We start from the raw sequence: 110,072 nt of genomic DNA on the forward strand, positions 1-110,072 counted from the left end.
CGGAAATATGATTTTTTTATTTTATGATTTTTTTAGTATATAAAATGCATAACTTAATAACTTACTTTATAGATTAGTTTCATTTTTAAATATTTTGCTATAATATTTATAAAAAATATTTTAAGTATTAATTATTTTAACAAAATTTTAAACAATAAGTTAGCACATATTTTTAGTGCTAATTAAATTTAATAAATCAAAAGTATTTATATTAAATTTACATTTCATTAGATGAATCCACCTTAGATTAATATATTTAGATGAAATAAAGTAATGAAACATTGCAAAGTAAATCTTATGCTGACTTCAGATTCTTGAAAGTGCAGATTTAGTCGCTTTTCATTCTAAAAATACTGCTGATGAACTAAAAAAAAAATGCTAAAACGACCACGTCTAAAAGCGGTCATATCATGACGTTTCAGCGACGTCGACAAATTGCCAAGATGCAACGGCAAATATTTTGCGTTGTAAAGACGTCGTAAAAGTTACCACGACCACTTTGCAACGTCATGTGCTACTTGGGTACATGCAGAGTTCTGCAGAGACAGAATCAACCTTCTCTTTGCCATGAAAATCTTTGAAATAGGACAGTATTAACTAATCATCAATTATTTCGGTCATCGTGAGTATTGTAAGAGTTAAGAATGCTGTTTCGAAGTACAATCCTCCAAGATTTGCAATGAAATGAGAAATCCACTGAGATCAGACATTTCTAAACAACTTATTTATATAGTCATTTACTGATAAGAAAGGATCATTTGATTCATTATCTCGCTATGATTGCATTCTTTTAATCGGTAATCGCTTTATTCGTTCCGGTAACATCATGTTTTCCAGGACGATGCCAATCACACTGAATCATCTAAGAATAAACAGATTGGGTACTTCGTATCACTTTAAGTTGGTGAACCAACAATTAGGGAAGTGAGGGCTTGTTAAAATAAGATATATACATATCCTAGTAATGGTGGCTAGCCTACCACTGATGTGTTAGGCATTTTATCTAAGGTGATCATCTCTGCAAAAAATGACGGGGGGGGGATTTCTTGAAATTACAGGTGGCCGCTTTCCGTGAGTTTTAGTTTCTAATTTTCGAAAACATTAAAAAATAAGTACAAAGGAGAATGCGACACAATTAAAAGTGTTACTACCTTTTTTGGTTTGTTACTTTTTAATAAAATGAATATATGAATGTATTAGTTTATCGACGTAATTCTAAACTTTTATTGATTGTCATTTTTTAATTAAAAAAAAGCTTGTATTTCCAGACTGTTATGTGTTCACGGGACCTCTTCGAGCTTGGGGCCCCTCGCGACCGTCAGATTAGCCACCCGCTTAACCCACCTCTGTCCCTTCTCACTTCTAAAATATTATCATTTAACTGATAGGTAATTAAACTAAATTTTCAAGGTACTGAGAGAGGAAGACACATTTCTCGAACCTTTACGAAATTGAAGAAACCTGTAAGAATATTTTCTCTATATATCTTATGTTATGTTATCTATATACACTGCTGGCCATTAAAACTGCAACACCAGGAAGGAATAATTTGACGAACGTCAAATTCACATGAAAGGAAGAAGAGGTTGGGCTATGCAAATGATTAGTATTTCAATGCATTTAGACGACGCAGGAGGGAGAAACGACATCTGAAGCACTACATAAAAGAAAAGGTGTGCACTGTCTCATTCGAAAAGCGCTTTGTAAGGTCTGAGTTTGCTGAGAATATCGTCTTATGCCTCGAATAATAAGAAGAAAGCAAGTGTGGAATTCGATAAAGGCAGGATCGTTGCCCATCGAGAATGTGGATTATCGTTCCATGATATCGCCCATCGAACTGGTCATGCAAATACGGGAATCAATGGGCTGCCGAGGTTCATACCGAACGGCATGCAGGATTTCAGCGTCCTCTCATGAATAACGCCCGAGAGGACAGGCATATTTTGAGGTCAGCCCTGCAAAACCTTACAACCACATCACAGACCATTAGTCAGGAAATGGGCATGTTTGCAGCACGCCCAGTATCCGCTCGTACGGTGCATCAACGTTTGCAGCAGCGTGTACTATCAGCAGGGCGACCATTATTTAGGTTTCCCTTGACAATACAACATAGAGAGAGACACAAGGGTGGAAAAATATCTTTTCAGACGAGTTCCGGAGTTCTTGGTTCTGCATGCAGTATTCTGGTGGCTCCTAGGAGACCGTACGTTGCCTGCTTGCATTCGATGTCGACAGAGAGGCCCTGCACTTGGTATGATAATTTGGGGAACCACTGGGTACACAACACGCACATCTCTAATTCGGATCGACGGTAATTTGAACGCAGATCGGATCTGACATCTTACGTGCAGTGGTTGTGTCCTATTTTTGAGGCCTTCCAAACTGCTTACAAATTTAATCATTTTGTCTTCATGCCATACAAAGTACAATAAATATCTTTTTTTGCTTTCCTTCATGGTGTTGCAATTTTAATGGCCAGTAGTGTATATCTTCTTCTCCTGAACCGTGATCACCGTTCATCATTGTTATAATTCACAGTCTAAATCTCCCTAAGCGTTCATTTGACCATTAGCGTCATGTACTAAAAAAAATTAATCCTCCTAAGGTCGGATTTTCTGGCCGCATATGGCTTGTTTGCTCTAGTTCTTATTCCAAATTGTATCACTAGAATAAAGCCTTTGAGCTTTTTCCTTGCGAATGCGTCGAATTAGTATCGAAACTAAAATGCGTTTCTGATTAATGCAAAAAATTTAAAACTGGATCTGATAAATAATTAATAATAATTTCTATGCATCAAAAGTTTTTAAAGTTGTTATATTTTTTTAAATAATTCGGCGACGTTGGGGGTGCCCAAGTGCCGAGGTACACCCTCCCCCCCGGCGTACGCGTTTTCTGCACCTGTATTTTCTACAGAAAAACTCTATGTTTAAATTAAAGGAATTCGAAAGATTAATGCTTGAAAGCAAGAACAAGTTACATAAATTACTGAGAGGAAAAAATTACTGAACTGTGTCTTTACAAAATAGTTTATTGCAGCAACGTTATCATACAATAAAAAAAAAAAATGAAAATAATGAAGAGCGCAAAGTTGAAAAATTAAAAGGAATTTCTAAAGTCTTTTATCTAATGACTTCAGACATGAATGAAGTAACAGGCTCATGGCCAGAAGAAGATAAAAGGATGCAGGCAATTTAGATTCATAGTGAAACATGAAATAAAAATAAATGATTTTCTGGATAGATCTACAATGCGAAATTTTGCTCCTTATTAAAATTCTCAAACATAATCTAATACCTAATCAGTTGTCTTAAAAGAAGCAGGCGTAATTTAGTAGAATTTAGCAGGCGTAATTTAGTAGAATTTAGAGTAAATACTTACTCTAAATCATTTAACTGATAGGGATAATATGATAATTTGTTTCTAAACCTGAGCGGGAGGTATAAGTTGGATGACTATCAGTTGGAGGATTTGCACATAGTATAATTACAAAGTTGTATATAATGTAAAAAGCTAGTTGTTATCAGACTTTTCTTATGCTGTTACTAAAAAAATGAGCCTATTTCATAATCTTTAGTCTATCAAATAGCTGGCACCCAGTGAAAATTACTTTTTTCCTTTTTCTTATTTTCTTCCTCGTTCCGACACGACAATTAGCCAGAAATCAATTAATTTCCATTCACTAGTTAGTATATTCAGAATTTTAACAGACGTTTTCCCTCACATAAGTACTCCGCTACAAACGTCCCTCAAGCATTCCTAGTTCCTCCCATGTCCCATAAATTACTTCTCACAAGTTTCGCCGCCTGACCTAATTCAAAGCCCCCGCTGCCGATAACGGAATTTCGGACACCTTCTGAGTAAGACACCGAAGACACATCCCACTAGGAAGAACGTTAAGTTATTATTTATCGACATCCCACTAGAAAGAACGTAAGTTAATTAATGCATTTTCTGGCCTTTTATATCTTCATGTAGATTTCACTTTTTCTCTTATTATATATATATTCATTTTTCCATTCTTATTATTTGATTTGTTTTTGCAAAGATAGCATTATGTTTCTTAATTTTCTAATGTTTATTTCAATTACTTTTAATTCTATTTCATAATTCCAATTAAGATTACCACTGTTTAATTTTTATACAAATAGTTTTGAATTAACATGTGTTAATTCAACATTAGTTTTGAATTAACATGTGAAGGTGTCGGGGAACATTTACTCAAGTACTTCATCAATTTTACTACATAAATTGCTTTTCACTCAAAATTTGTATTAGCGAAACTGCTTAATTCAAAATGAGTTCTTTGGTACTCTAACTTTGGTTCTAAATCCCATCACTTCACGGGACTACTTGGCCTAACTGAATTTGCCAGTTTGGCATAACCATTCTTACTTGAGTAAAAGACGAAACACCTTCGTATTTATTAATTATTGTTCATTGAACGGGAGTTGGTTTGCTTTCCTTGAAAAGTCAACTAATTTCCGATCAATAGCGATAATTACTTGCTTTTAGTTTAATTTCTTTTTCAAAGTTTGAAATTTTGTTATTCATGATTTAATTCAAGTCCTCGTAAAACATTTTTAATAATTTACATTCAAGTTACTTTAAAACACAATTTTCGGAAATAAATTTCCTACATACGGGTTCACTCTTTTTAGATACTTCTACTAAATTTATATTAGGAGATAATATAATCAATATTTCTTTAGCAATGGGATGGGATTATTCGATTATGGCAAAGCACACGAGGGCTATCTGCCTAAAGGGAGGGATGCCTTCGTAGAGGACTTTCTAAGGAAAACTGGCTCGTATACACGTTACACATGGGGAAAACCACGAAAACGCCCATGTAGCCAGCCCGTTCGCGAGATTCGAACCTCGGACAGAACTTCCAATGCTCAGCGTCTTTACCGCTCGGCCGCTGGTGGGCCTATTTCTTTAGTAAATAAATTCAAGTCCCCGTAAAACATTTTTAACAATTTACATTCAAGTTACTTTAAAACAATTTTCGGAATTAAACTTCCTCCATACTCACTCTTTTTAGATACTTCTACTAAAATTAATATTAGGCGATAATATAATCAATATTTCTTTAGTAAATAAATTATATATATGTGTGTGCGTGCATTTTTTATGCGTGTTTAGTTTTAATTTTAACTTAATTAATATTCACTAAAATTAAATCGCAGCAGCAATTTGACAATTTGCGCAGGATAGGTTTTTTAAGTCTTACGTATGTATATGTATGTATAATCAAAAAAGAAAGAAATTATACAGAATTAATATCATTAGATAATGGTATTAATAATAATTATTAATTAATTTCTCCACTTACTGATCTATCTATCCATGTGTCATACATAAGGTATTCGTTAAATTTCAACCAACTTACGCTGAAGAGTTTTATATTTGTTCTTATCTCTTTGCTCTGCGGCATTTATGATGTTTACTAATTGCGGTATTTATCTCTCTTCTTGTTTTGGTTCTAACGCATTTCGTTTGGTTTAATGAAGTATAGCAAAGCTCTCTAAGGCTATGTGCGACCAGAGGCAGAGATTGACTTCACGGAGGTATTTCTAAAATTTTAGGCTTGATTTAAGCAAAGGGTTGCCCTGTACGCTGTTTGTAGAGAACGTCGAAATGCTCTCTTAGATACCGTTATTATTGCATTCAAATTCATCTAATAATCATTTTAGATGCTTTAACATTCATCATGTTTATACAGATGATTTTTCATGTTTATACATGTTTATGAGGTTCATTCATCATGTTTATCATAATTGCTTTTTTTTTTTTTTTTTTTTTTTTAATAATTTTTAAAGAGATGACAAGTTTTTCTTCAGCCGTGCAAAATACCGAAATAGTTATTTCCACGAAAGAAAGAAACTGCATTTTCTAATTTCTTATCTATTGACATAATTAATTGTTAAATATTCAAGTAATTTGGTCTTTTCTCTGATTTAATTAATTAAAGTTAGTAATAAAATCAATAAGAATGCCTTGGGTTCTTTTTTTTTTTGTCCCTCTAGTTTTCTCTTCATAGCTCCTTTTTATAAACGTATTAGTAACAACCTTATATTTGGCGTAGATTTAGTTGCTCCTGATGAGGAGGGAACTGTACCTTTTTGCCCTCGAAATCGATTGAGGTCTTGACTAAATCTACTGCGAACATAATTTTATGTTTCACTTTGGCGTATTTCTCTTTTGTTTTATATTAGCTTATAGTTTGTATGTCATAAAACCAACTGAAATCATAAAAAAGGGGGAAAAAAAGCGTAGAAAAATATGTTTTCTTTTTCATTTGTTTGTTTAAATAGTTTTAAATGAAAAAAAATGCTGAATTATTATGTTACTTCATCAAATAACTTATGTAATTTGCTTCAATGATACCTACTACGTTGAAAAAATACATGAGAGGAAGTAAGTTGTAAGCAGTTTCGTCTCGGGTCTCCGATATCTAAAATCAGTCCCTGTAGAAAATAGCTCGTATTTACGTTACACATAGGAAAAAAATATTTGCTGTTATAACTCAGCCTATTTTTTCTCGGATACGAACCCGGAACGAAACTACCTGCATTTCTTGGCTTTAATCACTCAGTCACTAGTCAGCCTTTATTAATCCTGACATTAGTGAATTTGTAATATACTAGTAGCTCAGTCTGTTCTATTACAGGAAAGTAAAAGAAAAAAAAAAAAAAAAAAAAAAAATATTAAAGACATTGATTAGATAATTATGATAGCATACTAATGAGTCCTTGCCCGTGGAGATATGTTTTCGTAGAGGACATACTAAATAAAATTGGCGCGTAATTACTTCGCACGCAGCGAAACATCCCTAACACAGAGAGAGAAAACCTATTTGTCATTTCTTTGTGGAGGGAAGTACAGTCTTAGAGTCTGCTCTCTTAAATGTCATTCATGTAGCTCCAACACCGCGCTAAATTAAAAAAAAAGTACGCTTATTCTAGATAAAATCTTAAATACAATAATTATCCTATTTATTTGTGAATATTGCTTTCTACGTCAACTCCTCATTCATCGATACATTACGAAGATGAAACGGGCGATTCTTCTTTACAAAATTAGTCAGTGAAATGAACACGAAACCGCTGCTCTCTGCTGTCTACATCCCAAATATCTGGAACGCCTCCGACCTCTATGACTGAAAACGTCTTGAGTTAGTTCCCGTATCAGATAGCAAAGCGCAAAGCTTCTTGGGAGGTTGGAAAACCTCAGTCTCAGGAGAACATCATGGCACGATTGGAACTGATTGTTGTGTTATTATTATTAACGCCATTTTTAAGTTATTGTAAAAAAAAAAAAAAAAAAAAAAAAACAGCCTGGATCAAGTGATGTGATAGAAGAAGTGGACCGAAAGAAACTCGAAAAACTGATCAATAACGAGGAATATTTAGCAGTGTTTTTTTGTAAGTGTACTTTTGAAACGGAAACTTTGGGATCGCTGATTTTTCTATTGCCTTAGGGTTCGGATTTGAGTAACCCGGGAGCTATTCCGGTGCGCTACCTAAGAATTGTGAGATTAAATTTGTTCCACTGGTTTTCCATTTTAGGCCCGGAGGTGGTGTGTAGTTACGTAATTTTGATTAGCCGTAATCGTTTCTTAGGTGGAATATACAGTAAATTAACTGTTAGTGCGCAAATCTAAAAATTTTAATATTCCAGTGAATTTCATTTATATTTGAGCAGTGTTTATTGAAATTATTTAAGTGGAAAATTGTTAAGTGGTATGTTTAAAGTATCCTTGCATCCTCTGCTTTCTAAAAAGTTACACTACATTGTTGTAATATATCTAAAATTTTTTTATGTATTTGTAATCATTTCCTAAGTTTGTAAACTAATTGTGCCTAAATGGAACAGCTTTAGTATTGGTCTTTTGGCGATTTTTTTATTATTTGGCGACAAACTTCGGTCGCCAAGGTAGACCCGGTTTAGAAGATCGGAAAAAAATGGCGGATTGTCAACAAAACCCGATCTAGACTAAATAACAATCCTAAAAAATAAGCTCTTAATCAGAATAAACAGTCTTTCTCTAGTACTGCTATGATATTCTAGTCTTCAGTCAATATTTCTAGTACTGCTATGATAAATTCTTGAAACACTACTGTAAATGAATTTATGACAATTATTATGTCATGAGTAATGAAATTTACAGAATGTTAATATTTTTAATTACAAAATATAATGTATTAAACATTAATATTTTAAGTAGTTAGTTCATATTTATATTTTATTGTATTAGTACTTAGCTAATATTTTATTATATTAGTACTTAGCTAATATTTTATTATATTAGTACTTAGCTAATATTTTAAATTTACAAAAGGTTAATTTTTATGTTTATGAATAATTAAATTTACAAAAGGTTAATAAATGCATTTCAAACTAGTACTTTAGTTTCTTAACTTAAATTAAAACTTTAGTTTCTTAGATTCTGTTATTAAAAGAAAATAAAAAAATATTTCAAATTGAAGGAAATCAAATTCAATTATAATGGGCAAGTTTTGTACCAGTGTTAGAAATATTTTTTATGATTAAATATTGTAAATGGTAAAAATATTAAGAAGTGTGTATTTTTTAATCCCTCAATTTATTACAAGTAATTTATGATTATAATTTAAAAGCTAAAATTAAATTATCATAATGAGTAAATTTTGTACCAATGGTAATAATACAACAATCATCGTAAATGATGATTTCTGTGAAAAATTCAAACAGTCATTGGAATCCACTAGTGGTGGAGTGATAGCCACTGAACAGTGGTAGTTCAGGCTGGCTATATGGGAGTTTTAGTAGTTTTCCGTAGATGTAATGTAAATCTGAGCCAGTTTCTCTTAAAAAGTACTTTATGAAGGCATCCTTCTTCTGCTAGCCAGCATATGTATTTATTTTCTATTCATAATTCTCTCTTATTTTCTTATTTCTTAATTCTAAATCTTACTTCTGAAGAGAAGAAGTGTTGCATCTATAGGTTGAAAAATATGGTCAATATGTTTGCAAAATCCTGTCAGTTTTGGAAAGCATTTAAATAAACTAAATACAAAAATGCATTACACTATTTCATGTACTGAATAATTAATCAGGGAACAAAGTATATTGTAACGTTCCTTTATTTTGTAACCAGAGTTATTTTATGCTTGGGATCTTTACTGTCAATTTCCTCCATCCGTTTTCTCACCAGAATCCAAATGAAGTTTTTATTTTGTAAAACAAACCGTGTTTTGCCTTTTGAGGCCACATTAATAGGTTGCTAGATAAGAAAAGATTTGTAGTCTTCAGCCTTGCATTATAATTGCTGATAGTTGAATTCCATGCCAGTTAAGTTTTTAACCAACTTTGCATTAAATTGATTTGTGCAGCCTTTGGGCTACAAATTTATTTGAATTTAAATTTTACATTTGAACTTAATTGTTATCATAAGTTATCTTGCCACAAGTGGTTGACTGAGTCGTAAGCACAAAGTGTGCCTTCTGTTCTGTACATCTAAACTTTATAATAGAATAAAAGTATATCTTAACTTAATAAGAATATATCTAAACTTTACGATAATAACATTTAAAGATATTGAAATCAGTATCTAAGTGCGTGTAGTCAAATTTTTATATATAAATTGTACTCTTACTTTTATTATAGAGTTTTTATTACAAAAAATTCAGATTTCTGTTAGATAAAATGTTTAAGTAATGTAGAAAATTTGCATAAAATTTAAAATAAAAAGTCGACTGTTATGTCAACATACTATTAATAAAAGTAATAATACTCAGTGAAGGTTATTCATATACAGCTGTTAGGTTGTAAGATTTACAAAATTTGAGAACTCTAAATTATAAGCAATATATTCCATAATCTAAGCAACATTATATTTTTTATAGTCAGACAAATTATGAAAATGTTATAAAAGCAATAATGAAACCTAATTTTGGTCTTGATTTGAACCTATGAATTCATGCAATTACACATCCCTTTAGTTCTAATATGAGGTAAATAAGTATTTTTAGACCATGGTAATTTTGATCTCCTTAGCAAAGGAAACACCAAGAATTTACCTCATGCTACTGAAAATGTGTTTTTTTTTCCTTGGGGGGTGGTGGAGTTTATAATAATATGCAGAGTTGACATATGAAAAAATGTCAAGACTCATGTGATGTAATATTAAAAACACCAGTTTTAACTATCAAAAAGTTGGCTTTTAAAAAATATTTTAAATGTTGTGCTTTCCTAACACAAAAGTAACTTTAAGAAAAACACACAATTTATCTCTTCTGCCATCAAAGCTCTGATACCTATCAAATTCGTTAAAGTTACGTGGACAGAAATGGCGGCATGTTTGAAGCTCAGTATTTAGGGTACCAAGGTTATCATAATTTTTCATTTATCGCTCCAAAATGTCGCCAAACAAATTTATCGCCAAAAAGGACTAATACTAAAGCTGTGCCATATGGGACATATAAATATTAGTAGCTGTAATAATTGAAAAACTGAGTTAAAATCGCATTTATATGTTGGGTTTTTGTTTTATCACAGGCACTTGATTTTCCTTCAACCCATGAATAATTTAGTAATCAGCCGAGGAATTTTATGCAAAAGTTAATTTAGTTAATTTTTCGTTCTACATTTTATCCTCCTGAAACTTAAGGGGGGGGGGAATGTTGGTTTCTTTTAGAATCTTTCAAAAAGAGTGACATTTCTGAGAAAAGAATGCTGTATTCTCTCTCTAAGTTCATTTGCATTATTTACATTATTTCTTTTTAATGCCGTATGAAATCATTAAAGCTTTTTATTATGTGTATTATCAAAATTTACATTGTCCTTAAAAAACTGAAGGATATATTTGCAATCATAATGAAACTGTTAAGTTATGAATAAATTATCAAATTCTGTATATTTTTTTAAAGTTTTGATGTAAATATTTATTATCTATGAGCAAGGAATAAGTATGCAATTACATGAAGCAGTTACACTAGTAAATAAATACTTGTAATGAAATTTCTACATAACTATATGTATTACTGACAAAAGCTCTAATTTGGAAATTTTCGTATGCGAATATATACCGTTGTATGAAGGAAGGAATTTTCTGTCAAGAAATCAGTTATAACCAGTTTTGTACCAGTGTTAGAAATATTTTTAAATGCATCAGATGTGTATTTAGCATCCCTCCCCCAATACATTGATTTTCTTTGTTGAGAAGAGTGTTACTGCTTATTAATATGCATATGTCAGATAATGAACACTGTTCATGTACATTTCTTTTATGCATTAAGTCTCTTACAAAAATTATATTTAGAATTTATTATAATTTCACTGAGTATTAAATCAGTAAATTATTAGTTTTTACAGAGAAAGGTTTTCTATTAGTTATTCAGTCTGGAAGAATTTAACATGTTTATTTCAAGCATGAGATATCATGCATTCTTGAAATATTTTGTATAGAATTCATTATAATAATTAAAAAAAATTTTTTTACAGACTCATAACAGAATATTCATGGACAAAAAGTATAGAGTTAAATGCAGACTTTTCTCCTGATTTCTGTAAAAAATAAAAAAAAGCAATAAATATATTTGTTTCTATACCAAGACTAATTAAATAAAACATTTCAAGAGTAAAAAGTTTGATGAAGAATGTAATAAAGTTATATATGTTAATATATATAATATGTTGTATGATCTTAAATCCATTTAGTGCGAATACAAGTTATTACTACTTGCGCAATTGCTGCAAAGTTAGTTAATAATAATTTATTTCCTAAACAGTATTGATTAATTGATTATATTATCTCCTAATTTAATTAAAGTAGAATTATTTTAAAAGTGTGAATCCATACTGGTAAGTTATATTTTGAAAGATGTTTTGAAGTAATTTTAAAGCAAAATGTTAATAATGTTTTAACGGGGACTGGAGTTAAATCACCATGAAGAATAAAATTTCAATTGTAAAAGGAAAAATTAAAACATGTAATCATTGCCATTGATCGGAAATTAGTTGACTTTTCAAGGGGAACAAACCAACTCCCATTCAATGAACAATAATTGATAAAAATACGTAAATATGAAAGTGTTTCGTCTTTACTCGAGTTATAAGTTAAAGCCAAACCGGCAATTCTAGTCAGGCCAAATATTTCCACGAATAGAAGGAATTATGAACCAATGCTGATACTCAAAGAACTTATTCTTATGAAGCATTTTAGTCAATTCAATTTGGAGTAAAAATCAATTACTGTAGATAAATCCTATTTAACTCTAACCATCCCCGACACTTTCATGTTTATGCATTTGAGTACTATACTATTTGTAGAAATTAAACATTGGAAATTGTCATTATGAAATCGAATTCAAAGTAAAGTTGAAATAAACATAGAAGATTACAAAATAAGATAAATAATGCAAACTTTGTAAAAACAAATCAAAGACAATATAAAAATAATATAGAAAATAATATAAATAAGATCAGTGAATGTACATGAAGATATAAAGGCCAGAAAAGGTATTAAGTAACTTACATTCTTTCTAGTGGGGAAGTTGGCAAAGTGTTCTCTTCGTGTCTGACTCATAAGTGTAGGGTGTCCGAAAATTCTTTGTATAATAAAATAACTGATGTATTTTTACATAAACTTTTTATACATTTTACTTTAGAAAATTATGAATAAATTGTCAAAAATTAGGGAATAAAATATCATTTCTTAAAATCATAAAATTGCTCTTCATTTTTATGGTATAGTAAAATAATTAAGAATGCTTTTTCCTTTCACTGAGGCATAAAAAGTAATATTATGATTGCTCTAGTATATGTGATATAGTAAATAGTGTGAAAAGTATAATTTTTTAATTAATTATAAAAAGAAGTGGAACATTAAAGATTCATCTGCTATACATTATATTGATTTTTACATTACATGAATTGTTAAGTTAGTACTGAATATTTTATGAGCTTAATGTGTTATGTGCCCCTTTATCATGCATGAACCATTATTATCAGCTTTTATTGATGATGCATAATAATGTAGCTTTTCTGCAATACATATACTGTTAAGCTAGAACTGACTGCTTCATGTGAGGAACGTGTGTCCACGTTATCTATTTCATACTGTTTCATGCCATACTGTTTCATATGATGAATGTGTGTGCTGCATAATATAAACTAAATACATCGTCTTTTATATTTTTTAATTTATAATGCATTTAATGACCTTCCTCATCATTTCTTTCTTTTACTTTCTCTCCTTTTTTACTTTAATAAGTATATCCTGTTTATGAGAATTGCCCATTGATCTACAAAATGCCCAATTTACTGCATATGTAGCAATCATCATTGAAAAACATTTAATGAATTTTCTAATATTTTCAGTGGTGATCTATGAAAATTTTATGTTTATGAGTCTTGACTTTATCTCATAAAAACAAAATCCGAATTTCTGATTAAATATACTTTTTACAAAAGTAAAAAATAAAAATTATTGTGCAAAATTAAAAAAAAAAAAAAAAAAAAAAATTTGGAAACAATCTTTCAAATTAAAAATTTTTAAGAATGACGAAATATTGAATATTACATAAAATAGCAAGTAAATTTAATTACGTGCACAATTTATACCTGTAGCTGCTACATGTTATTTTCTTCTTCTTTTACCCCCATCTTGCCTTTAAAGTTTTAAGGCCAAGATTAAAGGCCAAGTTTTAAGGTTTTAAGATTTTTTGAAAACATTTTTGCATAAAGCTTATTAGTATTAAGTTCTGGTATAGATTTTCCATTTAAGAAGATTATCAATAAATCTGAAATATGTTGAAGAAGAATGTTGTGGAAATATTGTTTGATAAGCTAAATGCTCATTCAGCTTTAGCACTTAATAGTGATAATCTCCATATTGACTTTAACTTGACACTATGAGATATTTCCTCTTAAAGCTATCTCAGCAAAATCCCCATAATAATTAATTTTTATTTCATGTTCTAACATAAAATTTAGGATTTGTCAAAGTGTAATTATGACATGCAAGACATATTTTCCTTGGAATAAATAAACAAGTAAGCAAAACAACTGCAAATTCAACATAAATTTAACAAATCGCTCTCTTCCCCGAGAGTCTTCACAGCAAACTACTGAATAATTTATATAAATAATTTTAGTTTACACCTTGTAGATTTTAACTGAGTCAGCGAATATCTGTATATTATACATATTCATCTATGTTTTTTGAGACGTTGCTTCATTTATTGTATGAAAATAATCCTTGCTAGAAGCTATAAAACAAGTTTCATATGTGATCTGCAGCTTAATATCACAAACATCAAAACATAATGTGATTCTTAAGTAGAGGAAATTTAATCAAGCTAGTGGTTAACATTAGATATGGGTTATGAAAGATATTAAAAGATAATTACTCTATTGGAAAAAACCTGTTCTGCTAAGTTTTATAAAGACAAGAACTGAAAGCTCGTTACAGTTTCTTACTTTCACTGTTACAATTGTATATTCATTTTTAATGATACTGAGATTAATAAAATTCAGTTAATTTCTGACTAATATTGCTTCATATATATATCTAAAGATATCACAAAGTTTTAAAGAAATCAAAAATCATAACAGCAAATTTAAATATGTGATATTTTAATCTTAATTGAAAATGTATGACCTATATTTTTGGCTCAGGCAAAATTTTCTCAAAAATATTTAAAAAAAAATAAATTCAAAATTAAGGGTCATAGCATTTTTAGTTAATTAATATGTATGTATGAAGGAAGAATAAGGAAATATAACCATTGCAGTTTTGTAAGTGTAATAATATTTTACTTCTAACTTTTATATATTAACTTCAGCCCTTAATTTTTATAACCACTTTGAGTTGGTCTGATACTGGCCATAGTAATTTCATTCTTATTACTGATAACAGTTCTATCTATCTTAATAATTTATAACTGATTTATAGAAATGATTTTACATGTTCTTTTTCATATTACTTAATATGATTGTGTGCTCATTTGGACACAAATTGGCCATTTGTGAAGCCTTTTTTAATTTTTTGAAGCACAAATATAGAGAATCTATAATCATACTATTTCTGGTGTGTTTTTCTAATTACAACCGTGTTGAAATTTTTAACTATTTGATCTCAGCTTATTTGCACTGATTGTTGAATCGCTTTTTAAGACCACTTAGTGCACACTGTCATACAACATCGCACAAAAGTAGACTGTGTACAGTATTTAACTACTAAAACTAAATTATTAAATTCTTTCTGTCTGATTCTGTATTAACCTTTATCCAAGCCATTTGTCTTCTGTCAGGAGTCAAATAAGATGAATTTACTTTCATCACTTTAAATCACTTTTTCTCAGAAACCAGGACTTTCTTTTACTGATCTTGAAGCAAATTTTAAATCTGTCTTGCCACTTATTCCCACTTTATATCTGGTTTCTTTCAGTTGCTTCAGCAATTTTATCTCTGTAGCTAATGTGCTGTCTGGTTTTTGCCATCGAATAAATTTTTTTCATTCTAGAACTTTCTGCCTCCGAAAGAAATTTTTTTTACAAGTTTACTTTCATTACAAGTGTATGCTTTTGTTGATCATGTCTATACAAGTGTATGCCGTTTCTACAATCTTCTTTTACCTGATTTAAATATATCTTAGCATATATCCTTCTGAATTCCATTTTGAGCTGCCTGATTTCTCTACAGTTTTACGGATACTATGTAATGTTTTATTATTATTTGCTATTGTAATAAAGGTTATCGAACCAAGCTACTTAAATCAAATCTGTGACTAATGAGTAAGCTATCTAAACTTTCACATTTTAAAATCTAATACATAAAGTTACAGTATCAGTGACAAAAATAATTTTAAGGTAATTTATATAGGTTATTTTTTGCAGTTAAAAGTTATTCAGTGTTTCTTTATGAAACTATTTCTTTTCTGTATGAAAGATATTGTGCTACTCATTTTGCATGTTTCCTGTTTTATAACACCTGTTTTGAAAATAAATAAATAAAAATATTATTTTTGAAAATTAATTTTGAATAAAGTGGTTGAGTAAGTAAAAATTTAGTTGTTCCTAGTGTTATGTTAGTTAGTCGTTCCTAATTACCTTTATTGAAGAATTTAGGGAGACATCATACACATGTATAATAATTAAAGATATTGTAGGACCTGTGCTGAAATGTATTGCAGAAATGTTTTAATTACTAACTGTAGTAGAAATGTAGTTCTTATTGAATTATAATTAACACTAGTAAATTTATGAACTAATTAGAAATTAATCAGTTTAATATTTTTTATAAATTCATACCTTACTTTAAATCATATACCTTAAAATTTATAATAACTTAATTTATCTTGGTTTAAAATTGTAAAAAACTGATCATCAATTCTTAATAGTGTTTACACCTCCAGAATTTTCATTTGCATTCACTGTGCATGAAAATAAGTTCAATAGCTATTTATTTGCATTTAGTTTTTCCTTGCTTTTTTTAGCAGGCTGCTAAATATATATTTCACAATTTTTTTACTTTTCAAATTTAGTTTTTCTCTAATATTTAACATCCTCTTATTTATTATTATCTTACTATTTTATCCTTAATATTTAGCATTGTGTTGGTTTATCTGTTTATTATTTGCATTAGTTTATCTGTTTATTATTTGCATTAGTTTATCTGTTTATTATTTGCATTAGTTTATCTGTTTATTATTTTCCTTAATATTTAACTTCTTTTAGCAGGATGCTAAATATTCAGTTTTATTAATTTTTATTGACTTATACTTGTCAGTTATTCACAGTGTTTTTATTTATTCTACAAAGCGTGTGTGTATACTATTATAAATGAGATAAATGATTTAGTAAGGTAGATGGTAATAAAAATTTCTATTTTTTATTTATGAATGGTGTGTGGTTCGTTATAATTTTTTTTTTTCCTTTTGAATCTAAAGGGCTCATAAGGGCTTTTTATTTATTTTATGTTTATTTAGAAAGTAACTGCTGTGTGTTTAATTTTGGCATTTTCCATTTTTAGGACACAGAAATTGATTTTAAAAGCTATTATAAAACAGTGGAGCAATTATAAACGTGATTCATAAATTTATAAATAAAATGTAGATGCCATGACCGAATCAGAACATAATTAACACTAAATTGGATTTTTGGATTGGAGAAAAATTAGATCTTTTCTAGTGTAACATAACATGATGATAAATTTTTCTGAAAATAAAAATTAATAAATAAAAAGTCTCTTAAGCTTAATATTTTAATAAACAAAGACCTAATGTAGAATGAGTCACTTTAAAAATATTTTATTGACAGTACTTATTTTGAAAGAAGAATCTGTTATAAGAGATTAGCGTGGCAATTTTAATGAAGGTATCCATTAGACAGCAAAGGCGGCAAAGATCTATTCAAATTGTTTTTTATCTTTATTCTGGCCTCTTCACATAAATTCAGATAAGTGAGAATCAAATTTATTTTCAAGCTGGAAGTATTGATTTGGCACGTTTTTCTTTCTTTATAAAGCTATGTGCCACATGTAATGTAGCAGAAAGCTTCAAAATAACTTAATTAATTTATTGCTGAATGATTTATTTTATTTGAATATTTCTTCATTTTTTGGTTGTTAAAAATCTGTCAGTTTATATATATACAGATAGACATATTAATAAATAAAAAATTCTAACTTTTATTACAAAATAGTTCCTTAAATCTCTATTTTAATTCAGTTATTTCATCTTTCTGTTTCCAAAATAAATTGCTTATAAATCACTTTAAAATGTGCCATTTCAAAATAAATCAATCTCATACAACACTATTATATAATGCTAATGATGCAGCCGCTTACGTAAGGTTGCAACCAGTAATAATTTTGAATTTAGTAAATGAAACTTTAACCAATAGAGATAAAGTTTAACTAAAACTGAATCATTCTGAAGTGGATTTTTATCTTTCACATGTTACACTCTTTCTTTCCCTTCTCTGTTGTCAACTCGCTTGCTGTCTACTGCTCGTTCTTCCATTGAAATTCATTGTTATAAAGATGTATGAAAGATGCATATGTGGTGAAGAACAAGCACGCAGATTCCACCCAGTATGCTGTGTGATTCATATTAATATGCTTCTTAGGAATAAAAAAAAAGTTAAATATACCACTGCAACTGTAATATCTTTTATGCACCAAGCTCCATCACTCTATAAATTGTGCTTTCCACTGCATGAACACCTTCTAAATAATTATTCAAGTTCTATATACACTAGTACCTCCCAATAAGGGACACCCACTGGACCAGATGTTTTGTCTCTTCAATAGAGATGTTCCTTATTAAGAGGTAATACATGCATGATTCAAATGGACCAGGCCCAACAAGAACTGTCTCTTGTTCGGAGGTATCCCTTACAGGAGGTACTAATGTATTTTAATTTTCTTTCCTATTAGTCTGCTGTCAAGGATTTTAATATAGTTTAAAATGTATTATAACCAGTTTGGTTGTTCTCTAACTGTTTTCTCAACATTTTCTCATATATTAGATACCAAAAGTTCTAAAGATTGTGGTGTCATTTTAGAAGAGCTTGAGCGAATTGATGATGATGCAGGAAATTTTGGTGTGGCATTTGTTAAGAATAGTGAAAAATCTACAGCCAAAAAGTATGGCATTACTTCGTTTCCTGCTCTTATGCATTTCCTCAATCAACAACCTGCTATTTTTGATGGTAAGAAAGAAAAATTATATAATTCATGTATTTATTTAGCCTGCATAGTTTTTGCGATATTTATAGGGATGTGAAGAAAGAAAAAAAATAGTAAAACTCCTTAATACCTTCAAGAACATTGAAAATAGTGAACCAAGAAGGTAGCATTGAATTGAAATAAAAATTTAATATGCATAATGACACAGATGAAAGATTAACTTGATTCCAAAATCGAGGTAATTGAATAAATACAGTATGTACAATTAGACAAATACAGTCGAACTTCAGAAGCGCATCAGACCCCCTCCTTCCGCAACATGGCGTACCATTGAGTTAAATTACACCAAAGGGCCATTACATTATGACCACCCTGTTAATAACATGTAGAACCATTTTTAGCCCTCAAAACTGCCAGCACCCGGCATGGCATTGACTTCATAAGGTGCTGATAGGTAGTCTGAGGTATCTGGTACCAAGCACTCACCAACTGATCCTGCAATTTCCACTCATTAAGGGGGTAGCATGGCAGCACAAATTTGGTTTTCCAGTTGGGACCACAAATGCTCTGTTGGGTTAATGTCAGGTGAATTTGGAGGCTAAGACATGACTGGAAAGTCACTGGAATGTTCCTCGAACAACTCCCTGACGATTCGACCCTTATGACATGGTTCATTATCCTGTTGGTAAACACCAGGGCCGGGACAAGGGTGAGGTGCACTTTTCTCAGATGAACAAAAAAAAGGGGCGCCAAATTAGCTATTCGATCAAAAATTCAGAAATTTATTTTTAAAACTTAAGATTTTTAATTTTCAGTCTACTTAAAGAATTTTGTGTTATAAACAATCCCCCCCCAAAAGAAAAAGAAAATGTAAAACTTTAGAGATGAATATATCATCAGGATTTGAAGAGAAACAAAAAGTTAATAAATCAAATTGTGAGGAATCAATTGATACAAATTGTAGTTTTCTAGAAAAATATATTTTTGCAGAAATTAAAGAAGTGTTCGACGTTTTAATTTCACAGTTGAAATGGCAATACAAAAAGTTAAATGAAATCTCTTTCGATTTTTCAGTTTCTAACAATCGAACAATTAATGTCATTAGATTTAAGTGATTTAAAGGCAGCAACTTATAACTTAGCACTTAAATATCCGAATGATATGAACGCTGAAGGAATTTATCCAGAAATATCTAGTTTTAAAAACCATGCTATTTTAATAATTCCGGACATAAAAGCAGCTACAAATTTAGAACTTTTAAAAATAATTCATGAATATAATTTATTTCAGTCCTATCTGAATTTGGAAGCAGCATTAAGAATTTTTTTAACGTTGCCAGTTACTGTAGCTAGTGGCAAAAGAAACTTTAGCAAACTTAAAATAATAAAGAACTGTATGATATCTTCACTAGGCCAAGAAAAACTTTCAAAAATGGCCATTCTCTGTATAGAACATGAGTTAAGTAATCAAATAGATTTTGAAAAAATTATTGATGATTTTGCTTCAAAAGCAAGAAAAATTAAATTATAAATATGCTTGAAAAGTTTATGCCATAAATTTTTGAGCAGATGTTTTATTTATACTAAATATTATTTGCCATTTTTCAAAAAGTATGTTTTAATGTCTTCCATTTCAAAATTATTAATCATTATAAATGTTTCACTGTATGGAATATTCAAAGTTATAATTAAATAGAACTGCAAGAGGTATTGTATTTTCACATGAAATAGTTACTTTTAATGAGCATAAATTATATATATAAATATAGTTAATTTGTTCTATATGTATATATATGCAATAATGCATATATATATATATATATATATATATTGCACATGTTTGTATAATGTTATGTTTTAAAACATCATTTAGTATTATTTATTTATTCTCCCCCCCCCCCCACAAATAGGTAAATAAATAATCTTGCATTGTATACAGGGGTGCTCATTTATCGCTTTGCCTCAGGTGAAAAAATATGTTGGCACGGCTCTGGTAAACACCATCCCTCATTGGAAATACTGTTGTCATAAATGGGTGAACCTGATCTGACACGATGTTCCCATAGTGCACAGATGTCAGGGATTGTTCTATGGGGATTATGGGCCCTAATGTGTTTCATGAAAACATTGCCCACACCATAATACCCTCATGACCGGCTTGTCACTGTCCAACTGTGCATTTGGAAGCTAGGGTTTCATTTGAAAATTGGCGTATTGACATACGACCGTCTATGTAATGGACCAGAAAACATGATTTGGCAGATCATGCAAATTTCTTCCGTTTTTTTAATGTCCAAATGCGATATTTCTTGGCCCATTGCAGATGTAGCTGGTGATGATGTGCGGCCAGTGCAGGAACATGCTCTGGCCTTCCCCTGCCCATATGCAGCAATGTATGTTGCCCATATGCAGCAATGTATGTTGCACAGTGTGTTGAGAAACACTCTCTGTATCACCACTGTTGTAGCTGGTGGTGATTTCGTCTGCTGTAGCTGGTGGTGATTTCATCTGTTGTAGCTCTCTGGTGATGGCGAACAGTGTATAGAAATTTCCGTTCTCCTCCGAAATCAGTGCACCATTGACGAAACATTGCTGGCCAGCGACTTGTCATTTCACCATTCATACACCACTTTTGATATGTGCTCACAACAACTGCACGTGAACAGCACACTAAATGCACTGTTTCAGATATTGATTTTCCCAGTCGCCAAGCCATAGCGTTTTGACCTTTATCAAAGTCTGATAAATCAGCTGCTTTTCCCATTATGTTGCTTATAATCTCCAACATCAGCCACGCATGCACAGTGGTTTTATTCCTGGGCGAGCCCATTGTTATAGATAGAGGGTGGTCATAATGTAATGGTTCTTCGGTGTAGATGTCTGATGTTGTCCTGAGGCAGATGAGTCACAACCACCTTTAAATCATGTGCAGAGTAATACGGCGGCATCTGACATTTCAGCTGGTTCCACACATGCTCTATAAGACAAGTCCAGAGAGTGTACCAGCCGTGAAAGAGTATGAACATGATGTAAGAAGTTTTGAGCAGCTCAAGGTGTATCATGTTCCACATCGATTGAAGAATGTCATAAACATAACATTGGCCTATTAAGGTTTCGTGTAACACAATTAGAGTGGACCGGCTACCATTGGCTAATGGCGCAGGCAGTGTGTCGCACAACGGCGTGGGTAGAATTGTACTGTTGACCGGGGTGCCTCCACACCCATATGTGGTTATCATCTGTTCCCAAAATGAACTGAGATTCATCATAAAACCCCATGTTTTGCCAATCTGTAGCATTACTTATTGCTCTGGCTTGGCACCACAGCAGACAGAGTCGTCGGTATTTTTTTGTTAAAAGTAGTACAGAAAAGGGTGCTTGGATTGCACATTCGCATACAAGGCATCTGGAAGTGGTTTATGGAACACTTCTACATCTAATTGTATTGTGAAACAAGTCACTGTGCCATCCATGAGCTCTTGCTTCATGATACTTCAATCCTCTTGCCTCATTGTCTTCTTCATCACTCCTGATCCAGTTTTCCGCTTGTGGGTACCATCTCATGTCCATTGCTTCTAGCATGTTTTGATGGCACTTTGTGAACAATCAACCTGTCGAGCAACATGGGTGGGTGCATTGTCTGGCATGCAGTTTTCATGCTGATGACTAATCTCATCTTAAACTTGCTTATTTGTGAGAAATGTCTTCTTATACATTACCTGGCATACTTCTTACTTCACAAAGTCCTCCTAGAGTTAGACTGTGGTTGATACCTTTATAAATCACCTACATGTTGGTTTATATAGGGCCCACTTCCTGATTGCAGTGGCATTGCAGCGTATGTGGTCATGTGCATTGGCATCAAACTTGGATCATTTGCATATCGAATCTCATTATACTTAATTGTAAAGTTTGGTGATTGTACCTTTCTTTCTTTTTGGTTTGTTATTTTTGATGATTCTGATAGTATGTCCTAAATCTTTTCATAATTATTTGTTATGCTAATGTTCCTAGAACTGCTTATCTTCTTAACTTGGCTTTTGTCTTATATTTATAATAGAATTGCTGAAATTGTATTCCTTTTAACTTATGAATAAAGGTACATTGATAATGTTTAAATGCATTTCCCCCTTCATTTTCCAGGTGACTTGAAAGATGAAGAGAAAGTACTTGCTTGGTTAACTGATTTGGATTCAATGGAACTGCCTGATAAAATAGAAGAAGTGAATGCAAAAATTCTTGAAAATCTGATAGAAGATAGTGATTTCCTGGCAGTTTTGATCTGTGAGATGATAAGCATTTTTTCCCATGTGTAATAAGCATTTCTAATAATGTTATAACAGTCTATACAATTTCTTCATCGGTTTCTTGCAAAGACCTTTTCCATTTTGAATAATATTATTTAGTAAAAAGTAATATTAAAGTTGAACTTAAAAATTTCTTTTATAAACAACTATGTACTATATATAAGATTTAAATATGAATACAATTATTTTTACTTTCATGTAAACATTCTTTATCCTTTAATCAGGTAAAATATTTGTGTAATGCACTAATTCAAAAAATCTCTGCTTCCAACAGTTCTTCATATTTTGAAGGTATGCATTTTTTCAGCTATATAGTATTCACTTTCCAGAACTTTGCTTTAAAATAGTTAATAAGCATACAAATGTTGGTAAATATCCCAATATTTTGTTTAAATTCCATTTAGTTTCATAATGCGTTTTTTTAGAGCAATTGTGTAAAAAAATATTTCCCATATTTTTTTCCACAAGTTTCTTTTAAAGTGCTCGTAATGTAATTTAAACCTGTTACTACTATCAGGCGTTTTAAATATATTTATATTCTTCAATGAATCTAATGAAACATTTTAATATTTTAACTAAATATGTAAATGACGTATTAACAATATAATTATATTATAAAAGAATTTTTAAATAATAACTATATGATTTTAAATAATAACTGTACAAGTTTCTACTTGCATTTTTTATGCAAAGATTTGCAAGTATTATCTAATTCTGTGACTGCTGTCAATCATTTAAGCATGAAGCATGGCTGTGTGTTTGTGATGCATGATTCAAAAATGTTAACCATGACCTCCAGTTGGAATTCTGCATGCTGTGTCATCAGTATATTGAACTTCTAGCTTTACTGACAGCAAAAGAAAATATTTTTTAAGGTTTGTATAACTCAATAATAATGATCTTGAATTGTGCACTTTTTATATTGACATTTCTGTGACATAGTATTTGAAAATAGAAATGGTATATTTGTAATTATATTGAACAATAAACTCTGAGTCATTTTTAGGCATTAATTGGGTTATAGATATTTTATATTTATATAGTATTTGAAAGTATAAATGGTATATTTGTAATTATATTGAACAATAAACTGCGAGTCATTTTTAGGCATCAATAGGGTTATAGATATTTTATATTTATATTTTTAATGAAAATTTTCTGTATATATTAATCTAAATCTGTATTCCAGAAAGTTTTATGCAGATGGTGTGGCATGGTTTTATTTATATTTCTAATTAGATCATCAATGTATATTAAATCATCATTTTAATTTCAAATATATCATGAGCATTTATAAGCTTTTTAAATACCACTAAGCTCTTCATTTTTAAATATCAAGAGCAATCAGTTTCCAAGTGCCTGAAAGTGGAATATTCAATTTTTATCCTACATTCAGTTCTGAGCCACTGATTGAGCTCTGACTTGAATTTATAAATCTTGATATCTCATATAAATGCAAGCCTGTTTTCCCTTCAGAGTCCTTCACAAAGGCACCTGCTCCTAAGCAACTAGCCCTTAAGTTTAAAATTGGGCAAAAAAGCAACCTTAGTTTGTCATAGAACTCTGTCGATTTCAAAGGTAATTAGGTACAGGTTTTTGCAGATTGCCCCCTTCTATTTTTAACCTGTATCTAGTCATCCTTGAAGTCAGTAGAATTTTGTTTAAAATGTATAGCAAACTAAGGTGTTTTTTTTTTAACTGAACTTGTATAAATAATTGAGCTTTAAGGAAAACTTTAAAGTACTCGGAAGTGTTTTAGCATTTTGTTCTTAATCTGTGTGTTATGTATTTTAAATATTTTCATATTAAAAAAACTTTAATACATATTTTGCCTCAAAACTTAGGACTAGATATGATTAGCTATGGTAGTGTATATTAGGGCTATCTGTCTAACAGCAGGCTTGCCTTTCTAGAGAATTTTCTAAGAGAAACTATCCCATATTTATGTTACACATAGAGGAAACCATGACAATACTATGCAGCCAGCCCTTTGAACTACCAGGAACAGAACCAAAAGCAGACTGCAAGCATTTTCTATCTTTAATCATTTGACCACTGATTAAGTACTGCATCAAAGCTTAAGTAGCAAATGCATCACAAAATAATTTGTTAATATATATTTGTATAGGTATGACACATTTACAGGGCCGGTTCTAGAACTGGAGCAAACAGTATGGCTGCCCCGGGCAGGAGAATTTAGGGTTGGTACATATGTTTTTAATTTAGAGAAGCACAAAATAGCAAAATTCAGGAATAGCAAAATTTTTAGAATTCAGAGGAAGCGCTAAGCAGCAGAATTTAGAACATGCAGATATTGCACTGGAGGCTAAAATGCCTAGCATAACCTTTTATACACACATTTAGATATATACTGGTGTCAGAAAAAACTGCGATGGACAATTCTTTTAAGAATATATAGCAGCATACATAGCAGCATACTGATTCTGACATGTGATTTAATTTGAAAGCTGTTTAAAACATACGTTTGTAAAAGAGAAAAAGCCTGATTATGAAATGCAGATACTGTATTTATCATAATTTAAGAAAGTTTCTACAAGATACGGTGCTTGTGTAATAGGTAAAACATTTTTGGAGTTACCAGAAGCATTTATAAATTAGATTGTTTCATTTGTATACCTCCAATACAGGAATTCAGTTAAATCCCTGAATGTACGGTAGCATTTGGGAGATGTTGATGGGGCCTGATTCCACAATGTGAAGTAGAGAATATTCTCTGAGCCTGCACTTAAGAGACAATCCCTAAGCTTCATATAATATTTAAATTATGGGTACTGTTCTGTTATCAGGACCAGATTCTGAAATGTATGTGTGTATCCATATATGTATTGATGTATGTATTCCATGTATACATATATATATATATATATATGTAGGCACAAATGTATGTGTGTGTGTACATATACACATATATGCACATACATACACATGTGCATACATGCATACATTTCTGCATCCGGTCCCAATAATGGAGCAGTACCAAATTATGTAAACTTTTACATATATTTTCAGTCCTAGAACATCTAATATATTGATAAAATTAGGGGTGGGTCATTGATGCTACGTACAGTCTATACATGGGATAATTTAATAAATTAAGTGATAGTTCCTGAATGGGTTTGTCATATTTGAATTCACAATAATAAAGAAAAATATTTAGAATTACAAACATCAAGCAGCAAACATTTTATTATTATCTATGCTTGCTGCCCTTCTAGAGAAACTAAACTTCGCAACAACAAAGATAATAATATATGTAGAGAGTTGCTATATCTCTCCTTCCCCATTAACAACATAGTTAGAGTGTAATTTCTGTGATAAATTTTAGTGTATATGCAATGAGTATGGATGTAAAAGGGAAATATATATAGTATACATATGATATTATTATGAAATAACAATAATAAATAGCATGTAATTAATCTTTGTAACACACTGCAAACCTGAAATGTCTACCAGAGCACGTAGTTTTCTTTCTGAATATGTTTATCCGATAAATCTAATTGTTTGTTTTCACTTTCATGATGTGCAGTCAGATTTGTGCTAGGCAGTGCTTGTGCACTATCTGGAGCATTCACTTCTTAACAGCAAATATGCTGTTTTTAATCTGTCTACAGATATATTGACATTCTTTCCTTTCATTGTCACAGTAAAATATTTGTCATGTCTTTACACAACTGAAAAAGGTCCATCATAAGGAAGTTCTAATAGTTTTCGAACTCTATCAATTATGCGAGTATTATTATTATTGTCTACAATTATGCAAGTCCTTATGGGCAAAAACTTTTTCAGACAGATATCAGCAAGTTTTTAATGGTTTTAAGAGTTCCATTTGTGTCTATAGTTTTTTGGCAAACATCTTAATATCCAAGATGCATTTTGGTTTCTCAAAAAATTTTCCTGGTAACCTTATAAGGTATTTTCCCTGCCTTCTTAGTATGCCTTCGTGCTGTAGTGGTCAGCACATGCAGTGCATATTTGAGAGGTCTGTGGTTCGACTCTTGGCAAGGGCATTGCTCATTTTTCATCTCTCCTGCTTTCAAAAAATACCTAATGTCTCTACAACCTGATAATTTTTCCATATACCATTTGTGCAGTGGTGTAATTTGTATCACCACACAAAGCCAATCGTAGCCCTAACAAAACTGTTGATAATGTTTGAGCCCATTTAATAAAATTGTGTGTTCTGATTGAAGCTTTTAAAGTCCACTGGATCCTTTTAATTTTCCTGTTACATTGTGGGTGATACGCTGTTTGTGCATACTTTAAATTCACAAATAACACCAATGTTTTTAAAATGTTCGGATCTAAACTATCTACCTTGATCGATAATTACATATTACATCATTCTAAAGCACAAAATCTAGTGATGAAAACATTCTTGAGCTACTGTTTCAGCCATCGCATTTGCTAAAGGAATAACTTCTGTTCAATATGTGAGTCAATCAATGCAGGTAAGGGAGTATGATGTCCCTTCAGAAATAGTAAATGAGCCTATGATAGCAACATGAGTAATATTGAATCTGTCATCTACCTCTTTATAGGTGGCACACATATGTCTGTAAATAATGTTTTTCTTTTGACGATAGATGCAAGATTTTTCCCATTGGGTGTTACCCTTTGGAACGTTTAGCCGAATAAATCTGGAAGCTGTTTGTTTAACTAGATAAAGTTGAGCTAAGGTGTGAATTTTGTGAAATGTATGCTTCTGAAAATCTTGAGGTATGAATGGACGAATTTTGTTATTTAACTGTCATATGAAAGTAGTTAAACAGAGTCCAAAGGATATTGCTTTAAATGTAAGGGTGGTTTCGAGCATAGTTCATTAAGATGTTTATTAGCAATCTGTGAGTCTGCAATTTTATCATAATCTGCTTTAGCAAGAGATTCTATCCTGGATAAGGAATCTGCAACAATATTTTTTCTACCAGTGTGAAAAATATCTGTGGAAAACTGTGATGTATATTGTAAATGACAAAGCTGTTTAGGTGAGGCTTTCTGCTTTTTTTGGTTAAAAGCAAGCATCAAAGTTTTGTAAGTCAATGTAAATTGTTTTCCTTATAGGATATGCTTGAATATTTGCTCGAGAGGTATATCACTAACAGTTCCTTGTCTTAAGACCTGTATCCTTTTTGAACCTAGTTAACTTTTAGAAACGAAGGCTAAGGGTTTCTGACTGCTTTTGTCCAATTGTTGCCCTATGGATCCAACTGCATATTTCGAAGCGTCTCTTAAGAGAGCTAATGGTGAGTCAGGATTAGGAAAGCTCAACAATGCAGCATTTGACAGATTTTTTAGATTTTAAACTTTCAAGGCTAAATAATCTTACTGATATTAATTTTGTTCCAGTAAACTTAAATGCTAGGTATTCAATTTAAATCATTTCTGCTTATGAATTCTTTTGTGTTTTCAATAAGTAATGTATTCTCTATTTAAACATTATAATTTCTTTATCCTGTAACATTATTAGTCATTGCTCAAGATGCGAAAAGCTCCATTTTAACAGTAACAAACTTCTCTGTGTCTTTGAATTTTGTCTATGAGTGCTAAATGTCAGTGCCTTTTTATGTAAGGTATTCAGCCATAAAATAGAAAATTTGAAGAGTTTTTAAAATATTATTTACTACAATTATTATAACTTGATATTTATGTATGTTGGTTGATTGATTATTGCAAAGTGTGAAAGTTATCTGCTTGAAAAGATATGCCTTTGCTGGACTTTCTAAGAGAATTTTTTTTTCTTTTTAAATTTTCAATGCCAGCAGTCACATATGGCCGGCATAGTAAAATTTGATGATCAGTTTATCAAGTTTTTTCAAAATACACACACAGGAAAAAAAGCGCTTAGCATCTTAAATAATGTTTCTAGTACAGATGAGGGTATTAATTCTATGACTAACTTTTTCTTAACAAGACCTATAATATCTGTATTGATCTCATCATCAAGAAAACCTTGAAAAAATCGATTAAATTCAATCCAGTGCAATCCTAATGATTTTTGGCACCTGCAAGTTTGGCAAAAAAATATCTCCAAATATGAACCATGTATGACCAAATATGACCCACTCCGGCAAAGAAAAAAATAAAACTTTTCAAAAGAGTCTGTGCTCATATCGGGCATAGAACTGATTGTATGGTAAAAACATATATTGTGATGGATATTAAAGGAAGTAATAATATATACTGTGTTAAATTCATTAATTTACAAGAAAGTTAATTTATTTATTTTCCATGGTTACTTCTCTTAATTGCAAATACACCATGACACTCTGTTAATGCCAAAATACCAAGAGGATAGTGCTGAGGATCTGAGCTTGCTGCTGTATGTGCATTAAGGCCACATCTAGGGTGGCATTCAGAAATGGGACTCGAGGCCACTGTAGATGCCATGCAATAAATTTTGAGTGCAATACAGAAAACAGTATTAATAATATTTATATTAACTTTTATGAAGTTTCTTGTCATAGTATGTCAGTTAACTGAAAGTCAGGCAACTGGCATTCTGCTGTATATATTGCATCCATATAAAATATTAGTTCATCTTACCATTGGTACATGGACAAATTGTAAAGTAAACGTTCAGTTTTAAACCCACGAATAAGCATTTAACTATGCCAACAAGAATTTGCATTGGACATTTTGAGATCTGTATCCACTAAGAAACATTTTTTCTATATTGACAAGATTATGTACCGGACATTGGAAGTAAATGACTTTCATAGATGGTGTGAATTCCGTCTGAACAGTGTACTGAATGAGAAACCACGCTTTCTTCACCTCACATCTTGTAGTGGTGTTAATAACCAAAATATCTTTTTGAATTCTGTCCTAACTATAAAAAAATCTGCAGCTTCCATTTCTTTCTCTCTCTCTCTCTTTTTTTAATGACAGTTATTTATGAGTAAAACAATTATGTATCCTGCTCATTCTCTTTGTGTAACTCATTTTGTCTTATGTTTAGGTTTAAAATGGTTAAATAATTGAAAATTATCTGCGGGGATATAAATTTGTTCATCTCGTATATATGCATTATAGTGCAATAAATAGCATTTGTGCAAGTCTTTTACTATTAAAGCATACAGCTTGGAGTTTCTTTTGTTACCCAATTCTCAGTGACTAGTAGTACCTTTGTGTTAATGCATTATCCCTCTTTCACACAAATTTTGTTTCTTATTGATATAAGAATGTGATGATAGTGATCAGCAATCCACCACATTCTTCTTCACCCTAATAGATGAGCTTATCATATGTAATTTTAAGTCTAATATTCACGTTGCAGCTGCTCTTCCCTCTCAGATGCTTCATCCATAAAGGAAATATGATTTTGATAATTGTGTTTAGGCTGACACATACACAGGAAAATCTGAGCATTTTATCATTTGTAGGGAAAAACAATGCTGTGTATGCAATTTTTGATGCATTTTAGTTGAAGTCAGTTTCAGTTTCTCTGATCAGGCATCATATATTTTTAATATACTAAAAGTTTTTTCTATATAGTATAATCACTTCATTATTGTCTCAAGACATATCAGTCCCATTCTTTCATCAGTTCTAGATTTCAAAATACTTGTGAATTGAAACTGGATATGAAGACTTTTATCTTCTTGTTGAAAGCAGATTTTGGTTTAGGGAACTAGGTAGAAGAAACAACTGTCTGTTCGTAGAGCAACAGTGCTTGCTTTTCAATTTCATTAGAAACATAGAAGCTCTTTGAAGCTATTGAATGTTGTAATTTTAAGTTCTATGTACATATGTATCATGCTTAAAGCTATAAGCTTCACTAAAAGGTGACTTTTTTAAAATTTAAATAAGTCAAGAACATAAAATATGTCTAAATATGCCTTATCTTTTTTTTCGATGAGTAACCAGTGTGCATCTGAAAATATTGTTAGAAGGAAATTTGCAAAAAATTAAATTGCTCTTACCTGGTTTTTGATTTGAATTTTTAATACTTTTTGTGTAGCTCAAGCAGTTGTAAACACAGATTTTGTAACACTTTCTTTTAATAATTATTAATCTTAAGTAATTTTTGATAGGTGTGCTAAGAAAGCCTAGTGTAACTTTCAGTTCATGCAATAAAATTTTTTACTCATACCATTGAGTATTATTTCAGTGCTTATTGTATGATCAACACAAGCAAAAAAAATATGAGTATTAATAATCAATTTCTTAATTTCATTTTTATTATGATTTTAAAAAATTCCAGAAAAATTAAGTTAAAATCATTATAAAGTATTGAATTTAAACTTCTTTATCTTTCACTCTTTTTAATGTTTAAAACTGCATGATGTTTTTAAGAAATTCTTTATGGAACAAGTTTTTTTTTTTCATGTGAAGGCTTTAACAACCTGATAGTAAATAAATAATTTGCAGTAGGTTTTTGTAATGAAATTTTAACTTCCTTTTTTTTCTGTTTTTTTTCTGTTTTGTTTTCATCTTATTATTAGTAATTCCACTTAACTCAGCGAGCTTGTATTATTAAATGAATGCATAGGTATAAAATCATCGTGCATGAGGTACTTTTACTTTTCTTAACTAATTTTTCAGTACTGATGTTTTTTTGACTCATGTTTTGTTATTTAATTTTTTTTCTTTTTGTGGAAGTGTTTGAATATTTTAAATTTTAATCCAGACAAGGAAGACTGTGAAGAATGTGAGCAAGTACTTCAAGAACTTGAAAACATTGATGATGAAGCTGATGCAAAAGACATTGGCTTTGTAAAAATTGCAGATGAGAGTTTAGCAGTTGAATATGGTTTGGATTCTGTTCCAGCACTGATTTATTACAGAAAGAAGATACCTCTTTTATATGATGGTAAGTAATGTCGCTGCATTAATATACATTTTTTTAAACAAAAGCATTCATTTGGTTGTATGCCATCAAAATTTTTAATACAATTTTGCAGCTATGTTTTTATGGTTTAATTCAAAATTTTTATGTTTTGCTGTTTTTGTTTGCATTAAGTATGCATTGTTAAATGTAAATTTTTAGTTACTTCTACTTTTTTATATTTTATATGCAAGTGCCTTATATTTGTATTATTTCATTAACTGTTACATAATTTTAATGCATTTTTGTGTGTTTGATATAGGTGATCTTTTTAATGAAGATGAAATTCTCAACTGGCTGTTTGAATTTCAAGATTTGGGAGAGGAAAATGAAGCTATTGAAGATATATCAGCAAATGGCTTAGCTCAAATGATTGAGGATTCTCCATTTCTAGCTGTGCTTTTTTGTAAGGACCGGTTTCACTTGTCATCACACTTTTTTTAAATCATAGAATGCATGAAATTTTATCGAGTGAAAAAATTTCTGTGTAGTAGTGTATTTAATGAAAGTAGCATAAATATTTGTTCATTTTATTAAGATTATCTTTTTCAGATGACATTGAAAGCAGAAGGTCTCAAAGGATTTTAGAAGAATTAGAAAGTATTGATGTTGATTGTGATTGTCATGGAATACCTTTTGTTAAAATAGATGATGATAAAGTTGCTGCTGAATATGGTCTTGAAACTTTACCTGCATTAGTTTACTTTGAAAATAAAATGCCTAATTTTTATCAAGGTAAGTAAAAATAATAAGTTTTCTGTTTTAAATCATGCAGTTGATTTTTAGATAATTTTTTATTATGCATTTTTAGTTTCTCATTTGTAAATATATTTTAAGGTGATTTGACTAAAGAAGATGATGTACTTGAGTGGCTTATAAAGCAGACAAGTTCTGATGAGATTGAAGATGTTACCGATAAAGTTTTGCAGCACATGATTAAAAAGACACATGAGTTGGCTGTTTTGTTCTGTGAGTTTCTAAGTATCTGATAAGTTGAAATTTTACAGAATAAAGGAATATTTGTTAGGCTATATATCAGTAAATTTTTTCACATTCAAATTTATGAATACCATGCATTATCATACTGTATTCTTATATAAAACATTAAAAAAAATGCCTGTATCACATATGCAGCTATAAAGGAACTGTCATAATGAGCATCTTGTTTCGGGCAATGTATATGTCTTTAATATCAAAGAAGGTTTTGAAAGCAGATAACATGCTTTACTATTATTTAAAAGAAAAAATAATACAGTACAAAGTCCGAGATCCGGACTTGTTGGGACTTTTGCAGTCCTAGATTTGGGATTTTTTCGGATATTAGATCATCGATTTAAATCTAATAAGATGGCATGTAGAAAGTATAAAATCAAAAATATGAAATTGGGATTTATGAAATAATGAAGCATTTATGATCTAAAGGGTATCAAAATTTACAAAAAAATTCTTAATACTTATTTGTTAACTTTATTAAACATTACTTTAATGTAAATAAACATGAATGTAAATTGTTTAAGTTGCTTCTTTTTTTGTGCTAATACTTTTTCTTTAATTCTGTAGGCAGACATAATTTCTTGTTTATTTACAAAGTTCCACTGTTCAAGTCCTGGAATTGCTGTGTCGACAATTCTAACTTATCAATCAAAATTTTTTTGTTTCCAGTAACCTCTGTTTCCTTCTTCCCTGCCGGTAGTGGTATTTTCTGGATCTAGAACCATACTACAGATTTCACCATCCATTAATTGATTGTGATTGGAGCATTATCATCGCAGTGAAAAAACTTCTTTTATATTATCTTCATTTATTACCACCTCTCCACATTTCTTTGCAAAATCCATTACTTGAAAACTTTCACCAGTGGTTTGTAATATCCTAAAACCTTCAAATTCGTGAGTATCATGTTCATCATCTTCACCATGAAATATGGTAGCTCGCCATAAATTATGCCAAGCATTTTTTAAAGTATCTGAAGCCACATTCTCCCACGATCTTGCGATACTCCATGAAAAGATTTATGCTAAAATAATTCAAGAATTCTTGATTGGTCTTGCCAATATTCAAGAAATTTAACATGGACTTTAAAAATACCACTTTATATTTGCATTTTGAGGACGCTCACTATTCTGATTACAGTTTTTGAAGGGAAGAATAATACAGATACATTACCTTTTACTAAAACTTTAAAGGAAGTATGAGCCGAACAGGTATCTACAATCAGGACAATTTTTATGTCATCAGGTAAACCAAGTTCTAAATCAAGTTATAAATAAGTTCTAAATTTTTGCCACTCCTTAATTTTGGGTCCCAGTGCTTTCCCTAAATTCTAAAAATTTTATCATCCCTTAATTTTGTCTTCCATAAATTATATCGCTCGGTGCAGCCATACGAGCTCTCACGCCGGATCTGGGTTTATGTGAATAAAAAATCAGTTATTCGTAAATCAAATTGTACTAACTGTAATCTTTTGGCCTATGAGTATCATTAACAAAATTTTTTTAGTATCTGGAAAGAAATTTTTGTTAAATTTTTCCTAGTACACATTTATTGCAACTTAAATGTGTAATCACCGCCAAGCTTAATATCAACATAAAAGGTTTCCATACTCTTTGTTTTGTGTTGATAAACATGCAAAATATAATAAATAATGATTTGCCAGGTTGGCGTCAAGGATATAAAATATTAGTAGTTGTAAAATCTACGTTGTTTCTATGTAGAATGTTTTGGTTTGAAATGTATGCCAAACAGATACACAGCTACGGAGCAAAATGATTGATCATTTATGCTAAAATGATCGTTTCTTCAATAACAAGGTATTTTACTTAGTGCTGAAGTGAAATTAAGAATCTGAATTCTGCACATGTTTTGTTATGGGGAAAAATCAAATGCAAAAGAAAAAAACATTCCTACAATTTTTTGTTGGTGGCTTTAAGATCCGGATTTTAGATCATTCCGGATATTGGACGACCGGATCTCAGACTTTGTACTGCATTAAAGAAGTAATGTTAGAAAGTTTGCAAGTAACATATACTATATCGGTTGAAAACAAACTTTAGTTAATGTAGTACTTGTTTCAGAATGTATTAAATACAGGTTAAATGATTCACATTATTCAGCTAATAAGCAATGCAGTTTTATAATATGAAAGCATAAATGAAAGATCTTAGACCTTACTGTTTCTTAGCAACTTAAGATCTTGTGACCTGAACCTAGAACCACTATTTGAAAAATATTGACACCCTTCCAGGGTGTTAAAAAGTATTTATTTTAAGATTTTATGCACGTTCTTATAAGTTATAATCCAAAAAAAATTATGAAAATTATTCAGAATCTAAATTTTTAAAAGTAAAGTGACTAAGCTTTTCTAGATGTGAACCAAGTCTGTAGTTTATACTTTCTTTTCATATTTAATTAAAAAATAGATTTTTAATTAAATAAGAGATAATTTAATTTAAATAAGAGAAATTGTGTCAAATTTGAATCAAGTCGAATTACATTATGAAAATAAAATTTTGAATTCTGAAAAAAATTGCTCATTCACATTCTACAAAATTTGGCATTTTGGTGTAGAGTTGAAACTACAGAAAGAAAATCAGTATGCAATATCAGAGAAAGTTTGATTTATGTAGAAACACGTGAGCATTATGCTATATGTAAATCTAATAATTCATCCCTCTGAGAAATGCAATTTAAATTTTCTTGATCAGTTGATTTGGGGGTGGGGATACATAATCCTTTTTTACCTTCTCTTTTAACAGTGCATATTTTCACGGAATCTTTTTTTCACAGAACTAGTTGATTTGCCTCCAACTGACTGTATGAGAAATTTTTCATTTTTATTTGTTATTTTCCTTTATAAGAATAACTTTTAATTTGCTTTTCAATTTAGATGACAATGATGATGAAGCAAGTTCTGCTATTCTTCAAGAGCTAGAAAATATTGATGATGATGCTGACAAAAATTGGGGATCCCATTTGTAAAAATAGATGATCATGAACTGGCTGAAGCATATGGAATTAGGAATTTACAAACTCTTGTATTTTTTGAAAACCAAGTTCCAAACTTTTATAAAGGTAAGCAATAAGTTTTTTTTTTTTTTTTTTTTAAGTTAAATAACATCAATAGCATAAGCTTTATGTCTAATATGAATGCATGTTTATACTATATATATGGGTAAAAATTTTAATAATGGCAACTATTTAACATAGATATAGAATACATATGTTTCACATCTTCAGTGACCTTCAGTGTAGTCACTAGCATTGTCTTCTAATTGCCAATAACATGGAAGTTGTAAGATGCCACTTGCAGTTTCTGTTCTGTTATTAATTTAATACTGTGGCTGAAGAATCCGAGGAACATTTCTGAAGTAATTGCCATGAAGTAGTTTCTTTACTACAGGTACTGAATCAAAGTGATAGTAGGTTACATCTCAGAATGGTGAAACATTTTCCAGCCTCATCAATTTACCAAACACACCTTCTGCTGCGTGTTTCCGAGCATTATGTTGTGAAATGATGTGTAGTCTTCCAGAAAGATTTCCCACATTTTTTTTTCGAAAATGGTTACAGTTTGTGCTCAGAATTATACTACTGCACCTTTTGAGGAGTTGCACAGTTACACTCGAAAATCAACTTAACTTGCATTATGCTTTAGTCCCACTTAAATTCGTGGTCTTTGCAGTGATCCGTAATGATCACGCAATGATAAGCATTTCATTCAAGGCTATTGAACATTTTGCCACTGTTTTGTAAGGCAATGCAGATATGCATCAAGTTTCTTTGACCTTGATGACATTCTTATGTTGTGTGACCTGTAGTGTATTTTTTTGCATTTGCTGCTGTTTTGGTAACATAGTGACAGTACTGCATTAGGCAACCAGCTAATGTGAGGCATTGTCCCTATTACTGGTCAAGTACATGAAGTAGAAGAAATAAAACTGCTTGTTGTGAGGTTAAGTCAGATATATAATTAATGTGTGGTATAAGCAGTTTTATCTGATTTTGTTGCATGTCGTGAGGTAAAGTTAGATATGTAACTAATGCATGGTACAAGCAGTGTTATCTGGTTTCATTGCATTTCATCTCTACAAAAGCATCACCTGTACTAAGTTTCATCCCTTGTACATGCATAAACTTATGCATTTTTATGAATTATTTGTATTTATAACTTGTTTCTATTAAGTTTGGCATGTTTTAGTTTATTGAGTCCTAAAATTAGTTCATACTTTCTTTTCGTTTAATTAATTTTCTTATAAAAGGCTTCAGATGAATTCTGTTAAAGTGGCCTTTAGTTAAATTGGGTAAATGTTTTCTGCTCATAGTCTCTGATTTTTGCACAATTCTGTGTTTATTGTTATTTGAATATTAGTGTCCTCTCTTTCTGCTCAGTTAAGCATTAAGGTTTCAGTGCTTCTGTTATCTAATGTAACCTTCAGAAGCCACTAATTACTGTCATGACTGTTATATGCCATGCAAAATTAATCTACTATGGAAACAATTCAAAGAAATTACAAAACTGTAACATTTTTGGAAAGAAACTTATCATGGATTAAAAAAAGAACTTTGATTTAGAACTGTATTTTTTGAACTGTAGTATTGCAATATTAATTTAGAAAGACTTTCTTTGAAGATTTCTGTTTTCCATTCACAGTTAAAGAGACTAATAACTATGAAACAAAAAATAACGAATTTGCTATTTTGAAGGACTGTTTATTTCCTTATATATGGCATATCAGCAACTTTTTTGTACATTAAAGTTTAATTTCTTTTTGTTTTCATCTTTGGTATAAGCATATGTAATGATTTCTGTATATAGGCTTGTTTTTTTTATTTTATTGAAATAAAATAATAATCATTTTGAGAAAACATTTGGTATCCAAATAAGCATATCCATGCTTATTTATCAATTTAATCCTTCACGCCCTTTGAAAGCTCATTCGACTGTGTCCTTTCTTCTTTTCACATGCTGCTTTGATAGAAAGTTTGTGATGATTTTGTTATTACAGTCTCTGTTATTATTATGGCATGTGGTATTGGTATTTGTATATTCAAGCTTGTATTTCTTACCTCTGCAATTTTGAATCTGTGATGTTATTTCTTCTCTTCATGCATAAAATTCTAAAATCACAGAAAAATAATTCAGAATTACATGGCTGCTTATTTTCACAACTCTTAAGTCTTGCTTTAAAAACTGAACTTATTTGCTTCAGTGTGATAAATAAATTTCAATGTATTTTTTGGATATAATTGTAAAATTTGCTTGTCACTGTTTTTCTACTCCATTACATCTTGAAATGTTTAGGTATTCTTACTTCCATGTTTTGACCAAGGATAAAAATTTCAACACGCAACTACAAATTTCAACTGGATATTTTTGTAAAAATATAAGTGTTCAAGATCAAGAATTTTCTTGAACTTACCAGTAACTCAACATCTCTTCTCATTATTTAGACCTAAGAAAATCATTTGTATATTCAGATTAGTATGATTTGCAAGTCTTGCATACATTCTTATTAACATGCTGCTTAACCCCTTGAGGACCAGTGCTGGAGAATGAAGCGCAGTCACAGGACCGAACCCCCTGAAATGGAATACGGCCACTATACTATACACATAAAAACAAAATTACAAATGAAGCAGTAATTATCTGTAGGTAATTAAATTCCAATTTAATAATTCTGCTGTGTGTGGAATAATTCAAAACAAGAAACGATGCACAGAACAATGGTGGCTTTTTTCGCCGAGCAAGTAAGATGCATCACGTATCGAGAAAGCTGATATCTTTTCCCTTCTGTAATAATGCTGTAAAGTTACTTTTAATTAACCAAGAAAGTCTGCATTAAGTTTTAAAATAAATATAAAATAGGACAACATAAAAGGTATGAGTTTTTCCATCATGGAAGTTCGGCGACGTTACACCAGCTATAGTCAGCTAGATTCATTTACCCATATTCTCCCAACAACAACAACAACAAAAAAAAAAAAAAAAAAAAAAGAAAGAAAGAAAGAAAGAAAAAAAAGAAGGAAAAAGAAAACATGGAGCTGGATGCATTTCCCCACATTCTAATAAATAAAATCGCAAAGAATAAAAACGAAGACAAAAAAAAAAAAAGAAAAAAAAAAAGGAAATTCCTAACGAAATAAACAAACACGCCAGTATTCCTTTAACTTAAAGAGCTATGATTCCCAGTTTGTTTACACCAATAAATCTATCAAAACCAGAAGCACAGAACAAAAACTTATGCTTATACATGAAGGTCAAAAGCCACATGATTTAACCGATGTGAAAACTATTTACCATTTACCAACATCTATTGGCATTTAAAAGTTGAAATAAATGGTTCTGTTTCCAAGTTATGTATATGCAACACTGGGTTGTAGAGATTGATTAGAACTCTTAACGTATATGCATCGCTGGGCTGGTAAGGGTGGAATCATTGCGTCACGTATACAGAATGCTGGTCCTGAACAGATTAATGAACAAAGCTTTTCCTTAGCTGTTTAGGGTATCAGGGCAGATTTTGCTTTGTTTCAGTTCCTTCTGTTTCTCACTTCTCTGAACAAAGTGTTTTGGAATTAATTTCTTTACTTGAAACTAGCAAATTTACATCATTGTAACTCAATGGTTCATTTGATGTTCATGGTAAATGAAACATGTTTGCATTTTTGCACAGAAAATTTCTCACGTTATTTACAGCACTTTGTTTGATGTTGTCTTTCACTTAGAATATCAACTGCATGCTTTTATCCTTAACATGATTTAAATGTAATTTACCATTATTTCTAATGATATATGACTATTGGCTGCTTTAAAATTGCCAGCTTCAAATTTTAGCCTTTTGCTGTGCAATTTCTTTGAGTGGTGACCAATGAATGCAGTTTCTAAAAACTTTTTAAAGTGTTTTCATTCTGTTTCTGTTATGAGAATGATTAAGTGTTATTTCTGTTAGGAGTGACATTTTAATTTAATTGAGTGGTAAAAATGCATTCCGTGAGAAATCGGTTTTTATATCAGCTTTTTTTTTTGACTAATCTGGAACAATTTGTATCTACTTTGAAAGTTATTCTGTATTGTCTTATTGCGATAATGTTGTTTTACTGAATGTACAGCAATAATATAGTTAGAGCTGGTTTCGGTAATAATTAATAAACTCTTTCCTTCTATTATCATGTCAAAGTTTCTAATTACTTAAAAATTTTAAGATCTAAAGTTAACCCCCCTTGCTTGGTAAATAAGCTGATTTCTGTTTGAAGCCTTAAAATGAAATACTGTTGGCAATTGAGCTACCACCAAATCCATGTATAATTTTTACCCCCACAAAAATATTTGTACTTTGATGCACAATGATTAAGGACAGAACACATTTTCGTGTATTACAATGCAGAACAGTGTTTCAGATCATTATAAGGCATTCCATTACATCATCATAATACATGATTATGAGGAAAGGGAACAGCTCTGATCGGAAAAAAATCTGAAGAATGCAAAAACCTTTTTCCAAACATAGAATCTAAGAATAGTATGACAGAAGACAGAATTATCCATGTGACTGGTGGCAGGCAAGAAAAGTGCAGTCCTCAGTTAGGAATACGGTCACTTCTGACTCCAGTGCATGATGTGCACCTTCTATTCATTGCCTGGTATGAGATCACTGACAAACTCTAAAGCATCAGGGCCCACCTTTCTTGCAGTACTAATTGTATTTGTGAAATCGTTCAGGTATTGCCTGAGAACATTCTGAGTGTAAGATTGGGTTTAGTTATGTGGGATTGTATGGAAGTATTTGGAAGAAAATATCATTGTAGCCCAACAGTTTAGCAGTAACTGCTGTAGTATAAGTTGCAGCATTATTGTCCATGAAGAGGAACTCAAGACCCCCAACATGTCAGAAAAGGTACACAATAGTAAGGAAAATCTCAGTGTAGTTGCTGTGACTGATACGTTTTAGATGTGAAGCTCCTCCATATGGCTACAAAGCAATGTACTTGCTCAAACAAGAGCTCTGACACCTCTAAACTGTTTCTTTCAATGATGTTGGAGAGGTGATGTTCTGTTTCTAAGTCTGTCTAGGTGTTTAGATGTCCAGATTCAGAAGTAAGACTTAATCAGTTGTTGTACTTCTTTTCTGAGCTTCCCAGTCTTTGTGTTTCCAGTGCACAAAAAATACTGTTTCCATTGATTAAGCATCAGTGACACTTATTGTGCTGCTTGATAAGTTAATAAACCAGTTATGTGCTTTTGGCCACTATGAAAATGTGGTACCAGGTATCCATATGCATGTGTCTTGCAATTTCACCTACTGTCTCTTTTTGATCTGTCCTTGCCTAGAGGAGAAGCAGCATGTCCTCTATCACCATGATTGTTCATGGAAACCACTATTAAAACTTTTTGCTTCAACTAATCGAAATGCCATCCAAACTAGTAACACAGTATTAAGTGTGATTCTGAGCTCACTCACAATACTTATACTTCAATTTCTATCTTCACCATGATTTGGGAGGGGGGGAGTAAAATTATCCAGATGTTGCCTGCAGGTCTGTCTATTCACCATATCATATTGTGAGAACAATTTGATGTCACTGAAACCAAGATGCAATGTGCAAGGGCTTCCACTGTAATCAGTTTCTCCAGTTTGCTCCTAATTTTTGCACAGCTGTATACTAATAATTTGCTGTTGATCAGAAGTCATATTGTTAACATAAATAATATATAAACATGCATTTTATATGCTGCATGCAATATGTATATTCCATCCTTCCAATAAAGTAAGCTGGAAGAAAAATTTAAACAGATGCTTAAATCATCTGACATTGCCATTATCAACAAAGATGAAAATTAGTCCAGGAAGTCATTACAGAATATAGTGAATTGCATGCAGATATAATTAATTTCTTCTGCTTTATTTACGGTTTTTCCTGACAACAGCATGTCAAGCCTGCAGTTAGTGATTGCCTCTTAACACTTCTAACAAATTTTCTAACAAATTTCTCTTAACTGATTGCCTCTAACAAATTTTCAAATTTTTATTAGTATTTTTATAAATAGCTCTAATTTTTATTTGTGTAGTTTCACTCAAATTTTAGTAGTTAACTCAAATTTTACTTTTTAACAACTTTTTTCAGTTCAACTTTTAATTATAGATTTGTGTAAAGTTGAAATAGACTAATATCTTCATACATTTTATGAATTCATGACATGCTGAATGTTTAAGCTTTTTTATGCTTGGAAATGTGCTAGTTTTTTGACATTGTTGTAAATCTTGAAAAGCTCTATAAGTATATTTATTGAAAAATTAGCATATAAGTGGACAGACATACTTCAAGAGCCACTCTTAATTTTAATTGTTTATTCATACTGAAAGTTCATGTCAAAATGAAAGCATAATGGAAAATTACTAAAATGTAATTTTTATGCTGCATTTTATTTGTACATATATTACAGTCTGTGACTTAGTTGTACATATGAAACTCATGTGGTGCATCCTACTAATGGGCAGTTTTTGACTAGATTATAATTGTATGTATGTAATAATTGTATTAATATACTATGTATATAATTGAGCACATGCTGCCCAGACTTCAAAAGAATGAGCCACATCTTTGCTTTGAGTATGAAAAGTCGAAGTTCTGTTTACAAAATTTTTAATAACTATATATGTGTGTTAACTTGAACTTTCATATTAGGTAATTTAACAGAGGAAGCTGTACTCGAATGGTTAAAAGAATTGCAGGCTTCAGATGAGATAGAAACTGTATCAGATCAAGTTGTTGAATTGGTGATTGACAAATGTGATTATCTCGCAGTTTTGTTTTGTAAGTATTCTTTTAAAACTTTGACATTTATCTTTAGTTTCTGTCTGTGTAACTGAACTTTATTTATTTTCTATATGGATTATAAAATACTAATAAAGTATTCTTATTTAAAAAACAAAAGAAAAATTGTTAATACTAAAATATGACTTTTTAAAATACACTCCTTCACAGCTAATAATAATCTATTGTGTAAAAGTTATGCATAGTGCAACAAATATATAATCCATCTAGATTGGTGGTTCTCAACCTTTTTTTGACCAGCAATGGTGAAAGGCATCCCTTTCACCATTGCTGGAAGATCAAACCCCTCCTTTCCAAAATTTGAAAAATACACACACATTTATTTAAACTTAGATTATTTTTAATGTGTTTTATAAACAAGAAAAAAGAAAATGTTGATCTACACCAAAACTTGAGAGTAAGAGCAATTTTTTATATTCATAAACTAAAACTAAATTCTTAACAGGTAAATAAAATGCTGACCACATTTCTCCCTGAAGCTATGAAATTCTTCCTAAGGGGAATTCCCCCTGGTTTAGAGCCCCTAGTTTAGATGCTCTTGTGTCTAAATACTAAACAGTAATGTTGCAAGCAAATTGACGCATCACATATCTGATGTTTCATAGTTTAGAAACATGTTGTACCAGTTATTTCTAATATATATATATATATTTAATACTTAGAAAATACATTTTGTTTTATTATAATGATGAAAAGCATAATAAATCAGCAGTTTAAATAGTTTATGCAGTTATGTTCCGAAAGGCCTCGTGTCTAGTTTTAGGGAAGAATTGAGAATGTATTTCATTGTTCAACTTATTTGTGTCAACTTATTTTCTCATGAAATTTAATTTTCTTTGAAACCGTGTATTTTTCTTATGCTATCACCTGGACTCAATGAAAACATCTTAGAAACATTTCAGTATTCAGTCTATTAGATTGTTTTCGTGTCATGAGAAAAATCTTGAACTTCTCTCAAAATTCTTTCAATCCCTATGCCTAGGTCTTTGTAGGCCTTGATGGCAGTTGAGATTTGGTCAGTACCACGTGAGTTAGAAATTTTGTATGCTGGGTGATGGGTTTTTATGGATTTATGTGATAATAATAATGGTATTATTATAAATAACCCAATATCGCATTGGTTTTAAAAATACACTAATAGAACTTGACCGATCTCTTTGACTGAAACAGTTTTTTATGGATGATCATTCTTAGACATAAATTGTTTTATTCCGATAATCAATACACCTCTGAAACAAAGGCTGTGCTGTTTAGTGAAATATGCAGATTACAGATTATGTCTTTCTGAGTTAGTCGTATATTCCTTTCTAATTTTTGCATTAAATCTTTATTGTTTGCACATAAGTAATTAACTAAAACACATTGGCACATTAAGAATTGTTCAAAAATTCATTAAATACAAAATTATTATATTTTAAAAATATAACTGAATACAAAGGCAATAATGTCAGTAGAAGGAGAAAACATGGAAGAAATATGGAAAAGAATTTTTCTTTTGAAAAAGTATGTTGAAGAACTTTATGTAAAAATACTGCATACTCCCCTACGAAATTACTCTCAAACTTATTTTCATGTTGTTAAATGGGATAAAATAAATTAACAAATGAATGCACTTTTTGCAAAATAACTGCAGCTGTAAGGTTTTTTTTCCAAATTGAAACCCTGTGCTCATTTTACACACATGCAGTTGACATGACTTTGAGAGCTCCAAATTAGAGTTTTTGATTTAATAAAAGAAAATTCCTTGTTCATTAGACTCTTTTTCTATACGTTCAATTTTTAACGCCAAAAAAATCTTTGTTTTCAAGAATCTAATCTTATTCATAGCCAGTATAATGATTGCTCATTCTGCGAAATATAAACAAACCTACAAAGAGATAATTTTAAGTTAAAATGCAACATCTGGAAAGTTGTGAACAGATAAATTTTTTATATATGTTGACAGTATAAATTCCAATTTGTTTTCAAAATATCAGAAAATATATGCCTAAAAGTAGGGATTTATACAAAGCAAAAAATAAGCAGTTAGAAACATGCAATCCATGCTAATTATAATAGAGTCCTGACACAGGTACAGATGATGCTAAATAATTTGCTATATGCAAATTAAATAAAATGCTAAATGCTAGATAAGTAATAAAAAATAGCTTTTCAAAATATGCTATTATTTTTTAAAAATAATTTCCCCCTTATATATATTACACATATACGTGATGTACCAGCTTTTGTTTGGAATAAATAGATTGGTGAAGAATCGTAAATGTAGTCGAAGCTCACAGTATCAGATGATAAGTTTAAAAAACAGGATCCATTTATTATTATTCAGGAGAAATAGCAGTTACAAAAAATCATATCTCCGAAGTAAATAAAAAAGAATTACTAATAACTATTTGTATGAAGTTTACTGCATCGTTACATTAAAGAAATGACCCCGATATGCCTTTGCGAGTCCTTTTATAGCCTCTGGAAAGGCGGAGCTTCAAAGAAATGACGTCAGCCATTCCAGTTCGCTTTAAATATCTCCAGAACATTCTATAACTGTATGTGTAGAAAAAGCGGGAAAAACAACTTGACTACGGGGCTGTGGATTTAATTCCATGTACTTTCAAATAAGAGACCGTCACCATTAAAAAATGTAAAGAACATACAGTTAGAATTTTAAGTGTATTCTTGACTATAGAATTTTATTATTACATATATATATATATATATAAGGTAAAAAATTGCCATTAAATATGCCATGGTGAAGTTTATGAAAATTTAATTTTCGTTCATTTGCATTCGAAACTCAGTGGTTATTATAGATATTCATAGATTAAGTGGTCACAGAATATCGGTATTCTTTTAATAGCAAGTAATTAATTTACTTATTTTTTCTATGATGCAAATAATTATGTTATTACTTAAGGTTTACTTACTGTTTCTCATTTTTATGCACAAAGGAAAATTAGCTTGAATCCATTTAGACTTCTGTCTGAAGTTTATTTCATTACACTTAATTTTTCTTTAAATTGCTATTATTCTTTTGGGAAACATTTGCACCGAAATCAGTTAAACAGATATTGGAGTTATTTGAAAGATTTTAGTTTTAAGACTTTTTAAATGTGACAAAAATGGTTAAAGAAAGAAAGCAGGCACAATGAGATTTTGTCAGTAGTGTATCTTTAAGGTTACTATCATATATAATTTTAATGTGGTGCCACTTATTGCCAAACATAAATGTTGGCGTGAAATCTTATCTAGATGTTGGCAACCCTAACAATACTTAAACCTCCATGACAAAAACATGAACTTGTAATAACAGTAATGTATCATTATAATATATGTAATGTTTAATGGGTGCAGTGATAAATTTGTGCAATTTTGTGAATTTTCTTAAGTAAAAACAGATTGCTGTTTAAGTGGGGAGAACTGTTGTTTCCCCCCATTAACATTGCATAGCTGTTCATGGCCTAATATGAAGAGACTACCACATTTAGTGCTTAGGTGCATATTTAATCGCTTGCACCCCATTGACAGAAAAATACCCACTATTCTTATATTTTTAGATGTATGGTATATTTTTATACACAATTTTTATTTTTAAAAATCACTTTCCTTAGGCCTCTGCTTCATTTCGTCTTCTATTTTGAATAATTATTGAGAGTAAGTGCTATTATTCATTGTTTTGTTGCTGTCAGTGTATGTTACTATTTTGTGTTTTGGCAGAAAATGCAAAATGTTAATATGTTGAACACATCTTTGTATTTTTCTTTTAACTTAAGGCGACTTAAAAAATGAAGAATCAGTCCTTGAATGGCTTATAGATGATGATAATCATGAATTGCCTGATGAAATTGAGACAGTTAACCTGAGAATGTTGAATAAACTGGTAGAAGAGTCACCATTTTTAGCTGTTTATTTCTGTGAGTATTCTACTTTTTGTAATTAATTCGTTTTCGAGTCACTTAAAGCTTTATTCACTATATGTATTTCTTGAAGTTATTATTTTTTTGTAACAAATAGCAGCTGTTGCTAAATTGGATAATGTGCTGTAGTGGCAGAAATGTTGCATTGTCCTATAAGTTTATTAGAATTTAGAAATACATGTAAATTTTTACATCATAATCAGTTAATATATTATACATCATAAAAATTTTACCATCTACTTATTATGAATATTTAACAGTGCAGTTGATTCAGAAGATTGAAGATGATGGTATTTGTTTTTATGAATTTTTAAATATTCAATACAAGAACTGTGAAAGCAATACCTTAGAATAAAATATATATATATTAAGGAAGAAATAAGAATAATATTCCATCAGAAATAATGCATAGAGAGTAGAACTGAATCATTTCTCAATGTAATTGGTATTAAAAGGAAAGAAGGTACTGAAAGAATTCTGTTATTATTTTTTTTTTATGGATCTTACTTGGAGAAATCAAATTGTCACATCTTCTGAGCTGAGAAATGCATATCTGCTTGGCAAGGAAAAAAAAAAGTGAGGAGCGGGTTTAGCAGTTTATGCCTTTATATCTTGTGTTGAGACTAATTTCGCTTCGTTGACATCAGAACAAGCCCTTGAAATTTATGGTGGCAAGGAGGCAAGATTACACCTGTCATTGCCAAGAGTCCTGGCCACCAAGGCCAACATTGCCAAGAGCCAGTAAGACTTTGCTCAGTTCCCCCTCACAGTTTTGAAGGAGAGCACCCCAGGAGGGATGGGTGTGAGGGTCTTTCCCTACCAAAACCTCTTGAGAGGACTTCAGCTTGCTGCATACTTTGAGTGGACCCGTGCCTCACAGACACTATACACGTACAAACATCCATGTCTTCTCTGAGATTCAAACATGGGCCTTTCGTTGTGGCAGTCAGGGTGACTAACCACTATCCTGTTTGGATGGCATACCTTTAAAATTAATATTACAGGAACATTAAATTAAACATGAAAAATTAGCAGTGCTCTCACCAAGAATTGAACCACAGATCCATTTGCTAGTTATATGTGTCAACCAATTACATCATGACAGAATGTTCGAGAATCTGATAATTCCTTACATTATCCTTTGTTTAAAAGATGATTTGGGACAGGCACAAGACCCTGTTGATCAGATCCAGGTTAGTGATGAGTTATCTTCCTTCGCACTTTAGTATAAGCGTACAGGCTCAAGGCTTTTCAAGGTGGAAAACATTTAAAATCATCTGTATTTTCATTGGGGTTCAAACCAGGAATCTTCCAGAAGTACATTGGATGTGTTGATCAGTTATAACCGAAGAGCATGCTGCTATATTTTCTTACAACCTTAAGCCCACCAGCGGCCGAGCAGCTAAACATTGGTGGTTTGTTCTGGGATTTGAATCTTGATGAACAGGCTGGTGGCATGGGGGAGGACTTTCATAATTTTCCCCATGTGTAGCATGTATGAGCCAGTTTCCCTTAGAAAATCATCTGAAAAGGCATCCCTTCCCTTAGGCAGATAACCCTTGAGTGCTTTTCTATAATCAAATAAATCAAACCAAGTCTTAACAACCTCAGTGTAGTGACATAGATAATTCCTTAGTGAACTTTTTTATTATTTCTTCTACAGTTTTCTTTTCCATCTTGCACAAATTCATTAATAAATGTCCTGCCCATTTCTCTGGAGACTGCTGTATTAGTATTTTCGGTGGATCTGATTATTTGAATGGACATCTTCACCTCCACTATTTGTATGTATAAATGCCATTATGCTTATAACATGCATCAAATAAGCATTGGAAACAAATACTGTAGATACCCTAGCTCAGAGTTTCCAACTGTATGCCCACGGGCACCATGGTGCCCGCTGATCATTTAACGTGTGCCGGCCGCTGTGCAATCACAATAAAAATGTTTGTTTTCAATAAAATTCTATGTGAAAGTTTTCTCATTTTTAATGAAATAGAAATTGCTTCCAACACAGGTACCAGCACAAAGCACAATGCAACTGATCTCTTTTTTTTATGGGCATGTATCATTAACTCTATCCAACTATAAATTAACCTTGTAAAAGTAAATGGTGCCTGCTGTCCAACAAATATTCTAGAATGTGCTCTTAGGCACAGAAAGGTTGCAAACCCCTGCCCTAGGTGGTTTGGTTTTGATTTATTTAAGTATGGCTAAGCTTATGAGGTCTATCTGCTTAACAGGAGAATGCCTTCAGGGGGAGCGTTTTAAGCAGACACACTATGAATTTTGCAATGTGGTTTTTAAATATCAGAAACTTATTCCAGATATGAAATCCTGACATTTGCTAATGTGGCTTAATATTCATTTGTCAAACATTTAGAGCCTTGACATTCCGTGCTAAGGGGCATCAGACTTATGTTAGGAAAAAGAAACCCAGAAATTTTCCATTGCTTAGCATTATTGGTCAGAAGATGACATTTTCTATATCTCTGCATCCAAAATCATTCAGAAAATATCTTGTGTTAGCAAATTAGATTTTCTAAATGCATTTCATATTCATAAAAATCTTCCACTTTTAGTTAATCATCTCAATTCTAATTCATCTTTACATTCAGCTTGTAAAAAAATTATTTTTATCGTCTCTTTCCATTCACATTTCTGTGAATAGAGGGCATCAGTGACTGTCTCCTTTTCTATGGCAAGAACTTTTTCAATTTTTTTTCCCTGTTGTTACTTGAGAACAAATACTTTGTCTTCATTTTTACTTCTGCAGCTGAAGAAAAATGCTCTATGTAACATTCGAAACAATACTACTGCAAATTTCCATATATTATACTAATTCTTATTATTAATTATATTTATCTTTCACATTCGTCCTTTGGCTTGGTCTTTTTGTTACAACTTTTTAGTTCGCTTTCTTAAAAATATATTGGATATTAATTGGTTAGTTTTCGAAATATTTGTGATTCTACAATAGTAGATTTATAAAATCGATATTTTCCCACTTCTGTGTTCTTAATAACAAATTATTAAAAGTTATTTTAAAAACTTTAAGTCTTTTATACTGGTAACACTTTTTAAAATTTATATTCCTCATTATATAAAAATTTGGAGATCAATAAATTAGCATATTTTATAAAATTGAATTTGTTTTATGTGGTAAAATTGGTATGGAATTTATATAGTGAATCAAGGTTTTACCAAACTATAAATTAGCAAAACTGCTAACTAGCATAGGTTTTTATCAATATGAGTCAATGAAATTAGTATAGGTTTTCACCACTATGACTCAGAGTTTTCCAGGGGTATCAACAGATGCAAGGGAAAATTATACACGCACAGGCCTGGTGCTAGAACAGGTACAACAACAGCAGTGAACAGATTTCAGGGAATTTTTAGAATTATTTTTAGAAAAATTTTTAGAATTAAAGGGAGGCATTGGGTTGCAGAATTTAGGAGCAGCTGAGCTTGCAGCGGGTGGTTGAATTTTAACATCGACCCTGTTCACATGTACGCACACACAAGCACAAGTTTGCTTTTTTTTTATATATATACACCATGTCTACAAGAGGCAAGTTGTTATGTGGCCTTTATTTTTTAATTGTTTGTCATAGACATATGCAATAAAAGCCAGACTATCCAGCATTCAACTAACCAGAAAGCTCAAGTATAACGGGAGTATTTTCAAATTTTAGGATTTTTATTTTCTGTTTATGAAAAATTAAGCAAATAAGAGATTTGTAACTCTGTCATAAAGCATGAATAAGATAGGATGTGAATCAAACAAAAACTGTTGCAAAACAGTGTTATTCAGCACCCGTAATGAATGTACATAACAGTCCAGTCATAAAATCTTCATTGTGGCTTTATATAAACCTGATTAATTTATGATAAGTTTGTTTAACTTTTCTAAAAAAATTATACAGTTTAATGGCCTTTTATGTAGTTTTCAATTGCATTCCAAAACATGATTAAAATTTGGGATTTGCCTTCAACAGAACAGCATGCAACAATTTCAAAATTACGGGATCCTGACATCAAGAAAAGCGCAACTTATGTGAAAATTAATGAACACTGGCAGTGCAGTGTAAAAAATTATGACAAGTAATTTAAGTTTTTTTTGTATGTTATATCCGTAATTTATATATTACAGTTATTTAACTAAATGAAAATTTATCTGTTCTTTCAAACCTTTGCCAGATTGACTGGCAACATCTCCACCAGTTTATATGGTCAATGGAATTACATAACTGAATATGATGTTTTACTACACTAAAATGATCTTTTTTCTTTCAAAGTTTGCATAATTTAAATGTAGGCATTTGATAGTTTAGTTGATAATAAAGAAAACGACTCTTTCTATTGCTTGAGACTGCAAATTTTTCTTCCGTTCATTTGGTGTTTCTAGCAGGAACTGTATTTTTTATATGCTGAATTATCTGGAATATTCGCATATCCAGAATTCGGCATTTTCCTAGCAGACAAACAGGCTTTTACTGCACTTCTGGTTACAGAAATGTTTTAGATGAGTGTATTCATGTTTTAGCATATTGAAATTTAAAAACATCAGTTTTACGGAAATTATGAAAAGTTACTTTTCATACGGTCATCCTGCTCATATATTACATTTAATAAAAGTTTGCACTTAGTATAAAAAATAAAACACAAAATTTTTTACTCCCATGCAACAAAAATTAACTGGTCTATTTAATTTCAAAGTTTGTGATTTTTACAATCCTTTTTTCAGCTTTCCTCAAGGGATCAGTTAAAAAATAAATTAGAACAATTTGATTTTTCTGTAATGTCATTCTGTGATACTCCTTTATGATTTCCTACTGTGTAAGATTCTTTAAGTAATACTTTTGTTACATTTGGTATCTGGAAAGTATTTTCATATTAGTATGGAAACATACTCTGAAAACATTTTCATACATATGCTTTTAAATGCGAGGAGTGCATTAATAATATTCGCATCAAGTTTGAAATCTTTAAGCTCATAATCTAATGACCATATGAAAAAAAAAAAAAAAAAAAAAAAAAAAAGGACTAGAAACTTTTTTTTTTTTTTTTTTTTATTTATGCAAATAATTATGTGTGTCCTATGTGTCAGTACTGAAGTCAGCTACTTTGTCTTGAACATGAAATCTATAAGACTGCATGAACAAGATCTTCATTTTTGAAAAATTTGTCATGAATCAAAATGTTTTTTTGAGAGTGTGTATAGCAGTGAGCCTTGCATATTCAATTAACAACAGAAACCATTTTCTAAACTGATGTTTCATTTTTACCTACATATAAATTTATATATTATATTTTTCATTCCAAAAAGATCCATTAATTTTCAGAAAGCATGATCTGAAATTTTATGGAATTAATTATCTTGGTTAATTTTTATTATAATGGGAGTCAAATTTTGTTTCATTTTTTAGAATGAATGTAAACTTTAATTAAGTATTACTGTATAGACTGAAGAGCATATAAAAAGTTGGATTTCATAATTTTGCAATTCTTTTTGAATTTAAAAATGATATAAATGAATATTTTATTTAAAGCAGTTTTGTACTTGAAAATTTATATCTGCAATTATCACTTGCAAAAATAAAGGCTGCATAAGGCATTTAATACATATATATATATACAGACTCAATGAACACAGTTTGTAGATATATATATATATATTAAATGCAGTAGTAACACCATATTCATAGGTAATATCTTCCAAGATCTACTGTTGTTGCATACAAACTGTGGATAGTAGCAAATGTAATTTGCAGTGTTATGGGGATGCCAAGCCAATCATTCTTGAGGAAAGTTTTGTCATTTTCAGTTGCCAATTTATATTGTTAATAAATGCATTCTCAGTAAACTCTATCCTCCCTCTTTGCATATTGTCTTGTAGATTCATTAGGGTTTTTCGTGAAGCAGAAATACAAGAAAAATGAGCAATACCCTCATTGGGACTTGAACCTGGACCTCTCGGAAATGTACCAAGTGTGCTACTGTTACACCACGAAGGCATGCAGAAAGGAGGGAGAAAATACCTTATAGTCTGATAGAGAAAATTCCCTCCATGTTTGTCTATATGTATGAATATTCATATTTAAAGTATTAATCAAAGTTTTTGCTTTCTAATTTGCATTCTTTAATCAAAAGATGGCATATTTGCCATTTGTCAAAATACAGAAATTCTTAAATGTTATTCCTGCTATAAACTGATCAGGGCAGTTTGTGTCTTCGGGTGCCTATACTTGTCAGGGTCTTTTATGTTTTTATGCTTATACATGTTACAGATACCTCTCTCTTGTGATGATATGTGTATTACAAAAGCATAAGTGTAGTTTCATTATTAATACCATTTAATGTAGCTTTATACTCGACTTTGTTCATGACTGACTATTTATGTATGAACATTAGTTTCAGCTTCAAAGATATTGGCCATCAGGGTAATATTAATTAATAAACAATGTATAATTATTTAATATTATATTAACATAGTATGCAGAAGTAAAGTTTAAGTAATGAGCTATGAATATAGCATTTCCAACATTTAATACTGATGTCAAGTAAAATTTAAGTATTGAACTATGAATATGACATTTCTAACATTAATTACTGATTTCATGAGAGTAGAATGTATTAACTTCTTCAATACAGTGGTTCAACTGCTATACTGCAGAAAATTTGTGTGTTTGCTGCAGCAGTGTTACAACTGTTGAACTCTTAAATTTTATACTACCATTTTAAATCAATTTCCCTTTCTAGAATTATCTAAATTATTCCTCTGTGGCAAAGGCATTCTCATTAGTCAATGGAATCAATTCTGTTTTGAACTTCCCCTCATTTAATTAAAGATTAAATATTTGTTTCATCTTTTCATGAACTATGGTCAGTAATTTCAATTTCTGACTCTCATTCGATTAAATGTTGAGTCATTTCTGAAGTTTCTGTTATGACGTTAAGAACAGTAACATCTTCCTTCATGGTTTCTATGGCTGTTAATTTTATCACCTTATTTGGTGAGTTTATTTGCTATTTGGAAATACTTCCTTTGAAAATTATATTGCAAACATTTTGCCAATTCCAAATCATATTGATTTGCAGCTGGAATTTCAAAATGCAGAAATATGACTTTTTTTTTTGCTTCAGTGAACCTTAAATATTTTGATAAAAGAGACAAGACTTCATACTGAATAAGTCCTGCAAGCATGTTCTGATATTTTAGATAAACAAAAACACATTCTTAAATGGTTGCCCACATACCGATTATATAAAATTCAAAGGTTTTTTAATAAAATGCTGACATTTTAAAGACAATAATAAAGTTAAAGACTGCAGATTATGGCAGGTGATAGAAAATTGTAAAAATATTTGAATGCCTTAAATTGATAAATTAAAGACTCTTTTTTATCCAGCTGGGCAGAAAGCAAAATTTCAACATTTTAGGCTAGCTATTTCAGAATTGTGCAAACAATGGGAATTTAATGTATATAAAACTGCAGGTAAATCTGATTTCACATCATAAGGAAGATTATTTAGGGGAAGAAAGAATAGAAAATAAAAATTTCACTGCTGTTTACAATGTTGTAAGTTCAGTGGCTTATCCCTTTACCATTATAGGGGTAACTTCTTGTATCCACAACTTTTCTTTCATCTCTTTAAGAAATTTATGTGGAAGTATCCATTTAACTAAAGGAACTTTTACAAAGAGACCAGTTAAAAAAATGATGTGTAAGGATGCATTTAAAGGAAAATGGCAGTTTTTTTGCTGACAAGTAAGTACATTTAAAATGTATATACTACGTAGTGTACATAATCAAATGAAAATAATAATTCCCAATCAGGTAGTATATGCAGATTTTAGCAACAGAATGGCCAGTAGCTATTTTTTTTTTTGGAACTGACAGTTTAAAATGGACCAGAAATTTTTCCCTCCCATCTTGATCTTTCAGTATTATCCTGTTAAAAGAGGACAAATTGAAACAGTCAGGATTTGGGATGAATTTTATTAATTTTCATTTAAACAACTAATGCTTGTAAGATTTCAAGCTTATATCAACCATAAAGATTAAAAAACTGTTTAAATGCATTTATATGTTGTCTATTTGACAAAGAAGTAAAACAAAGCCAGCGATATGTAATCTAACGACAAAAATGCGTGCAAAAGTTTTCATCTGTTATATTTTTTGGTTCTTGGTTTTTCATAGCAAGAAAATCAGAAAGAAAGAATGTTTTTGTATCAAACTCTGTGTGAAAACAGAACTGTACACACATACAAAGTTACTTGTACAGCTGTTCTGTGCAGATTATTTATGCCCGCACTTTCTTTTATATGTGTAGATATCCTGTATTGCTGAACATAGGTAGTTTTAGCTTTGGTTCAGCCACCTGCAGTTGAGTCAGTTTGCCCTTAGCAGTTCTTTTCCTAGAACACATATCTTCTTTTATATAGATAACCCTTGCATGCTTTGACTTACTTGAAACAATCTGCCACCTAAAACACCTATGTCACTTTTCATTGTTTGCTTCATGTATAAGATATGCTTTGAGTAATGCATGCTAAAAGTCTTCAGTGAAGGTAACCCCACCTAAACAGTTAACTTTCAAATTCATTGTAATAATTACTTAATCTAGCTTAATCCTCCAAACGGATCATTCTTCCATATTCTGACATTGCATTTTGCCTGATTATGCATGTACGTGCATTAATGCATCAGGATATGTCTGTGCAAATGCATCAAGATATCTGCACACGCACAGACATGCTTTTAATGCTTGTGCATTAACGATTTTCATAAAAACTTTTCGTCATTTTCAAGCTTACTGCACTTTCCATGTGAATATATGTAAGAGAACCTCAGAGATGGGAAAAGAGCTACTCAGTCCATTTTCTTAATTCTGTGACCTTCACTTTATTTTATTGGTTGATTACATTTGCATTTTTTGCTGAGCATTTTCGCTCATTAACTCGTTGAAGACCATAACGGCTGAGACGACCTTTCATTCAGATGCCCACAGCTGCCTCAAACGGCCAAAATTCTGATGTAGTTTTCTTCCCTTCCCTAAAGTATGCAGTAGAAGGTCCAGTTTCCCCAAATTCATTGTATCAGTTTATTGTTAGACGTAGAAAGGATGTCATTTGAAATATTCACTCTTCTTTGTGCACTAATGGATGGGGGTGGGGAGGAAATTGCTGGGACTCTCGAAAACCATTTTGAGTCTGTATTTTAACATGCAGGCTAGCAAAGGCTTTGGTTTTCAAAGAGTTAGGCTGTGTTCAGACGGCGACGTAAAGGGCATAGAGGCGTAGTCATAAGGACATAAAATACGGGAATTTTGTTCACACTTGCGAGAATGGGGTGTAAGCCGTGGCCAATGAGAGAAACTAAATTTGCGCATGCGTGGATGTGTCTACAACTTTCCCACGCTGTTCTCCTGCTTGATTGATTTCCCGCATTCGCTCTGCTTGTTTTGTGCCAGCGAAATCTTCTGTAGAACGCCGCTTCATTTTAGCTTCACTCTGATTGGCCGACGCTTATCCCAAACTTGGCGTAAAGTTGAAAACTATGAACCCTATGCCACGAGCCTTAAACCAGATTTTGTGACGTTGCACAGACTGGTTGGCTTGGCAAAGGAGCTCGGCTTTAACCACTTATGCCCTTTACACCCCTGTCTGAACGAAGCTTTAAATACAAATGAATAACCTGCAGTTATTCATTTGTATTTGAATGAAATGGGAAAGGCATGCAGTGAGGTAAGACAAAATTTCATGTGTTCTCCCTCACTTAAAGGGTGAATGGGTATGGTAAACACTCAGTCACCAAGTGGTGACAAATTATCATCCATCACATTTCTACTTAGGTGCTGCTTGTAAAGCATGTTATATATATTTTTCGAATTTAGAGCAGAAAACATGAAAAAATCAGCCAAGCCTTCACCAGCAATCGAACTCTGGATCATTCAGCTGTTAGCCAGATGTGCTACCACTTACACCAGGAAGGCAAAAGAAATAATTGCTTATAAACTCCAGAACTCCCAAATTTTGATATATCTGAATGTAGATAATCTCTTTCAAATGTAATTCTAGGAAAACGTTTGATCACTAACTTTTAAAAGAGAAAGAAATGCTGTGGAAAAAAAACTTTTTGATTATAAATTCTTAAAATAAGTTAAGAAAATGATATTGTCATGTGTAAGTAAAGCTCAGAATGAGCAGTTTCACTTTTACCGATGTGATTTTCATCATAATTCTTCTGATTAATTTTTATTCAATCTAGATTCATAGAGCATTGTATGAAGACTTATCTAATAAGTAAATATTTGTATTTAATTTTGTTTTAAATCTACATATTGTAAGATCAGTTGATCTAAAAAAAGAGACATCTAAACATTTTACTAAAATTTAGCCTTGTAATAATAAGCAGAAAAAAAACCACTAAAATGTACTTATTTAATTTAGATATGGAATATCACCAAAAATTACTATTATTTTTCATATGTGAAAATTAAGTGGCTTGTTTTTAACACTGAAGTGTTGGTCTTTTTACCTTTTAAAAACTTATTTAAAAGTTTTTATTTTCATTGCCTATCATTTATCTTGAAGTTAAAATTTTAGGGTGTTAGTTATCGAGCCATACTTGCTCTTCCAAGGCTGTTTCGTTAAAATGACTGTTGCATTAAAAGTCAGTTGACATTTTATAATTCCTTAAAAACGAGACAGTGTGATTTTAGAAATGAGACAATTAATTAATGTATTAATTGTGTTTAGAATAAAGCATGATTATTAAAGTTTGTTGATTTCAAAATTATGAGTAGTAATTTGCCAGCTGATGAGGAAAGAAATGACAAATAGGCAATGCTTGCAACATGTGTGCACTTATCATGTTCTAGAAGCTATGCGTTTTAGTTTTATTTTAATGGTGGACATTGGATCGATTGTTTTTACCTTTTCCAAGAAGGAGAAAATGGTTGTGCAATTGAGCCTGATTGAGAAGTGTAGTGAGGGATACCTAACAGAATAGTATATCACCTACAAGCCAGCTTAAAATCTCTGGAAAATTTGAAATAATAACAATAATAATACTTATAATAATAAAGATAATAATAATACTTTTTGCAGTAGCACCTGTAGAAGGAAAGGAAACTTCGAAAATTCACCAAGTTGCTTCGAAATTAGGTTGTCTGAGCAATAGTTTTTTTTTTTTTTTTTTTCTCTCTTTGACATGAAGTCAGTGGTAAAAGTAGCTCAGTCCAGGATTGTAAAAGGGACCTTAGTCCAGCTGAGGAAAGTAATTTATCATCAAGTTGAAGATTATAGCTAAATAAAAAAAGAAAGTCTTAAATTTTGATGATTTGGATGCCAAAATGACTTGCCCCTCTTTGGCACCATTAACCTCTTCATCGTCCGTAACGCATCTAGCATGTTCAAGTGAAACTTCTGCTTCTTCTTCAAGCATTCATCTACGTTTTAAAACCTTTAAACGTTTAAAATGCTTTCTAAATGTTTACTTGTTTGAGTTTTGTTTGTTCTAATACCTCCTAGACAGCAGCACTAATCAGATATTCTATTTCTAATTGAATTTGCCCTGGGTTTTATGAATATTTATGCCATTTTGCATAAGATGCAAGACAGTGGAAGATGGCTTCAATGTCTACTCAGCAGAAAAATAGAAAAACTGAGGTTGTGAAGTGGAAAGACAAGAAAGCTATATGTTTGATGAGTACAGTCCATAATAACTCAATGATTGATATTGAAACACAGAAAAGAACTGTAAAAAAATAATAATTGTAAAAGATTACAACAAAGTGGGAGGAGTGGACCGCCTAGATCAGCTGCTATCAAATTATCCTGCTGTGAGAAATGAGCAGAGATATTATTCCAAAATATCTCGACATTTATTAGATGTGGCCATATTTAATGCATATGTTTTGTGCAAGAAAAGTTGTGGCAAATTAGTTGCTGTGATGTATCACATCTTACCAAAAGGCACTACATTCCACCTACTGCAAATCAGAAAGAAAAAAAGATGTTACATTTGTTATAGAAAAGCATTGTTAAGGAAAAAGATGTGCAAAGAAACATGATACTGTTGTAAAGAATGTGATGTAGTTTGTTTAGAGTTTAACATACTGAGAAAAATTTATCAAGAGGTAGAGTTATCTATTCAAGAAAAATGTTAGTACAATTTTAATATATTTTTCAAAATAATAATCATGTTTATTTACTTATAATTTTACATAATATTCATTTGCATTCATCCACTGTGAATGGATGGAAAGTGATATCTGTACAGAGAAAACAACACTACATGTGGCGAAAAACAAGAGCGCCGCTGGGGAGAAATTTTCGAGGACAGGAGAGGACGGTGAAAGGATTAATATATGTGATCACTGTTGCTTCAAGAACTTCTGTATATGTTATTGAATTAAGTTTAAGATGCCTGAACTTCTAGAGTCGAAACAGAGAAGTTCAGCTAAAAACAGTTAAACCAGTTGTGTGTCTTTGAATATCCATGACAAAACAGCTGGAATCAAGATGAGGTAAATTTTTCAGGTGTTATATCTATTTGGGCAGAAATGTTAAGTTTGCTGTATTTGAGATAATGCTTTGAAACTTGAAAATGAATTTTGTGTGTTCATTATACTGCACATTACACGAATCGATACCTAGCAGACATACAGGACTTTAGAAGTTAAATAATATTAAAAATAATTAAAAAAGTCATCAGATGGAAGGGAAGAGTATGGACTCAACAGCAGTAAGGTTATTCAACAGCTGGTAGTATTTTGCCATTTGCAGTCGTAATTCCAAGTGGTGTTTCAAATTTTTCAAATTCTGTGAAGTAATCACTATTATTGGTAATGTGCTTCGAAGCACCATTATCCACAAACCAGTCATAGCAATTCTTTTCAGATGAGAAAAGAATTGCTTCGTCTAGAGCTAATAAGGACATATTTGCTATAAGACCATCTTTTCTTGAGACTTTATCATTTTGACTGGGCTTCGGTGGTCTTCCATCTTCTATCCATTTTCTACAAAATTTAATCCAATCTCCTCCCTGGTGGCAGTAGTTGCATTTTCTTATCTGCTTTTTACCTTTGAAATTTCTTTTTATTTTGCTTGCTTTAGCTTCTAATGCATCTTGATTTTGGACATCACCTTTAGATTTTTCTTCTTTATATTCTCTTTCTTGAGAGCATAATTGAGTAGTTAACTCATCAATTGTTCTTTTCTCTTTATTGAGAAGCATCCAACTTGACTTAAAAGAATGGTATTCTTGAGGTAGTGTGTCTAAAATTTTGCAAATTCCTAAATTTGGTGGTTGGGTTTCTTGCTTTCTTTGAAGACCTAAATGTAATTCATTCCAAAGATTCTTCAGCTTTGATAGATGGGCAGCCATACTATCATTCATTGTCCACTTACACTGGAAAAATTGTAGACAAATATTATATAACTGATTGTCAGATGTGGCTTCAAAAAGTTTATGAATTTCTAGCCATACCTCTCTAGCAGTATCAAACTTCATAATTTTCTGCATGGTTTCTTCTGTCATAGAATTTATTAAGTACCATCATGGCACAAGTGTTGGCCTTTTTATATCGTGAAAGATCATCTGGGTATTTCTTCAAAGTTGCTTCAACAGCTCCTTCAGGTGGCTGATGTGGTTTAACTATTTTTCCTTCAACAACTTCCAAGGACTCGTTATAGTAGTTTAAAGCGAACGTGATTCTGTACTTTGACATCGACCAATCCGATTCTCCACTTAATGGCTTCAACTGCAACTTTCCTACCTCCATTATTCCCTCTTAGCGTTTCTATAACGTTCTTCACTTTTAACGGGGGGAAAAAAAAAAGATGAACTTGAATATTTAGTCCACTTTAATCGAATACTTCCCTTTAGGGCTTTCTTTAAACAAAATATGATTTCAGGATTTGAATAATGAGAAGAAAAAACTTTGCCGTTCTTGCCGATCACGTGGTTACTGTTAACGCTATTCTCTTAACATTATAAAAACTTCTGCATTAAAAATAAAACTCTGCTATCATTTTTTCCGCATGTATCATGTGTAAAAACCATAACCTATTGCATTTTAAGATTAAATATACTAAAACTGAAAAAGAATCTTACTAAACGTTTTTCTAACCCATGCTTTTAATGCAAGTTAAGTTATATGACAAAGTCGTCAACAAATCGCTCAACTGAGCTTCTCAAAGTAGAAGTTGAAATACATTCTGAGATGCTGCCAAACAAATATATAAAATAAAAATTACAGTACCTTGTTTTTTCTTTTGTAACATAAATAACATCAGCTTTTTCCCCTACTAGATTTTCATCAGTACAAAATTTCAAGAGAAAACAAAAAAATTGAAGGCAGTTAGCCCCCAAAAATTTTTAATCAAATTTTTATTTAAATTAGTGAATTAAATGTTAATATATTTTATGTCAAAATTTAATGACCTACATTTTACTGTATTAAGTGACTTTGCATCAAATTTGTCAATGGAGTCCATTTGAAGTTGCTTCGCCACGCATTGCAAAAATTGCGTGGTTTCTTATATTTCAAGGTTGGCAGCTAAGCTTTATCCATCTAAACATATTGCTGTTCAGGAGAAATGCATCATAAGAAAGCCATGAGTTAGAACTGTTATATATTGGAAAGAATGTAAAGACATTTTATAGAAATGGTAAAACGTAGATCTAGCACCTCAAGAATATGACACTGACATCTTATTGTATGCAAATGAGAGGACAAAGGGAATGTGATAGAACTTCTTTCCATGATGATGATGATAGGGCCAGTGTGATGTTTGGTAGTATGACTTTTAGATGGCATCGCCATGGTATTGATAAGCGAAAATTCAGCCCCATTGTTCACTGATCATATAGAGAGAAGGATATATCATATATATACTCTTTAGAGAAGATAATTTGCTATCATTTCTTCCTGTTCTGTCATACCTGTAAGTATTCCAGCCCCCTCATGTCAATTCTTCGAACTTTCTTCCGTTCATTGTCTCTAAATATAGATTATTGTAGTAAAAATCTGCTGAACACGTGTGATTTCATGGTATGAGAAACACAGTCTTTCAATCATATGATTCTTCCTGTTTTAGAGTTCAGCAGTTAGTCACAGTGTTATTCGCTTTGCATTCAGTTGTCTTTTCATACTGTCATTATGCTAACAACTGATTTGCTGATGCAGTGACTGAGATTTTTTATTTATGGTCCTCTTTTGATAACAACTGGGTCAGGCAGCTGTAATTTTAATCATTTGAATCTGACAATAAATTAAGGCTACCAATGGCCTAGTACTGAACACTAATAGTTAGGTCCAGGTTTCAAATTCCAGTGAACGGGCTGGTTGCATGGGCATTTTCATGGTTTTTCCCATGTGAAACATGTATATGAGCCAGTTTTCCATAGAAAATCCTTCACAAAGTATCCCTTCCCTTAGGCTGGCAGACTTCGAGTGCTTTCCTATAAACCAAACCTAATGATAAATTAACCATATTTCAGGTCTGTCCAATAATTCTTTCTTAATATTGCTATTTCTCAGAAAAATAAAGTATTAGGGCTGCGGTGTTCTAACATTATATAACCATTTTTTATAAAATATTATTAGATAGCCTTAGGCAGATAGCCCTTGAGTCCTTTACCATATTAAAATAAACCAAACCAAACCAAACCTGATGATAAATTAACCATATTTCAGGTCTAATAGTTCTTTCATAGTATTGCAATTTCCCCGGAAAACAAAGTATTATCAGGGCTTCATTGTTCTAACATATACCTATTTTTTATACTCAATTCTTGTTTTTTCACATCATCTTCTGAATGCTGTAGATGGAAATTATTCATTCCTTGACTTTTAGACGGCAGTGTGTAGGCGTTTTGGCCGTTTTTCTCTCATCAGCTGTGAAAATGAAATGTGTTGTATATCCTAGCTGATTCAATAGTTTTCCCCAGTACCTTTTTAAAAGTACGTTTAATTATCAATTGACATGTTTTCATTTTGAGTTTTTAATTCTTATAATGTATAAGATTTTGTAAAGCAATCAGACCCTAGCTGATTCAATAGTTTTCCCCAGTACCTTTTTAAAAGTAGGTTTAATTATCAATTGACATGTTTTAATTTTGAGTTTTTAATTCTTATAATGTATAAGATTTTGTAAAGCAGTCAGACCAACTCTAGATGAGAAGTTTGAATAAACTAAAACTTCTTTATTTTTCCGAAATGGTGTAAAACTTTTTACTTCATTTCATTTAATAGCATGTAAGCTCTTAAGATAATTTGTTTTATATTTTTAAATTGTTGCTATCCATATGAATAATGAGTGCTTCTTCTTTTCTGTATTATTTGCACTTGGAGATGAGTATTGCAGAAAGAGTATAAATTGCAGCAACATATTTCCTAAATATCTTTTCATTTCTCCTGTAATATGAAGTACTAAACATTTTTTAGGTATTAGACTGACAAAGAAATCTATTTTGTGGGTAAATTTTAGAAGGAAGTGCACATATTCTGTGTAGTAAAGTATAAAATTTACGGATTTATGATTTTATTGTTTAGAATAAGCTGGACTGATATTAAGCTTAGAATTATACTTTTTAGATAAAACTGACTGCCATGAATGTGAAAGGGTTCTGATGGAACTTGAAAATATTGATGATGAATGTGATATCCTTGGTATTGATCTCGTTAAGATTTTTGATCCTGAAGCAGCAAAGCAGTACAATGTTGAAAATCTTCCTGCTGTAGCCTTTTTCAGCAAACAAGTAGCTGTGTTCTATGATGGTATGCTTAACTAATTTCTGATTCATTACTCTTGATAATTAATTTTGACTTCTGAAAAGTATACTTTGTGTATCTTAATAAATATCGGTAAAAAATATAAAAAGTTATGATACTATGGTTATTAATGAATTTTTAATTATTAATTAATTTTTTCCATTTAACTTTTGTAAACAAAAGGATATTGAAAACTATTTTATATTGTTAAATAACAATGTTAATTGAGTTCTTACATACTCTGAAAAGTTTTCTGAATGCTAAATACTTTTATAGCTTCTTATATATGTATTATTTGAATATATTAGGAGATTTGTATGATGAAGAAGTTCTCCTTAAGTGGCTAACAAGCAATGATGTGTTTGAAATTCAAGATGAAATTGAAGAAGTTAATAGAAAGATGCTGGAGAAGCTTTTAGAGGACAATGAGTTTGTTGCAGTGTTCTTTTGTAAGTAAATTATGGTTAAGTATAAAAATATTTAGAATTGTATATGTATATAGATAAGATAAAACTTTTAAAGATAATTTTGAGATCATGAGATGAGAATGGCTTATTTTTGTATACATCATGTCCTGATGATGTACATACTGCAGAATTATTTTTAAATGCATTTTGAATAAAGTATCTATTTTAATATAGCCCCAATGTTGTACAGATGAAGTTGAGGAAGTGCATTAGGAAAATCAATAATACTCTAGTTGCAGGAATACTAGCCTATAAATAATTGTATGAATCTACTTTCAAAAATCCATTTATGAAATAGTATCAACATTAATAGTAGTCCATTGCATATTTTTTCAGAATGTCAAAAATTCACTTAAAATGTAATATTTGCATGATATTTTATGCAATTTATTGAAATGTCAGGTGCTTCCATTTTTGTTAGTCTTATTCACAGCAAACTTTAATTGTGCAGTAAAATTTTAATTTCATTAGTGGTACTAAAATAGCATCTCCTTGAGAAATTTTACTAATTATTTTTACATAGATTAGGCTATCTCTTTTTCATATTAAAAAGTATGTATTAATTCTGATAAATGTGAAAATTTTAAAAGCATGATTAAAAAACATGGAGTTGATTTGTTTGGGGACTTTGTGTTAGTTTTTTTCATTATTCCAATTAATGTGAATTTTTGGTGTGTTTTCACTCTACATGAGATAGAGAATAACTCATCACTTGTAGAGACGTTAGGTATCTTCGAAGCAGGAGTGTTGAAAAATGAGCGATGCCTTCGCCGGGAAGACCACTACACCATGAAGGCAGGAGAAATACTTTATATATGTCCCCTTTTAAAGGGCGACTGGGGATTAAGGGACCTAGTCGCCAAATCCTGGGTGTGGAGAATCATTATCCACCACCCTTTTTAGTTCGGGTGGCAGTGTAGTCATTGGGTTAATTGGCAACACAAGACTTTAGTGTTTTTAGGGGACTCAAACACCAAATCCTGGGTGTGGAAATCATCATCCACCACCCTTTTTAGTTCGAGTGCCAGTGTAGAGTCTTTAGGTTAATTGGAAGGAGGGGACTTGAAAAATGAGCAATGCCCTCTTTGGGAATCAAACCACAGACCTCTGGAGTATGCGCCCAGCATGCTGACCACTACATTATGAAGGCATGCTAAGAAGGCAGGAGAAATACCTTATAACTGAATGCAAAAATGAGATTTTTTTTATGTCTTCTGCTACAAGTAAAATAACCAAAAGCAAACCATATATAAATGAAGCAACAATGTAAACCTTCTGCAGTCTTATAAACCATTATCAATGGCATCTGTCTGTTTACATTGTTTAAGGAGAGAATTGATCATTAATCGCTGTAGAAAATGATATGTTTATGTATAAACTTATTTTCATGCCATCATTTAGAATATAAATAGGAAATTGAAATCACCATATGAGTAAATCCATTTGTTGTAATCCAGTATAATCCCAATAACCCATGGTAATAAAGACTGACGATTCTTCAGGTATCTGAAAACTGAAGTAAAAGAAGTCAATTGGCTGTTCTAAGTTAAGAATTTAAGTGAAACATTTATTTTTTCCCTAAGTTAAAACTGAAACATTTATTTTTGTACCTAAGTCATTCATAAAAAATGAAGTTAACATAATCTAATATCAGAGTAACAAAAATGCATAATGTATGCCTAGTATAGTTATGCAATAAATTTGTTCCCAAGATCATTTATTTTTAACCAGAAAAATATCTTTTGTATTCCACTCATAAACAGGAAAGTGTAAAATGCATGTTAACAAGAAGTTTCAAATTTTCTGCATTTTACACAAATAAGTACTTATTATTAAATATCTGTAATTGAATGCTTTTATTCTGCAGCTGCTTTACTTAACACAGTTTACACATATGTAATTTTTTAATGACAAAATGATTATGTTTGTAGATGAAAACAATTGTCCAAAATGTGATGAAGTTCTACAATAACTTAAACGCATTGATGATGAAGCAGATGATCTCGAAATAATGTTTGTGAAAATTAAAGATCCTCGTTATGCTAAAAAGTATGGAATTGCACAACTTCCAGCTCTTGTCTATTTTAGAAAGAAATTCCCTTCAATATATAGAAGTAATGTTTTAGTACAGATATATTTGTCCTGTTAAAAATATTTTAAATAAGTTGTACCCTTAATAACTAAAATTTTGAGACTAAACATAAAAATGAAAATTACACATTAAATTTAACAATCATTTATTTGTTTAACAGCATAAACATCTCATGCCATTGAATTTATTTATCTTATGTCTAGGGAATCTGCTTGAAGAAGAGGAAGTTCTAGAATGGTTAAGGAAAAATCGTTATCGCCATCCAGAGCTTAATCTGTTTATGTACGGTCTTAGCAGCTATTAGTTTAAGTTTTGTTATATACACAATATTTTTAATTTATTGTTTTAATAAAAGTAAGGACAAGAAAGAATAATTTATTTTCAAATATGGAAGTATTACAGAATATTTTGCTGTGTCTCAAGAAAATAAGTGAAATGGACTCAAAGAGAGGGGAAAAAAAAAAAAAAAAAAAAAAAAAAAAAAAAAAAAAAAAACCCTTCCAACTTCTTGTTTTGTTTTTGTTTTAGCAAAAGAGGATAACTTTTGTTTTATGCTTAGAACATTACCCAGCTTAACTCACTATGTTTATTACTGTTGCTTGTCTGTCCACAATATGAAGTATATAATTATTTAAGTTACTGAAAATTCTGTATAAAATTTGTAAACTTTATTTATGCATATCCAGTATCACTTGATGTTTTTTATTTAGGCAAGTTATTAAAAGCATAAACATGGAGTGTATTTTGCTTTGAAAGTATTTTATTTAAGTCAAAATATACAAAATTTTTGTACAGTTTGTTTCACTATTCCATATCTTTTTTTCTGTATGCAGTTATTTTTTTCTATTTTTATCTGAATTTAAGAAAAGAGCTAAAAAATTTTTGCATCAGTTTGAAAGCACTTTGTAGCCCTGAAATTATGCCAGTACTTTAAAATGTAAAAAAAAAAAAAAAAAAAAAAAAAAAAAAGAAAAAGAAAAAGAAAAGTATTCTATAACTTTATAAACCTATTTTTATCATTATTTTTGCTTATAACTTGCATGCTTTTATCCCACAAAATTTTCAATTTTATATTAAGGACAATTATTTCTCTCAGATTGACAACAGAACTACAGCATCATAACAGTGTTGCTGAAAATATTTGCTCAAAATTAAAGTGTAGCATTTATGTGTTTTCTGTGTTTGCATATATATGTGTTGTGATTTGCATTCTTTTCAGCTTGTAATCGAAACAGTTATATTCTTCACAACATTGTATGAGCAATGTTCTTGTCCATAAAGAGGTATATGTGCTGTTTTATTACCAATCATTTTTGTTAGACTTGATTTAAAATATTAGTTATTTAATTTATTATTTAATTCTAATTCTGTGTAATAATAAGTAAGTATGCTAAAAGAACGTATTGTAAACATATTTCTGTTATTAAAAGTTATATTTGTCTAAGTCTATATGTTGCGTATAATTATATTGTGAAGTAATCTGTTAAAATAGTTTCAGATCTGTGTTAATGATTCATTATAGCTTCTATGTACACTGTTCAGTATTTATGTGCTGAATTAGTCAGTGCTACTGTTTTGTGATTTCTAACTGCCCATCACTCTTGCATTTGATCATCACTCTTGCATTTGATCATACTAATAAAGTAACATGTTAGTGCTTTCAAAGCGCTTTTGCTCATCAGTATCAGAGAAATTAATATGAAGAAAACTTGATCAATCATATTAACCATAATACATTAAAAAATTAAAAGCCCTGGCTTGAGTTATGAAGTTATAAAAGACTCATTTTATCTTTCACAGCCCAAAAGCTGCCAATACATATGGTCTAACTTTCATCAACTAGCTTGTGATTTATCAAGGTGCATCATCGTTTTGTGCTTGTCAGCTGTATGTTGCTGTAGGATTGTTGTCAATAAATTGTTAAATTTAACAGTAAATGAAATGAAATGAAATGTATGCATCTCATCTGCTAATGTCATTTCATTGTTTTGTGTTCATGTTCCACAGTATTTGTACATTGCTGTTTCCATAACTTTTATGTTAATAAAATATGCACTTGATATCAACTTTGTTAAGTTCTTTATATATAATTTCATATTCAGTTATATCAGTGAAATACAAATAATAATGTTCATGTATCATAATAATAGTATGGAAAGGAAATCCTAAATTGCACTTTCTGTATCATCTAGAATCAGAATATTGGACATGCGATTTCATGTCATTTCACTGCATTCATTGTATTTTCTTTCTAGCATTTTAGTAATATAAAATGTGGCAGTTCATCAATAAGGGATTTCAGACACAGTCACAGTATGCAGCAAGCCAGTAGGGTGAGCAAGGAACCATCTAACTTTTAAGTTAAAATACCTGAGGACAGCATGAGAGATAAGGAAGGCTTGGCATATAAATTTGATTCAAAATTATAGATCTTTTATTTATTTTTCAGCGGTAAGTTCAGTTATTTAACATAAATTTTAGGATTTTTAGTGTTTATATTTTTCATCGTCTTCTGATCATTTTACCCTTTTATTTGTTAATTCCTCCTCATATCTATTCTCAGTAATTTCTTTTTTGAGTTCTTCTTTCTTTTGCATTCATGTCTTTAATATTGATTCCCATGACTTTTACTTAATTTTAGATATAAAGTTTTTTATTTCTTTCACACATTTTAACCTTTATAGTTTTCAACATGCCTAAATTTAACTTATTTCTATTTTACTAGCATAACTGTTCTTATACGTGCTTTACATTAATTATGTTATTTAAATTTTAGTTCTAAATTTTCAGTTTCTTCTGTACACTTTAACCCTTACAGTTTTCAGCATGTTCTGAATTTTCAATTATTTCTTATAATTTCTCATTGTATTATTTATTGCTCTATTTTACTTTAAGCATTATTTTCAAAGCTTTAATATTTTTGTCCTTTCTATTTTTATGTGCACTTAATTCAGTTTATTCTTTATATTTTCCATTCATAATATCCCATTTATTTTCTGTGATATTAATGCATAACATTATTGATATTGCTGTTTCATTTCATTTTGCACAGAATTTTGTATTTTTCTTAAAATTTTGATATTTTTCAGCATTTATTTCAGTATGTAATATTTCACTTTATTATTATTCATTGAGTCATTCTTTATTTTAAAATTCTATTTTAATTTACTTGGTTTGTAATTTTTCATTCTGTAATAGTTTTAAAATTACTAATTCTAGTATTTTACTTTATTTTAGTCACTATTATTAATTCCCTCTCATTTTCAATCTTTATAATTTCCTATCTATATGAATATTTCCTCATAATTTTTAATATACGTGTCATATTCTCCAAACATAAATTTGCCCACCAGCGGCCGAGTGGTAAAGTTACTGAACACTGGTAGTTCAGTCCGAGGTTCTAATCCCGCGAGCGTGTTGGTTTTCGCGGTTTTCCCCATGTGTAACGTGTATACGAGCCAGTTTCCCTTAGAAAGTCCTCCATGAAGGCATCCCTCCCCTTAGGCAGATAGCCCTAGTGTGCTTTGCCGTAATTAAATACACCACCACACCAAACATAAATTTCATCTACATGTGTTTATTTGATAGTTAGAGTAGACTGAATGGTACTTTTTGTATGATTGCGAAGTTGTTGTTTCATTTATGGTAACCTGAGTAGTTGAATGTTCTGTAAAGATACTTTTACCTAGAATTGGGTGCTCCTTTGACTTTTGACTTTTTAACTGAATATACATTGTTGTGTACATGGATAAAGTCAAGGGAGGGCACAATACCAACTTTGTGCAATTCTCTGATGTTTTTTTAAGTGAAAATAGGTCGACGTGTACCATGGATAAAGTCAAGGGAGTGTGCAATGCCTAGTTTGTGCAATTCTGTGATTTTTTTTTAAAGTGAAAATAGGCCAATTTGTACATGGATACCAAGTTTGTCCAATTCTTTGACTTGTTATTTTGGCTTTAGCCGCCGCTACACAAAGCCAAAATAACAAGTCAAAGAATTGTGCAAACTCGGTGTCCATGTACCGCCAAAAATCGCCAATTTTCGCCGAGGGGTATCCGTAAATATACTTTTACCTCTTTGATTTAATTTCCTTACATAACTTTAACAATACAGTTTGATATCATTCATATTTGAAAGTGAGTATTCAACATTTTGTAATACTTTAAGTGTATTCTATTATCACTTTCATTACATTTAACACTGATTCAAGTAACAACTTTCAAGCAAGATTTTTTAAAAGTACATATATACTACACATTATTCGAACAGTCCCAGGCAGTTTTGGAAAGAATGTAACAAAATATCCAAATTCACATTCTCTCTTAGTCCCATTATTGGGAAAAGTAAAACTTTTTTTTAAAAATTAAATACAAAATCTTGTAATGTATTACTGTAGAGCTTGAGTAAGGAAGTCATTTTGTATAACCAATGTATGGGAAAAAGAGTATTCTTATGATAATTTATGAAGCCTTACGAAATAAGATTAAGGTAATGAACCATTTGTTCTTCTTATTATTGTCCTTTTTCTAATCTACTCTTTCATACTATACAGAAAATTCAGTGAAACCCTTATTTTTCCTCTGGAGGCATACACATTTTTCCTAACAGATGGAAATCAGAATGTTTCACCTTTTTGAAGATTTAGCTTTAGATGTACTTGAAAACATTTTTACAAACAATGTATGTCTTACTAAAGAGCCTTGAAACAGTTATGATCAGACACGTATTCAGCAGTCAATAGTTTGGATTTCACAACAAATTTTGATATTGCTTGATGGTATGCTCATCGATTTTTATCTTTTAAACTGACTTTTATGCATCTCTCACATCAGACATTTTCTGTCGAATATATATCCATGTTTGAGCCGAAGTATTCTACTCATGATCCAAGTAATTGAATCTGGTCTAAAATCTTAAAAATATGCGGAATTATATGATTTTGCTTAAATATCTGGAGTTCTTTTCTATTTGGAAGCAATGTCTAAAGTTATAATATGCATTCAACATTCTATCTGTAGCAGATGTTATTTCTTTCGCCATAAGGAGGAATGGCAGAATATTTTTATGTTTTCATAAAAAGCATAATATTTGGTTGCCAGAATGGTAGAAAGTGTTTTGACTTAAATATTTCAAAAAAATAAATTTTTCTGAAAATAATATTTTTCAATTACAAAATAGTAAAATTAAAATAGTAAAAGAAGTCTTACATTATGTGACTATGGAAGCTATTGAAAAATTTGTCAGAAACGCATAAAAAATTTGTTCCATTATACAATCTACTAAAGCCCATCATAAGAATACTTTTTTACCTTAACTGCTTATAGAAAGTAATTTCTTACTTAAGTTTTTTTTAATAACACATTATAAGATTTTATATTTCATTGAAAAATAGGCAAAGACTATTAAATAGGCTATTTCCAGTAATGGGACATTTTTAGAGAAAATGCGGGTTTGGCTATTTTGTTACATTCTTCTGTAATACTGTTTGGGAGTATTGCAATAATACATAGTATATATGTACTTAATTATTAAAATTCCTTCTTAAAAGCTAAAGTTACTTGAAGCAGTGTTAAATGCAACAGGAGTGCTGATAGAATATGTTTAAAGTATGACAAAATGTTGAATGACTTTTGTGTGTGCAGTGTTAAAGGTTAGATAAAGCAAACTTCCAAGTTTTTCTCCTTATAGTAATTTTGAAGTTGTCAAGAATCTGTTAAGACCAGTATAAAAGCAAATAAAATAATTACTTTCTGTAGTATTTTATATAAATATAATTGCTTTCTGTATGTATCGGGGTTTAACGAAAGTTTCCCGCCGCCGCAAATATCGTTTGCGCAAACAGTTCGTGTTGGCGTGTTTAATCATATATTGTCAAAAGATTTTTGAAAAGAAAAAGATTTGCTTTAGAACACTGTGATGTGAAATTTATAAAAAAATATCCTTATGATTAAGTACAAGGTGTCTGAAATAGAACTATCACGCTACCAGATTTAGAATCATCATTTACTTCCAGTCAGCTAAAGACGTCAGCTAAAGAACGTCAGCTAAAGAATCAAAAAACGTCAAAACATCAAACATCAGCTAAAGAATGTCACCAAATCATGTGTACCACATGACTTTAGGTACTTCAGTACTTTAGGTACTAATGTTATACCACATGACACTGTGAAGATTTGGTACCGAAAGTTCAAAAACAAGGACTATGGCATTCAAGAAGCAGAGCACTCTGGCCGGCTACTGATGTTGATGAGGTCCACCTTCTAGAACTTGTGGAAAAAGATCAGTATGCAACCACTCGAGAGCTTGCTAAGGAGTTAGTGACGTTACTGCTATGTTCATTAGTCGCGTTATGCATCGTTGAAACTTAACGTAAAAGTTCAGTTGCTGGGTACCGCATGAGCTGACTCAAGCAGATAAGTACAGACATTTTCGGGCCAGCAATAATCTGATAGAATATCAATGTAAGGACAAAATTCTGGACCGGATCATCACTTGTGATCAAAAATGGATTTACTTCAACAACATAGGCCGAAAAGTGGGTTGATCAGGGCCCGGTGAGCCCATCGGCAGCGTCGCAAAGCGCAATTTAACTAACAAAAAGATCTTGCTTTTTATCTAGTTTGCCATGGTATTATCCACAAAGAGTACTAGGAAAAAGGTAAAACCTTCGACAGTAAGGTGTACAGCTAGTCCGTGTTGACGCTGCCAATAAGGAAAAACGTCAAACTGAGTTACAGCACAAAAAGGTAATGTTCCATCAAGATAATGCAAGAACACTTGTGTCTGCATTCAACGGCTGGACTCTGTACGGACTGGAATGGGATCTTTTGCGGGACCCACTATATAGCTTCGACATCGCTCCTTCGGACTTGTACCTTTTTTTTACACCTGCAGCTGCATCCTCCTGGTGCTATCTTCCATTCTGCACAGGACATGCTATCTTCCATTCTGCACAGGACACAAAATGAGGTTGATCCGTTTTTTGGACTCGAAAAATTGCCAAAACGGTGGCAGAAAATCTTAGATTTGGGTGGTGATTACTATCCGCACTAAAGGTACTGCTTTCATGTTATTTTTTCCCTAACTTTATTAAGAACGATTTTTGGCGGAAAACTTTCGTTACAGCCAGATATTTATGATCAACCAGATTTTTAATTAATTTAAGAAATTATGTCTAATATAGGTATACTGGACTAGGCAGCATGTAATATAGGAAAATTTGAATGAGTCAAATATTTTTTGTGGTTTTTGTCTTGAAAAAGATTAATTATATTTGACATCATTAATTAAATTATAATCACTGAAAGATGTATAGGTTCCTGAAACATAAACGTACATCTGCAATTATAAAAACGCGGAATGCTTTACTGAGGCAGAATTATGCTTTGTTAAATGGGAAGAGATATATAACTGACACGCGGAAGGTTATAAGAAGAAATTTCTGTAATAGCGATCCACGAAAGTTAAAATATTTGAAAATGTAATGTAAATGGAGGTAAAATATATCTTATTGGTTTCTTTTTTGGTCCAGTGGGTAATGTATGTATGTTGGTAAAGATATGTGTTTGTTGTAGTGGTTATGTTGTGTAAAGGTATAGTCACTTTTGATAAGATTTAAGTTCACCAGAAAATGGATTAGCTAATGAAATGAATGAGAGAAATTAATAAACTAATATTATGAAAGAAAGACAGGTAGAAAACTTTCTGCGGAATTGCATCAAAGTTCGTTTCTTCAAAAGAGATGCACTATGGTTTTTAGTAAAGTATTTCATTGAAAGCAGAAGTTGTAAAATATAAGTTTTCTGTAGTGTGGCACGTAAGTGAATTGGAAATTTATATTACGAATGAAAACCATGCCTGACATCATATTAAAATAATATTCTGAATCTGTGTTATGCATAATTAGCACAGTGTTGTTATTTGCATAATAATGCAACTTTTAAAAACATTCTTTATAGCAGTATAAGTACCCTAAATTGAGTAAAATTGTCAAGTATGTTTCCTAGTGACTTCGAAATAGTTGTGAAAGAAGCACCAATAGGCAAAAATCTCGAAAGATTTTGTAAGTTTGCTGTTTATCTGTAAGCTGAAGTTAAGTCCTGCAGACCTTACAAGACAATATTAGCGAGCTGTCGTTGTGTCTAAAAAGTTATGACAAAGCCATGAGAAGGTTTAGTAACTTTTAATTTAATCTGAACTTTCAGAATAAAAGGCACTGTGTTTCAACAACAACCTACTAACCAAATTCCTACATTGCTAATAGACTAAATGCACTAGACCTCAAAATCACTATATTAGAATCAATACCTAATGTCCTAAGTTTAATTTTCATTTACCTTTATAAGTGTTAGCTGGAGAGCCTAACTTTTAAATAACCTCATTTACACTATGCTAGCTTTTACTGTACATTTACAGTCGGAACATATATAATTTTTATGATGCATTTAACATAACCTATATGTGTTTCATGGATAAAACATTTATGTTCATTTATATACTACAATTCTAAAGTTAATGTAGTTTAAACTTTCCATAATATGTAGAATGTAGAGTAAATGCTAATATTTTATATGCAATCGCGCCTAAATTCTCTGTTCGTTTCAGTCAGTAACAAAATCATGCTTAATACACAAAATAAAATCCTTAGAGACAGTTGCGTACATTTAAACCGAAAAGCTTCTTTGCTGAATAAAACTAAGATATCCTTGTTTGTGGCAAATTGCAAAATATAGTAGCAACTTTTTTGCATCGAAACAAAATAAAATGAATACTTAAACAGGTACAGGTAGAAGCTTGACCAGCACCTCCGTAGTCTACAGATAATTGAGGATTTGCTAACTGTTAAGCTTCCGACCCAATTTTGAGAGTGGTTCCCCGGTGGAAGGTCAGATTTTCACTTAATCTTTTCCTTCAATGGAATTCTGCCATTCTTCTTTCTAGGAATTCTGTCCAGGTGGAAAATGTGGTCGTCTTGATGAATTCGGATCCTGTAGTGATTCTGTGGTAATTTCGAAGTTATTGTCGGCTTCAGGAAATTTCAAGGCGTGAGGTTGGATTAATGCTGGTTTGAGTTTTTCAAAAGCCTTGTTCGCTTCTGCCGATCAAGAGAAATCTAGCCTTTTCTCTTTTCAAATATAATAGGGGCTCTTCTGTGTGAGAAAAGTCTTTAATGAAAGTTCTATAATAAGAGCACAGGCCCCAAAATGATGCCAATTTCTTTGCAGTGTTCAGTGGCCGATAATATTTTATCGCTGCAGTTTTAGAATCTTTCGTTTCGATTTCCCTTTCAAATATCTTATCCTGCGAATTGACATTTTGCAGCATTCACTTTTAAATCTGCTTCCTTTAGAAGGGAAAAAACTTACTGCAAATCACGATTGTGTTCATCAATTGTATCGTTTGTGACTATTATGTCATCTAAATAGATAAAATTTGATTTTCTGAGCCCAAGTCTTAAAATTATATCCATGGTTCTTTGAAATGTTGGAGGGCTTCGCACAGACATTATAAGGAAGGCGTAAACCCAGATTTCATAATAAACGCGGTTTTAGGCACGTCCTCTGGTTTTACATATACCTGAAAATATCCAGATGTGAGCTCTAGTGTCCTCTTGTATTTTGTGAATTTAATTCTGATTATTTCCTCAATTTCTGGTAAGGGGTATACGGTTTGGTTTGGTTTGGTTTATTGAGATTTTGGCAAAGCACACTAGGGCTATCTGCCTAAGGGGAGGGATGCCTTCGTGGAGGACTAGTAGCGAAATACCATGATTTAAAATCTGTTTTTGGAAGATTATTTTTCTTTTCGAGTAGTATTACAGGGCTAGTGTTGGAATCACTTATGGGTAATATAATTATATCTTTTTTTTAGCATTTCTGCAATATAGTCTTGTGTAATTGCCTCTTTTACCTTGTGGCAATAGTTTTTGTTCTATATTGGGGAAGAGGTGATTTCCCTGTTTCTATTAAGTGAGTGATTACATGGATCAACCCTGTGGTTCATCAAATAAGTCTGAAAAATTTCATAACACTTACTCGAACTTTTTTTTTATTCCGGCTTCAACTTCTTCAGGTCCAAGACTGTCGGCTGTACTAATTTTCCCACCAGCTTGTTCATTACCCAGGTGCATAGTGTCTTCTTGAAAATTAATTTCGGCGCCAGGGTATTTAAAAAATCCATCCCCAGTATTAGATTAACCCTTAAATTTCTTACCAGAAAAAAGAACCACCTTCTGGTGCTTATTTTTAACTTACACATTCAAAGTCAGTATCCATACGCATTCACCTGTTTCCCTTGGCCGATATCATCTTCGTTCCTGGCGCAATCTGTACACAAACATTCTGTACCTCCCAAAGTGTTTCTGCCAAAAAAAACTACTTTTCGCTCTCATGCCCAATAACCCATCTGAAGGTATGCGATTTAACACAGTTTAAGTCACTGGGGGGGGTGGGGAGTAATTTTTAATACAATATTCAATTTGATATAAGAGAGTTTTTCTTCTCTCTGGGATGACAACCCTCTCTGATTTTTAGCGTCCCTAGCTATTTAGAGGTTTCTTGTTTTCTTGTCTTTCCCCATTTTCCTCTTTTCAAATTTATTTTAGTGATCGCCATCAGCGAACGAAAATTCTGTTACTGAACGAAAAAAAACCTCCTTGTACTGTCAAACCGAGGGCTTCCTTCCGCTACTGGTTTCCGAAAATACAATACGCTAAATTTTTGCTCCCATCCTCCTGTACGCATGTTCTTTGACACCCGCGTATTTCCACATTTCACTGCTAATTCAAATAATTGTTGTAGCGTAGCATGGTTTTTTGGCTAAAAGTCCTGAATCTGAGACAACAACCTGGGTAATATAATTTGAATCACTTCGGCATCGGATTTCTTTTTATACAACAAATTTTCTACCTGCACCTTCCAGAAAAATAAAATTTTCCTTAAATTACCTTCCACTTTAAATTTCTTTCACCTTCCTCAAATCTCCGCACTAGTCTGATATGTGCCAAAATGTTTCGACGCTAAGTTCTGCCTGTCTTTCATCCCGGGTAACGCTTTCAAAAGACCTACTTTAAACACTTCAAACTTGTAATTCTCTGCGCCTGGCTCACCTAATAAAAATTTAACAATGCTTTTATATCCACTCGGGGCCTATGTTTGAAGAGAAGTGGTTTCTTTGATGACCTTCTGCACCAGGGTATAAGCTATAACCTCTCTTAATTAATTTAACCAGCGTGTAAGTTTAAAATATCGGCTACGAGAGAATGCAAAAGCAGGAATAAGCACTTTTAGATAGAGCTGACAAAATTCTAATGCCGCGGGCTCGAGTGCCAAAAACTCTTTAAGATTCAAAAACCATCAGTTTATATACTCTTAAAAGCTACTCTGCTTTCTAGTGAAGGACTATGGAAAGAATGAATTATAATGAAGATCAAAATCATAATAACTAGTTAATTAATAACAATTTAACCTAGTTAACTAACAATGTTTACAAATGAGCAACACATTTAAGGGGCTTCTTCTGATCACAAATCAATTGCGCCTTAAAGTGTATTTGTGATCAGAATGCTTATTCTTTTCTGAACCAACTTGCGACTAAATATTCGCTATTTTCTTCCAGTTTTTAAAAATCGTAGTGTTAGAGATTATAAAATAAAATATGAGTGAAGTCGGTTAGTGAATTTGGGTGGTACTGAACTAAGTTAGAAGAAAAGTGTTAAGATATCAGCATATGCTAAAAGTTAAAGTGCTATATCAATAAAGTGAAATTTAAAGAGATGAATTGGTGATTAACTGGACAAAACCCTTGAAAATTGGTAATTCATTTTTGGTACACTGTTGAAAAGTTGCTCGTAGAAATTCCTTTGTGCATGTGATGTAAATAAGTGTATTCTTTTCTTTGAAAGTTCTGCAGCAAAGTAGACATAATGGTAATTAGCGCAAGAAAAAATAATGAGTGATTAATAACACAGCAGTGCATTTAAAATGTAAAAATAATGGTGTGAATGCAATAAATTAACAAAAATACTGAACTAAAAATATTGAATGCCAGAAGTAGTAAGAAAAATTTCTGTATGAAACGGTGATTATGGGCCGAAAATTACGAATAAAAGTTGCGAATTAGTTCTAAAATATCAAATGAGGAAGTACATCAAACTCGCTTAAAGGCTCGAAATCTGAATATTGCTAATATCAAAGTACTTGAAATATTTGAGAAATAAATACTCATATTCAGATATTAATGACATCAAACTGTTAATGTTGTGGAAGAAAATTTTTATGTAAAGTTAAGTCAAATAAAATCACGAATAAGGTCTGAAGAATATAACAAATACACTAAAAATAATAAGGAAATATCTTTGTCTAGAAAATTTGGAGGAGGAAATTATAAAGGTTGAATGTATGAAGTTCGTAGTGCCTGAAAGGAAGAAAAATACTAAAATTAATAATAGTAAGACTTTACAGAATGAAAAATTGTAGAACAAGTAAAGGAAACTCAATTTATAAAACACAGAATAAGTAAGAATTACTCAATAGCAATTAACAGTTAATGACGTAAAATTAAGTGTGAAACTTAAAAATATCGGAATTTTAAGAAATTGAAACATGCAAAAAAGATTAGAAATTCAATGCATAATGAAATAAAAAAGCAATATCATTAATATTATGCCTTATTATTACAGAAATAAAATGGGGTATTATGAAAAGAAAATTTAGAATATAAGTTAAAATTAAACATACAAGAAAAGAGAAATCTCAAAAATTTTAAGTAATGTAATAAATAAAGTTTATGCGTCTGACGGGAAAATATAAAAAAATAAGTTAAATTCGAAACTGTAAAAGTTAAAATGTACGGACGACATAAAAAATTTAGAGCTAAAGTTTAAATAATGCAATAAATAAACAAGCAACGTGTATATAAACAATTACGCTCGTAAAATATGCGAAATAAATTAAAATTCACAGTATGCTGAAAATTATAAAGGTTAAAATGTATGGAAGAAATTAAAACTTTATATCTAAAACTTAGTAAAGATCATGTGAATCAAATGTTAAAGTCGAAAATAAGAAAGTTAGAAAAGTTGTTGAATATAGATATGAATAAGACTTAAGAAATTAAGGGTAAAATGATCAGAATACGGGGAAAAAAAAAAGGCTAGAAATGTTAAAATTTTGTGTTGTCCTTCCCCTTATCCGTTAATTGGCTCCTCTGCTCACTGTGCCTGTGAGTTTAAGATCCTACTGCTGTAGTATCACTTTTATGCTACTTGTTTTATACTTCAGTGTAATAGAATAGTTTCCCAAATAATGACTCACAGTATTCTCATAGCTGTGTAACTGTAGAAAGTGGAAAACTGAATCTTTTAAGTAGCATGCAGTCTTATTGATTTACTCTTTTGATATAAATCAACCCTTTTGATATAATCATAATTCCTAAAATTGTAGAAAGATTAGTGTTGAAAGTATTAAAAATCCCTGTTGAATTTTGTTCATTGGTTAATAAAAGTTATTTATTTACAGAAACAGTATTTCAGTGTGATAGTGATTCTCTTGATAGGAAATCGCTGCGTCCGCGATTAATCGTCGAATTTCCGAATCGTCAAAATTGATCGTTGAATGAAAAACTAGCCCTATTTAACACTTCGTACAGGCAACATAAGTATTCCAGAAGATAACGCTGCCGGAGTAGGTCTTTTCCTAGAGTGAACAGTCGTCCATGGAAGAAATCTATATCTTGTACCAGTTTTCAGAATATGAATATTAAAAATGCAGACGGTATATGTACATACATACACACATATATATACATAATTAGATTATTTAGACATGGATAACTAATGAGATACTTAACTAAGTATGTGCATAGAAATTACATTTTTAATAATGAACAGTATTAACAGTACGCGAGGCATATTGTAACAGAGCAAAATTTACGGGATGTTGTGTAATTATGTACACCGAAGAGCCATTACATTATGACCACCCTCTATAACAATGGGCTCGCCTAGGAACAAAACCACTGCGCGTGTGCGGCGGATGTTGCAGTATATAAAGCGGCTATACATTACCTTTCCAAACATTGGCATCCAGCACTCATTTACAAGTTAATACGCCTAAATTTCCCCCGGAAAATGATTCTAATGATCAGCTACTTCTTGGAGAATTGGACATTCACTGTTAAGTATGGACGTGCAGTCTCCATTGTCAAGAACATTTCGACGGTATTCCGCAGGATTCACTTTCAGGCCCGCTTATCTACATCATGAATACCAACGACTTCCCGAGCTTCAGGAACGATGTCAATACTCTTCTCGCCTGCTACACCGACGACACAGCGTTAGTTGTCCAGAAATCTGAGCCATGTCCTCGTCAAATTACAGGGAAAAATCCCAGAAATTGAGGATTGCTGTAGCAGGTGGAAGACCTGCATTCAGTCTGAAAAATCCAAGGTTTTGCTCATTAGGAAATTTGACAAAAGAACAACATCAACATGGAGGTCAAACTCTTCGGTGCACGAGTACATAGGGTTGATAAAGCCATCTATTAGGGGGTCATCCTAAATAAGAACTTTAACTGGACCGACCATATGTGTACAGTTAGCGGCAAAGCTTATGAAGTTGTCTTCCGTGTCTTCCCTGTGCTCAAAAATTAAATGTTATCTCCTAACATCAAGAGACTTTATGTATCAGAAATTCAGCCAATTGTGACTTATGCATCTCCTGCTTAGGCCAACGCGAGTGAAAAAGAAATCAGAAGGTTGCAAATCTTACAAAATAGGCGCTAATGATTATCACTAACGGTCCTTACTACTTAAGGAAAAAAAACCTGCATTCTGACCTGCACATTGATGTAATTCCAGAGCTCCTCTCCAGATTAAATAGTAATTTCAACCGATCAATCAGTATCAACCCAGCCAATTTCGCAGACATCCTTGTGTACGAAATTCTAGCTGAGGATAAGAAATACCGCTCGTTTGCCGCCCATCTTCTGAACTTAGACCTCGCGGACCAACCCGGAGACTCCAACTCATAAGGGTCGAATCGTCAGAGAGTGGTTCGAGAAACATTCCATTGACTTTCATGTCTTGGCTTCCAGCTTCACCTGACATTAATCCAATAGAGCATTTGTGGTCCCACTTGAAAAACCAAAAGCGTGGTACCACGCTACCTCCTTTCAATGTGCGGGAATCGCAGGACCAGTTGGTGAGCTCTTGGTACCAGATACTTCAGATTACCTATCAGCACCTTATGGAGGCAGTGCCACGTCTGGTGCAGGCAGTCTTGAGGGCTAAAGTTGGTCTTATATTTATTAACAGGGTGGTCACGATGTAACTGCTCTTCGGTGTATATTCTCGGCACATTAGTTTATCGCCTGAGATGAAAGTAAAGTTACTGTTCGAAGGGCGAAATCGCTTATCATGGAACAATAATTTAAAATATGGTACAATTTCGTGAAAACATAAAACAATAACTCGTGATTTTTTCCTGTGCTGTCTAGTTTGAAGAAATTTTTTTTTTTTTTTTTGGTTTGCTCACTTGTATTTAAAGTATGAAATGTATAGTGATCGAGAAGCTCTTCTGTCCCCTATTGCCATTGATCTGATGTTTTATTCCTTCACTTCAGGCAGCTGAGAAAAGGACCATGGACCCGTTAGAAACTGACAGCAATGTGCCGTACATATAAAGCTCTGTTTTGACTTTTCGACAGAAGAACTGGAAAACATGACTATTCCATTCATCAGTCGGGTTCCACACGCTTTTTTTTTTTTTTCTTTTTGGTTAACTCTAATTCCAACTTGTTTTGTTCCACAAAATATAACAAGAGGCTTTCTCAAGTAAGTTATAGCACTAATAAAATAAATAAACAAATATATAATAGCACTGCAAAGAGGAATAGCATTAAAAAAATTAAGTAAAAGAATAAAAAAAAGGGAACCCAGTAATCTAAATTGGGAACCAAATACCGAAAAGCAGGAACAGTCTCTTTAATCCGCAAAAGTTCAGAAAAAAATTGGCTACCAAGATACAGATAAATGCTTTTAAAGAGGCCTTAAGTACCTTCTTTACATGATGAATACACTTAAGAAAAATATGATTACAATCTTCATCGCCGCTATCTCAGCTGCACAAAGTACTCGAATCAAGTTCAAATCCCTTTAAATAGCTCTTAAAACTCCCGAGTTCAATCAAAAATTGGGTTAATTTAAAATCTGTTGAAAATTGATCAACTTTATTCTGTGAAAAACTGTAGGAGAAAAACCTTTTGGTCCATTGTGCTCTTGATGACGCAAGATATTCTTTGTTCCGAATATAGATGGCATCATTTCCGTAGAAGTGCTTTCAATGAGAAACTGGAACTCGAAGATTTAACTCAATGTGAAATTTCGTGACTAGCTCTGCGAGAGCTTCAGCAATCTCATTTAAAAAATTTACAGTGTTCACGAACGTAAGCAAAATTGACATCTATGTCAAGATCTTGCGAGGTATCTTAATAATAACCTAAATTTTAACAGCAAGTTTCTCTGAAGCACTAATTTTCGTAATAATTGTAGCAAAGAGAGGGAATCACTACATATTAAAACTGGCATTCATCTCAAACCACTGCAAGGATTTTGAATCCATTTCACAGCAATGTTTAAGCGTAGGAACTCGGCTTAAAAAACAGAGCATTCATCATTACTTCTATACTGTTTGAAGTCTTTTTCTTGCTTATTTTCATAAACAAGAAAAGCAAGGCCAAACTTATCATTCACCTTACTCCCGTTTTAAAAACAAATTAATTGGTACTCTTCAAGAATATCATCGGTTTGGTTGGTTCATTATGACAAAGCACTCGAGGGTTGAATGCCTAAGGGCAGGGATGCCTTAATGGAGGACGTTATGAGGGAAACTGGCTGGTATACACCTTACACATGGGGAAAACTACGAAAACACCTATGCAGACGGAACTACCAGTATTCTGCGGCTTTACCGCTCGGCCCTGGTAGACACTCAGGAATATCATCGGAATAGACAACAACTGGTACAGGTTTCCTGTTAAAAGGATGTGCCAAAGAAGAAATTGAAAGATTGCCGTCGAGATAATTGACGAGGAATGCCTGCTAATCCTTCTCTTCATCGTAATATTACGCAAAATTTCAGTATCAATGAGTGAAATAGCAATGATAATAGAAAGAATCTCGTAATTTATAGTTCTGTAGACACGAATAATGCTTGAAAGAAATGTTTGAATTTTCCTTGGAATCTTGCAGTTTACTTTCTTCAGTAAAGAACCGCCCGAAACACTTGATGCGTAGAAAATAACCGGCACTGTTACTCACCTAGAGATTTTTTTTTTACAAATTGGGGGCTTTTGCCGATAACGGCATTGGCCACTACTAAGGCCAGAAGCAGTGACCATTTTATTGTGGAGGCACCTAATAGGCGGCCACCGTTACCTCCTATGAAGGGACAGACAATTTTACATTCATGCCTTCTCCAGGATTCGAACCCGGGCTCATTGGTATTGCAGTCAGGCTCCCCTAACCACTATACCGTCTGGGCGGCCCTAGAGATAAATTTAAGAGCACTCTTTCAATTCCATAAGTGTTTTTAGAAATTTTAAATAAACTTCGTAATACTTTTTCGCATTTGCTTGAGATATGGGAAATACGTTGCTTCCACCGAAATTTATTATCTAAGATAACTCCTAGGTACTTTATTTGAGTAATTTTTAGGAACGTCCCTAAGTGATAAACTTATTCTGTAATAAGTATTCATCTTTTTATATGCACTACCATAAATTTGCTTTGGAGCGGGTTAAATTTCAATTCATAAAGTTTAGACTACTGAAAAGCAGTATCAAGTAAATCTTGAGACAAAAAACAAATATCAACGAAACTTTTGCATTGAACAATTAAAAGTAGATCATCCTCAAAAGCAGAGTTTCGAAAAGCAGATAATTCACACAAACGATCATTAATTTTAAGATTTCACAAAAAAAGTTCCAGAGACTGATCCTTTAGGACAGCCCTTTCTCAAACTATATTCTTTCGTAATATCACTTAGAGAAAGTCCTGTAATGCTAGTATGCAAAAAATCCTTGATGAGATAGAAGATGCTCTTAGTATTAGCACATTTCAATAAATTTATGATTCCTAGCCATCAGCTTTATCAGAAGCAACTTTTACGTCTAGAAACATCAGAACTGTGGCAGAATTTTTTCCGTTTACCTTGCTTTGCTGTGTCACTTAAGCAAAGAAGCACATCTTCAGTTGAACGCTGATGATCTTCATCCAAAATATTTCTGCTTAAGGACCAAGTCTGTCTGTTTATATAAAGTGTTTCGAGAAATTTACTCAAGCATGGCAGAAGGCTAATGCATCTGACATTTTCAATACTAGACCGCTTAATTTCAGTTCTTTTAGGAGTAGTTACAATTCTAGCTTTCTTTTACTCCGCTGGAAAATATTTCTGATATGGACAGGCGTTAAGTAATTTATATAAGATGATAGACAAACATCGTGAGATTCCGAATCATATCATTTGTGATTATGTCTAGACCAGGAGTTTTACACAATTTTAAACCCTGTATAACATCATCAACTTCACCTATAGAAAAAAGTCATAACCTGCATCATAAGAAGAAATCATTTCTGGGCAGAAAATTTTACGAAATTCCTCGTCGTGAACTAAGCTGTGAAAAGGAAATGACTGTGGTAAAATGGCATCTATTGTAGCCTCAAAAGATGACGTAACTCTCCCTGAGGACAGCACAGTTCCTGCAATTTCAGTAGTTTTAGAAAAAATCGTTTTAACACCGAAATAATAAATCAACTTCCAAACATTTTGTAACGTGATTTCATTGAGAAACTCTTTCCAGATCTACAGTGTTCGATTCCAAAACATACTAGAGGGCTCTACAACCCATTTGATGAAGCATGTGTTTAAATAAAAAGCAAATAAATATAAAGCCAGTGTTATTACTTGCTATTATTTCTACAGTGTTGATTAACTCTAATAGGTAGCATTTTATCAGAATAACAGACTGCCAGATTGCTTTTACTACACAGAAAATGAGTGGGCAAAAACTAAACAGTATAATCAATATTAGCTACTCAAAAATACAACATTTATAACAAACTATGTTCTGAATGTAAATTACAAGGTCATTGCAAACAGAAAGTATTAAGATAAAAGGTAAAAAGTTGAATTGAATATTGTAAATAGTGAAACAGGAATTAAATACTAAACATAAAAACTAATATATCTCCTCACAGATGGCCACAAAACTGACTGACTTAATATATAGATATTCACTAAGCCTATTTATAATTTTAATAGTATAGGGCTAAATTTACAGGGCTAAATTTCTAAAATTTGAAGTGCCGAAGTCCTATGGAAAGCCGTCAGGAAAAGGGGAAAAATAAAGAAATAAAGTAACGAAGAAAATAATAAAATAACTAATAATTTAAATAATCAAATAGCTAAACTGAGGTTAAAATTCGATAAAATACAAAGACATGAATAAAGATTTAATAAATTATTAAATTCATAATAAAAAGTTTTGAAGAAATTAGCTTTAGCAGTATGGAAAGCAGCACCATATCTAGTCACTGCTCTAGAACAAAAATTGTGCCATGCTACTTTTTCAGTTGAAATAATATAAAATGTATGTTTAGCTCATTCTTTCTTAAATACACCGCAGTAATATTTACGTGACTGTGAGGAAATGTTTACTCTTTCCTTTTATAGGCTTGATGAAAACCCACTGTTACAAAATCCAAAGTGTTTTCGAAATTTTAAAATGTCTGAACCTCATTCACCTATGTTAATTTTCATGATAAACTGCGGTTCTTGTTTTCGCATATGTCAATGGAGTGAGAATATACTCCATATTCTGTCTTATATCCTATTCTAGAATAAACATAGGAGTCTTCTGACAAACTAAACGTAATACATTTATGTGCTAACTGTTTCACTGTCTACCACTGTGAAGTCTGTGATTTGAGATGCTAATATGGTCGAGGTTAGAGTGATATCCGTTTTGAAATCGTTGAGTTTGTTAATAAAAAATTTGTTAACGTTTCATGAAATATGAAACAGAGAATAAAACAAATTCAAAATTCAGGCTTCCAGGTGCCCATGTTCGGGTGGAGGTCTACGTTATTCAAAATATGATAGATCCAGGCTCTGTTGTGTTTTCACAGTGGAACAAGCATACATTCATGCAGATATGCAATATTTAATTTCTTTAAATAATACAGGACGATAATATTTGGTGGCAAAAATTTGAATGTACACTGCTCAAAAAAAAAAAAAAAAAAAAAAAAAAAAAAAAAAAAAAAAAAGGGACAGTGCTATATCTCCCGTTCTACTGGGCCGATTGACAAAATTCAAACTGCGTTTTTCATGTCTCGAAAGCGCGACTTAGGATATATATTAGATTTATATATAGCACTATTCTAACATAGGTATTTAGACACAAAATCGGACATTTTCTGAAATAACATACCAATTTTTTTACATATTTCGATTCTACGACTCAAATTATGCCAGAATACCAAGTTTTGTAAAAATCGTACGAATAGTTTTTAAAATATTAGCTCTCAAAATTTTAGCTCCTCAATGTTAATTGAATTTGGCAAATATTTATTAATATCTCTTTTTTTATTAAATTTTTTTGATTTTTTCTCTCACATTTCGAAATTCTGGTTCATTCCAAATAAAATTTACCCATTTTTTGCGTTTTATTTTTTAAATTTCTATTTTTAAATAATTTCTATAGATTTTTCGAAAAAAATTTTGAATTATAACCTATAAAATTTTTACCTTCATCTTAAAGTAGGTGTATTTTAAAGCATATCTGCAAAAAATTAGACTTTTTTATTCAAAATTTTCTAAGATATACACGAATTTACATAATTTCGCGTTTTGAAATTTGGCACCTTTTTTTTTGAGCGATAATAACGCCAAATGTGGTCTATGGATTTTTGTTACACTGAATTGCCACAGCTATTTTTAACCTTAAACTTGAAGTAAAATTTTACGAAGAATTAATTATGACATTTTTTCCCTCAATGATGCGTAATAAATATTTATTAATACTATATGAAAGGCTATTTTTTAAATTATAGATGATATTATTCAAATTTTTAACTATTTTTTTTTTAAATTTCTCTCGTATCTTTTCTTTTTTTAAAAAATTTAAGAGTAAGTTTTTGTAAGAGTAAATTTTTACCTTCGGCGTTTTATCGTCTGCTACTTTACTTCGTTTAAATCGAATTGTCTAAAACTGAGAATTTTCGTTTGATATTTATTTGAATTTTATGACATTAACTGCATAATTTATTTCTAAACAAACTGTTGCTTTTAAAGTGGCTGAAAGAGCGGGTGATACTATTATCCATATTTTTAAAGCACAATATATTTTTATAGAAACATAATATTTAGAATAATCATTTTTTATAAAAGTCAAATTATGATATAAACATGCAACCCTCTAGAGACTGAATTAATGGAAGTTCAATGGTTATGTAGAAATGATCTGCAGCTACTTAATGGCTGGATAAGTCAGCAGATTCTCTGGACAAGTAAGAAAAATTATATAAACGACACCAACATTCTGGATTCAATAAACAACGAGGATACCATGTTTACTAAATGAATTTAAAAAGTTTTAAAACATAAAAAATCAACGCATTTTTTTTCCTAAAATGTATTTTTGTGCGTAGCGTATTTTCATTATATACTTAAAATTCTAATTTAGAATGTAATTGTCAAGAACTGAATCCTAATCATCAGTAATATAATAAGTAATTATTACAGTTATTAATAAATCCTTCTTATAAAGCAATTGCAAATATTTCAAAAAAACTTTGTGTCTGAATGCAAACATTTTTCTATGCAAATATTTTTAATTTTATATTAATCAAGATTGCACACCATATTACTTATTTCCACTTCAATTCTTACCGTCAGTTCTAGTAGAATTTACAAATCAATTATATTTAATTAAGGATTGAATTGGATTATTTAATTATGGCAAAGCACACGAGGGCTATCTGCCTAAAGGGAGGGATGCCTTCGTGGAGGACTTTCTAAGGGAAACTGGCTCGTATACACGTTACACATGGGGAAAACCACGAAACCACACATGCGGCCAGCCCGTTCGCGGGATTCGAGCCTCGGACTGAACAACCAGTGTTCAGCGTCTTTACCGCTCGGCCGTTGGTGGGCTATTTAATTAAGAAATGACCATCTAAGTTAAGAAACAGCGTACCGTAACAACATTTCAATTATTGGCGCCGTATCTTTCATGTTACTTCCGATTGGTTAGCTACATGATTTTTAATGAGTATTCGGATTTTACTAGGAACTTCACTTGGAAATCGCGCTTAAACTAGGTTAGTTGGTTATTTGAACATAGAAAGAACATGGGAGCTATTTGATTAAGATGCTTTCATAGAGAATCTTTGTAAAGAGAACCTAAAAAACTACGAAAACCAACCATGCAGCCTGGGTTAGACTGAGCAGCAAACAATTAGTATTTAACAATCTTTTTTTTTTTTTTCAAATGCTGGGCAACTGATGAGGCTCCAGTTAAATCTCCAATTTAATATTTTATTTGTAAATATTTAAAATATTGTTGTATTCTTAGACACAAAAAGCATAATTTAAGTTTTGTTAACTCGTTAGTAAACTACCAAGTCGTAGTGCAAATGAATATTCAATTTCTTTGGCAATAATTGTATTCACTTAATATTCTTGGAATATGAGCTAAAGAAGGAACGTTCTCGGAAGATTAAAGAAGTGTTTTAATCCAGTGATATTAGGTTTGTCTTACAAGCTCAGGATCAAAACGATTCTGCAATTGCCCGAGTAGTTGACTTGTAAATGGATGTGAATTAAGCAGATGACTTTTAATCTTACGTTATTCAGCCAGAAAACGTATTCCAAATGTTTTGTATTGCATGACAATGCATCTTTTCATTATTCAATAACCAGTCGGAGAACCGCTTGTGTTCCGAAAATAAGTATGTGTACTCAATCGTCCTGCATGTTCTTCAAATTTGTCTTGTGATTTTTTTCTTTCTCAAAAACTAAAGTTGCCTCTCAAAGGAAAGTTTTTTGACATTGAAGAGAGAAAATTAATATGACATCTACTTTTAGAGGCATGTCAAAAACAGATCTCTACAAACCTTCTCTTCCATTACATGTTGTGCAGTCAGACAAAAAGTTACATCAGCGTAAATTCTATAATCTATTTTTATTACACTCAGATTACTTTATTAACATACAGTGAATATATACTAAATCTTTTACTTTAGCTTAAGTAATTCGGAATTTTTGCCGGAATTGTTGTCGGAACTAGGACTTAGAAGATAAGTCAAATTAAATATTTCGATAACCCAATAAATTCAAGTTCGAAATTTCAATATTTTATTTTCGGAGGGAGGGGAAATGTTTTCAGTTTTGGTCCATTATACTAAGTATATTTGCTTCGATTTTTTATTTTTCCATAAAAGCGAAAATTTTACGCATGGTATACATATAATGCATAGCTTCAAATTAAAATTTAATAATATACAGAGTGGTTATAATTAAAGTTCCACATTGAAACGGTCATAAAAGGAAAACTATTGGATCAAATGTTAACAAACTTGGTAATCGTGTAAAGGAGGTCATCGGAATTTATTTTATGCAAAAAAAGTTCGAAACCTCACCACCAGGGGGGAAATGGCGCTGTATGCAATATTGTTAAACGAAATATGGGTCAGAATCTAACTTAACCTTTTGTTAAACGGGTTTAATATGTTGTATACCCTTAAGAAACTTTGAAGTAGGCAAATTACCGTTTAAAGACGTTAAATTCGATAAATGTCGAGTGCGCCATCCCTGTAAGTGAGAATTTCGTCCGTGAAAACCACGAATTAGCGATTAGAAAATGTGAGATCGCAAATCACTCTCACAAGTGCGTACAATCTGGAAATCGTTTTCTTACAGATCGCTAATTTGTAATTTTTTAAGCCTGAATTCGGCACTAAAACATGAAGATACTGATTCAAAACGCTTTTAATCGATTTGGGCCAAAGAAATCTCTCATGTTATCTATCTAGTTCTGTTGCATTCTCCTACTGCATTTGATTGCATAACAGTCATTTCACACCGTTTACTGTTGAATGACAGCTAGTCTTATAACTGAACCATTTTTTTCTGAAGAGCAGTCGACTGCTGGACTACTGCGATTGCAGCTCACTTAGAGCCAATATTAAAATGTTTCGTGATACATGAACTGCAGTAACGTGGCATTTTAGATACTACGATTTTTATGCAGGGCTGGGCACCACCTCAAGAGTGTCGCATAGTTACTTAGGCAACATTTCACGAATGAACGTCTTATAGGCCAACACTTCCCCTCTTCCTAACAGACCTCAACCTCTGTGACTTTTGTCTATGAGGTTATCTCAAAAGCACTGTTTATGGTGATAATCTAAACAATTTGGCAGAAATGAAAAATGTTATACACTGATAACATTCCTCCTGATATACTATGTGTAACGTGTATAAGAGCCAGTTTCCCTTAAAACGTCCTCCACGAAGGCATCCCTCTCTTAAGGCAGATAGCCCTCGTGTACTTTGCCGTAATCTAATAAACCAAACCAAAACCAAACCTGATATGCTAAGAGCTGCTGTTGAGAATGCAGTAACAGGATTTAACTTGCTTTCGGAAAATGCTGGACGCTACATTGAACATGCTTTGTAACACGTTTCGGAAAATATTAAACACATTTTAAACAGATGTTTTCGTGTCTTATTTCATTTAACAATATTGTATACAGCGCCATTTTTCCCCTGGTGAGTTTTTGAACTCTTTTTTTTTTTCCGCCGAAAATAAATTCCCATAACCTCCTTTACACGATTCCCAAGTTCAATAACATTTGGTCCGGTAGTTTTCCTTTCATGACCATTTCAAATTGAAACTTTATTTATAACCACCATGTAAATTAAACTTTAAAAGTTTGACAGTTTGGTTCAAGTCCCAGCTTTAAAAAATATATATAAATATAAACTTTTATATTAATCCTCTTAGAAAGAATGTTTTAAGAAGCTAATTTTTCTCTCGCGTTATAGACTGTATAAAAAAAACATGATCTTTAGTATGATTTAGATTGCTTCAGCCGATATAAGAATCGGGTTACTCTGTGGTACAGAATAAACCCTGCTGGACTGTTTTATTTCTTTGTCATTTAGCAAAAATCTTTTAATTAAAATATTTGTCCTTTGGACTTCGCTTTAAACTTTATTTATAGCTAAAATGACTAGAAAATGAAAAGCTGTCTTTAGCTGAAACGCAATTCATATAACTGATATTTTAAAAAATTGACAAGAATGCAAAATGTATGGAAGTCTAGCAGTCGAAAAATCTTAATTTTCTTGTGTGAGCACTGAAAATAACTGTAGAAGGAAAGAAGAAAATTAGGGAGAAAAGTAAGCAAAAATTTGCAGGGAAATTTGGCTGTCAGACATACCAAGATGTTCAAAAAGTTGGACGCTTTGGAATATACTTTCAGGATACTTCAAAGAATTTAGGTGTTCAAAGAGAAAACACTTGGACGTGTACACCAGCAAATACCATCAATTGAGTTTGTGTTAACAGAAAAGACAAAACGATATCATTGCAGATTAAAGTGAAGAGCGACTGGTTTTAGACTATATGGTTGTATAAATTACGTTATAGAACATCATATCGTATCATAAATGGTGAATCCCATGATTTTCTCAGTCGAATTATTTGAAGATTCAGGAGTTTATCCAGTGATGTATGTGGATGTCACCTAAAGATGTTTTTTTCCCTTCCTGATGAAACAGCGGCCGAGCGGTAAAGTCGCTGAACACTGGTAGATCGGTCCGAGGTTCGAATCCCGCGAACGGGCTGGCTGCATGGGCGTTTTCGTGGTTTTCCCCATGTGTAACGTGTATGCGAGCCAGTTTCCCTTAGAAAGTCCTCCAGGAAGGCATCCCTCCCCTTAGGCAGATAGCCGTAGTGTGCTTTGTCATAATAAAATAAACCAAAACCTTTTGATGAAACCAGTCTTTCCTTTCATCTCATACCTTCAAAATGTTTAGCCTCTAAAGACTGATAAAGGCTCTGACGAAATACTTCGTGAAGAACTTTCTAAGGGAAACCAGCTGTCATACGCGGTACACATGAGAAAATCCACGAAAACGCCCATGCAACCAGCCCGTTTACCGGGGTTCGAACCCCGGAGTGAACTACCAGTGTTCAGCAACTTTACCGCTCTGCCGTTTGTGGGCCTTTATGAAATGGAAGGCGATATCTTTATTTAAAATGATTGTCAGAAATACCAAAATGTTTCGAAAAGTTGGATACTTTTCAATATACTTTCAGAATGCTTAAAGAAAAAGAGAAGAAAAATAAGTTTTTTCGTAAAATTTAGTATTCGTATTTTTTTTAATTTAAAACTTTTCAATCTTATGATATTTGATTCTTGCGATTTCAAAAATAAAATATTTGACTAAAATATGAATAACATTTTAAGAAACCAAATGTAGGATAAAATTGTGTAAAGCAATGGGCACAATGATAAAACTGTTTAAAGCAATGTATGCAAGTCATCCTAAGTTAAAATATCAGTTATACATCTCTCTTATTTATATATATATTTTTTCTGAACGGAACATTGAAAGGCGTGTAAAACTGTACTTTACTGTATTTTCTCTTTTAATATAGTATGCAGTTTTCAAACGCATCGTAGTCTGAGTTACAAAGTATTCTTCCGAAAGAAACGCAGTTCAAATAAATAAAATCAAATTCTGGAAAATTGATATTAATAAATATATTTAAAATGCTCAGTTCGAAGGAATAAATAGAAAATTTTAAAACAATTATCTGAAGAGACAATGCAACACAAACAATTAAAATAAAAGTATAAAAATTTTAAAATGACCTAAAATAATAACTATGACGAAAAATATATATAAAGAAAACTATTTCAAAAAAAAATAAATAAATAAAAAATAAACACTGCACCTTTACGCAGTTCGAATAGGTAAATAGAAATTTTTAAAACAGTTATTCGAAAAAAAAAAAAAAAAAAAGTGCAACTTAAACAATTAAAATGAAATTCGAAAAAGAAAAAAATACTTAAAATAATAAGTTATAATTAAAAATATAGTATAAAGAATATTATTTGGAAAAAAGGAACGATGGTGACTTTTCTTCCTCTCACGGAAAAGGAAACTAGGTTGCCATATATTAAGAAGTTCGCCAAGTAAAGTATCCTTGGCGCAAACTGACAAAAAAGTGCCAACATAAATTTGTGAATTTCTCCGTAAATTTCGCTCCAAATTTTACAAAATTTCATATTTAGGCGTAATTTGAGTCGTAGAATCGAAATATGTAAAAAAATTGGTATGTTATTTCAGAAAAAGTCCGATTTTGTGTCAAAATACCTATGTTAGAATAGTGCTATGTATAAATCTAATAAATATCCTAAGTCGCGCTTTCGAGACATGAAGAACGCAATTTGAATTTTGTCAATCTCCCCAGTAGATCGGGAGATATAGGACTGTCCCATTTTTTTTTTTTTTTTTTTTGAGCAGTGTACATACACCTTTATAGTGATTCAACATAAAATGCCGTTTCGAGACTAGTATCCCATTCGAGAGTAACATCCTTTTTGAGCTCATAAAACAAAATTATAAACTTAAGTTTTACTGTTGATAAATATTTTAAAGGTTCAGTCAGTTAGGTTATTTATAAAATAAAAATCAATAACTCGGAAGATTTACTTCTTAATAATTACTAAACAGACAGTACTTAATTAACGCGTCTTTTGAATTTGTAGATTTTCCCCAGGGAACCTATATTAGGTTCATTTCTTGAAGATGCTAACAAAATTCGGTGTTTAGGTGCATATCAGTTAATCTTGAACAATATTTTGATGCATTATGTGCGTAATATAAAACATTTCATCACAAACATATGTTGATCCAAATTTACTACAATATTTGACAGCCAAACCGTGTCAATTTGGAAAAATCTGTTCTTGGTACAAATTTCCAAAATTCAATATAATTTGGAACACTTGCAATTGAATAAGTTCCATACATTTGTTTTTCAATGTAGTATGGTGTTTTAGATCAATAATTACGATTTCAGGTGGGTAACACTTAATATCTAGCAGAGAAAATAAAAAAGGAATTGTGGAATAATCCGTACTTTTTTAGCATTTTGAAAATCATCAAATCTAGCACTGAATGAATTCTGCAAAATGAAGTCTCAAATTTCGAAGCATTATTGACTTTGATAGCTAGTTCCTGCATTAATATGAAATGTGTTAATCGTTTTGCTCCAAAATCGAGACAAAAAAGCAAAAGTTCGTTCACAAAAGATACATGAAAAACTAAGGTAAGAAAAATACAATCTTTTCTGTGTAATCTTAAATTTAAACTACACTCATGTCCATAAATTAAGGATAATGCAAAATCAGGCAAAGGAAGAGTTAGAAGCAAAATTTGACTTATTTGTAAAGGTAAAGAGCAAAAAAAGATGCTATATGTTTGATATTATTAAAAAAATTAGCGATTTTTTCTCCCTGGAGCAAATTACGAAAAAAAAACTATTTACAGAAAACCAATATTACATGGTTGGTATGATTGTTAATACATTGTATGTCTCCCAGACGATGCAATACAGTCCGTACAACGCCTAGGCATGCTGAGTATCAAATTATCGATCTGATCTTGGGGGATATTACACCACTCAAAAAGCAATGCTCTCCGAAGTTCCGATAGACATGTAGGAGGAGGTTGACGGGCTGCAACTCGTCGGCCAAGCATATCCCACACGTGCTCTACTGGATTCAAGTCCGGTGAGAATGCTGACCAGTCCATACGGGTGATATCCTCCGATTGAAGGCATTCGCTTACGATGTTTGCACGGTGAGGACGGGCGTTGTCATCCATAAACACAAATTGTGCGCCCATGGTGCCCCGAAACAAACGTACATGTTGTTCCATAATGACGTCCCGATAGATTTGGCTTGTCATGGTTCCAATTTGAACATGCAGGTCAGTTCTGGAACCCAGAATAATTCCACCTTAAACGAGTACTCCTGCACCACCGTAACGGTGTTGTTCAATGATGTTTTCTTGGTGGTAACGGGTACCTGGAGCTCTCCATATGAAAGTCCGGCGAGAATCAAACTGCAAGCTAAACCTGGACTCGTCGGAAAACATCACACAAGCCCACTGTTGCGGTGTCCACAATGCATGCTCTCTACTTCAGGCTAACCGCAGGCGACAGTGAGTTGCAGTAAGTGGAAAGCGTCTGACAGGTCTACAAGCATATAGACCAAGCATCTGTACACGGTCTGCCTTGAAATTGTCGTACCAGTGGCTGAAGAGAGCTGACGAGACAGGTCTGAGGCTGTGCTCCGCCTGTTTCTTTTGGCAGTAACTGCCAAATACCGGTCCTCATTGGGCGTTGTAACTCTGGGGCGACCTGTGCTGTAACGTCTACTCATATTACCATCATCTTGGAATCGTTGCCAAAGCCTGGAGATGACACTCGGGGCAATTCCAAGTATGTCTGATACTTCCAGTTGGGTACGCCCACATTTCAGACGGCCGATAATTCTACTACGTAAAAAATCATCCAAATGCGTCCTTTGTGTCATAACTATTCGGTTATTGCAATGAAATGCTTATAAAGCGCCTGCGAACAATTTTACCTCTTTGCCTGTATTCCTTATACTATATCACTCTCTTACACTCTCGTCATTGTGACGTACCATCGGTGTCATCTGGTTACTTCCTGAAATTTGCATATGATTCTTGAAGATGTGTGTAGTGATTTTACAGGTGATATATTTATTTTAGAGTTCGATTTCCGCGTGACTCCGAATTATCCTTAATTTATGGACATGAGTGTAGTTAAATGCCCCAAAATATTGGCGAGAAAAGCTAAATCTCATAGCCAATCTTCATTCTTGGATAGCAAGCGCTCACTGGGCAATTCATGGTTTTCTTCCAGCTATTTTAAAATGCATTCCCTCAAATTCACAAATCTCGCGAGTTTGCTGCCTTTGGAAAGCCAGCGCATAATAGAATGAAGGAATAACTCGCCATCCTCTTCCGTCTCTTCTGTGAGAGAGAAAACTCACGAAATCGTCGTTGATTCAGAACTGGAACTCATATTTTGTGGTTACAGCGCGCTACAGGTTCAACATCAGAAGACAGGCTTAAGTCCTTGGCACAAAGAGCTCCTTGAAGGCTAATACAATGATACTTAAAAAAACCTTTCTTCCCAAATAATTTTGTAATTAAGTAATGTAACAAAATATTTTCTTCTTCAAATCATGCAAGGCGCTCCATCCGTGCAAACCCCTATCTAATTTTGTGCACCCTGCTTTGTTAACTTAAAGTTTTTTAAAACTGCACATTGTCTGTGACGTCGCAGCTTTCATTCAAAGTTAATGAAAAGTATTTGAAATACTGTAGTCCAGAGATAATTTGTATGCCAACATCCAGTCCCATGTCATTGATACGACGCATGATGGTACTAGACAAAGCTATTTTATCAACCATATTTCTGACATTCATATCGTCGACATTTTGGGCAAATATTTAAAAGGAAATTTTGTATTATCTCCTCTCCGTCAGAATAGGGATTTTTCTTGATGGCTTAACAACAGAAAATGCTCATAAGAAGCTTTAACCATAGTTTTCATTTTGTCATTTATATTTTGGAACAAGGATTATTGGTCGGCTAAAGATTTCTTTCTTTTTCGTTTTTATTAATAAATTCTGTTCGCAAGTGTGATTCGACAGAATATTTGCTATTGAAGTCACTATGCAGTTGTTTCAAATGTCGGTCCGGGTTAAGCGTTTTCGGCATTGGTATACAAATTCCATATATCAAACAAACAGGCTGGAAAGTATTTTGATGCGTAAACAAAAATTGTTCTTCCTAGACAGGTTAAAATCAGGAATTGCAGTATCCTTTTCATATTTTCTTTTGGATGTCGAAGGTTTACTCGTGGACATAGTGAGTATAAAATTTTTAAAACAACGACGCTCGACACCAAAATATAAAAACAGTTTTAAAAAATCTTAACATCTTGTTCGGCAGTTTAACATCAACTGAGGTATACAGCCAGAGTTTTGCAATCACTGTCTCTAGAGAACGGACAACCACAGCAAGACGCAGCGGCTCCAAAGCAAGGAAATTCAAACTATTTGGTTCGTTTCATGACCATGCTGTCTTACCACATCGTTGTACTTGTGTCAAACAGTGCTGCTTTCCCGCGCTGTTGCATTCTGTAGACATTATTATTTTTTCAAGTATTTAAATTTTTCAATAAATCTTTGAATGCTGCTGTTAAACCTCTGCCGTACCACACTGTTGCACGCGTGCCGCCGGTTGGACATCCATGGGCAAAGAAATCCATGGATTGCTTAAGAGCAGTTGTTTCAAGAAACTTTTGAATTTATTGTTGCTGAGCATGCTCCCTCACTTCGAATTAAAAACACTGTAGTACTTGATTGTTGAGGAGACAGTTGCTCAATCCGTTTCGAGACTGACCCTCCAAGTTTTGCTTGAATAAGTTTTTGGTATGCTCCTGTTTGAGGAAGAATTGTTAGATCGCCAATAATATCGTTATGCTCTTGCACATAAAATGTTTTATTAACGCAGATATTAAATTTATCCTTAATTTGATCAGAAATTCATGGAATGTTATCTAATCCGGAGGCAACAGCATTCATTTCAGTACAACTAATAACAAAATCTGAGGTGCTTTACAATGATGTTGAAAAAGACATATCTCTAGAAGCCACTGTAAGAATGTAAGGTATTTATAAGGATTTACAAAAATTTCATAATAAGCACAAATTACAGAACAGAACGCCTCCGGAGTAAGTTCTTGGCTTGGCACGAGGATGGCTGGCGGATATATTCTATATCTTGTACAAGCTACATTAGAACATTAAAAGGCCATTACGTGGAGATTAAAAGTGAAGAAGGTACAGACATACACATATATAAACTTTATATAAAAGGTTAGATTATTTAGACATGAATAACAACTTATGATGTAGCCTGGGTATGTGCAAAGAAAAGTGCAGCAGTACGTGGCGCATATTGTAAAAGCAAAACGTATGGAATGATATATAGTTATATACATTTTTGACACATTAGTCTATCTCCTGAGATGAAAGTAAAGCTACTGTTCGAGGGATGGAATCGCTTATTATAGCACGGTAATTTAAAATCTCGAATAGTTTTATAACAGCACAGGAATTAGACTTCGTGTTTCCCGCCGATGCTGCGCAGTTCGAAGCATTGGTTTTGCAGTATACTTTTCCCCTGTTTTGTTACAAAAAAAAACGCGTAGTGATAGGGAGTGTTCTCTTCTCCACGTTGTGTAAAATACAAAGATACGATAAAAAATGAAACAAAAGTGCAAATTTTAGGTATAAATATTGCAGATATATTAGTTGAACGAGGAATGATGTAAGGGTACTTATCCCACAAACCCAACATCTCAAAGGAAAAAATGTTTTTACAGGCAATAAAAAGGCATTTACTAAGAAAGTTCCAATAGGCAAATGTACCAAAGTTAAAGGGAGATTAGATAGCCCCAGAGAAGGAAGTTAATTCACAAATTACATTAAGTGGGGTGCCAAGTTATGTGAAATATTATACTAGGTTTTTCTTCTAATAATTTCTCGAAAGGAAAACCAAGATTAATCTTCCATCTGGACTAGAATTTGTGTTACTGTTGTAACTTATCTCACTTGTCTGACAGTAACATCAGAACAACCCCATAAAAATTCATCGTCGCAAGGAGTGAAAAACTGCGTCTGTCGTTGGCAATAGTCTTGAGTACCATAAATGTGGTAGTACGACTTAGTACGACTCAGTTCTGCCCCCAATTTTGATGAGCAGCACCCCGAGGGGACAGGTCGGAGAGTCTCCGACCCCCTCTTCCTCTACCATCAACCTCTCGAGAGGACTTTTGGCTAGCCGCATATTTAGAGTGGCACTATACCACCAGGCCGCACAGGCACTATACTACAAACATGCATGTCTTCTCCGGGATTCAAACCCGGTCCCTTTGTTACGGTAGTCAGCGTTGCTAACCACTATCCTGGTTGGACGACCGACCAGAATTTAAACAAGATAATTACAAAAATAAGTGAGATATAACTAATTAACTAAAGTGTTGTAATGTCTTAATTAGAATTATTCAATTAGAATGACAGATGAAAACTTTAAATCAAACTAAGACTCAGTATTGTGCAGGTGTCGGACTGTCAGACTGCAGCATACTAGTGCATGCGCAAAGAATTAGAATATTTATCCTTATATACAGACAGGTTTTGGAATTTCTGCAACAAAATGGCGGACACAATTCCGATGCAGACTTTGGTAAAAGAGAAGAAATACCATAAGGTAAAAATACGGTAGAATTGTCCAACCTTTTAAAAAAATTACATTTATAGTAAGCAGATTATGAACTGTTACCTCTCAAGTGATGACAACCCCTTGAAAGCTAATGCCAGATTTGAGAAACTTAGCATGAAAATTTTGAACAAGTATTAGTTATCCCAAGGAAAGATCGTGTTCTTAACTTGAATTCTCCAATTCACACGAAACATAAATTAAAATTTACGCAAAAAAATGCATATTTATGCAAATTCATGAAAAGTCTGAACTAACAAATATTAGCTATCCTAAGGGAAGACCGTGTTGTTAACTTGAATTCTCCAATGCACACGAAAGCATAAATTAAAATTTATGCAAAACTAGGGCTGATTGCTTTCACCATTTAAATATTATAAAACGTCATCGCACACAATAAGACACATTAAACCAAGCTTTATGCAGGAATCGAACTCACAGCCTTGGTTTCGGGCTAGCAATCAGCCTGCGCTAATCACCATACTGTCCAAGGCGGCTCAGGTACAGTAAATTAAAATAAATTACGAGCTACATTGAATGCAAAAAGGATATACCAATTAACGCTTTCTAAGCCAAATAACGTACGAATATTGGGGATTTACCCACTACCCCCTCTTAACGCATACTACCTAAAAGAGTGAGACTTTACATGTTATTCAGATAAGTCTAGATATGAGAGAATTTATTTACCTGGAATTTAAAAAGCACAGAAATAGACTTTATTGTTTTTTCACTGGTGTTTATGTTTCTGACTTGCTTTAAATTAATGCTGTAGGTTCTGTAACGTGCAATAATAAGTTAAGTTAACCTTATTTCACATTTATTTCCTAATGTATTTTCGTTTGATATCTCATAGCTTCGTTCTTACTAGCAACCAGATATTTGATAGAAAGACACTAAAAGTTCGGTAGGTAAGAAAGGTGTTGTTGTTGGTGTATTTAATTACGGCAAAGCACACTAGGGCTATCTGCCTAAGGGGAGGGATGCCTTCGTGGAGGACTTTCTGAGGGAAACTGGCTCGTATACACGTTACACATGGGGAAAACCACGAAAACACCCATGCAGCCAACCCGTTCGCCGGATTCGAACCTCGGACCGAACTACCAGTGTTCAGCGACTTAACCGCTCGGCCGCTGGTGGGCCGTAGGTAAGAAAGGAATTAAAGAGAAAAATATTTTCCCGACTGGCATTCATATTGACCACTTTTGTTGATCAACCCTTTATGGCATACGTTTTCAGATGCTTTCGCCACGTCTAACATAAGGAGGGCCGTGCATTTCTTATGATGCAGAGCTGCTTAGATAATTTCAACTAAACTGACTAGTTGCTTTGAAAGTACACAGTTGCTTCCTGAATACGTATTGATCAGAAGGAAGTAGCTGATGATATGGATACCTTCTTTTTAAGATAATGAGTTTATAAATTCTGCAGAAATTGGAAAGAAAACTTATAGGGCGAAAATTATCCACTTTGGTGTTGTCCTTCCCAGGATTGATGAGAACAAAGATCTTGGCACTTTTTCAAGGATGGAGAAAATAACTAGAGGCATGCAGGCACTGATAATTCTGATAAGTTTGAGCGATAGTGTTTGAAGGTAAATTGTGTAATATGTTGTTGGTAATTCTGTCAAGGCCCGAAAACTTTTAAATGTGTTTCCATTGCGCCATTCCACGTAAGCTGCCATGTCCTACATCGGCGGTTTCTAATGGTGATAAGTTGCTTAATGTTTTGGGGCAGTTTTCGTACAAATCTCTTAACAGTCACAATGTTGGTGGTTTCATGATAAACGTCGCTTAAGCCCACGGTAAATACATCAGTTGTTGTACCGGTATCAAAGTGATTTGAGAGATCTTTGCTTTTATAGCCTTGTTTTTTCTGAGGGTATTATGAAAAAGCAGCCATTATATACAGGCTTTGACCTTGAACGATTTGATTTTTGAAATACCCAAAGAAGTTGTAATCGGGACGGAGTCCGAAGTGAGAGCTTCTATAGCATCTATTGCCATAGAGGTGCCATAGTTAAGTCGAAAATGCCAGGTTGTCTTCTCGGGTGAAATGATCCGCGTGTAGCTCCTTCAGGCGTATAGATTGACATAGGATTACTGAGGATGAACTCGTTCAAGGCCTTGCCGTTTAACTACAACCTCAATCAGTATGCTTTGCATTTAGATCTCTGCAGCAATCATAGGCATGCTGTCTGGGATGGAGGAGGAGAGGATACTTTCAGTAAGCCTACTGAAAGTCTGGAGGGATGTACACCGCAGGGGAAAAAAACTTCTCCGTAGCTTTAAAGAGAGACTAAGACAACCACAATCTCTTAACCTTTGCTTTTGTCCTGGGAGATTAAACAAGAGGAAAATTTATTGTTTACATAAATAAAGACTCGACCCCCTTTATGTCGGAAGATAGGAACGGTAGTTCATAATTTTTAATTTATCACTAGGCGTGGCCTGTGCTTCAGTAACCACACAAACGTCAATGCCCTTTTCCAGAATGAAATCGGGGAATTCCGTAAGCTTGTTTCTTAAACCACGTGCATTAATTAAGATACACTAACACGCCGAAAAAATATTAATTTAGAAGTCAAACAACAAAACTCAGCGTTATATTTTCAAATTTTTCAAAAAAAAATCTTTTTCTTAAGATGGTTCGGTAAAACCGTCGAAACTAGTCCTGTGAAAATTTTCCAAAAAAAAAAAAAAAAAAAAAAAAAAAAAAAAAAAAAAAAAAATCTTTTTCTTAAGATGGTTCGGTAAAATCATCGAAACTAGTCCTGTGAAAATTTTAAAATATAACGCTGATTTTTGTTGTTTGACTTCTAAATTAACACATGCATTACATATGGCCATTTAAGTCGGTAAAATACAATTTGGCATATAGTTTGTAAAAAAAAATTTCGGGAATAGTTTATTATTTGGAAAAGAAATCTCGTCAGCTACTTTTAAATTTATTCTACTGTAGAAGTAATGTTGTAATTCTGTATAGAATTCCGTGTTATGTAATTCTGTGTAAAATTACTTCTACGCGGAAAGAAGACCTCTAACGAATACCCCAAAATAGTACGTACTGTTTCTAATATTTTTTAGGTTAATTCGTTCTTAACAAGAGAAAATCCGTGGACGAAGAAATCAGATGCAAGTCTTTAAATATATATTTGTAGCAACAATAGATAAAATAATAAATCAGAATTTACATCTTAAAAAAATCTAAAAATACCTAAAGTTCACTAGCTTTTTCTCGAGACATATAGCTCAACGTAAAAGGTATTTTCTCCTTCTTTTCGGCATGCCTTCGTCGTAATTGGAAGCATACTCGATGCGTATTCGAGAGGTCCAGGTTTCTAGTCCCGGTGAGGGCACAGTACAGTTTTCACGTCTCCTGCTTCAAAACAACGTAATAACTCTACAAGTAGCGCCCAAGCTAAAAGGTAGTGGACGATAATTCGTCACCATCCAGGATTTGATGACAGAGTTCCCTGATCCCCAATCGCCGTTTAAAAGGCGATACATAAGGTATTTTCTGCCTCCTTTCCACATGCTTTGTGGTGTAATTGGAAGCATACTCGATGCATATTAGAAAGGTCTAGGGTTCGAATCCCGGCAACGGCACTGCACGTTTTTCACGTTTCCTGCTAAAAAAAAAAAATGACTCTACAAACGCTCAGCAACTTGTAGAACCTTCTATGAAACCTATGTAGCAGGATATCAATGGAAATACACCGTGACCCTAAATGAAGCATAAGTTTATCTAAATGGTTGCAACCAAAAATATGTCTACTCATTATCGAAAATGAAGAGAAAAAATGCATAACCTCGTTCCGTAATGGAAAAGAAAGCTTAGAGAGGGTTTATGATTGCCATTTGATTCGTTCTCAATGTGAAATTAAAATAAAAGAATTGAAAAACAAAATGTTAAAATCAACTCAATGTACTATCAAGAAAACGTTTTACGTCTGATATTTACAGAAGAACGTCATTTCTTTAATCCAATGATTTTCAAAAAGCGAAATTTTATCAATACAAAGCAACAAATCATACTTCGAAAAGCACCACTGCATTTCTTGTTAAAAAAAGTTTCGGTTTATTTGATTATGGCAAAGCACTTGAGGGCTATCTGCCTTGAGGGAGGAATTCCTTGGTGAATTACTTTCTAAGGAAAACTGGCTCGTATACACGTTACACATGGGGAAGACCACGAAAACGCCTGTGCAGCTAGCCCGTTCACCGGGATTCGAACCCCGTACCGAACTACCAGTGGTTAAAAAAAAGGAAGACTGATGCAAGTACTGCACATACACCTTTTCTTCAACATATATCTGCGAAATCCCCTATGGACTATTGTGCCTCTGGTCTTGAAGATTTTTCTTTCTAAGCGTTAACTCACGACGATTGATGGCCTCTAAAGAATAGCGGAAGAGGAATGGAAATGAATGTCACTGTAAGTTTTGAGAAAAGCCCTTCTATTACGGAAATCACGATGCAGACTTACAGTCCAAAAGAAAGATTAACAGATGGAACATTAAAAAAATACTCTTTACATTGAAAACAGTAATTAAATAATCCCCAAATCATTCTAAAAATGTGTAACACCTTCAGTAAATGCATTTTTATTTGAATCAATTAGATTAAAAAGTAACAAAAATAATACTCTTGAGAATTGCATCTATTGCTTTTAACTAGCTTAGTTTGTTATTCCATAACAGAAAAATTAAATTTGGAACTTAAATATATTGCATTTGGCTGACTGGCAACAGACTCGAAGGAAAGTGAAGCAATGCAAAATCGTGTTTCGAGACTAATAGCCCTTTTAGGATAAAAAAAAAAATAACCTATAAAATATAAATTGGTAAAAATTAAAAAATAAAAATAAGAATTAAAAAAAAGCTTTAGGTTTCTATACATATTAACCTTTTGTAAAACTGAAGTCGCGAAAGTGTATACATACATCAGAGAAATTTACATATGCAGTTCGAAATTGCTCATTTAAATGACAGTTTACCATTTACTGTACCATTCTAGCTTGTGCATTATAAAATTTTAAGAGTTTCTTAAAAGATGTAACTTCAAGAAAAGAAGGTCCACCAGCGGCTGAGCACTAGTAGTTCGGTCTGAGGCTCGAATCCCGCCAATTCGCTGGCTGGCTGGATGTTTTCGTGGTTTACACCATGTGTAACCCCGGAGAAGGCATGAATGTTTATAAATGCATAGTGTCCGTGCGGCATACGGGCACTCTATATATGCCTGGAGCGAAAGTAATCTTGAGAGGTTATTGGTACAGGAAGAGGGGTGGGAGACCCTCGGACCCATCCCTCCCCCCCCCGAGTTGCTCTTCATCGAAATTGAGGGCGGAAGTCGTACTGTCACCTGTAAGTGCTGAAGGCTGTTGCCAAATACAGGCGTAATCTTGCGCTCATTGCCACGAGGAATTTCATGGGTATAGGTCAGATATGTGAGCATCAGTCAACAACGACAACAAACACTCCCTCGAGACTTTGCCATAATCACATAAACCAAACTATCAAGAAAAGATATAAGTCTGAAAATGCGAAATGTGACATTAAAGCTAGAAACAAAGTTAGCTAATTTATATAGCTTAAAAAGTTCCAGAAACTGTTCATGTGGTGATGCGAAATTATACTCTGTTGGAGCTAATGTCGAGCTACTGACGTCAAACTTGGCATGTATGCATCATTTGATAAGATATGCAGATTATTATGTTTTAGAGTAAAAAAAAAAATTATAAAAAAACCATAGCAAAACAGGGGTTACATTTTAAGAAATTTATAGGTCATTCCTGGAAGTTATACAAGTCGATTTGATACGGCTTCGAGTTTTTATGTGAATTATGTTGCCACATTTCGCTATTCATCTTCTAATTCAATAATGTTCTGAGAAGGCTGCAGTTGTCTTCTCAACATGTCTCAGATGAATTTCATTAGTGGTAGCTCTAGGAGCCTGGGTAGCTAGGAAAAATGATTGAATCCTCAAAGACAGTGATAAGAATGTCATGCAGTTCGTGTTTGAGGCTTGTTTTGTTGGTAAAATGGCACTTAAGCAACTTCGTGGTACAGATACAATTGGATACAGAGATGTATATTAAGCAGGGGAGAAGAAGAGGCAGGGCAACTATTATATTTATCGTTGTAATTGGCAGATCAATACAATTCAATTTGCACATTTCATGTCTTGAAAGCACGACTTAAAATATGTGCATTAAAAAGGGCATACGCTAGCATTCGTTTTTTAATACCAAATCGAACCTTTTTCTGAAATAACATGCCGATACTTTGTAGAGTCATTAGGTTAATTGGAAGCAGAAAAGATGAAAAATAAGCAACCGCCTTCGCCGCGAATCCAACCACGGACCTCTGGAATACCGGCACAGCGTGCTACCGTTACACCACGAAGGCACGCTAGGGAAATGGGAGAAACACCTTATATACTCCCCTTTTTAAAGGGCGACTAGGGTTTTAGGGGACCTAGTCGCCAAATCCTGGGTGCGGAGAATCATCATCCACAACCCTTTTAGTTCGGGCGCCACTTGTAGAGACATTAGGTATTTTTTGGAAGCCGGAGAGATGAAAAATATGCAACCACCTTCGCCGGGAATCGAACCACGGACCTCTGGAATACCGGCCCAGCATGCTACCGTTACACCACGAAGGCACGCTAGGGAAAGTGGAGAAATACCTTATAACTTTACATTATACATAGGTACCAAATTTTGTAAAAGTCATACAAATAGTTTTCCAGTTAATTTGCGTTCAAAACTTGATGATAGATTTTAACTTGGCACACAAAATTATTTCAACTGAAGAGCATCTAATGTTTGTTAACCTTAGCTTTTTAAAATTCTTTAATGAAGGATCGCGTGATGATGTTATCGGATTATTAAAGATCAGCTTACTGATTTTGCATTTTAGTCACAACACTTTAAAAAAAAATTACACTTTTTTAAAACTCCACATTTAAGAAAGCATTTAAGATTTCAGAGTAGTAACTAGTTTTCATTCATATGAGAATAAAATTAGGTGTTCAGGGTAGTCTGTCATATCAAAGAATAGCATCTGATAAAAGCCCATCAGCAGGGGGTAACATTAAAAATTACATGTTAAATTAGCTGTTAAACAAGTGAGAATACTACCTATAACAGTTCATAGAAGAGTTTTTTTAAAGCTTATGTTTGAAAGTTATTGAGATAATAATGATCACCAAAGCCTTGATTCATGTATTATTTAAACTAGCGCAAAGTTATGTGTAATAAAAGTCGACTGAGAATACGTGTATTTCGACGATCATGTCAGACAAACATCTTTGAAGACTATCAGTATTTCCGATAAAATAATTAAAAATATTTATTTTGCAATCTGAGAACTTGCAATCTAAAACTTCGAAGAAGGACTTAAGGTTAAAATGATTTTAAATCAAAAAAATTAAAAAATTCACTTAAATACTTTATTTTTTGGAATCAAAATCATATTTAATAGTGTTAACTCATAAACTGTGCGCACGGGCAGCTTGCATGTATGTTTTCCTAGTTTTCCTCATTTTCATGAATAAGAGACACTTTTCCTCAGAAAAGTCCTTACGAAGAACATCCTTCCACTAAAGCAGATAGCCCTCGCATAACTGACTAAACAACAGCCATTACTATATCAAATTATTATTTAAATAGCTTCCTCTGTTACATAAAACATCGTTATCTTTTGCTAATAGGCTCACCAGAGGCTGAACGGGAAAGACCTCTAAACACTGGTAGTTCGACCAGGGCTCGAATCCAACGAACGACTGTCTGCTTAGGAGTTTTCGCAATTTCCTTATGTGTATAAATCAGTTTCCTTTTGAAAGTTCTTCATGGAGCCATCCTTCCTTCTAGCCCTTTTATGTTTTCTAGTTAAACAAACAAGCCAACACTCTATCGGTAATATTCATACTAAATATTTGCGAGGGCAGTTCCCTAAGAATGAGACCAGAAATATACTATATAAGGGAAAAATTAGAAATATTTGATTATTATGCGGCCTCATTTGTAGCGCGGTAATCTAGTTCCAATGGAGCTGTCATTTTAATGAAGATGTGCTGGAAGCTGTTTATTGCAGGTGTCTCTAATATTGCCTTTTTTTTTTTTTGGAGGGGAGTCTTAAAGCACCTTCCTTTTATCCTGTTACATTGTTCCCTTTTTCTTTTTATCCCAAAGGGCATTAGCCCAGAAGGGCTATTAATTTTGTTTTGGCATTTTGCGTGGAATCACTATAAACGGCGTATCACTTTTCAAATTGTTGCCACCAAATATTATCGCCCTGTATTATATTTAAAGAAATTAAATAATGAAGAATTGTGTGTGATAAAACAACGGTACCAAATTCTGAATAACATAATCCTCCACCCGAATATGGGCATCTGGAAGCCAAAATTTGGAATTTGGAAATTTTTTTATTATCTATTTCATATTTTGTAAAACTTTAACGAATTTTTGATTAACAAACTCAGTATGCAAACCTTAGTGTACTATAAAGGTTTACAGCACACTAAAGTAAAAATAATTAAATTTAGTTTTAAGCTTTGCGTATTATTCAAAATGTTCGTGCTTGTGGGCTGGAGCATGGTGCTTTAGCACGTCGTTAGAAGGAAGAAATGTTTCAAAAAGTCCTGAAAACCCTGAATTAGAGCAGTGATGCATAAACCGCGAACTGTTTATAAAATTTAGGTCTCATTAAATGTATTTTACAAAATTTAGATTTCATTAATTTTTTAGGGTTTCATTCGCATCTTAAAGGGCGAAGGAACTCAAGAAGCGTATGAAGTCACAGTGCACTTAGCAAGTCATTACTTTACAAGGCCAACATGATCCTTATTTGTGACGTGGTTTTTTAGCGCCATTCCACATTGTGGGAAAGGTCACATGTCCAGTAATAAATAATACAATATGGAATAGGGTATGTTGTAGCAGGATGTCATATCGAGTTATGTCATTTTTTGAATTTTGTGCTTTTCGTTGTTTCTTAGTTCTATTAGACGAAAAATAAAAAAATATTTACAGGAATATATCGATGTATCTTTTGTGTGTGTTTTATTTCATTACCGCAAAAAGCACACAAGGACTATCGGCCTGTGGGAAAGGATGCCTTCGGGGAGCACTTTCTACGGGAAACTGGCTCGTATACACGCTACACATAGGGAAAAACACGAAAACGCCCATGTAGCCAGCCCGTTCATCGAGATTCGAGCCTCGGACCGAACTACCAGTGTTCAGCGACTTTACGCTTGGCCGCTGGTGGGCAAACATAGCTACAAGCAATTAAAGAAGAACATATAATTTAAACTATGTAAACGGAAAGATATCACTTTACGCAAAATTATTTAAAATAAAATTGCTTGTCATTTATAGCGAAAAGAAATATAGGAATACCGAAAGGATATAATTTGAAAGGCCATTTTAAAAAGCAAACATACAGAATTTAGTAAAACAGAACATACAGAATTTAGTAAAGCAGCCTAGCAGGGCAAGAAGAAACTCCCATAATGCAATCACTAACAATCCAATAAAGTGAATTTCGATCATTTTTTTAATGCATCAACAGATTGTAATTTTAAGAAAAAAATATTTTATGTGCACATATATATTTGAGTTAAAAAAGCAATCAGAAACTTTGTTGCAAAAACTAAGCAGTAAGATTTGAACCTTAAGTCTAAATCAAATGACAATGCGAAAGCGAACAGTAGATATTTTAAGTAAGATAAAAAGTTTTGATATTGTACTGAATAATAAATTGTGTTGAATCCATTCATTATTGTCTTATCGTCGATACGTTCTGCGATCTGCTCTCAACCTTTGTCAATACAGTTATATCAACGGCAGAAGAGAAATAAACTAGTGTAAAGTTATCAAAACATGAACTCCAGGCTCAAAGGGTACATTTTTTTACGGTGTGAAATCAGATTTTAAAATTCATGGCAAAAGTTTGGTCGAATACAAAGATAAGCAAAAGGCTTAGATTTATTACAGTGCTTACACAAGTTCTGAATAAATATAAATCAGAAATTAGCAAAACTTATGCGCGAATATGACTGGTGGTGCATGTGGTCATAATCGGTCTAGAAAATGGAATATATCTGTTCTTTGTAAACACATAGTAAATTCAATAATTCGAATGAAATTCAGGAATTCGAATGGGGGGAAAGAAGGAAAAGAAATATGATTGCATTATACACCACCAGAACTCAAATTTATAAGAGAATGGGATTTAATGATATTGCAACTGTGAGGAATTCCATAGGATAGTATGCACTAAACACCGTCAGTTTAAGGCCTTTTCTGGAGGCTTTGGATAGTGAAACATAGTGAGTTATGGAGTAATTTTCAAGAGTGTAGTGGCTAAATTGAGTTAAGCTGTTGCAATATTTTTTTTTTTCTGCATTGAAGCTATGTAAGATTATTTAGCAGGATAAAAAAATCAAAGCGTATATTGTTTTGAAGGTCTGAAACTGTTACGGGTTCTAACATTTTTCTCTGCTATTTTTATTCATATGAATAAGCTGAGGGCAGGGTAAAACAATTTTGGCTTTAGTGTAGAATTGGGTGCCCCTTCGATTAGCGACAATTTGTTTTTTTTTTTTAATTTTTGCGATGAAATCTCATTTCTGGTTACCATGATAGTTTTAACTTTGTTTTAGCTTCCTGAT

The 110,072-nt window shown here is 32.3% G+C and overlaps 1 pseudogene across 1 annotated transcript; it reads left to right on the forward strand.

The window, feature by feature from the left end:
- The first annotated feature begins 6,802 nt into the window (after window positions 1-6,802).
- Window positions 6,803-66,909, forward strand: LOC118183275 (uncharacterized; annotated as a pseudogene). The gene is made up of 14 exons (XR_015038759.1): window positions 6,803-7,427; window positions 18,555-18,701; window positions 22,821-22,961; window positions 31,635-31,817; window positions 32,095-32,238; window positions 32,385-32,567; window positions 32,670-32,801; window positions 35,719-35,903; window positions 42,516-42,644; window positions 46,430-46,570; window positions 63,188-63,370; window positions 63,673-63,813; window positions 65,763-65,945; window positions 66,127-66,909. The product of XR_015038759.1 is annotated as an uncharacterized LOC118183275 (transcript).
- Window positions 66,910-110,072: the final 43,163 nt, after the last annotated feature.

This window comes from Stegodyphus dumicola, chromosome X1 (genome assembly GCF_044657685.1).
Source record: "Stegodyphus dumicola isolate Sdum_Otavi_A_Nest chromosome X1, ASM4465768v1".
In the NCBI taxonomy this organism is placed as follows: Eukaryota; Metazoa; Arthropoda; class Arachnida; order Araneae; family Eresidae; genus Stegodyphus; species Stegodyphus dumicola.